The 143,435-nt window shown below is 41.9% G+C and overlaps 7 protein-coding genes, 4 long non-coding RNA genes and 1 pseudogene across 30 annotated transcripts; 5 read left to right on the forward strand and 7 right to left on the reverse strand.

Moving 5' to 3' along the window:
- Positions 1-8,726: 8,726 nt before the first annotated feature.
- Positions 8,727-15,019, reverse strand: LOC111249661 (uncharacterized). Of its 3 annotated transcripts, XR_002673027.2 has the most exons (7): positions 14,789-15,018; positions 14,291-14,464; positions 13,882-14,063; positions 13,128-13,306; positions 12,729-12,839; positions 10,698-12,190; positions 8,727-10,489 (listed from the first exon to the last, which is right to left on the reverse strand). XR_002673027.2 is itself a non-coding variant. In XM_022803819.2 (6 exons), exons 2-6 carry the CDS (start codon positions 14,437-14,439, stop codon positions 10,760-10,762), a joined length of 2,052 nt encoding a protein of 683 aa, XP_022659554.1. In that variant the 5' UTR covers positions 14,440-14,493; positions 14,789-15,019; the 3' UTR covers positions 8,727-10,759. The 3 variants fall into 3 exon arrangements, 2 of the variants coding, with proteins under 2 accessions (XP_022659554.1, XP_022659553.1); XM_022803819.2 differs by having other exon boundaries at positions 8,727-12,190; positions 14,291-14,493; positions 14,789-15,019; XM_022803818.2 differs by having other exon boundaries at positions 8,727-12,190.
- Positions 15,020-15,172: 153 nt separating this feature from the next.
- LOC111249662 (uncharacterized) lies at positions 15,173-18,931 on the forward strand. Of its 8 annotated transcripts, none has more exons than XM_086986174.1 (5): positions 15,173-15,394; positions 16,908-17,052; positions 17,542-17,687; positions 17,974-18,142; positions 18,384-18,931. In XM_086986174.1, the coding sequence occupies exons 2-5, from the start codon at positions 16,909-16,911 to the stop codon at positions 18,672-18,674; spliced, it is 750 nt and encodes a 249-aa protein (XP_086842300.1). In that variant the 5' UTR covers positions 15,173-15,394; position 16,908; the 3' UTR covers positions 18,675-18,931. The 8 variants fall into 8 exon arrangements, with proteins under 8 accessions (XP_086842300.1, XP_022659558.1, XP_086842304.1 ...); XM_022803823.2 differs by having other exon boundaries at positions 16,926-17,052; XM_086986178.1 differs by lacking the exon at positions 15,173-15,394 and adding an exon at positions 15,613-15,792 and having other exon boundaries at positions 16,926-17,052.
- A 1,140-nt stretch (positions 18,932-20,071) lies between these two features.
- Positions 20,072-24,869, reverse strand: LOC147756262 (uncharacterized). The gene is made up of 4 exons (XM_086986830.1): positions 23,475-24,869; positions 21,098-22,864; positions 20,580-20,610; positions 20,072-20,388 (listed from the first exon to the last, which is right to left on the reverse strand). Exons 2-4 carry the CDS (start codon positions 21,328-21,330, stop codon positions 20,155-20,157), a joined length of 498 nt encoding a protein of 165 aa, XP_086842956.1. The 5' UTR covers positions 21,331-22,864; positions 23,475-24,869; the 3' UTR covers positions 20,072-20,154.
- Positions 24,870-25,020: 151 nt separating this feature from the next.
- Positions 25,021-36,836, reverse strand: LOC111249871 (uncharacterized). 6 transcript variants are annotated; one of them, XM_022804311.2, is made up of 9 exons: positions 36,302-36,836; positions 33,445-33,640; positions 32,722-32,800; positions 31,840-32,042; positions 30,879-31,137; positions 26,597-26,915; positions 25,796-25,981; positions 25,649-25,681; positions 25,021-25,328 (listed from the first exon to the last, which is right to left on the reverse strand). In XM_022804311.2, exons 1-9 carry the CDS (start codon positions 36,337-36,339, stop codon positions 25,112-25,114), a joined length of 1,530 nt encoding a protein of 509 aa, XP_022660046.1. In that variant the 5' UTR covers positions 36,340-36,836; the 3' UTR covers positions 25,021-25,111. The 6 variants fall into 6 exon arrangements, with proteins under 6 accessions (XP_022660046.1, XP_086842296.1, XP_022660047.1 ...); XM_086986170.1 differs by lacking the exon at positions 36,302-36,836 and adding an exon at positions 33,751-34,892; XM_022804312.2 differs by lacking the exon at positions 36,302-36,836 and having other exon boundaries at positions 25,021-25,371; positions 33,445-34,980.
- A 3,011-nt stretch (positions 36,837-39,847) lies between these two features.
- LOC111249599 (1-acyl-sn-glycerol-3-phosphate acyltransferase epsilon-like) lies at positions 39,848-52,331 on the reverse strand. Of its 2 annotated transcripts, none has more exons than XM_022803649.2 (7): positions 49,524-52,331; positions 43,071-43,272; positions 42,647-42,725; positions 42,078-42,280; positions 41,576-41,834; positions 41,203-41,326; positions 39,848-40,882 (listed from the first exon to the last, which is right to left on the reverse strand). In XM_022803649.2, exons 1-7 carry the CDS (start codon positions 49,910-49,912, stop codon positions 40,663-40,665), a joined length of 1,476 nt encoding a protein of 491 aa, XP_022659384.1. In that variant the 5' UTR covers positions 49,913-52,331; the 3' UTR covers positions 39,848-40,662. The 2 variants fall into 2 exon arrangements, with proteins under 2 accessions (XP_022659384.1, XP_086842299.1); XM_086986173.1 differs by lacking the exon at positions 49,524-52,331 and adding an exon at positions 45,926-46,171.
- Positions 48,103-121,034, forward strand: LOC147756263 (uncharacterized). The gene is made up of 4 exons (XR_015325804.1): positions 48,103-48,559; positions 72,104-72,463; positions 104,256-104,384; positions 119,293-121,034. It is a non-coding gene; the product is annotated as an uncharacterized LOC147756263 (long non-coding RNA).
- On the reverse strand, positions 97,093-99,371 carry LOC111249268 (uncharacterized). The gene is made up of 2 exons (XM_022802897.2): positions 99,089-99,371; positions 97,093-98,303 (listed from the first exon to the last, which is right to left on the reverse strand). The coding sequence occupies exons 1-2, from the start codon at positions 99,175-99,177 to the stop codon at positions 97,508-97,510; spliced, it is 885 nt and encodes a 294-aa protein (XP_022658632.1). The 5' UTR covers positions 99,178-99,371; the 3' UTR covers positions 97,093-97,507.
- Positions 121,035-123,022: 1,988 nt separating the features above from the next.
- LOC111249100 (actin-related protein 2 pseudogene) lies at positions 123,023-123,418 on the reverse strand (annotated as a pseudogene).
- A 4,293-nt stretch (positions 123,419-127,711) lies between these two features.
- Positions 127,712-130,375, forward strand: LOC147756264 (uncharacterized). The gene is made up of 5 exons (XR_015326415.1): positions 127,712-128,027; positions 128,702-128,856; positions 129,249-129,342; positions 129,604-129,732; positions 130,250-130,375. It is a non-coding gene; the product is annotated as an uncharacterized LOC147756264 (long non-coding RNA).
- Positions 130,376-130,569: 194 nt separating this feature from the next.
- On the forward strand, positions 130,570-132,143 carry LOC147756265 (uncharacterized). Its single transcript, XR_015326416.1, has 3 exons — positions 130,570-130,675; positions 131,758-131,904; positions 132,055-132,143. It is a non-coding gene; the product is annotated as an uncharacterized LOC147756265 (long non-coding RNA).
- A 524-nt stretch (positions 132,144-132,667) lies between these two features.
- Positions 132,668-133,752, reverse strand: LOC147756266 (uncharacterized). Its single transcript, XR_015326413.1, has 2 exons — positions 133,611-133,752; positions 132,668-132,992 (listed from the first exon to the last, which is right to left on the reverse strand). It is a non-coding gene; the product is annotated as an uncharacterized LOC147756266 (long non-coding RNA).
- Positions 133,753-133,793: 41 nt separating this feature from the next.
- On the forward strand, positions 133,794-142,471 carry sgl (UDP-glucose 6-dehydrogenase sgl). Of its 5 annotated transcripts, XM_086987080.1 has the most exons (9): positions 133,794-134,867; positions 136,280-136,498; positions 139,078-139,106; positions 139,372-139,672; positions 139,933-140,083; positions 140,238-140,475; positions 140,700-140,916; positions 141,015-141,276; positions 141,712-142,471. In XM_086987080.1, exons 3-9 carry the CDS (start codon positions 139,081-139,083, stop codon positions 141,966-141,968), a joined length of 1,452 nt encoding a protein of 483 aa, XP_086843206.1. In that variant the 5' UTR covers positions 133,794-134,867; positions 136,280-136,498; positions 139,078-139,080; the 3' UTR covers positions 141,969-142,471. The 5 variants fall into 5 exon arrangements, with proteins under 5 accessions (XP_086843206.1, XP_022659499.1, XP_022659502.1 ...); XM_022803764.2 differs by lacking the exon at positions 136,280-136,498 and having other exon boundaries at positions 133,797-134,867; XM_022803767.2 differs by lacking the exons at positions 133,794-134,867; positions 136,280-136,498 and adding an exon at positions 137,621-137,887.
- Positions 142,472-143,435: the final 964 nt, after the last annotated feature.

Below are 143,435 nucleotides of genomic sequence, written 5' to 3' on the forward strand. Positions count from 1 at the left end.
CTTGAACCAAACAAGCTCCTATATATATATATATATATTTTACTTCACGTTATATAGGAATGGTTCATATATGACAAGTCGCTGATTTATATATGATGCTTATTCACACATATCATGCGGTGATATGGACAACGATAGCAAGAAGTAAGCTTTATAAACGTTAGGTTTACCTCATGCCATAACTAACATGAAACAGACCAGCCGATCAAGTCACAGTTTGGATAGTTATGTGACACGAAGCAGCTTCGTGTCATGCTCTGCAGAAGTAGAACTTCACTTTTTTGCCATTTCGCTGCTAATACGGTCGGTAACTGCGGGACCCTCACTCGCTAAACCTCGTGTGCTTAGGCCTCGCTCAATTCAGTGTAGGATTTCAAATGTGTTCGTTAACTACCACAGCGTAAAAGGCATTAGGTTATCACTTTTTAATGGGGCATCTACAAAAATATTAGCAGCATACATATATTCTAGCGCTCTCCCACCTATTTGCTCCCGGTGCAACCTACTCTAATTGGTAAACGAAAAAAGGCTGCGCCAGCTTTTTCATGATTGACCTAGTGTTCTGAAGTGTTGTGTTAGGGTTTCTTCGGTTCTTCACCATCTGCAACTTACACTTGAAATTATAAGGAAATGATTGTGCCCGTTTAACTACGACTAAATTAAAGTTAAGACTATTAAGAAAAAAAAAAACTGCGATATGAAAATGATCATTTCTTTGTACGCGTATATGACATGATTTTCTCAAAACTTACAATCATATTCTTGGTTTAACGGAGAAAAATGAACTTCTGGTTCCAAGTTGAGTAGCCGAAATTTTTTGATGCAATAGTGCCTGCTACTTGAGATCTCGTGCAGAATCCACCTCTGTATCGCACTTATGCGGCACGCGAATATAAAAGCTAACGTTATCATAGTATTTCCAACACAGGAACCCCATACAGCGTCCAATACCGTGCTCGTTCATGAAGCTACCTGAAATCGAATTAATAAACCCCCAGAACTTCATCAGCTATTTATGGTTAAATGGCCATTGAAGGCTCGTGTTACTCCCCCCTTAGAAACATACTTAATGAACCTTCAGTACAAATCGTTCTTGCGGTTTTATCAATAGAACCCCTATATAACCGTTTAAGCACCCCTCTACGGATATAAGTCTTCCCGAACAAAACGGCCGACAAGCTTGTATTCCCAGGCATCCTTCCTAAGTTGATAATCTCTAATTCACCTCATATAGTATTTTCTAATCTAATACATATCTGGTTAACTTTTTTCCGGAAAGCCTTTTTTAGACTGACTACACAGATAACTTAAATGGGTTCCACTGAGAAGAGGGCTAAGTAAACTGTGCTAGCAACGTGTCATCCATTAGATTCTAGCCTGGTGTTAAGCGAAAAAAACGAAACAAGGTAAATATACGAAAACGTACATAGACTGTGCAGCCAGCGGGAGAAACATCGAGCAAACGATGTTTTCTGACAGCAGATACGCGAACGCCCTAGCCAGCTGGCACGTTAAATATAACGAGCTGGATTTGTGGGGAGCTCATGGAAAAAAAGTGTGGTCTTATATGGTAAGTCAATTGCCACCTAGGTAGTTGTAGCGATCGAAGTAACGATAAACGTATCCAATAACTGTTACTAAGCGCACCCACTGTTAGATCTGGTATGCATTTGACGGGCCGGAGCTAAGCCGTAATTGCAAACGTCTCGCTCAGGTTAGAGTCTAAATTTTGTCCTAGCTAGGTAAATTAAGGTTGTACCAGGCCACAATCAAACTGTCGATGCAATTGAGAAACGCTAATCGAGATTAATTAACAATTAGTAGCGACTGACAGATCTGCTCGACGTCGCACACGTGAACTTTTCGTAGCGAAGGTAACCTAGGGCTCAGCCATCTGTGAGTACTCAAAGCAGGTAACATAGAGAGAAGATCGAACGTGGTTACCATCCGCGGTTGGGTGTTGGCATGAGGATTTTGCGCTACTGGTTTATCTGAATATCAGGTGCTTTTCGATATAAGCTTAATTCATTCCAAATCATAGATACAGCGGACTCTAGCGCGTTACATTATGAGACGCAGGGCTTGCTTGGGTGACCGTTAGATTACTCAAGCAATTTTTCTACTCAATAACATTAGAAATGAAAACAAAACATTAGAAGAAAGGTTGCAAATGACTGTTAGGTAGTCATCTGCGACAGGATAATTATAACCCATGCGATAGGGGTGGTTAACACGTGATGTCTTATTTTCTCTATAAGGGCTGATCTGCATTGGATGCTCACTACAACAATAAAACTGTATGTACATGTTTATATATCAAAAGTCACTGTTCGAAATTCTAGTAACCGTCATTAATCATGACCATTTGAACTCGGTCCGTGAAAAAGCATTAACAACCAACTAATTTGGTCACTGTCTTTTTATTAGGAAGCAGCCAAAAGCTTAGTCTCTACACACCAGGTACCTGGAACATTGAAGAAAACCTTGGATCGTATCCCGAACAGCTCTTAGAGCAATTCAATATTTCCCCGTCTAAATAACAATTCCTCTTGGAGCAGCTGCAATGGACACTATTTCATTTGTCCACTCTCCCGAAGCCGGTGGCCTAGTCATTTAAAGGGCCATCACCTCGGTCATCAACGAAATACAAATTATCAGTCAATACGCCGTCCATTGCTTTCTACGAGGCACTCGATCGAAGCGACCACGCCAGTGCTCCTGAGACCGACGTGGGAGGTCCGCCGGCGCAGAGACGAGCTTTCACTCTAAGTCCGAGTGTGCACTAACTCGATGACTAAGTGACCATTTCAGGGGAGGCGGTGGGGCTACATGTACAGCCACGCACCAACAAATCATGTCGAACAAATCGGGTCTCAAATAGCTGCTAATCGGCGTTTGCGTACCGGCTACAGTCATTTGTGATGATCCGTTGCAAACCTGTATGAAGCGAAACAATTCATTCGCCTCCCTTAAGGCGTTGGCTTTACACGGAAGAGTCAAACTGTAGCTGAACATCTTCAACCAATACTCATGTTAGGAAAACGAGGCCGTATTAAACCTCCTAGGTTCACGGCAGGTTAATCTGCGACGACTACAAAAAAGCAGACAGACGTAGAGTTGACGAGGGTTGAAAAATGAGAAAAAGTAGAAAACAGTTTTACTCGGACCTAAAACAGGTCTAGACTGCTTCGTTTCAAAAACGTCTGTTAATATTTTACTGCATTTTTGATACTGTTTGTTTTTTTCCGTTAGAATAAATCAAATAATTGATTAATAGTTCTTCTAACAGTCTGGAGGACCGGCGTATTAGGCTTACCAGCGTCCCTAAATTCTTTAATCAGTAGGGTCGTTTCGAAGCGTCGAAAAGGCTTTCCGATCAAATCGAAATCGTTTCTTTACGACTTTACGAGAGTACAATGAAAGTAAGATACCCACATGCACATGCACATGCACACACACAAATTAGAAAAGCTATTTTCTCTAAGTGAATCTGATTCATTTGGATTCCTGGCAGCATAAGTGTTCCGGTGTTGTGTGTGCAGACGCAAAACTTCAGCGGAGTCTGCAGACATCAAACAGATGAAAGTCAAGCAGAGTAGAGGCATCTGGTTTTCCCCTGCCATCAACCCCCCAGCGCTGCAAAATAGTAATCCGTAAAGAGGAGCCAATGACGTTTGCAGCTCTGTCGGACCTCAACAGCTTACTAGAAGGATGATCACAGTGAGTGAGCATCACCTGCGTAGCGTCATCATATGATAGAGATGGTTTCATTTCACGTACCCTGTACGTGCAGATCCAACGAGAAACACATTGTGTCAACTACTGCTAACGTGGCGTATCAAATAAAGAACTATTCCTTCAAAGCATCCTTTCTACCCAAAAAATATAAGCCATTTCAATAACAACGAAGGCGCCCTGCAACACATGTTATCATATTTATCAATCGAATTGGTAAAGTAAGCAATGGCCAATGGTAGTGAGCAACTGACTATGGTAGGACCACTTTTGAATTTCGGCGATGTTTCGCTAGAGTCCTTTCGAAAATGCGATACTTATTATTTCATTCACAACTAGAATGAAGGCATTGCCTTCTAAACATGCTAGGTGCATGTCTCAAAGACACAAAGCTCAGAATGTAGAGTAATTAATACCTGGGAGCCATCATTCCCTGCACAGGTCGACCAGAATCTCTAGTCAAGACCCTCTCGCTCTTATTCAAAGATAGGCAATGCACTGTGCAACATTGTGCACGTATCTCTATTTCAATAGGCGTGCCCTGGCCGAATAGAGCCAAAAACGTTTCGTTTTTCCTCTGGTTCGTCGCATCCTCTTTTCCAGCTATTAACTAACTCTACGACGGCTTTGGAGCTGATTTAGATCACCCCTCTCTCGTTGCTTTCCTTCCTATAGGTAGTTTGTCTTTTCTCATCTACTCTCACCAGCGTCCACTCAGTAGAAATATACTACGAAACTTTTCAGAGCTTTTTCGTTGAGAAACGCGAGTGATCATCGCCATACAGAAAGCAGCTACCTTTATTTGGACTGGTGCGTGTTCCGAGTATCAGATGTATTATCTTGCCTCTTCAAAGTCAGAGATGGAGGCTGACACAGTCTGCTCTACTCCTGCGAGACAATACCGCTACACATACTGCAGCGAGAAAACCAGCGGTGCGGGACGAATAGCTGGCTTGGCAGGGGAGTAAAACAAGTGAGGAGGTGGTCGGCAATAATGGGGATAGGGTAGAAAACCGCCAAAACGGGCGTGATAATTTTATTAGTCGACCACGATGGCACCACTTTCGGCTTTCGTTCTCTGTCTGTATCGAGCCCTTGAGAGGGGCTCGCACACCCCCGAGTGGGGGGATCGAAAGATTGAGTCAGTCGCTTGGTCGCATCAGAGAATGTAAGAAAGTTAGCGATAGCCAGATATGGGGAGCAGCAAGAAAAGAGATAACAGGTGACGTTTAATGAAGACGTTTATTAAATTTTCGATCGATTAAAGGGGCGCTGGGGGGAAGCAAAATGCACAATGGAGGGAAACGAATGAGTGTGGTCATAGCTTGACTGTGTCTCGTCCAGATAGAGGAGGTCGAGACGAGAGACGACGAATAACGAAGAGAGCAGATAAGAAAATGAGGGAGCTAAATTCATTGAGAATTGGGAAGATGAGACGACATTTGATATTATAAACATACATAATAAATTCTATTCACTTCTATAGAAAGCTCAGGCTGAATTTGTTCCCTCTTTGTTTTTCCGTATGGACGGCGCATATGCTGGAATAACACAAAATTCTGAGAAGATACGCGGGCGTGGCTAGACTCATCGCCCGCACGTTCAATGCTTTCGAATGAAACAGCTTTTATACTGTATGTAAGCAAAAGGCCAGATCACCCAGTTTGAATACATTTGTGTAACATTTTTCAGGAGAACTAAGGACGCAGTTAAAACTGTTTGTTTTGGAGGAGGGTCAGTTGGAGCTTTAGGCCGAAATGCCGGATGCTGGTAACCTCTACAAATTAGACCTTGCACAGTAATATGTCCTTTTGGTCTCAACGTAGAAGCGACGGTGTCTCAACTTAATGACATTTGCAATCTCCCACAAATCAATTTCTTGGCTGTTCGCTCCCTTTTCCTGACCCACAGCTGATAACGAAATATCGACATAATGATTCACCCAAGCATTCGGCATCCAGAGAAAATCGTTTGCAACTTAGACGGCAATACCCCAGTCGGGTGCCGACACCTAGGCGCGCGACCCCATTGGCCAAGGTGTGTGACGTAGGTCGGTACCTTAACTTTGTTACGGTATTTCGACATGAGTTGTAACAAAGTAACTTCGTACAGAATTATAAATTTCTACGCATTTCATACTACGAGTAGGTTTTACGCACTTGAGTTCGTGCTGAAATAGCACAACAGAACGTTACACGCCATCTCAGCCATTTGACTCGATTAGCTCTTCAATATGTTTGTAGACACAACAGTAAAGCATAATGCTCATGGTAGACAATTTGAGCTACGGTCCTTTATATTTGCTTATTTTTCAACGCGTCTTCGTTATAGCGCAGTGGTATTTACCTACTGAACATATGGAACACGTGGTAGACGCATACTTATGCTGGGGCCACCCATTCGAAGCAATGCTTAACAGCTCTGCTGGATGTGAATTTTTCTTCCGATTTTTTAGCCTTATATTCGGCTAAACTTTACGGATCAAAAGTGCTTGACTTTCACAAGATAACACGTTCGGATTGTTCAAACTAACTGTGGCTATGTCACTGCATAAAGTACAAGCTGAATTACAACAAAAGCGTTTACAACACTCTTTTATACGTTTTGTTGGCTGCAAATCATGATTAGTTCCACAGACCCATAGGCATTTTCAAATAATAAATAGTAGGACTTGGCAAACCACAGCCTATACCATATCTTTATTGATTCGTGAAGCGAGTTGATTTAAAGGTGTAGAAGTAACATGGTGACGCGCAAACGTCAGCTCCGATCCTAAACGCAGGTGCCTTGGCTCTTATCTCATCATAATGTGAGGTAGAGAGACCTGAAGTGTGGGAAGTGACAGCTAACTCGACTTCAAGGGAGCTCGTGCGGGTGCTTCGACGGCTCTTACGGATGACTCGTGCTGGGTCTGATTTTCAACATAATCTCTACTGGATCGGTGGAAGAGGTTTAGTTGTATGTAAACGCCTAACTGTAATTCCTGCCGGGGTATCGTATGGCGAGCTGTGCATACAAATGCCTTTCACACCAGCTGAGGAAAAGCCTTATTTGATACAACCTTATGTTTCGCTTACCTAAAGAGTACTTGTCCGCAGGATTTTTATGCGACGTTGAACAGTGTCCACTACGAGGCTTGATGAAATTTGTGTAGGAAAAGTGGCCTGCACCAGTTTACTTGGTTGACTCCCAAATAGTTTTGAAATAGTCCTACATTGGCAAAATGTTCTTCAGGTTTCTATGCCCAAGCTGTTAACAAACTAATTGACTAGGTAGAAATGCAATGTGCTACAGCCCGACCAGCCCTTGAGCCGATGTACGGTACACTTTTTTGAGAATGGATCATTGATACGCCAATCGTAGGGGAGGCAAGCTAAATGTGAAAATGGTTGAAGATCATAATTAGATTTATTTAATAGGACAGAGAGCAGCCGATTCGATTAACGAAGGACAGGTGTTTCATATCTTTCAGCCGATCAGCTCCATCAAAACTTTTCTATAAGAAACAGACGTATAGCAGCGCTCGATTCCGCCGCTCGATTATATAAAAGGTATCGGATTCCAGAAAATTTACTCTCTAAATATAGCTAGAGGAACTAAAGGTGAGTTCAGGTTCGAAAAAAGCACTAAAAAAAATACAGACTTTTGGAAAAGAAAATCGAATAACACCGAGATGCTTATAACAAATACATTTTTTCTCAAAATCAACATTTAGTATTCAGAGATACTTTCTCTAAAACGCGTAACTTGTCTCGTCTCTAGCATAATATTTGCTCCGATCGTTCCTCAGCTAGCAGAGCAGCCCAGAAAAACACTGCCGGGTGCTGAATATCAGCCAATAGACAACAATTGTATACACCTTTACTGCACATCTTCCAATAACATTGACATTAGTGTATGATAAAGAAAAAAAATAACAACCGCTAATATCTGTGTGGTTTAATCCGAGTTGTTCCCACGACCTTCCCTAACTTTTTTGTATCTATATCTTACTGATTTCTCTAAGCTAAACTCTATTCTTGCAATGTTTTTCTGCATATCTCCTCTGAAAGATTCACCTTGCACAAATCGGCTATCGGAGATCGACTTTGGCTCGATCTAGCTAGCTAGACGTGATATAGATATTATGCACTCCCTTTTAAACAATGTTCTGCTGTCATGATTTCCTTATCAGCTTTGTGCGGAGATAAGATCACACCAACATCCGCCAGTTTGGATAAAGCTGTTGTTATCGAACTCCGTGGGAACGAAATTCACCCATAATTTCTGCTGGTGCGAGCATAACTATTGTGAGCTATTCATCGTCCTCAGCGTACCTTCAATCAGGTGGGTACGCGCAGTGGCAGCTTGAACGCTATAGAAAATTCGCGCTGGCTTGTTTCATTGGTCATCGTCGTAACTGCGGCACCCTAGGCCGGGAGACTAGATAAACGACTAGTACAATTAAGCCTATTCTTCATATGATGATTTCCGTCTTCTTCGTATTCTTCATACGATGAAACGAAATAGTTACACTATTTATAAAAGTGACTTAAAAATTCTAATAAGTTCACAAATTTGTCCTACAAAAGCGAAATATCAGATAATCGACCTCGACTTACTACGTTATTCGCTGTTGTTGACACCCGAAATACTCTAGCGTCAGCTTGTTTTATAGCGCAAGTTTTGTTCTCGCAAACTGTTTACTACATGAACTCATATCGCCTGGTGCTTCAAATATGTATACACTCGAATATAGCGGTATCTGTTGCGCTTGTTATTTACCGCCTCTTTGCTAGTACTGGAAATTGTGGCCAGTTAGGCTAGAGAAGGAATAACTGGGCCAATATGGCGTGAATTGGAAAAGAACAGGAGACATTTGAAATTATTTGGAAGCGTTTTTTTTATTTACTTTTTTATTTTAGGCGGCCATAAGCAACTACCCGTCAAGCTCTATTGTAGGTTTTCCCTATCAGTTCATGGGAATGAAGGTCAAGGAAAACATTGTCAACCCAATTTTTAACTCGACACTTCTTTTTATTCCTATCACTTTTAACGCGTATGTACAGAGTTACACAGGGTACATTTTTTCTTTTAAAAAAAACTATGAACGCAACTAGACAATAGCCGTGATTCACAACAAAACGCGTCGCAGCGCCCGTAACCTCATCAGTATTCGTTGGATTATTATCCCAACTTACGTTATCAGACAATAAGAATCATACAATTTTAACTTCATCAGCAGTGAGTCAGTTATGGAAAAATTTAAACTTAATAAATAGCATATCTTATTGCCAAGAAGCTTTCATGTTCACTGATGCGGGTATGAAGTCTGCGACTTGACGTTGCTGTGACATCCTGTAGCGATAGAAATTCGCCCCCCACTGAAACACATATGTAACCTGTCGTTTTTTAGAAATTATCCGTATTATCTGCCAGTAGTCTATTTCACATGAAGATGCGGTTACATTTTGCGTACTCATTTACTCACTAGGTCATTCCTCGTCTGCGTATATAAACAATATTTTCAAGTGATTTTATACGTACATAGATCGTAATTAGATTACTAGTTTAATGGAAACTTCTAGCATATGTCTCATTAATAACCTTTCGTATCGTAGAAACAGAGCGTCCAAATGGTTATGCAATCGACGTGAAGGCCCCATGATTATGCATCCTTAACCTCTTAGATATTCTTTGTTCGTTAGCAAAATGTTGTTAAATATTCGGCTACATTTAATAGATAAACTACTGTTGAGCATTTTACACTATTGATTGCTTAACATTTTAAACGCCCGCGCATTAAATACATTCACAGAGCTTCATAACATTATGGCACTCCGGCGTTGTTTATAGGCTGAAGACCCCACACAATGCGTTAAAAAAAAGGGGGAGCTATATCGGCGAGTTATGAACCAATCAACTGTAAAGAATAAACGTTTAAAGCTAAGCACACCTTTTTGACATCGAGCACCGAACAATTGGTATTGGCTTTGATGGCCGCTTGTCAGCTATCAAACTAGTGTTCGGCACATACAAACAACGTATGCCGTTCATTTCTTCGAGTGCAGTTATGAAACACTAATGGAAACCTAGCTTAAATCGTCGAGTCGCTATACCTCTCGAGTTTTCTGGTTCAACGTAACGTTACTTTTTCTGCTACGCAAAATGACAACTCGAACACAAGCTTAAGAAGTCACTAGGTGCATTGCTCGAGCGTAAAAAGCTTCCTTCTACAACTGGGACTTGGCTGACTTTAGTTAAAGCAACAAGTTCTTCCATGCCAAACAGTTAAAACTAATCCGCTGTGCAATTCAAACGATTCCTATCAATTGATTAGAAAAAAAACATACTATAGAATAATCACAAACAAGATTAGATAACACAAGCACATTTCACGAAACAATGTAAAGTTTTGGAATAGCGAGACCAGACGAAAACGGCCAAATAATATCTCTCAAAAACAGGTCCAGTTATCCAACGGGTTCAAATCTAAACGCCTAGAAAAAATCGAATTTATTCATCTCTTCTTGAGTTGATAGTCACCATTTCGCACACGATGCGTTTAGCAGCGCCAATGCGCTAACATGCTCATGTGCTTCACTGCTTAATCTGTTTTTTCGTTGACTAGTAGGGCAGTCTTGTTACATTCACAACTATCGGCGAGCAAGTCTTTTTTTGTTTCGTATTCAGGACTGACACAGGTCAACATCAATTTGATCGAACAGTAACAGACGGCACCATATCGACATTAACAAGCTCATACCCTTTTAGCCTGAAACAGAAATTTAACCAGTGGTATTAACAGTCAGTAAAAGATGCCTGTGATAGGGTGGCTGTGGTGGCGACGGAAAAACGGCCTGCGTTAAATAGGCTTCTTCTCTTTCTATTTAAAATATTTTCAAGTAATGTTAACACGTACGTCTGACTTATACTTCTCTAGAGTAGAAAACAGTAACAGTGAACTGGAGAAATCACTTTACCCATTTTAAAATAGGGCGAGAATTACTATAGGGCACTGCCAGAATCATTTCATGCGACTAAGCTAATCGTCATCACGTTTATCCCTAGCGAAATCGCGTCTGACACGTTTCTCTTCGGGCTCATTCGATGCATCTTCGACAGCTTCTCCAAGGCACGGGGTCTTTAAGGACTCCGGCCGTATGATCCTGGTTATTGCGTGGCTTTGCCCCATCTTGAGATCGCTGGATGTAGATGTCGTCTTTGGGTGCTCTATGGCATACGTTAACGTGGCAATCTTGCATGAAGCCTCACCGGAGTATTGGCTGGTAGTTCGTCTGCTTATAGGGACCCGGTTTTCTTCGTCGCTAAAGATGCTTTCAACGCCTTCGTAAGTAGGCGTACTTGAGCGCGTATTTTTGCCTATATCGATGCCATCGATTCCGATTTCAGTGGTCGAAGTGACCGTGGGTGATTTTGACTCGTTCAAAGGTTCCGTTACGTTTCCGTTATTTGATTTTTCGTCAGAGATAAAACTGCTGCTATTACTTGTGCTGCTACTCGAGGATAAACTATTATCGCTCTCTATGTCACTAATATGTTGTACAACATCATCCTTTTTCGTTGTGAAGACATTCTTCAACAAATCGTAGCCCAGAATTGCCTTTGCGGAGTTTCCGTCCAAAGTCAGTGCGTCTTGCTTACCGTCGAACTGCTCCTCAGCCAACATAACCCGCCAGATCCGATGTTCAGCAGAAGTAGATTTTGAAGGCATATTCAGCCTGCGCCTCAGTCGCTCCTGGTGCTCAAGGAACCGCCGCACCGATTTACGATATCTCCACTGTTCAAGTTCTGGCCACGTCTTCAGTTCCGTTTGGTCAATGGGTCTTGGAATAATTTCTTGTCTCGGGCATTCGTCAATCATATAAAACACACCTGCTCCTTGAAAGTTCTTGGAAGCAACTTTTATAGCCTCGAGGATGTTAATGTCAGGATAGTGAATAAGATGATCTGAGCTAGCAGTTAGCTCGATGGCGCCCCGGATGCGACTGTCAAATAGAGCAAGTACGGCATGTTTTGCTACAACTAACGCCATTTTAGCGGAGAGGAAAAAGTTTGTTATAGCATTCTGAACTTCTGTCTCAGTAAGGTTATAACTGTGTCGCATTTTCAAGCCTCTCCAGTAGTTCGTCTTTCTGGTCGAGCTAATTGCGCGACAATTGAACGGCGTCAGTTCTAGTTTTTCGCCAAGTTCTTTTAACATGTTCTCTAACTGCATTTCAGTTAAAGATCCCCGACCTGCATCCTGAATGTAAAGCTGCCGTAGCAGAAGCACGGTGTCGCTAAAGAAATACTTTCCGCTTTCAATGATTTCGTTAAGGTCTTCAGATTTGAGGTAGTGCGACTCTTCGCTAGTCGAAGAAGAGTAGGCGCTTCTTGCGAGCGCAGCCAGCCCGATTGACATGGCTTGTAAAGTCTCATGGCTCCTGAATTTGAGGGTCGCGCTGCTAAGCACCTGCAGTTTAGTTCAATATATCGACAAAAGCAAATGGAAAGCCATTGAAAAATATCGTCTCTAAGTTTGGTAGATAACATTGTTTTAAGAGAGCAGTGCCGCATGACAATAAAATTATCAAAATCAAATTAACAAGAGTCAAATAGTATTAAGTAACTAATTTTTAAAATTGTCTAGATTACAATACGTGTTATATGTATCGGGATACGAGCTTGATTTTCGAAATACAAATAGTTGAAGCTGACTTACCTTTTTTATTTTGGTTAAATTGCACATATTGTTTTGATGAAGGTGTGTATGCGATCTAGACGAATTGCCTATATACTCTACAGAACGATTGAATGAACCAATGACATGTACGTTTTTTCTTTTAATAAAAACATTACCACATTTGATATGTTGAGAACCTATAATGCGTGTGTTTACGAATAGCGTTAAAGCTCAAAGTCTTAATTTACTTAATTTGCTCTAGTAGTAGTCCCAAACTACCTCCAAGAACGTCGAGCCGGTATGTAAGCTAATGCAAAATTTCTCTTACCGGGTTGTATTTCCGCCTCGACACTGGCATCACGTGAGGGTGATATTGGGCCTGCACACCATTGTGTTCGGCGTACGCTTCGGTGTCCCTGCACGCGTTGCTCGCCAAAAACTTGCAAAAAAAATAGTTCGGGATTTTTAAACTTAATCTTAGGGAACTTATTTGAGAATTAAAAATTTTGAAAAATGTATTCCACAAATTTCTCGAATTTCCTTTTGGTAATTTTAGGAATTAAGTCCTTTCATTACTATCCGTATTTATTCGGATTAACAGGTACCCCGTTCACTTACGACCTTTCATGAAGCTACTTAGTAGATTATTGCTTGAGGTGCCCATTTAACAACCCTGTGGCGTTTAGAGATTAAATATAAAAATAAATATCAACGGTAATATATATACCTCTTTAGGAAAATGTTCTTCAAATACAGTTCGTATCCTTTGTATACTCTTTGTTTTTGCCACAGTTAAGGATACTTCCAATCCAGAAGATCGGCGCAAAAAACGTTCGAAACATCCTAGGCTCCGGAGCGTGTGCGATATATCTTCTACCCGAATTGGAATCCTAAATGATCCCCGATCTAAAATCAATATAAATACACGAAAAGAGATTGTTTCTTTAGGCTATAAAATACACTGTTTGAATGCGTAAACTTGTAAAGAAAGGCTGTCCCTCCCAAATACTTTTCAAGAAACAGGTACACAATGCGAAAGAAAAGCAACGGTTAAAAAGCGATTAAAACTCTCCGAATCGACCTGTACTATAAAATACAGCAAATTATAACAGAACAAAGATGAGAAGGTGTAGCAGTTGTCTCAAGGGAACGAATTTGATGAGATTTAGAGACGCTTGGTCCTGAGGGCTTGCAGTTCAAGGACAAATAATTCTTAGCGCTTATACTTCCATAATGATCTTGTAATCCCACAATGCAATCTACGTTTAATCGTAATGTCCCTTAATTATCTTATTTTGATCGTATTTGTCTTTGCATATTTTTTAGGAAATATTATGGTAATTGAATGCAGCTTGATGCATATCCTTACTCAACTCGAATGATGGCATCTATTATCCATTATTGTCAAATATATTCATTATATTACGATGTTATTATATTTAAATGTAATCAAGTTAATCAAATATTCTGTAACACCTTACCTTCACTGTAAATTGTTATGAGCTGTGCGATATCCGGTTGCTTTTTAAGATAGGATATGAACATTTTTCGCACTATTTTAGCCTCATCCTCCAATTTCCATTGTCTCTCAGCATCTAGAATGCTGTCGCAAATGTATCGCTCGAAGAAGAACTGCTCATAGCGAATTAGGTTGGAATATAGGCTGAAATTAATTTTAAAAATATCAAAATTTTAGCATGAAATTTCTTTGTATTTGTTTTTCCTATGCTATATTACTCTTCTTTACTAAACGTTTTTAAAGTATGCTCGGATGACTAAGAACTATATAAGCGCATTGTCATATCCTTATTAATACTGCGAGCAAGAATCTTTTATGCTCTCTCATTTGGTTATTTTGCTAATTGTTGATGTTAATCTGCAATTGCTCACCGAAAGCGCTGTGAAGGTGACCAACTGTCCCACCGAGAATGGCTAGAGTCTCCGTTTGATTCGCTCTCGTTTAGGCTGGGTTTTTCGACGAGTGCCACAGAAGCAAGTGCCAAAAACACTTCAGCTTCATAAAGCACCTTCTGTGCCATTGGTGAGTAGCTAGGCGGCACAGATCTATGAGACACAAAAGAAACGGGTCACAACTACTCTAAATTACAGATTTGATATCCTTATAATAACCTACGCTTATGACATTTTCAAGGAGTTGCGTCTATAGAAATACATAAAAATTGGCATAACAAGAATATTGTACTGTTGATACGCATATACGAGCTCGCTTACTGACAGCTACAGTCACCGAGAGCATAGTGGTTAACACTGGGATGTACCCGGTATATTAAAAAAAAACGGCTGAACGGCAAGCTGGAGTCTTTCAAAGAATACGTTCCACCGATACTCTTTTGTAATAGTTTTTTTACTGCTTGGTGTATTTGTTACCCTAGAGAGTATTATCACAGCGTCCCTGCCGATGTCCACCCGGCTCCAACATTATTGAAAAGCTGCACTAGTCGGCTTCCTGCAAGGACACAATGCACGCGCAGTCGAAACCGATCACAGTCACCATTCCGTGGGTTGGAAAACGTTAACTTGGGTGGAACATTTTCTCACTGCAATTTTCGCAATCCGCTCCGAGAGACTTAGGGAGAGCTCCTCCGGCCCTGGCAAGAGTCGCTACTGCTGCTGCTGCTGTTGATCTTAGCGCTTTTGGGCAGACGACCACGGAGTATTTGTAAATAGATTCAAACGGTCACCCGCCAAAATATCGTCTTAGGCCATTCGGTAGCGCCCAGAAGGAGAGTCAAGGCGTCTGCTAGTAGTCACCGTTCGTAGCATCGGTGCGTTCGAGGTTCGGTGATGAGGGTGAGATCTGAGAACGAAAACGCTGACAGTATGCCAAAAGCGTCGAAAGGACACATGCGAAGATTGCGTGGCTATGGGGCTAGGCGCTCGAACCTCACAGCTTCCGTTGTTATGAAGTCCAGAAAAAGATCGAAGCTGAATTTCATTGACTGAAGGTTATTCGTGATGATTTTATGAAAACACGTACGTTTATCTAGGTGACATAGCAAAATAACATTTCGTATTTTCGCCGATCGTATTCTATCGGCGTGCTTGGATATATGTGCAGCTACTGCTTCTTCTCTATATTGTTTTACAGAGTAGGAAGTACAGCTGACTTGAATTATATAGTTACTGTCATCGACAACCTGACTTGGGGTGTGTCTAAGAAAACCAGATGAGCGAATCTGTTTGCTAATACATCTTTAAGCAAGTTGTTCATAGACGCTTTTATGCTATAACAGGATTTATTTTGAATGATTACTCCATCAAAACGATAATCGATTAGGTTTCGATTCATCGTCGCGATAAAACGTTACTTGAAATAAGTGATAGCAATCATTCCATGTCAAATACGATCCAAGTCAACCTAGCAACAAGAGGTTGAGTATACAAACCCAGTCCTGTTAAATCTTTTAAATTAACAAACTCTTCTGACGGTTTCCTCGAAATCGATTGTGTCATATGTAGCTGCTCTCAATGGTACCACTTCCCGCGACTCGTGAAAGTCGACGAAGTGCGCGTGCTGGCTGGTTGGCTGGCTGGCTGTCTGCGCAGGGTGAGAGAAGCGGTGATCCCCAGCAGACTGAGCTTCGAGATAGAAAACGAACTTTACTTAGTGACCATTGAATAAACGGACGAATCCGCTTGTAAAACCTGCATCAGTATCTGTGGCGTTTGCTGTGCAAGCAAGGTGTTTTGCCTAAAGCAAGTTCATAATGTGGGATTATATGGGCCGCCACCTTGAGTGGAATCTTCAGCCTATCCTGCAGCGGCAACGCTCTATTGCCCAGCATCGGGGTCTGAAGGATTTTGAAAGCCTATTGATCAAAAGGGTGTCCTCCAAGCAAACCGTCTCATTTCATTCGCTATACTGGTTGAACAAATTGTGCCAACAGTTCTATATATAGAGTTAGCAGTAGTTTTACCTGCGATCATTTTCGCTTAACGCTTTCATCTTTTGCTCCGTTAATACTTAGTGCTTACCCGTACGGATATACAACTAACACCTCAAAACTTTCGACTTTGGTTTTATACAGGAACTTCCAACCTATTAGCTGTTACCCAGATGCTCTCAAATAATACCTTCTATGCAGTTTCAGTTCACTACAGGGGGTCAAGTACAAACAGAAAATCACATTGCAAAAGCTAAACACAATTATTAGATCCACGAAACGTTGTGCATCGTTTCCGGCATAGAAATTTAAGTTTTTTTTTCTGGATTTTATTACTCAATGAGATGATTAACTTTATCATATTTATGAGCAGCTTTGTCAGGCTAATGTGAGATGATTAATATTGAAATGTAATGGGCGATCGACGAGCCCTGAGAGCGCAGCTAAAGTATCGACGAGGCAGACCACACCGACTGTGCCAAGCAACGGCATTGTTCTTTTTCATCCAATTAAAACCAGAAGGAGTATTAGGCTTGGTCAATGTCGGTGTTCGGTATGACAGGATGTTAATGTATAAGACTATGATGTTTAACAGTACGTAGGATGATTTTCTGTACCAGGGCTCTGATGGAATCACTTGAGCGCCCAGCCTCCTCTCACATGGTTGACGACTGCGAGCATTTTACGGAGTACCACAAAATACATCGACCGTGGGCGAAATTTAAAGCAGCTGCTCTTGCCATGAAGGTGAAAGGAAACTCACAGAATTAATGCCGAATCTTTGCAACTTGAAAGTATGTTATAACATACTTAGTTAGCCTAGGAAAGGACGTGTACGTCTCTAAAAATTTGCATGTTGTAATGAGAAATTGCCTGTTGGCGTTGCGTTGCTTCCTAGTGAAGATCGTACTTGGCATGTACTCGAATTTTGAGTAGAAACTTAAGCCAAATTTTAGGAATCAATAAGTGCATATAGACGTTATTAACAACTTCCTATTAGACTAGATAGGAAGTTATTAATATCAAGCAGGGCAAGCCTTCTTAAGCGAGAAAAATGCTTATAATCCCATTGTGGAGGTTTGTACGAAAGTCTGTTTTCGGTGTTTTATCGGTTTTGTCCAAAAAGACCTGGAACTAAGATTCTAGCTTTTTTTTTTTTACAGCTTTTTCACTAAAATTCACAAAAAAACCCAGACCAGATTAGGAAATTCAACAAGTACGAATGTTGCTTTGCAGGTTGTCAAGGACTTACAAGCTGAAAATGCTGGCATGGAAAAGCTTCCAGCAGAGGTTGCTGTTCGGCTACCGCAGTTGCAAGTACTCGTGGACCGCTGTAGTCTTCGATCGACAAAATGCTCTTTACGTCGATTCCAGCTCGAGCGGTAGGCGAATCCGCATTGAATGTTCGCTTACAAATAGGTTTTGTTCTGATTATTTTAGCAGACGACATACAGCCTTGACAAAGACTCTCATGTGAGGTAGGAACCGAGGGAAGTAGAACATCGCCTGTAAGGTAATCTTAGATGAAGCTCCTATCATGTATATTGAAAATTCGTAAGACAACCCCCTTTTCCATTAAACAGGACTTGTATGTTGATATAGTTACAAACGTAAGCTAAAAAAGTATGTTTAGGTAACTTGCTTTGTATTCATTTCTGCCGTTTATAGATACCGAATGCTGACTAAATCCTATTTCAAGAAATTAACTGATTCGAAAAATAAGGAGGCGGGATATGAAAGGCGAATCGAAGAACTTAAAATAGAGGCCGAATTTTTAGGACACGAGGAAAGCGATCTGCTTAAAGATATTGCTCGCATTGAGGAGGAGCGCAAAGAAGTACGCGATTACCACTAATGTTTTGTATTGAAATTTTGCGCGGATGGGTTCAATATAACCCCACATTCAATGCGTTAGACATGGTTAATAATGACTAGACTATAAGCTACTATATTACATTTGAAAGTGTTGTTGTTCAATTAGGTGGAAGTTAATTTCAATACATACTGCTACCACAGTTAACCAGTTATTCGTCGATTTTCTAGAACCACTTCTTCTCAAAAAATCAATATCATTTCAGGAGGAGGCCACTGAAAATCGAAATTCGATCGTGATTACGGCTTTACCAGGCACCGCTCTTGAATGGTCTGCCTCGCTTGACGTGTTCCCCCCACGGAATTACTCCTCGATACGACCATGTACGATCCGCTCTTCAGCACGTTTCACACCACGGAACCGGACACGCTTCATTTTTATGACAATGTGGGTAGGGTTGTACTGGTTACTCTGTGAATTTACTTGCTCCGAATATGCAAGTTTACAATTTGGTCTGCTCGCTGTATTCACCTACATGGCGTACAACGAGATGTAGAATGAAGCTGGATCGTAATCGATGATGTGCAGGCAACCGGGGGTAGTCAAAAAAAAAATCGGGTACTTGCGTACGCGTGACAACTTGAAGCGTAACAGGAATTGACTAATTTCGAAAAGGGTGTCCACTGCTTTAGTTCGACCTATTATTGGGTTATCTCTTTTTTTTTTTATTAAATGATTGTTCCCGTTATACTACGTGCATTTGACAGAATGGACGAAAATAAAATGTCCGTCATTAGTTAGATGGCATTGGTACAGCAAGCGTCATTTGTTATGTGAATATAGAATAGACTTTTTGTGATCGCTTTTTGTTCGTGTTTCTTGGCACTTACGTAAAGCTGACACGAGACAAGCGGTCAATTTCTTACGGCATACTCATAAAGTAGACATAGCTCACTAAATGTAGGGAACTAACCATTTGTATAATTATAACGTCATGGCCTTCTGACTACTCCCGTAATTTGATTCGTCATGATTTTCGAACAAATAAACAACAAAAAAAATAGATTACTTGTACGAACAAATAGGCTGCCATGGTAGAAATTAGCTTTAGCCGAAAAATTCGAATACTGAGATTTTTCAAAGGACTCCTGCAGACGATATCGTCTATTAAAGGAGCCATCGTCTATACAGTTGCGCAGTGTCTATCAAGGTCTTGTAAGGTAGGCCAATACACCTTAAAGAGATCGTATCAATCTACGGAAATCAAATTGAAAAATTTTTGTTGCCAAAGGACTTGCTTAACGCTGGCGTTTTTCAAGCCCAAACGATATTGTGTACAGTTTAATCGGAAAGATAATGAAAAGACCCTTATTGAACTCACAATACTAACAAATAATAATAATAAAATAACTCATGATACCCCAACATTAGCAGAGTCGTTGTTAAGTTCTTGAGAAAATTTTGTAATCTTAACTTCCAATGTGATGTATAAGTCATTCATTAAGTAAAACAGGTAATAACGATCCGATGTTTCGAGTGATATGCTTCATATATCGATACGCTAGTCTTAAGGGTCTGTGTCTGACAAAGCGTCAAGAACACCGCGACATGCGTGAAGTATAGAACGGCAAAGCTGCGTGTCGCACTGTGATTTTTTCTTTACGTGTCATATAACATATAATACATTGGGATAAAGAACAACCTAGTAAAGTCATGATGAATTAATGCCTTACTTAACCCTAGATTCTTAATGACCACCATGTGAGATAGTTGGGTTCAAAGCCAAGTGCAATCGTCAGCTGTGCTGGACGTAAATTTTTATTATCGAACAAAACGTTATCGCCAATTTTATGATGACAAACAGATCTTTAAAAGCATTATCGAAAATAAAATATTCCACTTAAAAGGCTAAATAAAGGATGACAAACGAAGATTTTTAAAACGAGTCTCAAACGTTTATTTATGCCATGTCGGCATGCACTTTCAGTTGTTCCAGCAGTGTTATGTCTTAATCAGCCATAGAACCGATTGCGAAGTCATAGCCGAAACCAGGAGTACTCACCTTCAAACGGCGTTTCGGTAATGCCAGCGCTTCCATTGAACGGAATTAGGACTATTTCGAAATTTGGTGCGAACTGACGCTCAAAGGCGCTTTCAATTTTTTCTCTAAATTGTTTTGTCATACGATTTGCTACAATTTTCAATAACCAGTTAAAGGCTTGTGACATTCCTGTGATCCTTGTGATCTCTAATCCTTCCATATTCGATATCTAAAATGCGAACGAAACACGGAAGTCTTTGTAATGTTTTATTATATTTATTCTTCTCAAAACTGTATTCTACGGAAAGAAAAAACTGTTTTGTATCGTTCGCCAAAATCAAATTCCTCTGTTTGTGAGCAAGCAGAGGTTCTTCTTAGGGTTGATAGATTCATACAAACATTTTTCATGTTATTACACACCTTAAGACTTTCAAGTTTTGGGCTTGCGTTCCTAGCACAGGGCATTCGCACAGCAGAATTGGCATAAATCGATCTCTGCCTCAATATCGCCCCGTATTATGATAGAAGCATTACCGTAAGTGTGTCGTCCGCAGAGAAATACTTGACTAACAACGATCGGCGTCAAAACGAGCCTTTTGAACATTAGATAAATTGTGACGTTTTAAAATTTCTATCCGAAAAATATCTGTTGATATGGTCTTGCGGGTAATTATAGGTGCGAAGGCACCCTCAATTGATTTTAGAGACTTAGACAACAGTATAATTTCAACAAGCATCGATGATACTCGGGTTTATCAACAGTTGATTTGTTTCATGTGAAGGGATAAATTATCGTGGTCACGTGTATCTAAATCCAACCAGATCTATTGGATTAGATAGTATAGTTCTCAATATAGTATCAATATATTGATCACTGAGCGTACATGTTACTTGCACGATGTGTGGCTCAAATTATTTTTAAAGGCGAGTCAACCTACGTAGCATCTGACGAGTAGAAAAGACTGGAGTTACCGTTACGAGTGAAGCTTAGTAGTCCAAACACTCTTCCGTTGGTCACCTCATAATTGCCTTCTCCGAATTTCGGCACTTTAAGTGGATCCAGTTCCTCCTTCAGTTGGAGGTCATATCGCATCCACATTAGGACACTGTCGGTGAATGAATCTGCCATATTAAGGTCCGCGTAAACTAAAAATAGAATATCAGTGCCCATTTATAAGCTGACAATATCAATGAAGTCCACATTTACGTATCGAAACTCCACCAACGGCAACTGATTCGAATTATGGTAAGGAATTGTCTGCTTTCTAGAAGTGGAGATGTCACTAGGAACACTTTCTCTCCAACAGAATCGCATGAATACTACGGAATAAAAGCTAACGTGTAGCGGTATCTCCAGCGGTGATATTTACAATAGGCATAAAAAGCGCCGGATGGTCGAAAGTTTTGTTGTATAAACTAACGACATATTTACGCGCCCACACAAGATATCAGCAACACTCATTATATCCAGTGGGCAGTAGATCTTCTTCGTTTGTTCCTTTTGCATGCGGGGTTCGATTCGAATAGCACCGACCTTTAAAACCTATTTCCTTAGAAACCCGGTGTTTTTATATCTTGATACAGCATGAGCTAAAGCTGTTTCAGCTAGTTGCAGCATGCCAAAACAACCACAGATCGCTTTGCGTAATCAAAAGAGAGGGTTCGTAACGAATTTAAATCTGGACGACTCATACAGTGGCTGATACATGGCAGATCATTATTATCAAGTAATTTGCGAAAAGAGATAAACAATTTTAACTTATTTAGCCCTAACAGCATTTTTGAATTGATAGAGGATTACGATGAAACCGGTCGGATTATTTTTTTATTGATGGGCTAACAGTCTCCAATTTATTTCTACTAGAAATATGAATGGAAAGTTTGTTTAATATTATTGCCAAAATACATAATTTTTAGTTGCAAAAATACACATACAGAGAGGTAAATTAATAGTTATCTGTCGTTATAAATGACGACTAAAAAGTCGTTGTTTATTTGGAAACATGACATGTATGTAGCTATACGATACCTGTGACTAGCTTGCTATACGAGTTTCTTGCAATAATTTTCTTATGAGTGTTTTCCGATAAAAGATATTGAAAGTGTGTCTCTTTATGGGATGCATCGCTACCATCCTGCTGTGCATGCCTCAGTTGTACGTGTTTTTTACGTTATTCTTATACCGTTGTTTTATTCCGTTATCCGTCCGAATCGCTAGTTGCATTGAGTATTCTACCTTAATGTCTCCGTTTTGTCGATTAAAATTAGCTGTATTATCTATAGCTAGTAGATAGTTGGCACCTGAATCAGCCATAGGGTAAAATTCACATTATGGAACACTCAACAACGATTACTCGTCGTACAAAGCGGCGTGTGTGGAGAGGATCCGTTGGTTACAGTCAAGTCCCGTAACGATACAATTCCATTATACTTCACAAATATGTTTCATTAAGTTGTTGGCACCATCGATCTCGTTTTCATAGACCTTCCGTATCATATTATATGATGAAAAGTTTGGGAAATTCTTCATCATCTAGCTGCTTTGTGTGGACCTGTACCTATTGTGTAGATATCTAGAAATCTAAAACCTATAATTTCTTCCTGATAAATTGCCGCTTTCGTGTCCCTAACACATGGTAGGGAAGCGTCCAGTAATAGATCTGCAAATGTAGTCCGGTTGCTCAGGATCCAGATTTCGTCAGCACCTGACCGATGGAAAAACCGTTGAATTCAACGTTTTGTAATCTCAGATTTACATAATGCTAATTTTAACTTTTATGTTGCATTGCCGGTTTTACAAATTGAACGTAGAAGTATCTATTCGGGTTCAAAAAATTAATATCTGTACATAATCCTGAAGTCATGCCATCAAGTGACGTTCTGTGAATTGTTAGCTTGCAAAATAACTGGACAGAGTAACTGAGGAATGTCTCCATGAACTCATCAACCGTACCCGGACCTATTAATCTATTTTTTTTTTGTCTTTTTAATATTTATAGAAAAAATATTATAATTTTTTCAAAATCGCGTATTTCGAGGGCAAGTCCAAATATTCAAATGTTTACAGGTTTGATTGATTGAATTACTCGAGAGAAAATCTAGTTTATCTATTCGTTTTTTTTGTTGTGTTGTTCAATTAGGTCGTTTTGAATTGGTTGCACGATAATTATAGCAATTGTTATTTCTTAGACGCGTATGGGATGTGAACTACTTCAGCTTTTTGCCTTGTATACAAACACAACCGTACACACTAAGGTATAGCATTATAAACATAAGTAAACCTTTAGCAACAAAGCAGCCATAAGCTTCACTTACGTTATCTTATTTGCACAGAGCGGGTACACCAGCACAAGTCTACTGAATAGACCATAATCGTAGTTATGCACACCGATGAATAGACATGAACTAAAAAACTGCCAAGGGAAAATTTTCGCTCTGTGCATTTATGCGCCTCCGAGATTCTTTCTTTGTGTTTCTTCAAAAGCCGAGATGAGAGCCTATGCGATCGCTCGAGACCTTCGTAATAGTTAGTGTCCTTCGGAAACAAACAGTATAATAGACAAAATTCGTTGCCAAATCTCGGATAAAACTTATCGACCATAAATCATTAGATAAATGCTTTTTCGCCGTTATGTGTTTACCTTATTCAGCTTCGACCATGTATGTAAACAGCAAACAATGCTTAGTTCCGTGTACTTCGAAGTTCATGGTTTTCGATTGGCGCTGCCGGCGGAGCGCTAGAATGCGCCTCTACTATTGACTGACGCTACTCTGCTGCGGTTAATCACCGAAGCTCATCCGGCGAGCGAATGTTCCCTCGAAAAGCAGTGTATTTAAGATGATCTTCATAATATCCACCCATTAAAGCTGAATAAACAATGCAGCAAACTTCTAATAATTACGTCAATCCAATGGGTGCGTTTCCACTGAATAACTACAGTCATTGCTACACTATTATGAATCCGAACCTTAAACGGTACCATCTGCCGTGGCTTAGGACAAAATTAGTCCCGGATCCCTAGCCGATTTGCAATGAGCATCTTGAGCCAGAGTTCAAATAACGCTGTGTTCCTGCAAAGGCCTGACCCGTGGTTATCTGTAATACAGGAAAGCAAAAGCGATACCAAGGAGCCCTATGGCGACTGCGACCTCAAAGACAAGCTATTGTTTCAAAAGCTCTATTACGTAGCGTGTCACATTCTGCAGCGCCCCAAACTTCGTAAACTCTATTTCGAAAGGAATAGAACTCACGACTCGGGCGACTGGTTTGTCCTACTATTTACCATTAAGAGAATTCTTTAGTCAAGTATTGTTTAGATAGAACTTCTTGATACGTAATAAAGCTAAACCTAGTAGACTAGAATCATTAATCAGTACGTTTTTATGTTATCTCATAATCGCTTCTCCGAAAATAAATTTGTACTGTAAAATATTACAACATATATAAAGTAATATATCTGTATATATATACAGGAGTTCAGCAACAAAATGCTACATAAATACAATTGCCTCGCAGGTCCCAGGTAGGTAACCCAGTAATATAAGCTTAAGGTTTCGTTTCATATTAAGGATCTGTTGGCTCCAATCTGTGTATGCAGTCATTGAAGTACTCCTTAAGCTTACGAACTGAATTATGCTGTGGCAAAACTGTTTTTAAAAATTCACGAAGGTCTTCCGACAACTACTTATCTATGATAACGTGCTTCAACAGATGGGGAAGACGGAGCATTTAATCACACGTCTGTTGTACGTTACCGTTCTTGGAAGCACCACTAGCCACTCCGTAGCAAGTGCAATGCATCACAAAATGTGTTTTAATTCACTGGCAAATATACATTGGAAACGAAGAGCCCACCAGCAATTGATTTACATGTGTGACGACAATAGTATCCTATATTTATTCCATTGAACATTGAATGGTCAGCTGCATCAATTGAACCGCAGTTTAGCATCTAATGACGTTGTTCCGGGAGGTGCGGTTCGTAGTACGGGACATCATTTAACATTCCTTCAACGTCATAGTACTCTACGTCAGTTCTTGACAACAGGTTGTTTGGTTCAACGCCATGATGTAATGAAGGGGGGTTCGGACTCGGGGTTCTGGATTTGTAACGGTGGTCGCCCTGAACTTCCCGATGCATCGGGGGAGTTGTCCAGCTGGCCTGGCGCCTGAAGACATCGACAAATGCTGGTCAGACCCTTGGCTGCTGAGCTATTAAGATTTCAAAACTTCGTTACTTCATTTCGCGCAAATGGTTAAGGTGAATTGCGAGTAAGAATTAAGCATCGAGGAAAACGGATTTTTTCATTTTCTTTTTCTGGTACGTTACTTCTTGTATATCCATTAAATGTATTCGCTAATAAGAACTTGACGGTGGATTCTAGGTCAGCCTAATGAATGTGCATAGACGTACTGATGCGGCTCAAACACGCTGGAATATCCAACGTTGAATGATACAAAAATGCCTTAGTGGCCTTAGCGTACTTACGATTCGGTGGCGTCATCGACTTCAACATCCGTCCTGCAACAGTATTTCGATTAAAATAAGTAACGTTGTTTGAACTGGTAGGTAAAGACTGACTGTTTTTTAGTCAGCAAGTACGCACTCGTTCGTATGACAATAAATTTAACTCACAATACTGCTCCGTAGACTCCGCCACCGGAAAGAGTTTCTCCTTTCAATCTGACACCACCCCCGCGCGTAGATTTTTGCTTTGCAAATATTAAAGAGCCAATCGCGAAAACCCAGGGAGCAGCCGAGAGCAAAACCGATGTTGTCAAAAAGCATGACCACTTAGAGAACTTCTTGGCCTTGATTTGGCTGAAAGAAATCATTTGCTACTTTAGTCAGTCGACTAATCGTTATTGACTAGATATCGTATCGGCTATGCAATACATATAGACATGAAATAACGTACGATACGTCATTACAGACGAGACCGCAGTTTGTGCGGAAACCGGAGAGGGAGCGAAAAAAGCTCTAACCTAGTAGCATGTGCTGCCTGGGTGATCACAGCGACATTGTCATGGACATAATCCTGTTTTACAATTTGATTTAATGGCTAAGTACGAAGATCAGGTTCGAAATGCGTATAGTACATTGTTCTCTGACTATCCTTTATGGCTTCGTCTCAATTATCACTTGGCTCAAAGATTCGGTGATAAGACCATTCGTTCCATCTAAAATATCACCCTTAACTAAAAGTAGGTGTCAACAACAAATATACGCTACTAATTAAATAAAGTATCTAATTAGAACGTAAAAGAAGTATTCCTCTAATGGCATTCAACAACTTTTACACAGGCGTCAACGTGGATCACCCCCACCGCCACCATCGCCGCCGCCGCCGCAGCCGCCGCCGCCCACAATCCCTTACTAAGCATATTGAAATTCAACGAAAGGGAATCATAACTGCTTTATAAAACAATTGCTTACTCTACGCCTTCTTGGATGTCATCAATCAGTTTTGACCACGCCTGAGCTAAAACGGCATAGGCTCCCGCGTCACTCTGATCGTCTGCTTCATCATTAGCTATTTCGGACATTACCGGTGGGTCATCGTTCAAAACCAAAGGTGCGCCAACGCCTTCCTGGCCAAGGGACGACATAAATTCGCTCGTTTTACTAGGCTCCGCAATTTTCACCTCCCACCAGCATAATTGGTCCTCGCCGCAATCGGAATCCTCACCCGCGTACTCGGTTTTGAAGGACGCGACCTGTGGCGATTTTTTTAAGACGGTCAGAAGCGTCGCAGCTGGAAATTCCAAGTAAAGAACAACGAATTTCACGTACTGCCAGTAGTAGATAAAGCTATGGTACCTTGAAGACCAAAAATAGAACTACCTCGCTACAGATTCAACTGTCAATGATCACTGTGCCAGTAGAATCCGAGTTGCAGTAACAATTGGAAATAGTCCGTACGGCTAAACGATAACACGTAAAACATGGTTATGTCAATTAAGGTCGAAAATCGGCGAGCTCAGAACGGCTTGCTCAACTTGACGATTTCCTAAAATCTATATTTTCTTCTACCGATTCACATATCCTACAGACTCTCCCCTAGGCCAAACACGTCTCCCTTAGTTTCCTACCCGCTGGCTATGTCTTCGAGATGGCCGGTTTATTACTCCTTTTGACAAAATAAACGAAAAATAAGCAAACACGCACCGTGACAGAAAAGTTATTACAATATAGTTTCATCTAGAATGACTTATTTATATTTGAAGTTCTCAGTAGTAAAACTAAACAAGTAGTAAAACAGTTGTGGAGGCAATACAAGTACATCGCATTTTTCACTTGTTATTTTCGCGCGTCATATCTAAACACGATGGCGCGTCCGTATCTCTTGAGACGCAAGGCGACTGCAACATTCAGATTTACTTACATGTCTGCTTGTCAGCGGATAGTCTGAAGATGCCGCTACGGCTGTCCTCGTGGACAATGGCCGAAACACACAGAAGATTTTTGGGAATCAATAAATAAAAAACGAAAATCAGCCGGAGCTGTATCGGCTGAAAGCGCGGACGCACCCAGTTCGTCATCCTAATAATAATATCGTCGTTTCGAGTCAATTAATACTGATGAAAGAATAGCCTGAAAGATCAGTAGCTCCGCAATGAAATCTCTATTTTTTTTTTTGCTTTTTTGTCTCGACGGCGGACTTGCTACTAGGGCGCGATTATTTGAAAAGCGGACTGAACAAGTAATTGGTGCGCAATTGTATAGCCATGTACATTTGTATAATGTAATTGCTAGAATGGCAAGGACGTATTGCATTTGTCGGGATTTAATTTTCCTTAAGCGGCTTAAGTTTACATCTAGCGTTCAGGTGAGAAATATAATATATCGGGATAGAAAAACTTGCATCCTTACTTATAGGCAACCAAACAAGATTTTTGATGCAACATATATCCGCACAGCATGTCTGGGAAGGAATGTCAACCGCATAAAATGTCGAGCTTTTTGGTAGATATTGCAAGCATGCAGAACCTGTATAGCGTCTAGAGCACACTGGAGTAATAATTTATTTCAAATCTGCTTTGTTTCAAATTCTCGAATGAGTTCCTTTCTGTCGTCGGCCCGAAAAACTATAGCCTCAAGATGCCTATTATTTTATGCAGCCTGACCAAATACAAATGCTGTGATTTGTATGAACAGGGATTGATGACTACCTAGTTACCCCATTAAGGCAATGAATAAACTGGATAATAATGATGAAATTTGTTGTGTTGCAAGGCGCGTACACAGGGACCGCAAACTGACACTGGAAATAGTTGTTGGGCAACCGTTTTGTTGAATCGGGCAGCGCACGTCACTGGCGTGCCCCCCGTAAGATTGAAACGCAAGTCCCTTTCTATGTCTCACTTGTGTGAAGCCTTCTAATCGAACGTGCTCCCGAAATGCTTTAAAAAGTTTTTTATTAAGGGTCTATTTAGTAAGTTCACTGCGAATTATTACCTGATCCTTGATTAATTACATTGTTGTGTATACTAGGTGTATGATCAGCCGTAGACATTTCCTTACAACCTGCACAGCAGACGATATTGTCAGTTTCCGAGTGAAACCCACCACATCTGCTTATCGATCTCGGCGTCTGTTTCAGTAGTAGTTTTTGCATAGGAGTTGATTTATGCAACGGTTTTGGGATGACACCCGTCGCATCGTCGTGCGAATTTGTATAAGACACGCTCGAGAGCGGGAAACAATTCACTACACTAACGCACTATAAAGCAAAAGATTTTACAAGTCCGAGTATTTTTTTTTAGCACGCTAGTGCTAGCGTTTTAGTTAGGTTGGAGATGGTCCGTCGTCTCCAGCACAAAGCGAGGTACGTTTGAAGCCTAGACTAGCACATGTCCCTAAACACGCTGCCACTACAAGAAAATTTGAACTTCTATTCCTTGCTTTGAAAATTCAAACTTCGAATACCTAGTTCACAGGCAAGCAGTGAAGTAATTTCTTGTCATTTGTCTCTGCTATTGCTTATTATTCCGATTGTCGGTGAACCTGGACCAGCTTTGACTAAGGCCCTCGCGATTTTCTCGAAAATCATTCGCTAGCAGATCCAGACGACCAACCGCTAAATTGCCTAACGGCTAGAATGATAATACACAAACGAATACAATGTTGTCCTTTATTTGAGTTCGGTCGAATCGGACCGAGTGGTGTCTAATAGAACACCTGTTATGTACTTTAGGTACACACGTCATACGGTACGCGGTTGTTCTGAATAAAGAAATACTTTGCCGTACAGAAACGCAGCAGGTCCTACGACAAGGAACGGCATAATAACGATTCCGAACCTTGAAAAGCCGAGATACGCTCCAAGCAAAAAGATCACCAAGCTTCGTAGATTATACCACATACTTTGCGACGGCAGTGTTTCACCCTTTTCCGGCAGGTAGCCAGTCCTGTAGAAGTTGTCGAGAAACCTAAATGCGACAGATATAACGTGAATCGCGCATAGGAAGTATCGTAAACTTTAAAATGACTATTGATTTGTTAGTGGCTTGTTCTGACAGTTGAGTTGACGATAGATGTTCGATCATAATTTGTAAATCGGTCAGCCAGACACCGAGAAAAAAACTAATTCAAATAGGCACCCCTTCTTGCGAAAGTTAGGTGTAATATATGAAAAATATATGTGTTATTATCTAACGAGATAGATTGAATATTAGTAGTGATCTGACAGAAATCCAACTCGCGGACGGTACTCTTCCCGCCGAAGGATAGATAGCACAAGATGAACAGTCGCACGTGCCCGAAGATCTACTATGGATACTATAAATATTAGAACGATTTCACTTCTGTATATCGATGCGCTTTGGCGGACGAGCGCCCAAGGCGACGCGTCAAACTAGCGTTGCAATTCTTATCAATGTTAGGTATAGCTTAGGCCGTCGAAATATAAAACATGGATTAATCAATCTAGTTTAGTTTCACAGGCTATTCCAATACATAATACGGCAATTAAATGCATTGAATTAGAGAGGTAGATTACGGCCTTACGGCACATACCTAGTCAGGCCCCGTTCGAAATTTGTAATATACCTGTCCTTCATGGCTAGTCGATTAATTAGAAATTGCTTTACGGCTTCTTCGTCTTGGGGAACATCTGTGATGTCGATTCGACTTAATTGAATATGAATAGTGGAACAAGCAGCTCTGAGGATATCTGTCGTAATGAAACACATACCCCGAAAATTAGTCTTCTTTTTTTTTGCGTTTTACGAACGCCAGCTTAGTTAAATGTTATTTCAGTTGTCCAATACGTAAACCAACGTCCGTGAGGATATTTAGTAACGGTGCCTTACCTAGTAAACCAGTTACCATGTGCTATCATTTAATCATATTGTGTTAAGGTGAGTCTTATTATTTTAATATAGAGTTTCTGATTTTATATATATATATATATATAATATAATATATATATACAAATATATATATATATACATATATTTCATCTGTTTCATTTAAAATAATTAGAGATGTCGTTAGAAAAATTTCGTGGCATGTAATTCATTTGGAATACCAAGCTTCATCGTTCACGCAGACTTCCTTCGCCCAAGGCATCAGTCTTTGCTAATTATATAACAATAGGGGCATAATCACTGGACGATGTTGGCTGGTCCATACAAATCCACTACATAAATGACGTAAAATTCGAAACTTTGTCATTTTTACTAGATCAATATGCCTAGTTACGGCAGGAACTCACCGAATAGGCCTGGTGCGGGCTTCCTGTGGCCATCTGGACCCCGTGTCGAGGCGTGAATAAAGGTAAAGTCGTATACTGCATCGAGCCGATCCCTAAATAAACTCAGCAGTCGAAAGAACCCACGATATTTGGGAAAGAGGACGTGTTGAAATGGCTCACGGCCGTGATCCCGGGCCATTTGGCGGGATTTCTCCCGAATTTCGCGATTTTCCAAAGCCCAGTTCATGATTGTGTCTTCTGGATAGATTGTTATGCATACCTGTCCATCGGTACAAGCGCAGCGATTAAATCAGGAGAGCGGATCTATTAAAGCTCAGCTATATAGAAAGGACTGAGTTAGGGCAACAGAAATATTTCAGTGGAAATAGGAAACATAACGTCTCGATTTTGTATCAAACAATGTTTAACGTAGTAAGACTCGGAACATTTCTTCAGTATTGCGACTGTCATTACGTAAACAATGTTATTTTCCTTTAATGGATTTTTAAACCGTGGGTGAAATAACACTAGTTGAGATCTACTCTTCTTCTCTTAACCTTGTTTAAGGAATAAAGCCGCAAACTTGATCGGTAAAAAGGTATATATAAAGAAGTGTAGAAAGGCATTTACGCAAATTTAAATATATAAATTAAAAGCTGCCACTGCTTATATAGTCCACACAAAAGAAACAATATAAATGTAGATCTAGATTTCTTTGGGCATTTAGGACAATACTATGCCGCTATCTGTGATATTCGTAGGTGGAATTGTCGCTCATCTGAGAATCTATACTTGCCTAGCACCACCAGACTGTCGAAGAGATCCTTAGAAATAGAATCACAGGGATTTCCTTCTAGAGACACCGATTATAACTACTCAGTTTTTTTTAAGCTCTGGGTAGGTGAACGCTTGACGATATCAAACCGAACCACTGCGTATGAAAATGCCGCAGGAGTTTTCATAGCAACTATAGATTACGTACCGGTACGTTGTTCCGTCGAAGTCGCCTGCATACAGTGTCAAAGGCGTCCCAGTCGACTCTTGTCCGATCGACAAAAATTGAGCCCCGATCTAGCAAAAAATAGCCAATGAACGGTAGCCATTTAACGGAGTTCTTTAGTACATGGCGTTGTTCGGCGAGATTGCCAGTCTTCTCTAGAGCAGCTGCCATAATATAGGCGTCAACTGTTGAAATGCAAACACCAAAAGCTCTTAATATTGGCGCTAGAAGGTGCACTCGTATGAGTTTGGCGTTACGCGCGTCCGGTAACATGTGAAGTCTGAACGAAGCGTTTTTAACAAAACGATGCTCTGGCTCGAAATTTCACTTCGATATGGAAGAACAAACTAGGTCTTACGGAGTGTTTGTTGAAGCTCTGTTAAGTAGTTCGCGATCGCGATAAGATTGAAATGTCGAACCTTAGTTACTGTTTGCTCTCTAGGACTGCCGTATCAATGTGCGTATTCAATAACGACGAGAACTAACTCACTGCGCAATCGCTTGGTTAGATCAGAGGCCATTGGAGTATTCATTCTGGGGACAGCGTGACGTATGATGACAAAAATGAAAATTTACATCGGGTCCAGCTTTAGAAACTTGAAGTCGATCTCTCAACGTGAGAATAGGCCGCTTAATCTGAGTCATGTGACTCGTTCGCACTATAGAAGACGTTACGGAAAAGACCGATGTGCCTCTCTCTCTCTCTCTCTCTCTCTCTCTCTCTCTCTCTCTCAAAAATACGTTTAGGTGTAAAATTCGAAGATTCGTATTGGCTAATTACTATGTTTGAGGGCCTATTCGTAGTGATGCTCACCCAAACTCTATGGCCTACGTCATATTTAATAACCCATTTAGACGACTTACATTCAGACTGATGATTGCATATTATAAGACAATTCTCCCTCCTTCCACGAACATAAGGAAAATCGCCGTGAAAGGTGAGCTGGAAAAATAACAAAATTGACATTCATATGGAGAATTTCCGTCATATTCTCGAATCGTTGGGTCATGAATGGGTTTTTTTTTTAATGTTTCCCATTGGCTAATTTCTATGTCGTTTTAGGCTGAAGTCTCAGAAGCTGGAAAATTACGCTGTTCACGAAGCTGCACAGCAGTAGCATCACTGAACAATATCCAATGTCTACTTATTTTAGTAGTTCAACTCGTTGGATTTTTATGGCAAATATTGAACCGTGTTACATTTCCAGGACATGAAATATTTCGTCCTGCTCGCCGGATCATTACCTTTGATCGTATTTGAATTGGAAAACCCTCTAGCAATAGAGTTATAGAAGAGAAAGTGCTACTTCTTCGAGACGATAGCAACTGACGTCAAAACGACAAAGAACCAGTATTGGAGAGGTAGTGTACGCCTTTTGAATCATTCTATTTTTTTTTTTTTACGTACGTGTTTTTTTTCTAAATAACAATTTATTTAGCTCAAAGTATAATCACAACACAGTAATAGCGCTTTATTTAAAATGAACTGCACGAAATACGGTACAGTTAGCCTAGACTGGACGAAAGATACATAACAGTATGATCAAAAATACAATGGAGTAATTCATTTGTATGCTATATGCATACCTTGATTCGCAATAACTCTATACCCTGTAGTATCATGATCCGTTCGTAGAGTTCGTAGTAGTAGTCCATGAAGGTCCACCATGATATGCCAAACATTTTGAGGAACGGGCCCTTTATACAATAAAACCAAGCCATCGTCGCGTGAATGTACAGCCCCACGTAGTACTGGGTTAACAGCCATATCGTAGATAGTACTCTAGAACGATGTTTGTCCACATGTGGAGCTGATATTAGTATCATTTAGTGGAATAATATGGGTAGGAGAACACCTACGGCTAGCCATAGAGAATGCATACTTTGACTTACGTAGTTTAGTAGCAGTTTCAAACGACATCTAGCACATAGTAAAATGTGTGAATGAATAGCGTTTATTAACACTGGACACTACTGGATACTTATGTGTTAAGAAGTATCCGACTTCCGGCTAAAACATCTCTTCCGCCTCAGCTGTAACAGGGCAGCTCCATTGTTCTGTTGCGGTACGGCTCTGCAACTGTCGCACGGTCAGCCCCTGTCTTTAGCAAAACGTATTGATGCTTTCAGAGAGTTATGCCTGGGGTCCAAAATAGTCACCAATATATGCACCTGACCTCGTCTATTATCAACCATTTTATGAGTGTCCTTTATAGTCCTTTTGAATAGGCGTTTGCCTTTTGTCTCTGTCCTCCTTCTAATGCTGATTTCCTGTTCCATTTCGTAGCCGCGTCGACCTCGGCACTTTTTTTTTGACGTACGCCTTATTTCGACGTCCGCGTCACTACTGAGCCGTAAGTGCCACTTGCTTCACAACTGTCTGTAGAATGTCGTTTCCACTTCTTGTCAGATTTAACCTCAATTTTATGCTCGCAATACCATTGAATTATGGGCAGTGGTTGTAGTAAATTAAAGAATAAATAGCCATCACCTATGCGCCACTTGATGTATGTCCATGTTACTTGTTCACTTCTGGCCTTTCTGTGCCCTGACGGTTTTCCCTCTCTTTCGTTTCTACCAGTCTTCCCTACGGTTTCGCATTCGCTACAAATGGCCAAATGTCTGCTTGAAACGGTTCTTCAGCGTTTAGTTCGAGCTGGGCTGAGGCCCATAAGAATTATTATTCGTCATCTTCTGAAGAAATATCGACGGACCGTGAATTTATTTACACAGAATAAGAGTCGTTTTGGATATGTTCTACTTCATGGCTGGCTCTGGTGGCCCTCATGATGCGTGCCGTCTAAATTCACTGAGCTAATGTAGCAATAGCGGTGTTACTGAAGGAAACCCACTTCAGCGGACGCTGGACAGGGCTACTAATACATGCTGATGGAAGTTTCGCCTGTTACTTGCCAAATTCAGCACTTGTTTATCGACGTCTGCTGCGCGAATATGTTACACGACAGGTGCGGCACTACCGAGCCGATAATTCTGATTTTTCTACCGCCTTTCCCCTCAGCTACAATTCCGTACTAATTATATGAGACCTACCTAAAATCAACGTTAAACCATCTATAGGCTAGATTTTCTTATTCCTGCCGACGACTATTTTGGCCTCAGACCCAAGATCACCTTTTAACTAATCTCCGACATGTGAGGCGCATATAAATACATTATTTGTTACATTCTCATTATTACAAAACATAGTTTTACTAACTTTGCTGGTTACATAGAATTGTAAATTTGATACCAGACTCAATAACTATAAAACATATCAAAAAAAAACAAGCAAGTAACTTGCAAAAATCCACGCTGAGTAATAGTAATAACAGTGGAAGATAGGATTTTTTTTGATCTTAAATAGCAGTGATTCATCACGCCGTTGACGTTTGTCCTAGTAACACAAAAATTTGATGCTGTTGGTAGTCTTCCTTTGGTAAAAGTAGCGGAGATTTTACACGTTTAAACTTCGGGATACGCTGTGGCCTAGGTCCAAATCCGGGCACTTTCCGTTCCAGGCTGGAAGGGGTAAGCCGTCCGAAGCAATGCCTAGCGCCATAAATGCTATACGTAAAACTTGAAATACTTAATCTAACAATCGATTCAACAAATAATTGGTTAATGGTTGCAGTGTTGATTTGTATGTATCCCCGACGGACGTATGTCGCGGTGTGACAAAAATTTGGTAGTAGGCTTTGTACTGAGTGAAAGCAGGGTCCTCCCTTCTAACAGCGTACAGCTTTTTGCATAACGGAACCTGCTAATATTGACTTAAATTTCATTCAGTCATATTGAAACTCGACCGAACAATAAACAACGTTATTAATTTCTTTCAAAAAATTGAGCAGTGTAAAATAGTTCTGAAGGTTACCTTGCGTACGATAGTTTTTCTTCTCTCTTGTTTACAAATGCATATTTTGATAATGTCTAGTCCTCTTGAACGAAAAGAGAAGGTATAATATCGATCAAAATTCGATTTTTTACGATGTGTATGAGTAAGATCTCGAAGGCCAATGAACCTGTCACAGTTTGACGTTTGCAATAAGGATCCTACGCTGTATTTGTTTCCTGTTTTAATATTTTTCGGCATACACTACTAATCAAAAACCAACGTTCGCTAGAAAAAAAAATGTAAAATGCGCAGGAAGTGCCGTTTCTACGATTAAATCTCAGTTTTGGAGACCCGACTCCTTAGCTGACGCAGTCCGGCACGTTGCGGCATTAGGTCAAGTGCTACAGTGGAAACGTTTTCGGAGGCTACAGTGACAAATCGGAAAGGCCCGGTGTCCATAAGAGACATTTACGCATTGTCTATTAGCAAGAAAGGCAAAAATCACACGATGCTTTTTGTTTGTGTTATACAGTTAACAAATTAGTTAATTAACAAAGTAAGCACTGAATAGAAACTGGGCTGAATAGCTTCACGGCCCAACAGCCTACTCACCTTATAGATATCTTCTTGATTCTGTAGCGTAGGTCCATGTCATCGATCACCAGCTAATAGTTCACATAAAAGTTGGCTTGCCTGGTAACTGAAATTCGTTATGAAAGGTGTGTTGTTCTACTTACGTCCCTGCTCATGGCAAGTGTTCAAATAGAGTTAGTTGTTGATGATGGCCATTCATTGTCAAAGGCTCGTGTTGTCAACGCATCTGCCAATGCTTCTATCACTGATAAAACTTGCCCGACGTGTAATCAGGAAGAGGGCGGCAATGGCTGAACTAACTCCAGCAGATTTTTCAGGTGTTCTCGATTTTTGGGGGCAAACTTACTATGTGTGACCTTTGCGTCTCGATATACTTCCGCTAGCTGCGAGCCGCTGGGTTCGTCGCTACTGATGCAAAATCAGACACGTTGAAATATTGTAGGAAATATACTTTTTGCTGAAAGGCACAGCTCGACCATGGTATAAATTGTAGTCGTCAGCGGCTGGGATACTATCAATAGTTATTCTTCGTTGCGTGTAGATACGAGATACGATTCGAATGGTTTCGAAGTAACGAAAAACTCTTCGTGTTATAGTACGAATGTTTAGTGTGGTTTGACGTAGGCGCACGCCATCATCGATCGGGGGGTCATCCAGGCCGCAATCCATCGTTAAAATCCAGTGTAAAATTTTTCATTGATTAAACTTGCGATTTACGACGCCAATCTGGTTGTACTTCAGCGCAACGAGAAAATGAAGCTCGCTAGGGATACCTAGGGTTCGTAACGTTTCGTGTGTCTGGTTAGCATTAAGGTAGGGTGAACCGAAATGTTTTGGTCCGCGTCGACCTGGATTTAGCTGGAATTCATTGAATGGTGAGGCTTGTTAGCTCTACGAAAGCTCTACTACGACACATAAACAGACGTAGAATTGTATGGAGCAATGTGATAATATAACGACGTATGACTCCGTTTTTCAACCGGTACGGTAAAAGCTGATGTGGGTGTATCGTAGCTGTTGGAGTAAGCTTAGTAGGGTAAGTTGTCAGTGAGTCCGGGCTTGGGGTTCATGACTGTAAAAAAATAGCCCTAGATTATAAATTCATATTGACACAAGAAACGTAGTCCATGGTATTTGCAAAGTTTATGCCATTACTTTCACAAGAGAGAGAAACAATTCGCTAGCGGTTACTTTCAATATAGTCTGATATAAAGTTGAGTGGACACATCATCGCTGCGTTATCTCAGAGAATAGCTATATAGGAAGCCGACACTTAGACTGTCCTAGAGATAATCGAACAAATATGGGGGACGGTAAAACGAGTCTGAGGAAAAAACGTTTCAAACCGGACGCTCTCTTAGCTTCTGATGGCAGGAGGATTAGTTATGTAGATCTGACTTTCGAAAATGTCTCACAATGGAGAATCCAGGCCAGTTAAGATACATAATTGAGCAATGGTACAGGTGTCTTATGGAAATTTACATGCGCAGTGGCAGGTGACATCATTGCCTCGTTTTGACGTCATTTTTTCTATTAGGGACCACCAACAGGTGACGGCCCGGTGACGTCTTCTACTCAACGTGCACAGATCACGCGCCTACTTCGGTCCCATGAAGTGGTCGATAATGGCCCACAGTTGAATTACTTGTTTAATTAAGTTTAAACGCAAATCGATTTCAATATAAAATTAGGATCTCTGACTTATACCCACACGGCATATTGTATGGCCTATATGGCTTGGCTTTGTTGAACCGAAGTCCTTCTGCAGCACACCACCAATAAGACAGACTCAACTGATGCAGGCTAACGTGTTCTGAACTACTAGTTTAAGGTGGTGAAGAAATATGCCACACGCCAACCGTAAAAAAAATCGTCATACACATAAACAACAAATGTTCTTATGAAAAAGATTAATCCACTTAATTTAGCATGTCGCATTTTCTGCCGGCCTAATTCTGGTGCAAAAGCTTGGGTCAAGTCCATACATCGGATACCTCTACATATAGATGGATTATTGAATACAGGTAGCTTTTAAATTCAGGTTGCCTTTTGTGTATAACAACCTAGATATAAAAATTTCGATGTAATTTTATTTGACCATATAGCTCTATATGCGTCAGTAAAAGCATATAAAAACTATATGGTTGGATTTAAGATTCTATCATGAACTGAATTTATCATCAAGTTACATATTTCTGTTAATTAATGTAATTAAAAAAATGTAATAGCATTAACATTCAACATCTTGCTTCGTAACAGTCTTTGTATAGAGTCAACCAGATCTCCTATTGCGGTTGTTTTTAATAGATAAAAATTAGCGTGAAGTCAGGTACAAGGTTTTCATTTCATTGTGTAGAAGGATGGAGAAAGGCGAAACAGTCATGTTGCAAGTGCTGGACCCGCTATTTCCAATTGGCTACGCAAAGCAGCTTTGACTAGAGTAAATGAAGTTTTGCTAACTAATCATTCGCAAACCAAAGCCTGTCGCTCTGGTTCTTTCGGATTTTTTTTTTTTTCGGATATACATTAAGAACGGCGGCTAACATGATCTACCTTTTTTTTGTCGTATCAGATCTTTATTAACAAATTAACTACTTACCTTACCAGCTTTATATTGTTGCGCGATTACGATCGTTACGATGCCTGTTAGTTTGGATAAAAAAAAAAACACACATGTTTTTTCCTCGATGTGTTTCGGGTTAATTAGGACCAATTTGGCAAAGTGTCTGTCCTAAGAGGCATGCGTTTCAGGACATGTTAGGTGGTAGGGTCGGAGACGTGGAACCTCCAGCCCTAATCTGGTTGGATACATGCAATCTGATGCGGCCCTGACTTGAACATTTCTTAACAGAGTAAATTATTAATTTTCTAAATTTCTAGCACAAACCATTTAACGTTTCATCAACTAGAAAATCTTGTCCATTAACGGGCCAACTCTGTCGGACGAAGGAGAAACATTTCTCCAAAGATATTTTACACTAGCTTGAACTGTATTTCTTACGCCTGGTCAGAAATATAAAATATGTGAAGGCAAATTACGGCTTCTTGTGTGGTTGCCATATTGAAGTAACTCCAGATTGAAGTTCAACAAGTGCCAGTCCAGTCGTGGACCTAAAAAGTACTTATGTTAAAAATATCAAGTACTCATTCATGTAAAAATTACTAAAAAAAAACACATGTTCTCGACCATGCAATGGTTTGGACCACGAACCTCGGGTTGAAAGGAAAAAAAGTCTCATAATTTGGCCTCAGAGTTAAAAAAAAAGCCTCAAAACGTAAACAGTAACAGTGATTTTGCAAAAAATAAATCAGTAACGTGATATTGAATATATGACTAATATAGATGATCAAATGTGTTTAAGCGAGAGCAAAAGTCGATGGGAAAACGCCTATGAAATCCAAAACTGACTTCCTGGCCATTAAGACCTTTACTGAATAGGAGAGCTTTTAGCAGTCTAGAGTGAAATTACTTGTATGTGCCGTGTTTGAACAACGGATTTGGACGTAGCCATATGGCGTTATTGACAGGTGCTGTTAACGAGCTAATCACGAGTTCCGAGAAAATTCAGAAAACGAAAGCTTGGCTCAATTTTATTGAGACTAAAATTTACATGATAAAAAAAGGTATCTGCTGGTTGAAGTAGTAGTGCCTTGCGGCGGTAGCGGACGTACAAATCATTAACAATATCTATTCAAACAAAATGTCGTCATCGAGCGGCGTCACATTGATACATTATTCTATAGGTCTACTTCTTGCAAATAGGTGATTCGGGTATGTTGCATACGTACACGTACGCTTTATACACACCGATAATAGAAAGTGCTTAACAAAGTTGTATATATTGCCAAACAAGAACATGCTTGCCCAGCGAAGGGCAGAACACCCCTAACATTCGAGCGATTCCACAAATATCGTGCTATTGCCCCGCTCGACTTTAGCATTTAAAGACGAGCTAAGCAGTACGTGCAACAATTTCATTATAACGTCGAACTACTTAAAGCTATAGATCGTAAGTACAATGCAATCAAGATACTGTCGAAACACACTTCCGTTCGAACCCAATAGCAGTTAGTAACCATAAGTAACCTAAATATTGTGTGTCTCGCGACCACTACGACTGCAACAATAACCCACTGTAGCTGATTTAGCCCTATCGAAGCATAGGTTTCCTACTTGGATAACTCCTTTTTTACGCCAAATACCCGCGACTATACGGGGCTGCACTCATTAGTTGTTTCTTGGCGGTTGTTCGCAACGCGAACGCGTCCACAAGCTCAGAAACCACTAAAATACAGAAGAGCGCAATTCTCCCTTACGACCAATTAGTCCTAATATCGCGGACTATTCTACGTGCGTGCACGAGCCTACGACGCTTTGCTCAACGTGCAAAGTAGACATGATAAGCCACGTGGAGAAATCCGATGGTTCCTGGCACAAGTAGATGATACGGTAGCAGAGCGAGACCGGTCGACGTGAAACCAAGCCAAATTCCGATAAGAACAACAAGGGACGTTTGTATTAGGTGTCGTTGACTCTGGGACGGCAGCTGGACGCCTTTTTTCGGAAGCGAACCAGTCGAGTAAAACGTTTTCAGAAGCCTGTAAGGTAAGAACGAAGCCTCTATTGGACATATAGATTTATCAGATAATAGAGAAAAATCAACGATTAGTCACAGCACTTACGAGAGTTATTTTGGCCTTTTCTTTTTGACACCCTGATGTTCTGCAGCATGCGCTTTGGCTTAGCGAAGGACGCCTCGCCAGGCAGATCTCCTTTGTCAAAATCATAAAAGCAATACTAGAGGTGTTTGGAAGAATACGGAATAATATCAGGGGAGATTTCGCAGGAGTGGTAAGAATTGTGCACATATTTATTGGGAAATTGTACGGGTTTTGCTGGTAGGAATCACGATACCAACCTGTCTTTGACAACAAACTGGTTGAAAAGAAACTGTTTTACATCCTCCTCATTTTCAGGAACGTCCTTGATATCGATCCGATGTAGATTAATGTGTATTTCAGGGCAGTATCCATTTGCCAACTCTACGATCGTAACAAAGGACATATTAGATAGGAAATTTAGGTGACGCCGCTACCTTGATTGAGACCTCAGGAAAGCACTATTAAGCATGCGAAATTCAAGTACTGCTGCTTAAGCCGCGTCAAATTATTCGTCCTTAACTCTGATATAGGCAGCTACGGCTTCTGTTTCTGTGTTTCCTGTTCTATACATGGGACGCAGTATAATTCGAGAGCGATTACGAACGTTTTGATAGACGGGTCTACACTAACCGGTAACGCATGGAGCAGGTCGTCGATGGCCATTTCTGTCACGAGTTGATGAGTAAATTAGTGTTAGATCATAGATCGCATCTATTTGACCTCGAAACTTATCGAGTAAACGATGAAATCCACGTGATCTCGGAAAAAGAACGTATTCAAATGGCTTCTGTTTGTTTTCAATAGCTACCTGGCGAGATTTCTCAATAATGTTCGGTGTCTCTATGGCGTTATTCATGGTCGTACCTTCTGGGTAAATAAGAATACAGGTCTGAAAAGAGAGTAGGTGAAGTTGCACACATCAAGTCCAACTGAACAGCGCGCAAATTAGCAAATCTATATTTGCATCTTCACATATATTCGATTAGGAAATAAGTTATCATCGGTAACAGCAAGAAGAAGTTATGGCTTGCTTAAGATGAAACAATTTCTTCCTGAACCATTGCATAAACTAGGACAAAGCTAATAACATAAAGACCAACAGGACCATTCATTGGCTGCCTATAATACTTACCGGTACTTTGTCTTCGCGAAGACGGCGACAATTTTCATCGAAACTCGACCAGTCGAGGTTATTACGATTGATAAAAAACGAACCTCTCCTAATCAAAAAGCTTCCTACATATGGGATCCAAATGAGGGAATCCTTCATGACGTGCCGTAACCGGGCCAGTTTGCCTGTTTTTTCCATCGCGGCAGCCATCACGAAGTAGTCACCTGCCGGATGCGCGCAGTTCAATACGCTCATCGGTTACCCCATGAAATATTGTGATGCAAATTTATCTGAGTAAGAGTGGGTTAGTCTTTGCTTTTGACCTGAGTGCGCCGGGTAAGGTCGAACATAGCTTCTAAATTGGTGGTCTTATTTTTTGTGAACTGTTAACGTACGTTTTTAGCTGTTGCGTAACGCTGAGTTGTCTTTTAGCACACTTTAATTGATTTCAGTAAGGTACAAAATATTATGCTATGTAGCTACACTGACAATCCATGGCTCTAACAGTTTATTGCAACCTTAGCTTTTAATAAACTGTTCCAAATGAAGTTAGTTGGTTTACTATTTTTTCAATTATTGCTGGCATTCACCTTCGACCTGGTGATTGCATATGACAATGCAACTTTCTTGCTTCGCTTGCACTTCATTGAAGTCACCATAGAAGTAAAGCTGAAAAGCAATTCAACATAGGCATATGTAATTCTATAATCTATGAAATTGCGTCTGCTCTCTTATCGTAAACGGGACAGATAGCCGAAATCCTGATACTATCCTCGCTATTTGACAAAGCACTCTGCTCAATATGTTCCTAATGATACGTACATTTCTATGGACGCAGATAGCTTGAGGAAAAGATTAATATTTGACCGGTCATTAAGGCATGACGTGATACGTACATTGAAAAAGCGGCCTTCTCTAGAAGCGTATCGATTGCGCCTCGAATCCCGAAACTGCATTGAACGTCCAATCATTTTATTATTCAGGAAAAATTTTTAAAAGCCTACTTTTACATACCTTAGTTCCTTTTAAGGCGATACCCAGTAAGATAATGACACGTTCGTGTAAATCATAGAGAGTATCAACGAAGTCCCACCAGGATTTGCTGCCTCCTTGAAGGTAAGCCAAGGGTGCAACTAGGAACGATATCGTGGTAAACCCCGCTTGGAGTATAAGTTGTACGTAGACAAAAAATGCAACGTAAGTTACCGAAAGCGCCCTGGAAGTGCATAATACAAAGATTTTTTTATTTAAAGCGCACTCTGTAGCACGGCTATATATGTGATAGGCAGTAGAGGAGTTAATTAAAAGTGTGGTTCGATATCTTTATAATATAAATTTACATAAACTTGACAGCAGTTTTTATGCAGGTTAACTTACAGTGATAGTGGCCTCGTTAAAATGTTCGGAGGCATTTAGCAACAAGAATTCGAAATAGGCTCGCTTTTCTCTAAGTTATTCTACCAAGTTCCGTGTAACAGTTAGCAGTCACTTGGGTGTATTTCCAATAATTGCTTACTTACGTGGGTAGTCATGTCAAAAAGTAAGGCTTCTGCTAATTTGTTGAACAGGTTTTCGTGTTCGTCCTTAATGCTAGTTAGAGAATAGATGCTGAAACGGCTATCCAGACGTCATTTTTTTGGAAATGACATAAAAACAAGTTTCAATTTTTTCTAATGCAATTTCATTTTCATTGTCGAAGGTACTGGCGACATCTAGATTTTCTACCTAGGCTTACTAAGGTAGCGCAGGTGATTCATATAGATACTTTGTATCGCCATATTATATCCACTTGAGATTTAATCGTTTTCGTTCAGAATAGATAGCTCAACTGCTGCAGGCGTTTACGTACGGCCGCTGATTTTTTTGCCTCGTGTATGTAACCTTTCCGTTGTGCCGCTATCTAAAAATCTTGCTTAAGGCAAAAGTGACGATACGTAGTAGATATTTATATCGGTTAACGAGCTCGTTGTAGGCGCACTCAAAGGAAATGGATTGTTCTAAATCAGTACCGTTGGGTTCGTTGATCATCAATACAATTTCATGTATTACAGTTATTTAGTTACTCCTGGCTATGACCACGATTTCTGTTCGTACGGGTGTCCTTGTTTGATATCTTATTACATAACAACAATAAAGTTAGGTCAACACTTTTTGCGGACGTAAATAAAGCCTAATTTCTTGGTTACTATGTGCCAACCGAAGCAAACGTACGCCAATCGAAAACGTCTGCGCCGAGACACATTTCAGCCCATCTAGAAAGCGTAACAACAATTTCTGGTGCTACGTTACAGATGAACTTTGCTTGTAATAGTTTTAACGCGTTCAGGTAAAAGTAAACGTTCGTCCCTTCGGGCGATGGTCTAGCCTCATTTGGTAAACCCCTGCCATATGGCCATGCCGCCGTAACAAACAGACGGATGCAATATATATATGTATGGGATTCACATGATGGCCGCTGACCGGACGCGTGCGTAATGGATGCTGCAGATACGTCACTTGACGTTCGTCGCACTGAATCGTAACTTTCCGTTAGCGTTCAAAATTTCGTCGTGGCAAAAGCAGCCTTTGTTAGGTCGCCGCAAAACCGCTTTGGCCTGTCATACATTTGTCTGTGCTAACCATATTGCGTTCATCATTACTAATCAGTGAAGCTAAACGATCAATCAAGCCGTTATGATAACGGCCCCTCGGGCGCTGACGTTCTGTTTACGACGAAGGGAAAAACATAACGATAGTATCAGTGTATCATTAATTATAGTTAACATTATTGCAATATAATATAGCTAATTTAGATATCGTTCCATATTTGTTCAGCGTTCAATGATCACATACAAACTACAGCCGCGGGCACTCGACAACTGCATTCCCAGCTTAAAATCTTCATATTATCTAACTATTATTCAAGCCATTATAAGGAATCAATTACGCTACACGTACTATCTACCGCAACAGCTGTGAGCGCCAAAGAATTCAGGTGTTTCACTTGATCATGTAGTAATAACAAAAGCACAAATTACGCTCGCTTTGCTGATGCTGTTCTGAACGATTACAAGACAAGCAGCATCTCCATAGACACTGCAGCGTCAACGTCGCCAGGACCCGTCAGCAAGATCGCGGTCCTTTAATTCAACGACGAAAGCCTTAGTAGTCCCTTAGGCCGCAAATCGGTTTCCACTTGTCATGATAATTCGTTGTCTGAACTGATCAGCTTTGTGCGCACACAATGTGACAAGGCTTCTTTTTTTCGCTGGAGGTTCGAGCGTTCATTTGTATGAATGTCATGCTATGACGATAACAGCTTTAAAAGCGATAGAAATTAAATTTTCGCCGGTGCCACGCGAGTATACAATTGCTAGGTCATTGTCACCGGTAACTGCTACTTGCCCTAGCAGGATTTACCTGGTAAAACATCAAGGCGTTACCGCTCAGCTGATTGGTGTAGATAAGGCGCGACCGCATTCAATTTTCGAAGTTTTGGCTTTGAGACGAAGTGTGCTAAGCAAAATACGTTTCGAGCCGGGGCATTTTGGCAGTTCGCTGACCGACACACATATCGGCTAAAAACGCTGTCGCTAAAGCTGTGGGGCTAAATGGGTGGCATTGCGGGTAAAATGCTGGTGGCATCAACAACGCCAACTCGTTCGCGAATGGTTTCATCAAGGTTAGTATAGCAGAGCATGGCGCTTTTTCGTGGAGTCACGTCGGCTGAATAGAGAGGGCTAGTAATCACGACTTCTGAATACAACAAAGATTATAGGAAATAATCTATAGTCTAGATAAACCAAGCCATGCAATGCTTTTCAGGCTAATGTCATACAGGTTGCAATAAAAAAAAAACACAACAAAAAACCGACCAAATGGACCTTTACCAGCACGGAGCTAGTTGCTTTTCATTAAGCAACGGAAAAGTTGCGGTAAGTTCGACGTAATTTTCATTGCGAGTCAAGTCGATAGAACACTCAATGAGCATTGACCTAGTTGACCAAGTTTTTTTGTAGGACGTGCTAGGCTAACTATACCGATTTCAACACAGTCAATGCCCATAGCAAGACAGACGCGTCCATAAAGATGCTATCGAAACGGCTTATCTAGCTGGACTTTGTGACATGCAATATCTGTAATAGTACTGCTTACTGACTGACCATATATATATATATAGCTAGCAGATTTTGGCAAGGCTTCTTCGAATCATACTTTATAAATAAATCCGTCACTCAAGTTAGAAGAACACTGGACTGATGGTAAATATTTGTCTACGCATCAAATTGTTCTCCGATTATCATAATATTAATGTGTTTTCGTTATTATTCTTGCTCGGAGGGATTCTGTAACGATAGGTGTTTCTGCTGAGTTTACGTGTGCTTTCTAACAAACCTTTGGCAAAATGATCTTATAAAGTCATTTTGTAAAAATGTTTTTTTTTTTTTTTATAAAGTGCTTGGCTTTATGACGTCATTGCTTTCATTGCCAAAAGGAAATTCGTATGACGGTCATACCAGGTTCGACAAGAATATCGGACGGTCAATGTATAGAGTTGATGAACGACTGTCGTGATCACTGCTATATGAAACAATTAAAATTCTCTGTCTGTTTCTGTAGTAGACGTATTTAAGCCAATCTAGCTTTTAATATGTGCTCCATTCACAGATAGCTCTAATAACAAATCGAACAAACATCTCTCTAGACGATGCGTATATCGATATGGCCATTTTGCTTTGTCGTTGAACGCTGCAAATCAATCTAAGATAAAAAGTACTATTCTTGGATCCTTTCGAGAATATTAAGCATTGCATCGGCTGATCAATCACTAAATGCATTCAAGTTTGGCTATGATGCATTTACACCAGTATATATATATATATATATATAAAACCCTTGCAATCACATCTTCTATGTATAGTATGAAGGACTCGCCCTCTTATAGTGTAACCGGGGTGAATTTTTCTGGGTTTATCTGGGATCTCCCCAATAGTTTTACGAAACGGCACAGAAAGCAGCTATTAACCTTCCTAAATTGCTACTTTCCTTATTTTTTTTTTATTTGTTCGGTTTTTATATTTGTTTTTTGGTAATCTGTCTTGCGGCAAATTCTAATAAGTCGGGTATCGCTATATCTAAATAGAAACAAGTATTTCGATGACATTTTTTACATGGCCACGCCAGAACATCAATATGTTCAGTGTAACTGCCATTCGGATGGATTGCGAGTCTAAAACCGCTCCGGGCCGTTTACAGACTTACTGAGGTCTTGTCCAGGTCCGCTATATGGGAGACCATCGAGAGGACGTACGTTTTGGCCATATTGGGCCAAAAGTCCTAACAATCGAAGAGAAATAAAGTTGAAAAGATACAAAAGAACTCTGATATACACTCGGGTAGTTGCAAGAGGGAGGATAAGATCCCGCACGGTACTCTCTATAGAGAATAGCGCAAGGTACAACAAGAAAATGAGCCAGACGCGACTTATGAATTTATTAGTCTGTTAGCCGCCTGTGCAAGTCTTGGTTGGAAACAATATTAGAATCAATTTTAAATCAAGGTTTAATGGAGAAGCGCCCTAGAGTAATGGACAATTACTATGACAATAGTTTGGCCTGCATAAAGCCAGGCCTTAACATCTTTCGGAAAGAAAGCCTCCACATCTGGCCCTCAGCTCTGGCCAACATGTAGAACTGTGTGTACGAAATTTAAAAAGAGAGAAATTTGCAAATATACATATATACTGTCCAGCTTTAGCAGAAGTGTAGATTTAAGAGAGAGCGTGAGTTCCCTATACCAAAGATCTATATAGATTTTGGGAACAGCGGTACGCTTTTGTATGATTTAATAAAAATAGTTTAATATGATTCAAAGTCTAAGTTAAAGCAAAGCAGTAGTAATGAACTTATTTTTAGCTCTGCTAGGACTAGATGTTTCGTATTAAGAATCCGTCACATTCGTTTGTTGGGATTATCGAAGTTTCCTATTTCAATTCTAATTACCCTTATTTAAAAACTATCTATTTTATATAATACATATATAAGTATTATTTCTCTGTCAGAATTTTTACTCTTCAGATTTCCTTGTTACTAGCAGAAAAGCTACACGAAGGAAGTCTCACAGAATTATTGCCCTCGAGCGTCGCTGTCCGGGTTCCCAGACATCCCGCTATCTTACCATGATGATGCATGTAAATGATTGATGTGAGGGACTGTTAACATTCTCATAACGTACACGTCTCAGATGTAAAGGACCAGTCTTTGTTTGTTTGTCTAAAATGCGACATAATCCGATACGACAAAACGATAAAGTTTTATGCTCTATTGGCATTATAAAAATTATAATCGCAGAATATTTGTTTTCTAGTTAAGAAAGAACTGTTAGGATTGCCAACAACAAAAAAACGTGCCTTCGATCCGCACTACGAGTAAACGATCATACCGCGCAACCCAGTGTTACATGATGAGTTAGTGAATAAGTTGAATCCTCGAAAGCTTTCATTGACAACAATACAACCCATATCGGTGAGTTACCCTAGTAAAAAAAAAAAAAAAAAACGTATACTTAAAAAAAAAAGCGGAAATCGGTACGGCTTTATTTGTGCTGGCTCTCTAAAGTTCTTTTATCGAATCAGGATACTACCGATGTTATCAGCTTGGAACGGTTTAGAAATTACCAATCGAACCCGTTCGATAACATGTCGAATTGAATGTGGACTTCTTAGACACTTACTATATGCAATATTCTATATATATAAACCCTAGGTTTAGGTCATCAGTTGAGCTTAACCGTAGGCTAGATAACCCGATGTTGAACTGGTAGGACGAGGCTGGCGTGAAACACTTTTCAGCATGTATTATTTTAACGCTTGGTGCGACTCTATCCCTTTTGAACTTGATTCCATTTCTGTTTTGTACATAGAGGCCTATTTTTGTCAAAGCATACACGAATATCATCTTTAATCAATCCTAAATCTAAACGGAAACCAGTAATGGTCGGACATCGGCCACGGGAGATCAGCTAAAATGTCACTACACGAGGTTAGCTTATCCGCAAATGCAACCGGATATTGGAATTCCTTTTGTCGGCAAAAACGCGTCATAAACGTGGGTTCTTTGAAAATCCCTACTCAGATATGTCTGTTCTATTCTCTGATACAGTCGTGTGACCCGATGTGGTCGCCAATTGGGTTCCTCTTTATTGTTAAGCAAAACCGCAGATCCTCCACTTTGGACAGCAAACGCGAATCCTCAAATCGCACAGAAAGAACCAAGCATAGGGAAAACAACAGGCTACATGTTACAATGCGCGATATTCGCATTGTGTACATCCGCTCGTTTGAACACCACATATCATAATGAACAAGGATGGGTTTACTCGACCAGATTAGTTTGATTTTTCACTGCTTTTTTTTTTACAGTATTGTTCGAGTTGCGTTATTTCCTATCTACAGTCAATTCTTACGGGCCTCTGAGCCGTGTCACTTACCAGCTAATCGTTTTTGCTGTACCGTTTTGACCTGCTGGATCCGCCATCGGAGTTATTTCTTGTTCCCGTATCCCATGAAGACCTCCCTGGGCAGTTACCGTTATTTGAGGCTCGCTCTTCTCAAACTGTTCCCACTCGTCAGAAACTATTTCCGGATTAGAATCCGATACTTCCGAAGAATCCTCCGATTCAGACTCTTCGGAAGTTGTGTCGTGTGCTTGCGTTACCACTGAATCCGGAGTGCGCTGCCTATTTAATGGCGTGCGCCGATGATACGATTCGCTAACTACCGCGTTGTCATCGGGCCCTGCCTCGAGGTGCAAAGAATTAACGGCGAGCGAAGCCGTTGCCGCCGGCGCGGATGATTCAGATTCGGTCTCGGCGGTCATCACTCACGACGGTCGCGCCGCCGTTTCTTTTTTTCGTTTCTGTTGTTATCATCAGTAGTCGGCGTCCTCGGGATCGTCGAAACACACACAGATTGGCTAATGACACTCACCTTGTCGTGCCGTACAGGTTATGAATGTAGCGAGTGCAGACAGGTTAATCAGGAGGTGCAGACATGTAGAAAACTGAACGCCATGTACACCGCAGGCCACTTACTGAACACGCGGATAAATATGTCAAGTACACGCTGATGTTTAGCTAGGCTTTGTGACACAACCAGCCGGACAACTAGACAAAGTAAGTTACAACTAATATACCAACGACACCCTTACAGACCCAGATTGTATGTGCGTATGCCTCAAACAAGCACAACAGCACGCACAATCGTCGACCGATGTGATGCAATAAGAATGCGTAAGCGTCGTCAACGCCGTCGGCGTCACCCGTAACGGCCGCATTCGCGTTAGAGAGAGGATTCAGCGCACAAGAGTAGCGCGACGCGCCACAGCTTTACTATACCGCCGACGTTAGTCGTTGGTTTACGTTGCAATGCTGCTACTGTAAAATGTTAACATCAGCCGGGTGGATTGGGCTCACCAAGCGAGCCACAAATCGCGAGGGAAATAGAGCTATTTTTAAGAGCCCAGCTGCTCAGTAGTTCTTTGGTGGCCCTGGCCAGCTCTTTGATTCCGATTGGAGGCTCGACACAGCATTCACTCCTGGGCGATCACTGACTGCTGCTGTGTCAGAAGTTGGTTTCTGGTCGACCAAGTATTAGCTAGCGAGATGCCGGGACACGCCACTAGATGGCTCCACCTACACGATTAGAACTAGCACAACAATAACAATCATTCAATGGGCGGCGTCTGTTACTGTTGCTGAAACTGGTGCTTTTGTCGTGGCCGACGTTGCTTTGTTTTGGCGAAGACGCGATCAACAAACCGCTGTTGTCAGTGCGTACGTTGCTCGAACAGGAGTAAGACAAATACGTACGGTTTTAACACGCTCTAAAATCTAACGTTTCTAGGCGTAGCAAGATGGAGGCGATCCGGTGGATCATCCTCGTTTCACTTTTGTCGCAACAGAACAAGCTTGCTACTGTTGCCGAGCTGGTAGGGCGGTATCAGAAAAGACGATTGAGACAAAGCTGCGTTAGAAGCTATCTTCGCCAAGTTTCGAGGCCACAGACAAACAACGAACAGCTGGTCGAAAGCGAGCGGCAGATGCTGATTGCTGCCATAAACCTAGACTGAGGCAACGCCGGTTCTTCAGGTATTGGCAGGCGACAGAAACGCTGATAAAAATGACAGCTAGTTAGGTAAAAATGAGACCTTTCTACATGAAGGGACTGCACAAGTGCTGATGGTCTTCTGCACTTTCTTACTAGAGAGAACGACAGTAAGTGTGGGGGCGGGAAAACATGTTTTGATACAATGGAACTAGATCCTCGCAGACCAGTAATTTGTTCGAGTTTTACGTCCAGTACGGCTCATGTCAAGCAATCATCTAAACAGTCGATGGCCTCTCCAGCAACGAGGACGTGAAGCATATTTACGCGATATCCTCATGCCTACAGCACTACAAGCGGCATCAAATGTTCGAAAGGCAAACACGTTATCATTGCACCATCACGAAAATGCGCTTTTACGTACACGTTTCGCAGAGCAAATCAGAGCATTACTTGTAGATGCTGGTAGTACACAAATGACAGTAACGAAACGCACGCCGACAGCTTGGGCAGCTAGCCAAAGGGCAAAGCAAGCGAACTTCGTACGTCGCCTCACCATGTTTTGCGCTGTCGCATTTCAATGATGCGACAATAGTTGATCAATAAAACATAAGCAACGATAACAAGTCAAAGGCCTATAACAAATAGAGAAGTGGACGATAGACGAAAAGGCTAATCAGAAAAGGGAACAATAAAAAAGAAAATAACTGTCTCATCTCTAATCAGACAAAGACGCTCCTTATACGGCGGCATTCGAAGACCTCTAAGAAGAAGGTGCATTCAAGTGACTTCAGCGAAGATGAAATGGCGGGTTTTGACTGAACTCAATTGTTGTTGGTTGTGTTGATCACTTCAGAAGCGTAAAGGCCATATTGAAGAGAGCAAGCACCTGCTATATTTTCGACATGTATAATATCAGTTGAGGAATTAGCTGTTTTGTTTAGTTACCGATAAAAGTTACATTTGTGAATTTGATCGTTTACCTTGACAAAATCATATTGCCGGACTGTTTGCTATTACCAGGCGAAGACGGAACGTTTTTCTACGCTATAGTTACGGCTGTTATGGTTCACTCGAGTTTACGAGAAGTCATACATTTTAGCCAAATATTACGTCGCAAAATATTAGCTCAAAGATCTGACCATTGAATTCCGTTTTGTAATATGATTGGACACTGCCTCGAAGCCTTGCGTGCCTTAAATGTTAGCGTGTCTGTTTACCACCGGCCAATATAATGCCGTATGATCATTGTGTTACTATTGTAGCAGCGTAATTTTTCTGTGGTAGTATCAGAAAATCTCCCGCGACAGCCGTGGACGTTTCGTGTGTAGCAAAAAATAATTTACATACGCATCAGATACGTAGACGGCACATACGTAGTAAACAATTTGCATAAAAATTGAAAAAAAAAATGTCTGTAAATAAATAAGAAAATGTATAAGTAGACACGGCCAGGATCAATGTGCATGTTTTGTTAAAGTTGATTGTTCACGTTGACGATTGTTACTATAGTATCTATATGTGATGGCGTAACGCAAGATGACCCTTTCAAGTGAGAAGTGGGCGAAACATATATATATATATATATATATATATAAAAAATCCTAACGTCTAATCATAATGTACTTTAAATTGGCTCAGATCTTTTCATTAACGGTTTTTTTTTATGCATTACGTGCACTGGATGTAATATTACCTCGGCGTTCCTTCAGCAGTGAGTAGCGTATCAAATTTGCAACACGAAGATCATTATTATTATCAATTGGCCTTCATGAATGGTTTCAACGGGACTTGAACTCCGGACGCTCTGCGTTCTGTGTTTTTTTTTTCGTTTAAACAAGTCTTCTGGTTTTTTTATGTTTACGCGCCGTTGAAACATTCGTGCGGACAGAAATTTCCTTGTTGCAATGTTTATGAAGATGTTTCCGACATGTTCCCATCCACACATAGGGTATAACGTGTGTACAACGCAAAAACCTAAACGTCACGTTATCAAATAATGTCCTTGCTACTGAAAAATAGCCCTTGTCTCAAGTAAGACACCCAGTATCGTGAGTGGCCTAGATAAATCGACGGGACCTATCTAAGGTCGCCTTTGCTCGTAAATTGCAACTATAGGGGTGTGCCGACACATGTCGTGTGCGTTACTCAGGATCTACGGAAATCAGCTGAGCGAACGACGGTTACCGATTGGATGTTCTTTCGTAATGGGAGTAAACGTATGAACACGTTTGCGTATTAATATATAACTACTTTTGCATGTACTTTAACTATGATGGCTTCGCAAATGACTTCTCTGGCATCGGCCTTCATATAATGACGTCTCTGTGTTACCTTTCAACTTTTGTTTATTCCACGTAAATGGCTTATAAGTGGCCAATTTTAGACGTGTTTTACCGCTTGTTACCAATCAAGCAACTATCTTGTATTTGCGCGGTAGAGAGATATACACAGAGTGACACCTTTCGGAAGAGAAAAAATATACCATTGAATAGGCGGCTGGATTCAACTAACATAGCATAAGTGTGCTTCTATGAAACTGTCGCCGTAACTAAAGAGTACTCATTATACAAAGCACAAGATAATCGCTTACTCAAAGAAAAGCCTGCAACAACGATCCTAATTTCAATATGGCTATGTCCTGAAGTTAGTCCCATGCGCTGATTATGCTTTCGATTTAAAGTGAATAGTTTTTGGCCTGTTTGTTGGATCGCATTTTATAAACAGCCTCTTCCAATGATGAAGCCTAACAGTCTTTGCGTAAACATGGTTTTAATTGGGTAATCGGTTCATTGGCCTTTAAACAGATAACTAGCTCTCTAAACAAATAGGACAAATCTCAATCAACGTAATTCTTCACCTTACATACATCGCATAGTTCTCTATTGAACAACTATCAACCTTACTTTGAGTTTATAAATAGGCGTAATCCTATAGGTGAAACAGATGTCTGAAGCAATGCCTGACGATGATACCGGACGTAAAACTTGGAAATCCATTTATTTAGATAGTAAAATAACGAATGATCGAGCCATGGTTGGGTCAGGGTTTACAATTGTAGTAGTGGTATTAGGCGTATCCGATTAGGCTTTTTGTCAAAGGTCAGGAACATTTTTAACATTCGTTTCAGACATTTTATCACTAGCTGCTGCTGCTGGTTCAATTTTGTTACTACCAGCTTCCTTCTCCATATAATGCAAGAAGCTGACGATCTAACAGAGGTAGAAGGAAGCGAAAATGTCCGTCTCAACCCATACGAATTGCGTATTTTTCGTGGGCGTCAATTTTACCAGAGTCGTCCCTTTCAACAAATTGTAGATGTCCACGCAGACAGCATAGCTAAAGTCCCAGCAGTTTTATCTAACTCTCAAATCGCCCTGGCGCGAACAATTTACAGAACGCCTTTTATTGTTATCGTAACAAAGATAAAGACAATACTAAGTGCGCACTCTGTTACACAAAAAAAAAAACAGTATAATCTCAAAATGAAGTTAAGGCGACCCTTCAAGGAAATAGTGTATGGGCAAGCAACTATGATCGCGAGAATTTTCCGTTTCTAGAATGCCTTGTAAAACAGATGCGTACGATTTTTTCTTTAGTTAATCATAGAACCACAACCAGATGCCGCTTCGTCTAGCATAACGAATTTTCCCTGGTGATAAAAAAAGTCATTGGCTTCCAAAGTATTCTAATGCAGCTTATCGCCACACGCGTGATCAGTTGCGATCGGCTATGTGGTAGCAGCTATTGTGCAAATTAGAAAGGAAAAGGTACAATGGGTGAAGCAAACGTCGGCAGCTCCAACATCTCTCAAAGCCGCTTTAAGGAAATTATGGGCTGTTGGGAGTTGGGTATACATACATAGAAGCAAGCACCGTAAAATGAAACATTTGCCAACAAAAAATAACTACCTAGACGTAAATAGGTTGTACTTCTACAATAACAGACACCGGGAAGTACCTTTAGTAGCAAAAAAGCGTAAATATTGCTTTGAGATATAGACATGCATGTATGTGTGTTATAACCGCCAAACACCGTATAGGCGCCAATAATAACGTCGGTTTTTTCTGCGCATGTAGCTAATTAGACACGTCATCCTCTCACAACATCGGACAAAACTCGATGCAATATTTCCTTATTTTTTGCTATATCTAGGCTGCATAAATGTACACGGTGGCGTTTTATTGAGCTAATCATTGGTTTACACAGGTGGAATCCTTCTTGCGTCTCATTCTGTGAGCTGAGCCAGGGTAGATATAGCTAAGTTCTAACTTAGGCATAGACAGACAGACTTTATTCTGCGATGGCTGGGAGCCAGCCGTCTGTCCGATGGAATGACAGCTTAAAGGTAGCGATACCGGACGTAAAACTCTAAATATAGAGATATATTTAAGTAAGTATCCAGGCCAAGCTATATGAGATACCATGTGATGGGTGATGTATTACCAACAAGTTCCTCCAGCGTATTCACAAATTGTATCCGTTGCAAAAATAGTTCGCCGACTGAGAATCATGTGCCTCCCTTAAGGGTCTTAAGGGTCTCCCTTAAGCATTTTCCAAATAAATACGGTCGACAATGTTAACCGTGTCCAACGTTTGCCGACTTTCGCTTAATTTACACACCTGACAACAATGAAATGACCGCAGTCAACTTCATTGATCCTTGTGTATCCGTAAAATAATGATAGAAAATTGCTCACTAGCGTCGCTTTGCCGTTCGATTGAACTAGCGCCATATTGCTACTAGCATTATGCAAGGGCTATGGAGTCATGACTATCTCTTTGCCATTGACCTGCTGAGAATCATACGGAGTTCTGCTGTTACTGTGGGATATAAACTGACAGCTGGTAGAAGATCTCATGCGTAAAATGTAGCATCGATTTGGCAATGGTAACGAAAAGCTGGGTGTCAACTGGTTTTCTAACTGTCAATGGCTGATATGCCGTAATATGAAGAATGACCATCTTGATGTTGAGGTTACGACGTTTTTATGGAATATTATCGCTCGTCGAAAATCTACATTTTAGTGAGATGTCTGTGAGACATTTAGACGTAAGTTTATGGTTATGAGCAGAGCAGGACTCAGATAAACGTCAGTGCAAAAAAAAAAAGTATATGCCAAGTAATACCTTTCGTTTCTAAGAAAAGCGACATCAAAGCTTATCTATTTATATACCTTCGATAGTTCGAATCCCATGTAGTGTTTTTATATGATAAAACTATGAGAGCTCGCTGTTCACAAAGGATTAATGTTACATATATGGACAATTCTGGATATTTTTAGTTTTTAATTATGCTCTTCTTATATAAAGGCGCATATGGACTGTGATATTATGTATGTTTCAATTCACCAACTAAGGAAGATGTTGCGATTCGGACCTCGGTGTTTCGCAAATTTAGAGAAAAGGTCCAATGAGATTTTAGTTTAAGGATGAATAGGTGTCTTTAGAAAAAAAAGCAAGCGCTTTACTGAAATTTGTCACCTTATTAAATTGGTTCGAAGACATTTATTTTGTAAAAAAAAAAATGTTTGTTACCCAGCGATTCGCTGTGAACGGGTGTTCACTACCGATATTTGCAACTCCGTGTTGTCGGCTTGTTAAAATGTTGGCTGCACCGTAAAAGAATTACTAAAAGTATGTGCTTTTCTATGGTTCGCGCCTCAAAACGGTTCTCAGCTAATTCCCCTATGTTTCGAATACCTAGTATCAATTGCGATTACTAGGATCAACGAGAGACGAGCGCAGTCGATTGCGTTTTAGGATTTTTAATAGCACCGTTGGACGCTAAATCTGTCGTTACAATCAGTATTGTTTATAGGGCCTTACAAAGCTGTCCTATTTGTCGCATACCTCACGACTTCTCCGAACCTCTAAGATTTTCGGGTATTTTATGTAATGGTTTGAAGTGTCCAAGTGTAATATGTATATCGAGCTTTATAGCTCGGATGTTATTATTTATGATTATATCACATTGATTTGAATACGGTAATGTATCTTGTGTCGTATTGTATCGTCAAACATGTGAGGGAATATTCAAGAGGCGGGGTTTGCGTGGGGTTGATATCCGATGTGCCTTGATTCATGTGATCTTGACTAGATACCGAAGGAATGTAGTGGTATAGCTACAAAATGAACAGAGTCAAATAAAATGCTGTATTTTGTCTTCAATCTAATTGGATCTGGGTCCAAAGAGGGTTGGTACCAAAACCCATATTACGTACACAGAATCTGCTGAATTTCTATCTACGTGGCATTGCGCGTATCGTAAAAGCACAACTTGGAATAAACTGAATGTATAATGATAATATGCGAATCTATGGCGTGATTCTTGTACTAAAATTTTTAACAAAGCTCACGTTTTATAATATGTCCTTTTGCCTAAGGGGTGTAGTCTCCGATTATCGATACCTCCCTGAAAATTGAATTGCCTGTAACGTCACTCTATAAAACATTTTTTTCGAAGACTGAAGTTTGCTTGCTACAACAGCTTACCATATTTAACACAAAATTTCTGCAAAAACACAGGAACTCCAGTCAACAAGAATTGAAAAAGACGCTGTTGTACAATTTAATAAGAAATCGCTTTGTTTTTGTTGGCTAATGAAGTTTAGTGGTGAACATATACAAGCATACAGGAGCTCTTGTATAAGTGGAGAAGCTGTGTACAAATCGGTATGTTTTATTTACGACTTATATATTAGTTACAATTTAATATTTGCCGTAAAAATTTTCGTCTTTTTTTAATTTTTCTTACAGCGTTTCAAAGCATCAATCTACGCTACGTCCATTAACCCTGGTGGTCGACATAGACAAAGTGTGTCAGAAGCATAATAATTCCAGAGTATTATTAGTCAGATCTATAACATACAGTTGACGCTTTGTTTGTCTCATGATTAGATGTTGCAGTAAATCAGCTCATGCGGGCGACAGCATAAACTTGACAACCAGTGAAAAACAGTTCTACACATTATTAGACAAGCCTGGTGTGAATATAAATAGATAGGGTATCACTATGCACGATGCACGTACAGGGCAATTCTAAGAGAATCTTTTGCTATAAATTACGTCACGTAAACCATTCTGTATTCCTTTCGAATCGTTTCGGTTTTCTTTGCTAGAATGTACAGCCTGCGTATATTTACAGAGCCCAGAAGCTTACCTGTAAAATTGCGTAACTGTCTGAACGCCTTATATGCAAAACATTTCGGCACAAGCGTGACGCGTAACAGAAGCCTGTCTGCAACTAACAGAAAATATACAGATAAATCTGAAAACTATATTTTTAACAAGAATTATGTCATGCATTAATTTTCTGAGTTATAATTTCAGTACATCAAACGCTTCCTTGTTTTTCTCGCTGGTCGTTACCTGGTGCTACTCGTATAACGGAACGGGAGACCGGAAGCTTAATTCATAACGCATATTTGAATCGCAAAAACCTAGAAAACTCGCTATGATAACCTAAATCGAATCGCCATCTAAGAGAAACAAGTCAGAATGTTCTACTGAATGAAGTGAAAATTTTCCGAGACCACAAAGTAAACAGCCACAGTATGCTATTACTAACCCAAAAATTAATCTTCCTCTATTCGTACGAGCAGCCTAGGCTCCAGAAAAACTTGACCTTTTGTTGGTGTATATATGCTGCTTCTCGAGTGAAGTTACAAGAACTTTTTTTGAGGTATCGTTCTCTTTTTTGTCCGCAGCTTCCGGGTGAACATCGCTGATAGAAGTAGATGTTGAAATGTAAGAACACTGAGTCATGGAGGAGGAAGTTGTTTTCTTTTCCGGGAGTCTATCTTTTCTTACAATATATCGGTGAATACAACGAGCATTACATAGGCGTCTAAGTTAGGTCGGCTTCACATGAGAAACTCCGAAAACTGACCAATCTATAGAATCAAACAAATGTCCACAAGTACTAAATGTCTACTGTAGACACTCATACAGAACGTTGAACTATGGCCAATGGAAGTAAAATCCAGCTACTTCTAAAAAGTAACTCTTGCGTGACTGCTGTTAATTAACTACTTTATTATCACGCCAATACCAGGCTACATAATAAGGTTACGCCATTTATTTATTGATTTGAATTCATACGTAGCCGTTTGCGTGGTTGACAGCAGTTTTTTGATGGCACGAATATCATTTGCTCACTTATCAGCATTTACTTTAATATACAGGACCTTTATTCATTAATAAAACATGAGCAACGATAAAAGCAAATGCTGTAAGAGAAGGATAGGCTTTCTTTTTTAGTTGTTACGCTGTGCTACTCTCACTCGGAATAGGATTAAACTTATATGACACCTACGTGATGCGCGACCTGTCTCATCAATTGCCGTACGATTCGATAAAGATGACCATGTTCAATTTTGGATTTAATAATGAATTTCATAAAATAATAGAATGAAAAAAATTGCATTTGCCATTGTTAGCGTTTGTTACAATTAATCTCAGGATGAAAGAAAAGTTAGTCAAATGAAAAAAAAAAAACGAGGAATGCTTTGCGGATATCTGAATTAATTTGATTTGATTTTCTATGATCGCTTTTACGCATGGTATCACTGGACAGGGCGCCGCGTGGCGTTCAAACTGTGCTTAGGGGTTCCGCGATAACGGATGCAAGCTCCAGCTTAGCTTAATCGGACCTCTAGTTATGAAAACCAGCTAAGCCAGAGATCTCATTAAGCCAAGCTAGAGCTGCTTTTGTTAATACTAGTTTGTCTTTCCTATTCGACCGTGCACCTAACAACATTGTATCGGTACTTGTTGCTGTCGATATTTACGTGTTTTCGACCAAATGTGTCTTTTGTCCTTCTAAGTCCTTTCCATGCTGTGCTATCATCTTATACTTTGCCAATCACCATAAATATTTAACCCAATACCCCGACATTTATACCTATATGTTATTAATGTGGCACTCCCTCCCAATATCGAAAGATCTTAGAAATAGCTCGTAAGCTTGGCTGGAACGCTTTGTTAGAGGTCCCTTTATATACTGCATATTTTAAATTATATTACCCTTTTTATGAAAACCATTTTTAGCATTAGAAAATTAGCTAACCGCGCTAGTAATTTAGAAACGACAAAAGAAAGCAGATTACCAAAGCATTACTGGGTAAATTCGTATAAGTATTAACAGTAAAAGTACAACTCTATGATCCAAAGTGGAATTTACAAACGTCTTTCATAGACTATAGTACATTCATTCTAATCGTAGATATTCGACTAAGCCACGCTGACTGAAGAGTCTGCCTGCGGAGGGGATTTGACAGAGGTTCCCACGAAGATTACAAGATAGTAAGGAGGATTCTCCAGCCGAAAACGATTGCGTCTTCAAGGAGTGCTATCAACGCTACTTCTATTAGGCCACACGATCATTCGTCAATATGTCTACGTAGCATTTGGTCCATATGAGCAAGAAGTTAATATCCGTAGTATCTATGACTGTTCGAACGCATTTGTTTCTTCGATTGCTCCTTTCATAGTCGCGTACTTCATATCATTCCATTTCGACACTGTGAACTGTCAAGCGGGCTCGTTCCCAGCTGTTCTGTGTTGCGTCTTGCACTTGACTAGGAATTCCTTACGCTGCGTCCAATACGCTGCGGTCGGTCGGGCAGTAACTTCAAGCGTCAACAGTTTTCCTACCCTTTTACCTCAGTCTTTGCTGGCTTCAACTCGTCCGTCATCAGTAACATTATGCAGACAGGAACAGTGCTTACATCCACTTTGTTGACTGCAGTACGAGCTAGACAACCAACGCAAGTAAACGAATCGTGGCTCCTATTCGAGAATCCCTCTAAGCCAGATCTGGGGATACGAGAAGCAGCAAAACTAAATGCGCAAAAAAAACTAGCCCAACCAGCTAGAACCCAGGAATAAGCTGGTGAAAACATCGGGTACGGTGTCTCCTCGTCAATCGATGCGAAAGATAGATTTCCATATCTGAATGAAGGATCCCAACTTGCGTTCCTACGACGAAGACAGAAACAATTTGCTCTTCTTAATGATGAACGAATTCGCGTGTGAATTTCCTTGGACTTCCAGCGGTTTTCACCACTGAGGCCTATTATTTCTTGCATTGTATCGAGTATAAGGCGTAAGTTGGTAAGACGGTGACGTGTTATCGATTTGACTGCAACCTACCAGGCCACAGAAGGACGGCCGGCGGTGAATAGCTTCGGGGAACACGGTACCACCGCTGTTTTATTTGTGTGCTATTGGCGCAAATAAAAGGCAAGTAGCAGGCCAGTCAATGAATACATGCGGTATTATGAATATTATATACAGTCCAATACACGACAGATAACTGTAAGAACGTGACCAAAAACTTATTAAGTAGTAGGCGAGTACAAAAAGTTCGAGAAGATGGTTCTTATTCGAAACACATGGGGTTTAGGATTCATTTGCATGCCTTACAAACATATATCTGTGCAAAAAGGGCACAATAATAAATGCTCGTTTAAATTACTGTCTGGCTTGCAATGTTTGCGGCTGTCCAGAAAAGAAAAGTAATTAGTATCCATGAAGAACATGGAGTTTGCTTTTTTTGCTGCTTTTTATCTTATGTATGTACGTACCATGAGCAAACTTCAAATGAAGTTCGTTCGAATTATCAATTTAATGTCGAATACGGCATTGAGGAAATACTCATCTGAAATCAGCTCGCTACGGGCTGTACTTCGCTTTATCGTACTCTTATTAGTGACCGTGTGTCTTTCTTAAACAAGCCTTTAAGATGAAAACATAGACTCGTTTGGCGTCCGAGCATTTGTTAGGGCTACCTGACTTAGCTACTCCTCTACCAAACTCTGACGGAAAGTGTTTCTATAACGATCGGTTGCCGCTTTCCGCGCACCGCTGCTGAACCTTAGATTCTCCAGCAGTTTCTACCCGGAAGCGTGCTAATCGAAAGCCTCTGTAGGAGTCCACCATCACTGCAGATCTTCGCCTGTGTTAACACTATCACAACGCTCTCCTCGTCCACTACCACTGCCACCTCCTTCCCATCGTTTTGCTCAGATTTGTTCGTACTTCATCGTTCATTTTAAAGAGACTATTTCGACGCCCGGAGAGTTCGGCTTTCGAGTCGAGCTGACTGGGTCCCCAATAGCCTACCGTAGTTCACTGCTGTGACGCCGCGGCTATCTGCGACCCTTCAAGTCTATTCTTCTATTCAGCTTCATTCCTCGACCTTGTCTACGCCCGGACTGATGGTAGACTTCATCGAAGTTGGGACTCACTGAACGACAGCTAACATGAATACAGCTATTCACATGGGTACTTCATAGGATTGCGCACACACGCCACATGACTTCGTCGATTGCCTGTCAAAATCATTTTTCATGCTCATCTCGGTTGCCGCCACTGAGCGTTTGGGAGTATTCGACGACCGCCGCGATGGCTAGGATCATTGAAACAGTAGCTGGTAAACTCCAGTAACGTCTGAGTAAATTTGCTTAACTAGCCAAATAACCGGCTTGGTGGGTAAGGCTTACGTCTTCCTACCGGTCCTACGCTAGGTTAGGACCACCCTGGCTGTCAGCCAAGCAGGTTTCGGCCATCGAGTCCTAAACGTCGGGGGTGCCCCGCCCCAACGCGTCACAAGTATCGCTATCATGACAACGGAGGCTACCGTTTGTCGAATCATGGTTTACTGTCTCAGCGTGATTATGACCTCTCTCTCTCTCTCTCTCTCTCTCTCCCGTTTTTGTGCGGAGTTATCCTTCTCCTTCCTGTTCAGACCGACAAACGGACATGAATAGAGTAAGATGACATATCACAGGACAAGACTCCTAATGTGCTAACGCCGCGCGTCCCCGAGTACGTTGATCTGTAATCTTTATTTCGCAGCGCAAACGAAACTTTGGAACCGGTTGATATTATAAGCGCTTAAATTCCGGACAGCAGAACACTGAGCAGTAGGCACATCGGGCGCACGGGTTTCGGTCAATAATAATAACTAGTTGTGTTGACACGGTCCGACGCCGGCTGCTTGGTTTGTTTAAAGGTAGGACCAGTTATTAGGTTAGGAACAATCAGCACATGGCTGGGCTTTCTCGTCTGTAGAGTTTGCTCTGCTGTGGGCTAAAATCACCGATCGGCATTCAAAGCGTAAATAGCTAGTTGACCATTATGCCACTACGGGGTTCGCCTAATGGCGTTGGTGACGATGGCAGTTTGGTAACAGCAAACGACGAACAAATCCGTTCTTCTGACTCTGAGGCCAGAGTCGCCATTCGGTGATAAGTGGCTGATGTTACGAACAGTCGTTTGCTTGGATAGTATCGTTCCATTGTGCCTCTCTTGTGATTATCATGATGTCTTTGTCACTAGGTATTTGGCGCGACCCAGTTGTGTAGGATCTCTTCGCCGCTGGTGAAGACGCCCATGGGAGAACAATGTTGGATTAGACGTAAGGGGTTTAAGTCGTTGAGGCTTCGACCACAGCGAACTACTTCTGCTGTGAGGTCCTTTCGCTCTCGAAGTTCAGTGACGGAACTCCGGTCCGCGTAGGAAAAGTAAGAAAATTCAGAGCCTATAACGACGTTGTCAGTGGGAGCGAAAACAGGAGTAGACTGTCAGGCAGGCCAGCTGCGGCGAGCGTAGTATCGTAAACCCACAGATTGGTAGGTACTGTAGCAGCAGCGTCTTGGCCAGATAACCAGCTTTACTAGCATATGAGCGAACTGACCAAGTGGACCAATGCTGGAGTGGTTCAGAAACTGTAGTCCTGATGCGCAGATATTGAGGTAAAAATGCGACCTAAATAGGCCCAGAATGCTATCCGCTGTGTACAGTTTGGATGACCTTGATGATCATCTGTCCAGTATCTACGAAACTATTCGCGAAAGACAAAAAGTAGCTTAAACAATAGCTCAATGAGAGTAAGATGCTCGCCTCTACAATCACTGCATTAGAAAAATCTTAATTGCAGAATAAATTTCTATTTTAGCATGACATTTACCCTATGGCTAAGCCGTAGAGATGCGTCGCTGTCCAGTGAACGGATTCTATTATGAGCTAAACATCGCGTACATTGTTCTTTGTTGCTATTTTTACGGTTGAGCGTGTTGAGCAACTCGGCAAGGAACGGATTCGTTGCCACTGGACGGGAAAAAAGACGGATACTTGAAGTGAATTCTCTATTGCGCTATCCTTTCCATTGGGTTAATAATTCATATTACTGCAGAAGTTATCATTACGTATCGATGTATGCAGAATAAGTGGGCAAAGGACCACCAGCTTTAACAGACCATTTCTCTAGTTCATATATACCTTAAATGTGTGCAGTAACAGTCACACCTTCCATTTATTAAACTAAATTCAGTGTGTGACTCTAGTGAAAAATCACATGCCAATTTTATCCATAGTAGAACGGTCTGTTGGTCGACAATTGACGCGACCAGGTGCGACGCCGTAAAATTACGCTGACTCGTTTCAGCCGGTGGCCATTGGGCGACGACGCACTGGGCTGGGCTGGGCTCTTTTAGTAAACAACAACAACAACAACAACAGCAACAACAAACAGCCTACGGTACAGATGTATGATGCCAGTTAACTGGAACAATTCGATCGATTTTTCATTTTCCTTTATTATTTTATCTATTCATAGACGACGTTAGTTCGTAACCATCCGTTATCGATAAGGGAGAAATGTTTCAGACAAAAATACCTATTTGAAGTCGAACCAGATAAGTGTGCAGGGCTGATCTATATTGTATTATATACCTGAATGGGTTATGTACGAATGACTCAGTCTTCAGCCTTAAATCCATTACTATAGCACTATGGGCAATTTGCCTGCAACCGCTATTTAATGGTAATGACAACATGATGGCGTCGGTTGGTTGGCTACTTTGGCGCAAATATATCACTTTACCTACGAGTAACTGGCTTTTTAGGCACGCCGTCCATTTAGATTATGCAGTGAGTGACTTTGAGAGAGAGAGAAAGAAGGTGTAATAATTTCAAATAATTAAGAAGGAAACATGTAAATCAACAGTCGATATATTGATATAATATACGCAGTACTGCAATAGGAGAACGACAGTGAAGAAAGCAGCATGTCGAGAAATGTAGATGGATCGCACGGGTGACCTCCTGTCTGCTAAAAACAATAAATGGGAGTGTTTGTCTCGAGAAACGTCCAGTCCCATTGAAGGCCAGCTTTTTTTGGCTGACGTTACTCTCATAAAGCTTCACACGTATCTAGCCACGGTTGGTCGTCGCCGGAATTTACTTATGGGGTTCAAAGATTTTGCAAATAAGCGGGCTTTAATGCCTACCGCATCCAGCAGCTACCTTACTGAGCGTAGTCGTTTCGATGTGATGAACCAAAGCTCAACCTTGAATCACCTTAAACGGACTCTCAGTCCGTCGTCGAATGATAAAGACATTATTTTGTCTAATCGTTAGGCGCATTAGTTCTCAACTAGAAGTTCGAACCGGATGATGTTAATGCAAATTTGAGACAACACCATCGAAAGATGGCCTGTCGAAAATGAGTGAAATCTTCATCAAACGATGGATCGTCCCCAGCTAGAGATAGGGACTTCTTTATAGGATCCAGGGATCTTTATACGGGCGCTTGAAATCACTAGAGAATATTTCGAGATTCATCAGCTACTGAAGATCCGATAGCTGTCGAACACAACAGACCACATAGCCCATAAACGGTTGTAGCTTTTTGTAGCACTGACGGAGGTTCACGGAAACGCTTGGGGTGGTCTCGTGGACGCTAGCCACTTGTTCGGACCTTTCATACAAACCGAATCGAATTCTTTACCGACCAACTTCAACCCGTCCTCTATAGAGCTGAAACGGGCTCAGGCCGTAAAAATTGTCTCCTGAATATGTATGATTTGACATGCTAAGTCAGGTTATTGGCACTATCAACCAATTTCACACTCGGCTGCTCACTGACGGCCTCTGCCTAAGATATGCTCGTTTTCGATTCAAACCCAAGCATCTGTTAGATGAACGTTTTTCCCCAATACGAATTTCTAAGGTCGTAACGACATGTTCAGGGTTGCCGTCACGATGTTTCATTATCATCGAAGCCATCACTTGCCAATTTCTATTGTCTTCACGTTTTTCGAAGTACTCGAACACGTTACGTTCAAGCTACGAAGTCTCATAAGCTTGTTTCAGCATTTACCACTTCAGTTGTCAATGAAACAACTAAGTAATCCTGTACGTTGAAGAATTGTCCTTCTGCTCATATGTTTTTGCCATTAGACGCTGTCATCGCGATCGCACAGCATCGTATGGGCTATAGACTCATTCATAAAATCTATCAAAAACTAAGCTGGACGTACCGCGTCGCCAAAAAAAAACAACCTGAGCTGGCTTTGCGCATTGTCAAGGGCGCAAATACGCGCAGTTGTTCCTCGTTCGCGGTCTATAGCTATACGCTACAAGTTTGCCATACCCCATATAAAATTATGTAGTTTACCCACACGTTACGATGATCATGATGTAATATTTTTGTCATCATTTGCAAAAGTGCAGTCAAATTGCACGAATCCATGATTATCGGTGTAAGATGTGGTCTGATTTTGAACTAATCGGTTGAAATTGCTTGAAGAACCTTCTGTATTCTTCGGATGTCGAGTTAAGCAGTACCCACCAGCAAAACAGAGCGGTATATAGAGCTAGTAAATAAGAATCTACAAAAGACAGACGTCGACGGCGTACGGTCTATTTTGTAAGATCTTTCTCGACTTAGGCCGTACTGTAGACCGTATTTACTCCTCACTGGTGTATTTCTTCCCTATTGGTTCTATTGTGCCATTTAATCCTCTATCTATCAATGGAAAATACGTTGCCAGCTTGGTTTTTACTCTCCGCTCGCTTGCCTATTTCACCCCTATATCTAATGTGTGCTGTCTGCTAATGCGGCAGCCCCATTGCTAATGTGTCTTCGTATTCGACTAGCCGTAAATAGGCCAACCAGCAGCTTTTTGTCATTTGTTTTGAATCTTCGATTGTGTGAGTCCTCTATTTTTAATAGATATATCTAACATTTAACTTTGTTATGATGCTATTCTGTCTCGTCATTAATGGGCACTGTAACCCAGGTCGGATAAACAGGCACTCACCATTTGTGTACTGCGTCAGATTTAGGTCTGTACCAGTCACTAATCTGTTGTAAGCCATTTGCCCCGCTGCTTCGCCTGTTTTGGTCTGCATTTCGAAGCAGCTATGCAGTCAGCGCTAAACATGCCGTACGCTTCAATCCGGCTTGCCAGGCCGCTCGCCCAGTGTTCGATCGACGCTTGATGCTCTGGGTGGTGATGGCGCTATTCGTGCTGACCTGACTGGCGCGCGAGTTTTCTACTATCGAAAAGGCGGCTACATTTGACAGTAGTCCATGCCATCCAGATACTGATTCAACGACCCAAGCAAGGCGCGCTGCCTTCAGCCAACAACGACAGCAGCAGCGGTAACACAGTCGAATGTCGACGCTCAACTGCGGGTGATAGGTGACGTCGACGGTGGTGCAGCCGGCGCAGATGTTCGCGCCACGCGCCACGAACGCGCCGCTACGAAACGAAGCAGCCAGCGATTGAGAACCCGAACGTACGGGAGCAGACAGCCGCATCGATAGACGTAGCCTGTTCCGTCCAGCACGGCTGGCCCAATCGGCGACTATCGACAACAACAGCGGCATCAGCAGTTAGCCGATGGCGACATCAGGGCCGAAGTACTCCCAGTGACTCTTCATCTATACTGAACGAGCTGTGGCGAGCTATGAAGAAGCTGAGCAAATGAGTTCGATAGGGACAAACCGAGGGATCTGCGGCTGTTTGCCGACCAAACGGTGAAGATCTGCCTAGCTAGAGGTCGCAGTGATGATAACTATTACTATAACAACATCCACTCCACGGCGAGTACGACTACTTCATCGCAGGTAACGAAAACGACCGAAATCGGCAGCCAATACAGAAGAAGGTCTCGTGGCGAAACGAGAAGAAGTTTCATAGACAACTGGACGAACAAAAAATCGGACGAACTAAGGATCCGAGATTGAGTCAACGCTAGGGTAGAAACTTCTGCTAGGAACGGGAAATGAGTACCGTACATAGCGTAACTACTAACAACGGCTTAGGCTATAGCTGGTTTAATGTGGGGTGGCGACCCGCTGCTTCGACATCGGCGAAGTCCATAGTGTCGAGATAGGCATGTTGCTCATAATAATGACAGGCATGTAGTCGTGGCTGGCTGCGCGCGCTAACACTGTTGCCCTTCTTATAGGAGTATCTTCTAAATACTAATGTAGAGTATGTCAACGACATGGCACGATAGAAAGACTCAGCTACCTCTGGTAGCAACAAGGTTGACTCTGCCAGCCAACGAATGTTGCCAAATGTAGGGTACTCATTGATATCATCCACAAGGGGGACGACAAACTGTACAATCGATAACGACACTTCAGTTACTAATTGTAGACGAGACTTCCAAGTGTGGCTATATACATAAACGATGAAGAGTTGGGCGGTATTCTATTCAGTATCGACGTCCATGGCGGTTAGGTATCTGTGTTTGAGGTAGCAGAGTAAAAAATCAATGGCCACGATCCCGGCAACAACAACAACAACAAAAGCAATAGCTACGGAGGCAGATACGGAAATCGTACTCAGCATCAATACAGAAATGCCCAGCGGGGCCGGATTTTTGGTCACACTGTGAAAATACTTTCGTGGTAAGATGTTCATCGTTGCTACACGGTGGGATACTTTTTTCATGCAAATGCCATATAGTTGCCATATGTTTGGCGTTGGGCGAAGGCAGGTTCGAATTTATATAAAAGAAGATAGCTAAAATAGAACTCGAAGTTTTGGTACCTTAGCTTAGTTATGGTATGTTAGCTGAGATATGACAGTATAACTGAAGGCGTCCCATATTGAAAAGCAATTCATAGCGTTTCTTCATAGCAGTATCTCAATGGCACTGTTATTGCACGCTTAGCAGTAACCATTTAGGTTGTTGTTAGGTGCAATTGGTTGATTCTAATTTAGTAAATGATATCCTTAAACGACGATGTAACCATTGTTCTAAGTTGCCATTAAGTACTTGAGGCCTCGTCCGTCTGTTTATTGCCTGCCAGAGTCGCCTGAATTGCAATTGAAGGTCAAGTTATGTTTATACACTCCAGAGTAATCGTTAGCTTATCAGCCGATCATGAATATTATGTTTGAAAAAAATGTCTTGCTTTTTTTCCTTGATCATATTTTAGTGCGAGGTCTATTGTATGGCTTGCAACCTCTCCCTTTTTTTCTTATCCGATTTGGATTCAACTAGTTTTCACGAAGTACTCAGTTACTCGTCGTCTACAGAGCTCCGATGTCTTCTTGGAGCCATAACCATTCAAGACTTCTATGTCTCAACGCCATTCCCGTAGAAAAAATAAACGGATACAGAATTCGCTGTATCCTTTTCGCCTATATCCTATATAGTCTGCCCCAAGAAACGATTTGATACGGTAATAAATTAATAAAGGGCCCCTTGAGATGCGACCTTAAGCAGATCGCCAACAACAGGAACGACAGATCAAGACAATCTGACGCTGGACTATCGAAATACACAGGTAACAAGATACGTAATCAGAACAGGTCTCAAGCTATTGGCTCGGCCGTTCAGATACCAATCACTGCAGTCAGTAGATCGAAAACTGTCGATAATCACCCCAATGGTGACGATTTGATCATACGTCAGGGTGAACGGCGCCGTTCGACGTCGACATCGCGGGGTCCGTTGCTGTAATGAGTGAAAGCAGCTGAACGGGTGAAGTTGCCAGACGTGGCAATTTCGTTGACAGAGCCTCCCGTAGCTAACTAAATATGTAGACAAATTTCTCGTGATAATTTTTGAACGGGTTGTTATACAGGGTACCATTATTTTTCGAGTGTTGGCGGCGTATTAAATGAAGATGCAGATGCGCAAGAGGAATATACACAAATAAAAACATCGCAACGTATATACCCTCATATGAAATGTACATCTTGCTTCGAAGCTCTCGGCGTCGCTACCACCACGTCGTGCATAGTAAGGATTAATTTCGAAAACAGTATAATGAAAAGATAAAATCGCCTAAACAATTAATTAAATTAGTTAGAATTGGTTAGACCTAACAATCAGGGACTCGGATCAATAGTCCGATGCAGCCCGCTAAGAAGCCAAAATACTCTGTTCAAAGTAAAATATAGACGCAGCAGAAAGTGAGTTTTATTTGATACAAATCTATAAAACGACTATTTTATACATTGTATATCCTATACAGAATTCGTCTCTCGCCATGCCTTCTGACGAGGTAAAATGTATAGGTCTAGGCTATTAGATTAAGTTACGCTAGATAGGCTTAGGAAATCGCCTGATCAAAAGTTTTGCTCCGAGGCCCACTTCAATAGGTGAAGGCACTCGTTTTTGGGATCAATTAGATCGCGTACTTCGCTTCTTCCGAGCGTAATTTATACTATTACCCTGTTTTTTTTTTTTTTTTTTTTAGTTAAGATCGTCTTCAGTTTTAGACTCTTCCCACACATTCTCCATCCGCTGTTCAGACCAAACTGCCATAATCCTCAGATAGACTCTCGACGTTCCCAGCGGCTACCAACTGGAGGTCCACTATAGCTTCGACGTCCACAGACCGATCGCGTATATGCTTACAAAGGTGAAGATTCCAAGCTTAGCGTCCCAAGTGTCCGCTTTAAAAACAAGATCCAACAGCAAACTCGTTTATCTACGATAGTCCATCTTAACCACGGTGAGCCTACAGAACGTTCGCTGGTGTCCCGCTCTGTCTATACCTCTACGTCTGTTTTGTGCGCAACTATGTCATCGCCGATGTCCTTTCTACCGCCTCCGCAGAAATGCATTTGACTTAAGTGACCCGGCATGTTGGGACCTTCTATAGTCTTCAAACTAATCCATTGCCGCCATTCTTACGCTAGTATAATGCGTGCATATCATGGTTGGCCTAAGCTACCGCTGAAATTCAGCCTAGTTTGGGTCCGGGCAAGATTCCCCCCATGCACCTGTTCGTTAGCGCGCCAACGACGAGTACCGTCTCCTTACAGAGCCTGGGCGATACGCTACACAGAGGCCATCCGAAGGTGTTGTCGACTTTTTTCAGGTTGGTCTGGGGTTCTGAGTGGCCGATGTCAAATTTAGCTTTTCGAAACCGAAATCGCTGCTGCAACAGTTCTGCCTCCACTGAGATTGCCGCCTCCGCAACACAGAGGGGCCAGCCTGGTTTTGGATCAACATCAGTAGTTAAGACAAGAACAACAACATTACGGTACGATGGGTTGTATCAGACAACTAATACACACAAACAGAATCACATGGAAGTGGAGCATAGCAGGGTCCTGGCGCCCAGTTGTTCTTAGATATCCTAGTAAGGAGATACAGCTATTGTATCAGGACCTTGTATTGAATATATACTATGCAAAATTAGCACGGTGAAATCTTGTGAAGTTTTTGTCGCATTGTCATTCTAAAGATCGATAATGTTTCAAACCATTACGAGGAATATGTAACATTATAACTGCAACACGGTTTCCGTGAACATTTGTCAAACAAAGCAGTGGTGCTTTTTGTGTCGAACGCAATGTGGAATCATTCAGATTAACTACATAGATAATAATTGTTGTTTATTAGATGTGTCATTACGCGTTCAAGATATATAGATGTATAGATAAGAGTTTGTTGTCGTTAAACCATAAACAACAATCAAAAAACAGGGCTAAAGCGACGTGGACCTCTACCTACGTTGTTTGCCTCTACAAACTAAATTAATAGTGACTGCTGTAACTAGTCTATATTGTAATATCTACTATTGTTATTGTTGCTTTTGGCACTTCGGCCTGCTTTGCTAGCCCTAATAAGCGAAGATGCTCTCTCTCTCTCTCTCTCTCTCTCTCTCTCTCTCTCTCGCTCTCTCTGTCTGCAGAAAGCTCCACGTACAAGTTCTGCTTGTTGTGTCCTACAACAACGATAACGAAAAGATTGCCCTCAGATCCCTGTCGCTTCTTCGTATCCGCCGACGCTACTTCGAGCAAAACGATCGGTGTGGCGCTAATTCTCCGTTCTCAATCCACAAGCAACACTCAACACTGCCACTAGCACTACGTTAAGGAAATAGCGTTTCCGCCCTGTGCCGTCGACTCGGGCGCTGAACGGACGATCCAATGAGGGATCATTGGACTACTTGAAATCTACGGTGCGAGGTGAGGTGAAGGACTACGTTCTAGCTTCAAGAAGTTAGCTCAGAATCGGTAGGCCAGATACGCCGCCGTACCGTCATCAACAGGTAGGAGATTGCGGCGAACAATGTTAAGGGTAGGTGAACATACGAGGCTGTGTCATCGACGCAGGGCCCATTTGCGAGCCTAGGTACCGTGCCTATGTATCTATATACCGCTCTACTTGTTGATTCGGATGCATAGTGGGTCTGTCGACGTTCATACGGCATGGTACGACTAACCCGCCATCGGCTGGCCACGACTGTCTCCGGACGTGCGTCCAGCTGCCCCTAATTGGAAGACCGTTGGTTTTTTCGTTTATACGAGACGTATGCAACATCCTTTCGGCTCGCGAAGAGCTGCTGCGTTCTATAACACGTAACACCGCTGTTTTAGCGACATAACTGAAGTCGGGTGTTGGTACCTACCGAACTTCGGGGATCTTGGCTACACTGATTTTTGTAAGCTAGCACAGTGGAATCTGGATTTGCTAGAAAATTCAGGTATTCTATTATTCTGCAGTCCTGTATAATTTTATGTTGCCCGGACAATTGGCGTAGTTACGAATAATTTAATTTCTCAGCGGGTACATGCTATTTTATTTTACATAATTTACACGCGTTAGCTTCTGTACTGTGTTGATCGTCTAAACGCAGTGATGGTCCTATTAGAGTCGATTATTTAAACTGAATTACAGCAACTCAGTTCGCCCAAAATCGCCTTTGTGGGTTTGTCACGGCGATACATTTACCATTGCGGTAAATTACAACCCTAGCAAATAGCGTTTCCAGATTCAAACTCTACGGAATTAGACCTAGACTCGGATCAACATTTTCAGAGTGCCACTTCGCAGGCACAGTCCAGGCCAGAAAAACGTACAAGTGAGTTGAAAAGACTACAGCTAAACAACGTTCGTGTGCATGTGTAACGATTTTTTCGTGCCTTAACCGATATTGCCCCGAGAGGGTAGGTGTAGGATGCTGCATCTTAACCTTAAGCTATATCCGTCTTGTCGGCGGATAATAAATAAGCCCTATAAGCTTGTTATATTATTCATAAATAATACCTCGTACTCAGCTAGGTGTGCAAACTTTATGGAATTGCTTAGAGGAATGTCTATAGTAAACTCGTAGATATTGCTTTCGCAATGATCGGAACGAAAGGTACGTGCGTGTCAATAGAACAAGCGAAAGAGGGCCAGTGTGCTACAGTCAGCGTATGCAATGACCTTTGATGAAGCATTTACTGCTGCATCAGAATCTCTCTAGTATCTAGCAGTGCACACAAATCTATCTTATCTATATAAATGTAATTACTAGCTAAGGCGCTACTTCAAATTGAAAGATACTTCAGTGTGATATATGCGCGAGCCGATACTGGGCGAGAAAAACATCCCTACTTCGGTTTACTATCAATTTTTTGTCCTATAAATGGAAATTTCTGAAGGTTGGGTATATGTCGAAAAATTATACTCCTGCCGACTTTTGTCGTTCATCGCAAGATAGTAGAATCTATATTTACCGACTGTCTGGTAAACCTCTAATCGAGCCACACGCTGCAAAGCAATTAATGTTGCCTTTGTTTGTTTGTAACTCTATATGCCTCAGGATTTGATATAAATACGAAGCGCTTGTCAGTGGGAAACGGGGTGATATTCTGCTTAGGAACGCATCATCGTGCAGAGTCTGAGTAATCTCGTACTTCTTTCCCAGACGGACAAACAGGCTCACTCAGTCCTATATCAGATACGTTCATCTGAAAGACGGTTCCATTGATAACGACTGAAGCTACAGAGGTTAACGGAGCTCACTGCTGCCAACGTACCCCGATGTGCGTGTGAAGGAGTTGGCAGGGCCGCCGATACTACCTTTACTCGACGCACAGCTTTGGCTTGCTGCTGTTTCGTACTGGCGTCGCCAGCCAGGCTACCAACAGCAGATTCCCTCGCGTGACCTCGTTCTACGTGCCTAAAAGAGAGAAGGAATGAAGTCATTTTTCGTGAGTTTTCCTGGAGAGACGGGGGCGGTTTACTACTGGACTCTGACACTACCTTACTGAAGCGATGGGACCCATATTTTCACTCTTCGTAGTGGTAGTTGACTTACCAAGTCGTTTCAGGGTTCAGCCCATGTCCGCTGTTGGTGGCGATGACGATGTTGGTCGGATAGGCACTAGGGAAGTTGTTTCTGTCAACTTGTACCTCTTGGGTTTAGTTGGCTACCTCCACTAAGCGGCGGCGGCGGCGGCGGCGGCGGCGGCGGCGGCGGCGGCAGCAGCAGCAGAGGTTCACAGCTCGTGAGTGCTCTCTCATACTCCGGGTCGCCAGTGCGAGAGCTGTCTGGGTTGAAGACCGACCACCGGCCGCTGATTTTGCCGCTGTAGTGGGATCATCAAGTTGATCCTTTCGGGGCGGAGTCTCGAGCATCGACCTGCGCGGAAGGTTCAGGCGGAGGAGGTGACAACGGGGACAGCATCGACAACAGCTATCTCATGAAACAAAGCTACGCTCGAACCTGTACCGGATGTTCAGAAAGTAACCCGCGCAGTGGCAAATCAAACGACAAATCGTATCACTATAAAGCTTTTTTCTCTACAGAGTTTCAACAGACACTTATTTATTTATTTATTTGTAAGGAAAATCATAGTCAATGTAGTTAGCGTATTTAGGTTGTGTGATCCGTGTGCGACTTTGTCGAATATTCGGTATAGATGTATGTGTACAAAGCTGCAGAAAGCAATGCATAAGATAACGGCTCACTGGCCTGACACATGGAGTTCCGTAAGTAATTTTGGATGGCAATACTAAAGCTGTGAAGTGGTAGACGCTTCTCAGAGGTGGGGCAGGCATGTTTTCAAGTAGACTGAAATAAAATACTAGATAAAAAAAACATCTATGTGATGTACACTGAATAGGAAATGTTACACACAACTAAAAACGATAGGATTGAGGTAGTTTATGGGACTGGGGAAAAATCAAAACCGTAGTTGGCCTTGGCGACAATCGAAGTTCGCGAAGTCGATTGATAGAAAAAATGGCAGAACGATGTAGCAGATTTTTGTGGATACGGGACATCGGGCCAAACAATTTAGAAATAAAATGTGTGCCGTAAAAGTGTCTATGATATTTAACAGGTAGAAGAGGATGATTACCGAACGCTGCTAGATAATATCAAATTTAATTGTGGTTCTGCACAATTTTTATCGAACAACCAAATTACTGATCAATAAAATTCAAAATAAATGTGCAGTATTTATTGCCTGAAATTATGATCATATTAAAAAAAAAAGCTTCGCAATTAAGTAAAATGTAACTGCACACCGTTTTCTCCTTTTTTTATTTTATAATATGCACTCTATCAAGACATTCTCCAAGCCTCTAGTATACAGTTGATTTTTCCATATTATTAGCCCAACTTCAGCCAATAACATCTGCCTCACAACAAAGAGACAATGTACGACATCCTCATCTTTGTGACCTTCCCAGTAGATACCTCCCAGTAAATCTTCCATAGAAGTGTGGCATGCGCGAAACATTGCTATGAATCGATCCGCACATGTTTTAGCATCTTCAAATATTAGGACAGTGAATTTAAATTCTGATGGGAAGGATGTGGGAAGTGGGGAAAACCGGGCCTGGCCCACATTGGCCTTGGCATCGCAACAGGCTAGCGGCGCCAGCGACTCATACCTCGCAGCAAATCAATCGCAGATTGACTGAGATGTAGATCATCGCTGAACATTGCCCAGAAGAAACAGCGCGTTCCCCTTTTGGAGTCCTATCACAAAAATAACACCAGACTACGGCGACCTACTTTAGTGTATTGACGACGGCGGAACACTACGTAGTATTAAAGATACCAGTATATCAACGGTCCTTTATTGCCTACATTGGTTAGGATAGTAAACCAGCATGTGCACAAAGAGCTTTGTGCTGCAGCTTCGCACAGAGCGGATCTGTGGGGCGGCTTCAATCGAAAATGGAAGGATCGTAGTTGAGGCCTACGACGAATAATCGGGGCCTGGCTAATAATTCTGTTCGTGATTGCCGTCACGAATGTCGACATTCAAAAGGGTAAACGCTGCATTCAGCTTCGAATGGTGACCTTCGTTTGCGTCAGGTAGTTTAACAATGATTTATCCTCGGCGTCCAAAGGACGGAATCAATTTTATATCATAGACTAAGACAAATCGAACTGATTTTTCCATAGGTGAACTGTTGAGGTGGCTAGAACGAATTGTCCGTTACGTCGCTGTCGTTACGGGAAACGTATTCTTAGGGGGCGAGAGGCTAGGCAAAATATCTTTATCACGTCATGCTAAGCATATACTGACTGAGCAAATGCGTTATTAGCTAATACCTTCTATTACAGGGCATCGGCTAATCCTTAACGATGCGTGTCTGAAGTAACACCAACTCCGGATGGAACGAACCTCGTTTAACTTTGAGACACGCACGTTGTTTTTAGGTTAATATTCATAGTTAGTGAAAATCGGGACTCTAATGCAATACCCTGACAAAATTGTTTTCTCATTTATTTTCGGGGTTCTATCAATTAGAATTATTAGATGTATCATATATAGAAACGAATGGTTCTAAGATACACGAAAACGCATTATTCGAAAAAAACGTGGATCGATTTCGTTAACAGAAATCACCAAAGAACGAAGGTTGCCAAAAGTGTGGTTACCATACCAGGGTAGAATAGGTCGAACTAAGGCCCCGCTATTGTCTTGGACAGAACTTATTCGTGAGTTACTATTTCTTGGCGGTCCGGTTCGCCTTTTTGCACCGTCGTTTTGAGAGCGGTACGAACAGTCGTAGAACATTGTCTATATATATATATAGTACGAGCGTATTCTACCTACTTGATCCTGCTAGCAAGGTGGCATGTAATGCGCCAGACGTCTGTGAAAGCGGTCAGGAACAGTCGCAGGGATTTCTTACCATATACGTATAAGCAACGACAGCGTTTATTGGTGAGGTTGACATCATTTCGTTGACTGTACCTTGATGGATGCTATAGGCAATGGAATCATGTCAGTTATCTCGTTCTCCGCTAAGAAGGTGTCTGGGGGCATTGTCATGCAACGGCAACTTTATCTTATGCTAACGTATGAATGCACCCCGGAGCTCGGGTCAGCCAATCTGGGTTAGCTGCCGTAAGCTAGGAATCTATTCGTATGTATAGATATAGTTACGCATCGTCCGTATCGGGTTGTCTTTCTGAGCCCTGTCACTCAGCAACGTCTATGTACGAACATTACAACTGAGGATTCCATTATCATTCTGCTAAGCGTTTTGAAAGGCTCCAGAACGTGACGGTTACGACGACTGCTGCTTGAGTACCCGTGCAAATCACTTTGTGTCTAGGTGGAACATTTATAGCGTAGCTTTGGGAATGCCAGTGACGACTTGATGGACGAAAATAAAGCATAAGAAAGAGAAAATTCAGGCTTTTCCTACATTCGGTCGTATTCACCGCTATAATGGTTGACACCGGCAACAGAACAGGTCATAAACTGGAAAAAGTAGGTTAGCCAGAAGGTCCCAGCATCAAATGTTTCGCACAGACTGTCACTGTAAGAAAGCCAATAATAAAACATGTATATAGCGTCTGATTGTCTCTAATAAAAAAAGAGCTCTCGTGATCAGACTATCAATAACAATCGAGCATTCTATGAAGTATTTTGTTTAGCATAGTTGGTAGAATCGCTGGTTTATTATTATTATTATTAGTATATAATTTTAACAACACTCGATTAGAGTGATCAATACAACGAAGCGATGCTTTTCTAACCTCACAAGCCTGGGTTACAAGCAGCAATAGGCGTTCATTCATTAACAAACGATACTGGGTTTATTGAGTAAGCTTATGTGTACAGCATAAATTGAAGAGCTATCCTACGCTGGTACCTATATACAGAACTGGTTTCACTGCGTCAAACCTCGCAGATACGCTCCATTTATTTTTGTAAAGCATATTCCTGAATTGTTGCCGTTTCGTTCGACGTGCTCATTCAATGGCGGGGGCGTCCACCATTCTCGTGTGGTGACATCCGCATTGGCAGCGCTCGAACCATGGCTGTTTTACAACTAAGTTACGGCTTTTATAGGTTACGTATAACAGCAACGTGTCCATGAACCACAGTCTTCGTTCATTTTACTAAGTCGAACATACATCTCTGCCTGTCTGGCAGGCATTCGCCGTGCACGTAGAACATCTTACATCCCACCTGTCTTCGCGTACGAAGAGAAGCGAGCTCGTGTAGTAAAACACATACGCTCAAGCGCCTACGTAGAAAAAAGTTTTGGCTAGTTTTTCTTCAAGCAACAATTTTGATTTATGTTATCGCTACGCTTTTCCTCTTATACGGTCACGTATCGTGCCCCACGGGGGAGGTGTAGACTCGTTGAAGAGTGTTTTACAGTACGATTGTTGCTTATTTAATCGAGTACTAGCAAAAGGTTCGCGCCAACTCTACCATCGGCGGCCCTCATCAGTAGCGTCGGCTGGCGTGCATTCATGCTAGTTTCGTTCGCCTAACATAACGTAACCTGTCGGCTTTGGCTAAAGGCCTGTGCGGCTCCGGGTAACAAGCTTGTTCGTTGTCGGGTTACTGTGGGGTCGTCATCGTTCTTCTGCACTGGCAGTGCTGCCACTGATAGAAGTCAAGCCAAATCTAGCTTGGTAGAAGGTGAGGAGGTTTGTACTTACGAACTTCGTGAGGTCCTAACCTCACGCGACATGCAACACGCCCCCTTCAGATGTACCACTATGGCACCACGTAGAAAAGAAGAAAAAATCTCACAAGTTCAAGTTGTTCGCGCATTACATATGTGTTTATATATAGATGAACGATTCAGACGCCCGCCCGTCACGGCTCGGCTACGGTTTTCTACAAGATTTGGCCGTCAACTGGATGAAGTCTAGCTTGCTGTCGTTATCGTTGCCGTCGTCGGCAAATCCAGGTGAGACTTTCGCCGACCCTTATCGCTTCTGGGCAGAGCCAGGCGTTTTTTCAGTGTGACATCGCAACCCCTCGTGACACGCGGACGGGGGTCTGATCGAGGAGACGATCTCCACATGGACGGCAGCACAGCGACGTACAAACCAGTCGGGATGTGATGATGAGCTTAAATATCATGATCTGTATCGCAACCAGTTGTATGGAACGACGATTTGATGATTCTCGGTGGCGAAGAGCAAACATATATATACAATAACTATGTACTAGTACCATAGTTGTTATAGCAAAAATGGGTGCGCGCGCTAACCATTAGGCCAATACAGGCTCTGGACTACGAAATCGGTCCCGATCCATGAGTGGTTGTAAAATAGCAATGACCAACTTTTTGTAGACTCAGTTTAAGTCCAGTGTTCATTATGTACAATTAATTTGAAACTAAAACAATTCCAGTTCTTGGTTAGAGGGTCTTTCGCTTAAGTTACATCCTAGCTTTACTAACTTCTGAAATTGACACATGGCACCGTTTAATAGATAATGTGTGAAACTACCTTATTACTTAAGGGTGGCATTATATTGCTGTCATGTTGATGCGATCAGAGCGGATGCGAGACGGGCAATGATCTTGCTTGGTCCATCTCGGGAATAGGTTTAGGCTCGATTTCTGCTTCATCAAGTAACTCATTATTGAAATGGTTGTCTAGTACTCTCCATCAGGAGGTACCATTACCTATTTCTATTCACGGATAAAATTTAACCCCATGGATTTTTTAAATAATTCTTGTATCTTTAACCACAAATGTTGATGCAATAAACACTGGCCTTGCGTCAACCGAACCTTTACTACCTACATAGGCTTTGTTAGAGCATCGTATCTGGAACCTCCCAAATAGCTCAGTCGACTCCTTCATTCAGCAGCTGGTATGGGCCAAAATGTACTTTGTCCTTGTCGTCCCGTCGTTGGAAATGGCAACAAATACTACGAGATTACTTTTAACCACCCACTTGACGTTAAGCTCGCTGTACCTGTGTGTCTGTGTGTTTGTGCGTGAATATATGTAAAGTCAACCGTGATGATCAGTTCTATTAGCGAGGGCCGTTGTGGCTTTTGAGCAGGCGGGGATCTGTTTATCATCCAACGTTACGACTTAACGCTACCGCACATCTTCTGTAGCGTAGATACAGAATGAAAAATTTGGTGTCGCGCTAAGGCGAAGGCGGACCGCCAAGACCGGCCCTGCGGGTCCTCGTAGTCGCTTCTCCTGTAGACGACATGGAGACATCAATGACCATCGGTCGTTGGATACGCATGGGACACGTTATTTCTTACGAGTTCCGCGGTCCACACGAGTCAACTGATTGTGTGTGCACTGAAGGCTGCTGCTACCGTCTTGAGCAGGTGTCCCGAAGTATCTGGTGCTAAAGTATTGCCCGAATTACAAAGATACATCAGTATTTTAGCCGTAATTCAAGGCCTAGCTGTTACGTATTATAGGAAGGCGGAGGCGAATCAAGAGACGAGGAAAAAAAGGCCAGTGTCTAAATATAACCTAAACAGCCGGACGACCAATGCCCGTGGTATGGTTTACGTTCATTCACAGCCGTGACTTCGTTGATGGTGACGCTGGTTGGCGGAGGCAACGGTGACGAAGCTGATAACATCGTGGGCCAAATTTTAAATTGCGCATTTTGATCCCTAAAATATTATACTTCGAATAAAGGCCTTACATTTTGTATTAGCAATACAAGAATATTATAGTGACGGTGTTGACGAGGCAAGATGTTGATTTGGGCTTCAAGGATAGGTAACACCCTTATCCTTCTAGAAATAACCTGAAAGGTTAGCCGATATTCAGTGACGATTCGTTTGGCAACTGCAACTACGCGCAAACAGACTTCTCATTTGCTAATGGCCGTAAACGGCATCAACTTCTACGATAAAGCGAACACGATTAAGGAAGAAACACAGGGTTTTTTTTTACAGGGTAACGACACATTTTGATTGATTCTTAATGACGAAACAAAAACAAATCGACGGGAATAGGTGTATGGATTCCGTATTCTACATTTACCTGTTATGAAGTTAAACACATTTTACTTTACGGTTTTGTTAATCAACTTCGCATCAGTTGTGGGATAGATCTGTTTTGTACCCGGCAAAGAAGATTCATTTTAATGCTCACACAGCCTCATCCGATGCACTCCTAGCTGATGCACCCGGGGCTGGCATCTGGGGTTAAAGTAAAAAAAATGACAGCGCCGGTGCACCGCCATCTAACGGCTTCGGTAGTAGAAGTTAAGGACCTGGAGTATCAACGGGTGATGTAGTACAACATAGTCCATTCATGAGGTACCCGCTTCATATACAAGTAGGAAGTTGTCCCCTGGGGGCTCTTTGGCCCACTTAGGTCTCGTTTGATCTGCCTGCGATTGCGGCCCTCTTTGTAGTTGGACATGACGACGACGACTCCATAGAAAGGCGGCATCCGGACTATGGTTAACGGCAATGTTCTTTTGTTAGGTCGGTAGCATCTTCAACTTCACGTTTGCTGGCCACAGATTCCTGCCGTATTTTCGTATAGTTCGTCTTCCTGTAATTAGATGCTGTTGTTGGGGCGGTGATAGCCAAAACGGTAGATAGACTATACCCGCCAAACTGGACCGTTGGGGCGGGGGAGATACAACACTAAAGATCCCTGTAAAACAGAGCCCAATGGGCATTTGCAGAGCAACACAAGAGCCTCGAGAAGCGTGTTATTATATTTAACTGGCGTCTCTGACCGCACCTGACCCGCTAAGAAATCACAGCAGTTTTTCGCAGTGAACTCGTCCGCTGTTCTTCACACCCGCATACAACAACGTATCCTACGCATTGATCACATTAGACTTGGAGGCGAACGACGATGATGAAGATCTGTAACGTCTTCGAAGCTTGGAAAGGAATGATCGTCTATGAAGACCATTCTAATAATATAACGTTTGTAGGATTTGGACAAGGTAGTAACGAAAGCTAACCTTAACCTATTTTCGTATTCGCCTGTATAGCTTTGGTAATTTCTAATGACATGATTGTTGGCCTTTAGCGCAAGCGGGCTATTTGGCTATTTAGACAACTCTAAATGCTACGAAGACACAATGTTTGTCGCTGGGTCATTTTCCATGGTGTAATCCTGTAAACTTTGTTAGCGGGAGAACACTTCGTGGGAGATTTGATTTGCATCGGGTCGCCCACCGTACGAAGAAGGTAAGTTTGGCATGAAATGCTCTTCGAAGCAGGTAAAATACCCAATTCCACTTCCGTTGATGTACTTATTACGTACTTAATTGTAGCTTTCGAGCAGGATTAACTATATCTATGTAGCGTAATTATAGTGTAGTTAACTTGAACTAGCGCTGAAATATTACATTATATTTAAAGGGAAATTTAGTCGTAAAATATCTTACCTGAAAGGACGGCAGGAAAGTGCTACCTTGAAGCTGGTCGTATGGTAAACATTCATCGATATAGCACATACACTGGGCAATCACATGATAAGAAGTATAGAGCTAACAATTAAAAGGAAGCCCTACAATGCGTATTTTAACTCCGTTACAATTTGTGCTATATATATATATATATATATATGTATATGGTATGCGTTCTTCAACTGCGTACAATATGTATAATACTATTTGTAGAATGCTGCCGGAAGTTTATAATTTCTGAAGAGCATCCGGCCAGCTGTAAATCTGCCCCGTAGTGTTCAAGCGGTTGTAACGAATTGAAGACGATGAGCTCGCGACTTCTACTCGCGTCCAGCTGTAATCAGCTTTGAAACGGTGTCCAAACCGTCAACCAAATTATGACTCAGGCTATCGCCCCCCCTAAGACGACCCTTCCGAGAAGTATCTAGTGTCGCATCTTTGCGCACACCTGATGAGGCTCAAGCTCGCACAATAAAAATCTACCACCCGCCAGCCTGGAATACTTTTTTCAACGAAGCCGTAACTGTAATACGCAACACAGCGGACGTCTTACGCTCAGTCGACCCAGCCCGTTCAGCTCGAGGATGACGCTCGTCGTATTTAAGCCTGGTGTAGTCAGCCACTGGAACGACCGACTTCCGTCGCGGGTCCTAACCGCGACTGGGGCATCGTGCCGTGAAGTCGATCACACGAATCTCTATTACTACTACTGCTGCTATCTTCAACGTGAATAGCAGCAACAATAGCGGCAAGCCCGGCTTACAGCACATAAGTTCACTAGGCTACAGCGTCACCGTTTGCTCATATCAAGCGCGAAGGTGTCCTCGAACGTTGCGACACCGACTTTTCATATTGTGCGTAAAGGAAACCTCCTTAAAACAGCCTAAAAATAGATAGTATGAACGGAGCGTATCATGAATGGTCGTACAATGACAGAAAGAGGCTTGCTGAAGTTCACCGGTGAGTACGACTTCAATGGACTGGGAAACGCTGTGTGTCCGATGGCGGTGACAGCAAATTCGGCGTCAGCGGCGGCGTCTAGCATCACCTCAGGTGGCACTCAGACATCGTCTTGGTGCTTTGTGTTCATCTTGTACTGTTGTCAGAGTAAAACTGTACTAGAACGATAACTGTGAAGTAGGCGAAGCGGCTCGCGGGAGACGGTCTAGGACCAGCTGCCTCTTGAACCTCGTCACCGTATCTTCTAGCGGTTATGACCGAACGGACGACGCTGCTAGTCGGCTTGCGGAGGCTGATATTTATTATAGAGACTAAGCGTTAGTACTTTGGACAATTGTGGGTTAGGAGTCAGGAGTGAATAAGGAGCAGCAGAACGCCACTAATAAATACATACACATCGATCTCTATAATTCCTAATAATACCGAAGACACAATGTTCATATTCATCATATTTTATTAAACCGTATGTCAAACAGCTCCGGTAAGGATTTACGTCGAGGTGCTACGTCACTATTACATACATACTATTAGTATCATCATAGGACTGAGTTGTCTGAGCGTAAAGCAAGCAAGTCTTGCACACGTTGAAAGGCCATTACCTTGTGAGTCAACGAGGGTTGATACTTTTTCTATAAACAATATACCTTATTATCGAAGAAATGGATTTCGGTTATGGATTTGTAATTACTTCATATGACATTCAGTGAGAAGAATCAACTGCCTTTTATTGGAGTTGACCCAGCAAAAGTGGAAGTAGGCACGTTTCTTGGCTGATAGAAAAGAACCCTTGTTGGCAGAAGCAAAAGCCAAAACATTTCTTCTTGCTGTGGTTTTCTTAGTTCCTCCGATTCGTCTCTGCTATCGTAGTTATTAGCGTTGATATACATACATATCTTCGTATACGGTCGAAAACTCCGTTACGGGTCGTCAAAAGTACGTTAAACGCCATACGCTATTTGTGAGAATCATTGTACGTTATTAAATCTGGCGCAAAGATTTTGTTTTTTTTCTCGCATATTCCGTAAATGGTTTATGTATCGAAATAACAGGACGCTGTGCGTCATAATTACGCAAAGCGAACTTCCAATTTTAACGCTTGGATTCAGGCCATTTTTCTGTAACTGTATTTTGTGTTTTAACCGTCTCCACTTTAGAAAGCTATAGCTTCAAATATTACTTAGCAGTTAACTACAGTAAACAAAAAACATGACGTGTGACTGTTCGAAATGCTACTGTTCTCCGTAGCCAGTCATTTCTGCTTTTCCGGCGCAGCGGGTACAGCTGAGAAGTTTCCTTTTTTCCTGTTAATCAAGCTGGACACCGTCGCTGCGAAGTCGATCACTTCCGATGAGATCGACTCGGCGTTTCACTACGCTGTCGCATGGCCGCTACCTTCGGGGGCAGCTTTAACCTGGCCCGACGTCGATCGCCTCAATCTGTCTTCGACACCTCGACGCTATCTCGCACCCCACTCTAAGCAGAGACGGATCGTGAAGCACTCTCACCCACAAATCGCTCACTCATTCCGGCACGGGCTATCTTCGCTTGTCGACGATCCAGCGACAAACTTGTTACTGACGGACTCTGTATCGCAGATATCCATCGTAGCGCATCTCTTTTAACATTAACTCAACAGCTCGTGACGCACAACCGCAGTCCCGTATTCTTCCATGAACGTCCGTTGAAACAGTAACAGACTATGGGATACCATCTCTATCTAAGGGGTCGTATGGATTGTTACAAATTGTTGAACAAATCGTGGGGATCCTTATCGTCGCCATAGTCACGCTGTGAGTTGCCACGCACTCGATGCCATTTGGTGACGTTCTTTGAAGTCATGACTAGGGCGCGATCCTGGTAGAACTGTCAGTCGCCACCAGATGAGTCGAACAAGAACTACCGCAACAGACCTATACGCGCGAAGATCTGGTCAGTCATGATAATGGAGTTTGCAACCTAAGGTATGGTCCACTCTGGCTGTAAGGACGTACGGAGCAAATGGAGAGAACATTTGTCCTTATATTCGGCTGACAATTCTCTGCATACGCTACGCGTGGAATCTGGCACCTCGTCAATGCTGGAAAAAGGCGATCAGACATTCGTGTGTACCATTCTATGCCTGCTATGCTGTCATAGAGGTTTTAAATGGCACTGTCGGATGGAGTGAGGTTAAATGGACGTCGGATTAAGCGACTCGAATAAAACCGGAGGCAAAACGAATATAAAAATTAACGCAAATAACGAAAACCAAATAGATCTATCGCTGTCGAAAGTAGTAGTAGTACGATGAACCGGTAATCACCTGGTGTGCGTTTTACTTTCAATACATACAGCGCTAGAATAGCAGTTGACGCAATACATAAACACAACACGCGACGACCCGTGCAGACACGTTCAGTTGGTTACGTGCACGTACGTTGATGTACGCTATAGCTGAACGGTTCAGGTACAGGCCGTGTGACGCGTTTCGTCCGTTGAATCGGTGCTCTTTATTTTTTATTAATAAATTCGTTCGTTTATTTACTTGCTATTCAAAGATTACAATTGTGAGGTAGGAACGGTTTGAAATACTTCTCGTTATGGGTAGATCAGCAAGAATTTTATGAGGTGTGCTTATTCCACAGAGGTACGGTGCCCGCCACCGAGGTCGCGTTCGCTCTATTTATATCCAGCAAATATATAACAGTTGTTATGTCATCCGGCCACGAATGGCTTCCTGTAGCCTTTTAGTATGCGTATAATGTCAAGTAAATGTTGAATTTCCGAAGATGGGGATCGGACAGTTTGGGCTATTATTGGGGGCACTTAATCTTCTTGTCATTTATGCATGTAGCTCTTCTGAAAAAATCAAATATCTGAAAATGTGACCTTCAGTCGTTTTTAATTTTTCGTGCCGATAATTAACTCAATTTTTATAATATTTTCCACCAGATTTAATAAAGCCCCTGTGATAGCGCAAGCTTTACTGAAAGCAAGTAAGAAATCATACTCGTATAGAGTTCTTTAGTTCTGTATTCATGTCACTGGCTCAGTTGAACGGAAGAAGCTGTTTGGGCTCTGAAGCTATACTAGCTTCGCAGATACTGGCTGTACGTACCATAATAGACGATTATCATCATCGTCATTAAAATCGTGCATAAATTGACAACACCAATGATGACTGGCAATTTGGTGCTACGCGACCTCCTAAAAGGTTTACGTGCCTTGAATCAGATCGCTGAAAAAGGAGAAAGCTAGGTTTGTGCACGCAGTTCCCGTGAGAATGTATCTTTAAATCTCGGCAGTCTCTACTATTGCATCATTCAGATGTCGTATCGAAACTAGGATGCGGCGTTTTGGGGAAATCGTGACCTCATAACTGCGCGGAGCTCTAGCCTGTAGCCTCTCTACTTCACCTTTTTGACTTTAAGTGCTTCAGAATGAGTAACTAAATCCTTATTAAATGATACGGAGCACTGAAGATAGCCAAGCGATTAGCAACAAACTGTGGTAACTCTTCGTTACTGAATCTCCTTTTGAGAAAATGAGAAATGCTGTTAAATGAACCTAGATGCTGGACCAGTCCTAGATCTCAGATCATCAGCATCTTTCGCAGGACCATTTTTGTGGAGGCTATCACCATCGGAGGTATCAATAAAGAGTCCTGTGAAGACGGACGACTTGTATTCTATTTTGTCCGACGATTAGAGCTTCTGACACTGCCTCAGTATAGAGTTAGCGAACTCCTCTCGTTGAACTACAAACTCAGTAATAAAGCTGAACAGAGTATTTACCTAGTCGAATATGACTATTGTTTATTATGCTAGCCAACAAGGTCATAATCGTACCGAAACAGATCATACAGCCGTGAGTCGGTGCATTTCTCAATATTATTTGTTTTATCAAATTATTTTTAAGGAAAGTTGAAGAGTCGTATGTAATTTGATTGAGCTGTAAAAAGGAGCGGTCGTTTTCTTTTAATTGAATTGATTGTTTTTCACCACTGAGACCATATTAAACATCTCGTTGAAGCAGATTCAATAATCACCGTTAAAAAACCGTTAGATAACAGAATACTACCAGCGTGTTAAGCAAGGTTGCATTTCTATTCGACTACCGTTTTTCGATACGTTAACAATAACACTAACTCGGCATGCTGGCTTTGAAGTTCATCAGGGCGTTCCAAGTTAACGTCCGGTAACTTGTCTGCTACGGCCGCTCTAATAGGTTCCATGTTTGTTTGGCTGAGCCCAATTTTGATCGCAAACAAAACAGTGATAAGACTAGTCGCAATTCAGCCACCTATCACACAAGTGGCATCGTTTGTAATAAATAGTTACGGCCAGCTAGATTTGATTCGGTCCGTCAGTCTGTGTACAGGCCCCCTCGGCTGATACATGCACGCTGATATAGATAGATGCTTGCGATATCATCGATCCAACAGCCTAATACCAGGTCTTTTTGTTGTCCTCTATTGGCCTGTATCACGAACCTGCGCAGTTTCAGAAATAGAGACGATGATGTCACCTCGGAATCCAGCCGTAAACTGACGAACTTGTTCCTAACTAGCGCTTCAAACAGGGACGTCAGAGCTAAAGTTGGCATCACAGTCGAAGTTTGCGATGAAACTACAGTTTCATACCTGAACCACGCAGCTATAGAACGATGATCAAACGGTAGCTAAAGAATGGAACCGGAAGCAGATCGGACATCCTTTTAGTCGGGGGATGGCGCCTCAGTAACATGGTCGCGTATACAACCACTTTCATTTAGTAAAACACCCCAAAGGGGTTCTGAGATTAATCAGCTTCGCTCAATCCTACTCCATTATATGACGTAGACAAGGTCGACAACGTCATCACCGGTCACTACCAACCGCTGTCTTTACTGACCTTTGCTACTCTATGCAACCCTGAGAAATCCCCTAAGTTCGGGACCAATGTCAAACGAATACCTCAACATAGATATGCTCGCTTCTAGGCTCACCTCTATCATGTCTATATTCCCATGCCTTGACGCTATTTCCGAAATTCTATGCTAGCAGCTTTTGACGAAGTCTTCGAACTAACTCTCAATCTTCAATAAAGCTGTTGGGTGCCTACTCAACGTTTTGAACAATAGGTATCAAAACAGAAGAAGATGTTCTGAACTTCGAATCATGACGGCGGCTACGCCACGCATGAATGATGCCGCCACTACTGCTGATGAGGCTCGCCTGTATCTGTCGTTGTTTCTATTCAGGCAGAAGGGCGAGCGCCGAGTGAAAGCCAGCAAAGTGCTTAGCTGGGGTGCTATAAACTGAAGCGTACAACAAATAGCAGAATGAACGGTTGAGCGCGTGGGAGCCGCCAATTGCCCGATCAACGATGACCGACGATACGTAGAGAAATACCGTTGCTATAGCATTACACGGATTCTTTGTTTGCTCTGAGGCCAACTCGATGATTTTTGGCTGTTGCTATAGGAGTAAAATATGGGTAGCAGGTGTAATGGCGACCGATGCGGCACGAAACAGCGTACTCGCCCTCTAATGTGAGGGACACATGAAGTGATCTAAATACGACTAAGTATGAAGCTAGGGTTCGACTCGTGTCGGGAGCCGGAAGGTCTTTGACGTCTGACGTCAGTTTCAGGCGTAAAGCTCACTGACAGAAGCATCTATAAGTGTCAACAAAGCAAATTCATGACATGCGACTTGATCCATCGATGGAACGAAGCGTTGTCGATTATGCCACTCATACATTATCGTCTGCTAACTATAAACCGATGAGTGATACCGATAAAAGCAATTTGCAAACCTGTAATGGGATCAGCAATAAGTAAAAAGCATCGAGGTTAATTACATGTCCAAATTACATTATTATTGTTATTATTCTCTAATGGGACCTCTAATGGGACTCATTCGATGAAACAAAAAGCACATCTAAAATTAACTCACTCCTTGTATTTGCTCCACGGGAGGATCGTTCGATCATTGCCATTGATTTGTCTAATAATCTCAGCTTAGATGGTTTAGGTGCAAGCGTAAGGCTCGACCTCAGCATCGTTGTCCTTAGCAAAAGCAGAGGGCTGGTCCTATAGATGTGGTGTTTTGTGGTGCTCTATTCACGATAGACCTCGGCTTAGCGTAGCGCCAGAATCGTGGATTCAGAGGCCTCCTTTTCGAATACGAGCTCAAACAGGAAGCACTATGGGGAGCGAATTTGTCCTATCGACAAGGCTAAAGCTAGGCACATCAAGTTCAAAAACCACGTATTGCGTTTCAATGCTGCTTTCATAATCAAACCTACGAATAGGCACTATACAGTCTATTTATTGATAACGAATTCTGGGGTAGGCTAGCGCACTAAATAGAATTTCCTGTTTGATAATTTATAAAAACGTATTTATACTTCGCTGGAACAAGTACTGATGCTATTGGCGTGCAGCGTTCTCTGTTCAGATCATTTCTTTTTTTTTCTTTGTTATAGTCATTGCAAGTGATGAGTCCAGCTGTCCTAGCTATTCACAGTTAGGACTAGCAGACCGAATTGTTTTAGCAGTTGTTTAGGACATCATGATCAATATAAGCCGTTTCGTTTAAAAGCGAATCTAAAATTCCTCGACAAGGCAGTTTAGGCCGTTAAGAGATACTCGAACGGTGCCGAACTCCGATCGCGTGCGAAGGGACCCGTCGTATAGAGTAAATTGCCTGCTCTGTGAGCACAAGCGGCCTAGCATAAGCCAGCTCGATTTTCGTGGCTAGAAAACGCTGGCGGCCTATGTAAATAATAAACTAACCACTAAAACAAAGATAAATTATAATCTGAAGTTTCGCCTTAGATGTGTGTGATAGAACAGCGTCAGCATGAGCACAACCCGTCTTAGCTACTGTCGTGCATAATCAAGCCAAAGCTATCCGGCCCTGTTGATGTCAAAGACAGCGTGCTGATGAAGTCGTCCAAACAAGTCGAAGCGTCCTAAGGTCAAAGGTCTCGAACTTAAGATTAAGATGGGCACTGGGTGCCGCCCCCAGCATCGATATACATTCAAGTCTATACTATTACAAAGTATGTACTATGGATCAATTACCTCTGTAGATTTAATCTTGCCCGCCAAGTAATTGGATGTCGCATTTTCACCCATATTCTGTACCTAGCTCTGCTACATATGGTCAAATCAAGCCATGATAGTTCAACTACAAGGATTAGATCGGATATGGGAGAGTCATTTTTTTTTTTGCACCGAATGTTGATCTTTTAAGGTATTTACCCAACGCCCTAACCCCATGCTACATCCTCCCATCTTGACTATGTCAAACTTTGAAAAAAGTACACTTTATCTATTGTGATAACTTCGTAATTCAACTTAAAAACTGGCCATTCCTAACTGAATCACGTTTACTGCATTATGGTATTGGTCGCGAACATAAGAGCTTCTACGCACGAAGCATTACCTTTCCGTCATCTTTTTAACCCGCACGCTTGTCCACATCCGAAATGGTCTTTGTTTTCGATCAATTCCGGGCAGACTCAAAGACCACCGACCTATTCGGTTTGTCTCCACGACGGAGACTAATCAGAAACAGTAGCTGGTAGTTGACAACCGGGTGCCAGCAGTTCGCAACAAAGATCCGTCTACCTAGATTACTACGATGAACTACTTTGGTTCCGTCTCACAATTAGGTTTGTATACACCTAGTTCGTCACCCAACCTGTGACAGAGCTGAATAATAATGTCCGGGATGCAAGAGATGCTGGTCGCGCGGCTTGTACAAGAGACCGTATCATTAGTGGTCTACATTGGTAGCTAAACAAAATGCCTCCATCGTCAAATATGACGCTTTATTCATGAAGAGGAGGTGGGCTAAGTAAGCCAGGGGGCGAACCAGTAAACTCGATCATAGGACTCATCGAACTTGTCGAGATGCGAATAAAGCTGAACCTCCACGCCATTTTCTGTGGGTCGTTTTGTCCGACCGAACGCCGTAGGCACAAAACAGCCAAGTTACTTGTTATGCTGAAAGTATCATCTCCGATATTCAGTAACCGTCACGAGAAAGCCCGGAAGTTTACTGTTTGCGGTAGAAACACTTGGGCAGGTTGTTATTACACGGAAGGAAGCAATAGAACAATTGGGCGCATATAAGCGCGTAGCCACTACATCGATGGCGTCACGAAACTGATGGGTGTTACCTTTCAAGTATATGGGTAAGCAACAGTAGTGTTTCTAACGTATTAAATTGAACTTATTTAAATCTAACTTACTATATGTGGAATTAGCCAGTTTGGTTGCCAAATTTATGCTTACCAGGGATCTGTTTGACAAAAAGTCAATAACTTATAAGGTAACGATTTCAACCAATCGTCGATTGAGCACTATTATCCATTCTGTAAGAATATAATGGTCTTTTAATAATCATTAAATATCTGCTTAGCCATACTGCTTGAAAGAATCGATCGAACCCACTCCATTCCCGCCCCATTTTAAATTTTAACCTAGGCCAAAAAAATCACCTTCCAATCTAATTACAGACAACAACATATGTCAAAATGAAGCAAAAAAGAACTGTTAAAATTAATTTTCACGCACTTCGAAAACACAACCGCACGCTCGAACATCGAAGACGAAATTGGGCAGGACTGCTGGGTTCAAACGGGAGGCCCCAATTAGGTGACACGCTCATTGCCTTTTGCTAAACCTGGCTATGCTGTTGCTATTATGTTTTCTTGCTGTTACCCTTCATATGACTTGGTTTTGTGGAAATGTACTCCCCATCAGATTGAACTGGGTCGGGATGTCGGATCGTGTACGGGGTTCCCTACCACAGTACCGCAGCGACTAAAACTTCTCTGCGATGTGTGGATGATTTAGCTATTATTGGGTGGGAGGATCTTCCTTTTCACTCCGCGCTTCGTTTGTATGAAGCGATCTCTCGATTCGTTGAAGCCTAACGCGTATCGTTATTAATGAAGTCTATCGTGAAGTCACTTTTGACCATGGCACAGAAAGCTACTTGGGTGCTTCATATATAAGGTTATAATGACGTAAAGCAAGCGTCGCAGGATCAGCTAGCCGTTAGCCCAGCATGCGTTAATTCTGTTTATTTGCCCAATTCACTATGTCAATGAAGTTCAAAAGCTCAGCCACCTCGGTCAAGTCATGGTTGCCAGTGCAGGTCTCACATGATTCATTCGTTAGCGATTACTGATGACTTGCCATGAAATTGTTTACAAACGGTTATCTTGCAAAGGGGCAATATAATTCGCAGGACAAAGTGACAGCTCGAAGTGTCATGAATTTGCAAAACATTTATTATCGTACTCGAGTCTTTACGTGGCCGGCCCTAAGGTCTTGTTGAACCTTTTTCTTTTATTTGACAATACTTTTCCTTGGGTCAAATTTACTTTCCTCTTGATTAGCTGCTTCTGCTTTTTCACAGCAAATGAAGATAGGCCGACGCACGTGCACACGTACGTTTTATCAAACATTTGGACAGAAATGTATGTGGATTATATCATTGCCGACCTCTGTCTGAACGGTCTACGCGTGCCTTCAGCTCTTAGGCGATGATGCCTGCTGACTTTTGAAAGATTCTCCGGCGCCATTCCGCGGGAAGGCGTCAGATCAATTTGCCGACATTATTATATTTCGAGTACTGGTGCGGGTATTGAGAACGGCTAAAATTTCAGCCGTCGCCATATGCATAGAGAAGTAGTGAATTTGCGACCGCTATTGGTAGGATTGGAGATTCGGATTGCCGGCAAAAGAAAGAACTTCGAACTTTGTCTATGAACTATTGCCGTATTGGTTACGTTCGGTCTGCGTTACGCCCGCATATTGGAACACTCGACGCGTCTGTCTGCTTGGCCCGTTGGGCCTTAAGACCAGAGTCGCAGTAGCGCTTACTTGTGAGCGTTGTTTCACCGATAATTGTTCCGCACTTTGACGCGACTCGTTCGATGCGTCCGTCGATGATAAAACATGAGCCAGCCGCGTGGTGTCACCAACAACTTAGTGGCCTGGTTTGAGTTATAGACAAATTTTATTATGACATTAAATTATAATTTGATTGGCTCTTATATAGTCTCGAAGGATTAGCAGAAGTAGGATTTTTCCTTGTTCGACTGTGATTATAGCGACGATTCTGAAAGTTGTGGCTAATTTCGAAAATATTCTATATATTATTTTCGAATTTGTCGCCTAAGAGTCTCACCTTCCTTATCTACAACAGTCTCAAACGTACATCTAATCTCTCCAAATCCAATTGAATCTTTTTTAATTCCCTGTTTTTTTTTTTAGGCGGGGGGGACTCTTATTCCTGATACTGTTGTTGACTCTTTTTCTAAATAATGACTCCTAGTGCCTCCGTTCTACACAGCTTCCGCTGGGGCCTGCGGCACAGGTCCGTTGATATCATGGGACTGTCGCCACTAAATCCCCGAGAGACGATTGAACTGACCCGTCGGCGCTGATCGTCTGGAGGCCCTTTCCTGCCACACAGACCTCCTGCGGGGCGAGACTGAAGATCTGTCAATCAATTTTGAAAATTCGATCTGAGTAGCAGGGGGGTTTAGCCGTGTTCCACTACCCCAGCGAGGTGAACTCGCGTGGTCTGCGAATTTAATGTCGGAGACGCTCTGTTCGAATGATTTCACTTTCGACTTTTTCGGGTAGTTGTTGAATTAATGATGCTCGACCAAGTGCTTGCCACGGGTGGATCGCTGCTACGGTGAGCGACGCGCGCGTTGTATAAGCGTGCTAATAAAAAACTGGCAAAACGTTCTTACCAGTTGAAACCTTTTCTACTCGTGCGATAGGACGTCAAGATCAAGTGTCCGTGCTACAGATACACGAAGGATTCAGTCTGGCTACAAAGTAATTAGAGGTAACTTCCTCTTAAGCTTAACGTTGTAATTTCAAAGTTAACGAGTGTTCATAACTTATCAGTTTGTTTGAAGTTTCGCTGTGCGAGGCAAGTATCGAACAGATTTACGTACCTTTTCCGGCGTTTTTATCGAATATTCAGGTTAGCCTACGGCATAATGCCTTTGTGGAGAGCAAAGGCTTGTGAAAGTTCCATAATAATACTACGAGTCCTTCTAATTGATAATGATGTCAAGTTATCAGAAACCTCATCATCCTTTTAGGTCGAATCGTTGTTGTTTTGCGTGCTGGATATATGTGTGTGTATCCGATATTTGAATTTTTCATTAAGTGAAAGTGAAATTGAGTCTATAAAAAAAAAGTGTCTAAATATTCTCAGTTAAATGATTAAAAACTGCGAGAAAATTCATCCATCCATTCATTCGAGTACCGTTATAAATGTTTGTTGTTACACTGTCAATCGAAGCAACAAGGTCAGTGTTCACAAGTTAGCACAGAAAGTGCTACCGATCTTCAACGGTCCACACGAAACCAGCCGGTTTCTTCACCTGCCCGTCACAGCGTGTTCTTTTTCATAAAGGGTATTCGGTTAAACAAGAAATCCCCACAGCTATATTCTAGCTTGCTTCGGTAGACAGAAGCAAATTTTTGCTAGGGATGTTACAACTATTCTACACTATGTAAGACTCTCTAATCGTCCGCATTGAAAAAATGACAAGGCTGAATCGATGATAAAGTAGATTTCTGGATGGCTTTGTCGTCTATAGAATAAAGATTTTTCAATTTTTCCTTATCGGTGGCTGTGTCCGGCGTGAGGGCTTGACACGCGTAGCCTCGATAGTCCTGGAAGAAGAAACACTGTAAAAGCAACTAACAACCGACTTATCATTTAAAGGACAGGGCTATCTAACGACAGGTTTCAGATCGTCACCGATTGCGCGACTGTACAATCAAACGGTCATTCACCACGCCATTCCCCTACAACTATCGCCTCCCTAATAAGAGCTAAGCGACCAAGCCATCCCGTGATCTCTGTAGCGTGACTTGCACGCGCCTCGGATCTGCATCTGCTATTAAAAGCTCTGTTGCAAGTACCTCCATCAGGCAGCTCTTTTCGTTCTTCTGTTAGAATTAGCCAATGGGAGTTATACTGTGATCGCGGCGCAGATCATCAACTCTATCCATGCGACAACCATTCTGACTCTGTGCATGACTTCGAAATACATCGTACGAAATCCATACCTGCGGACAAAGTGCTGGTGGGCCAAGCTCGTAGCCGTTATAAGCTATAATGAACCGCAGTAAAGCCGTCGCCGCCGCCGCCACCTTCAACGGCTTTAAACCTTCTGACTATGTATTTACTTGTGTCTGTAATATATATATACATACATACTTCGGATAACATAGTCCTCTTGTCTGACCGTGCATATCCACCTAGGCCGGTAAATTCACTCTCTTTTTTGTTTTCACCTGCTTTGTGCTACATGGACAGACAGCGACCTTTTTCAGCAAAGATGGCAGCATCCTTTGGAGGTGGAAAAGTTCGTTAGCCACTTCACTCCGAAAGACTTCTGCATCCGAGCTTTCGGGTAGGGATTTTAGCAGTATTCGTTGATGTTCCATAATGGCGAACAGATCCACTCACAGTGACTTTTTTTCTCGTTATCGATGAGGTAGCTATAGGATGCGTTACCACTGCATAACGTGTGTTTCTAATTCTACTACAATAGATACAACTACAACTCTGATATTATTAAACATACCCTCAATAATGTAATATAGACAAACACCGATAGGAACAGGCAGCCAGAGCTTCTCTTTTTCGCCTTATATAGCAGCCTTTTCGGGACATTCATGAAGGTTTGCCTATTCAAAAGAACAAAACCTCACTCGATTTACTTTTTCCAGTACCCCTTAAAAGTAAATCGCCGGAAAAGCAGTAAATAGAGAAGCACCTATCGAACGTGTTCGCACCATCAGCTTTGATTTTTCCATGCTTAGGCTAATTCTAACTATTACTTGGTCGTTTGTTCCTCTGAGAAATCCAGGGTGCGCGCTTGCGCCCAACAACCAACCCTGCACGTTCTTCTTCTAAATTAAGCAGTAAAAAGCAGCCTTCGTCAATGAACATTTATACACACCCCCATATATACGGGTTATGCAAACCCGTTCGTAAGTTATGGTTTCACTATGGATAGAATAGGACCAAAGCTAATTACTGATTCACTATTCACGTATTTTTACCAGTGGTATACCCACGGTGGCTTGACATGAACTGGGGGCAAATAACCCTAATGGGCGGAGTAGTATGTATCATTAATCATGACGCTTCTAAACTTACCCGTTGTCCTTTCTTAGATTGGTTTTAATTGTTACCTAACTAATAGGACTAGTTTTAGTTCAGCTCTGTTATCTAAAAGCTACAACAATGGCGATACACAATAAAGAAATACATCTAACATCACTCAATAATAAATAACAACATGTTTTTATTTCGTTCCTTTTTACACACGAATATATGACTTTTTGCTGCGCTATCTGTGTCAAATGACAACGCTGTTTGGCCTAATTCACACTCTGCTATTTAGTCCACTCTCTAGATTTTTGGTGGGGCTTTTATTCGCTAGGGGCAAATCTTTAATCACAGTTATTTACAAACAGGTATAACCCCTAGTCACCAACGAATGCACTTTGAGGTATTTTTTTTCTTTACAATTACGTTTCCCTGATGGAAATGACACCAACAAAATCGCTATATATAAAGCGATTTTGGTAGAGCAGTATGTACAAATAAAGGGGTGGTAAGGAAGGCACAAAGACGCCAAAAATGTATTATATACTTGTAAGTCGTTATTTACAAAACAGGGAATAATAATTTAACATGAGTGGGGAGACAGTCTTGCCGATGTTGTCGGATAGCTGGCGTACGCACCCAGCGGGCTACACTGATATTGTAGGTCTGATTGAAATGCCCCGGGCATCGACATACTTTGGTACTGGAACTGAACGTAGGGATAATCCTGTTGGCTAACAATACCGGATGTCGGATACTGATCGAGAGCAGTTGGGGTCGGACACCAGGATCCGGGGCCAGAGATCTCTGACGTTGTCAGATTACTAAGAATCATCGACGATGATGATTCCTGTTTAAAGCTTGATAACGTATTTGTCGAACTTACTTCACCAATTTGTTCAAAGCTCGTGTTCGTCGAAGTATTAGCATTCACGTTAGGAGACGCCGAGATACCGTGGCTGTTGTGGATTGTCAGATTGCCCATCTCAATGACGTTGTTGCTCTGACTATGTGTGCCACTATTCCTATTAATGATGTCGTTGTTGTTCATTTTGTCCGTAGACGCGGCATCGTCTTGTTCTAGAAGTCGTTGTAGAGCAGCAATATACTCGATGGCCTTCTGCAGTGTCTTCACTTTGGACAGACGCTTCGAGCGATTCTCGATCGGGACGCATTTGCGCAGCTTGGCGAACTGACCGTTGACGGCCTGCACCCTGCGCCGTTCGCGGGCGTTTCGTCGAGCAACGAGGTGAGGTGGTTTTTCGCGATGAGGTACGTGTTTATACGTCGACGTTTTCTTCTTATCGTTCTTGACGCCCTCGATAGTCTCTAGGAACGATGACTGGGACTCGTCCGATGACGGAGTCGGGCAGAATCGTCTAAGGCAGGTTAATAAGAAGCCGAACGTACATGTAAATTTGGTATGTATGACATATGAAAAACTTCATCAGAACTAACTACATTACGTGATTGGAGTATTGGCGTTTGTTACTGTGAGGGAATCTGAGCTTTAATTGCTATTGACTGTCCTAAAGAAGCAAATAATGAAGTGGGTGTCCAGAAGGAGATCACGGGAGGAACCTACCGTGGGTCAGAACCACGGACCGCATACGCGACCGCGTTAAACAAACACGCATATAAGAAAATTGAAAAAAATCATTGGCGGAAAATCAAATGGTGATAGTACAAATTAGCTCGGCCTCACGACTTTACGGCCTAGTTCGCTAAATATGACGTTGAGCAAATCCTGTTGCTCTGCGTATGTCTTTACCAAATATGATTAAAAGGAAAGTCATATTTGCTGATGGTATTTGCTCGACCAACTCGCGCATGATTCAGACAACAGCTGACAGTTAACTTCTTGAGTAAAAGCCAGCTCACGATTTTGATGACCAAATCGTGCCAGAGTCAGCACGAAATGGTGTACAAGATTTTTTCATGAGTGAGTCCTGCATGGCGATACCCATTGTGCTACGGGAAGCGAGCAATAATCATGAAATGATTAAATTCTCCCAAACTGCTATAATTTGCATTGATCAGCCAGGTGAACACCGCGGGCTTGAACTCGTAGCTACCAGTATTATGATAAAACTTTTCAGACCTCTTCTAGCCTAATTCTTCGCTAGATACGCGCAAACACTCATAAATGAAGGAGCACACTTACCCATGAGCTGCTTGGGAGTCGACGCCTCCCCACGAGAACTCCTGCTCCGAGGTAGGGCTTAGCATTAAGCTCGACTGCAGATCCATCATAACAATCCAACGTCTGTACGTAAGCGTAGAGACTTAACAGTTTTTCCAACTAGACTCTAGGTCTGTGTCTTTCAGCAGTCGATGTTCTTCAGACTCTAGACGATTTGTCTATACTATTAGGTTTTCGCTTCTATGTAGAAATAGCACTTCACTTTGCGACTTAATGTCGTTTTTGATTCTACCGAGTTTCTAGAGCCGCCGATTGCCTTTAAACCGCTGGCGGACAGTGACACCCTCTCCACCAACATCCTAGGGCGGAGCCAATGGGCGGAGCAACTCACGAGGTCTGCACGCGAGCAGTCGTCGCGCACGCGGCCGCTCGTCGAAACAACGGCCGCGCGTGAAAAAGAGAAAAAAAGCGACACAGAAAGGTGCCCTGGCCTATATGGCGATAATAACATGTAGGGGGCTCATATAGGATCATACGAAAGGTCTGGATGCCTTGCAATGTAAAACACCAACAGGATAACCATGATTCAACGGTTACAACGATTTCAGCTGACCAAGGTGTCCCGAAAAATATAACTGCTATGGATCAGTGCTCTCATGCATTACAGTATATACACATTATGTGCAATATTAGAGTAAAGGAAATGTAAAACATCTTTTTAAGATATAGAACCTGCGCAGGTTGCTCCTAACCCTGATTGTCGACGATTAATAAGGTACAATAACGAATTGTTAATAACAAAACACCTAATTATTATACACGATACATCTTATAAAGGCACGATTCGTTTCAGATTGATACGTGGTTTCATAGCGAAGCCTTTCCCTTAATTGACGCTCACGTGCACATTGTCCCTGTTAGGCTGAGCACTGACAAATGGGTCATGAGCGCATTTTCAGACCAACGGCAATCCGGCTGTGTAAACACTCCAGCCCGGATTCTCCTTTCCGTCGTTTGGAAAATGCATATGGCTAAAAACGAAGGCTAATTAATAGTTGGCAATCGAATATTTACTGTAAACCGTTGTTTTTGCTCATTTCGGTGTGATTATTTCATAGAAGCTTTCACTTTTTGCAGAATGTAGCACCGTCGGCTATTAATCGTGGATTACGCAGCCATTAATTAGGGCCATGAATTTCTATAGGTCGAGGCAGAATGGCCTAGGGGGTACATTATATTCTGAGAGGGAAGATACCCCCTAGGCTTCGGAAGTTGATACACTAATACTTTTTTCACATTTTGCAAATGTCCGGTTCGGAGAAAATGAAAAACAGTTGCTTCTCATAGGTTCCCTCAGATCGAGTCCTATTTCCTCAGGAAGATGCATTAAATATGTCACTGAACGCGTCCGCAGGTATCATCATGCCATCACCGGTCTCTATAGCTCCATCACTGACATCACTAACTGATGAATAAATTACATGTTTTTATGTGTGTATCAGGCAAAGCGTTCCTTCAATATGTAACATAAACAAGCTTCTATATTTGGATAGAACTCTTTTGAATAGCGGAATCCGTAAATATTACAATAGATTTCTGTAGTACAATAGTATCTAAATCGATATATGGCTTTATATCATAAGTAAGACCTCAATCCGTCCCCGCCGTTTGTACAACTTTCTAAGTATCATAACTTTGGTAGTTATTAAGTAAACTAGTTTCTGCTTCCTAACTATTGGTGCTGGGGGTTAATGGACACAGCTAGGGCAAATCGAAACGTTCACGCTTCGATGAAATCGAAAAAAAAAAGACACGTTTTTCAAGAACCGAACCACGCTTTTCACTTTGTAACTTATAGGTTTTCAGCTAGATCACAAAAGTTGTGCGCTATCGCCTCGATTGTTACGCGTCTGAAGTTTTTATCGCGTCTATATATTGCCAATATTCCTAGGAATACATATATATAATACTGGTAACATACTCAATAATTTATTAAAAATACACTTCAACGGACTGAAATAGGCATCCAGTCCTATGTCGAAATCACTTTTTCGGCGAGACTCTAAAGATCGATTTAGCTTTCAACACGAGTCTAAACTCGCGAAGTATCGATTTCATGTAAGGTATCCTGCAGGACCACCCTGTTGTGTGGTTCTATTGAACGTCGAAGTGTCCTCTTCAAAAAGTGACGCCCTCTGCCAGCTTCCTTCGAACATTTGAGAAGTTGCGGTTACTGGAGTTCTTTCTACGGCAGCTATATGTTAAGATATAGCTTCTTTGTGGTCAAAGAGGCTCCGCCTGAAATTCGCGCATTCGAGGCGATGGGCTTGATGACAAAGCTAAGGGTTATGGTGACTGTATGTCATCACATTTGAAGTTTCTCAGGACAAATCGTCTGCAAGATCCGATTGGTTTATGGAGCACCGTTGAAGCTTTTGGTATTAGTAGAAAGAACTTCAATAAGTTGAAAGAACCCAATGCAGAACTAACGAATCGTATTTTGAACACATCGTAGAAAGACCATTAATCATCAACGTGCATTAATTCTAGCGGATTGTTATAATTCTAAACCGTGTGTTCCTGTGCATTCTAAACGTACATTGTTGCGCTACCGCTCTAACCATTACGGAGCGCTTGGCTGACATATTCAGTGCGCACGATACTACCTACAGCTACTTTTTCCTTCCATAAGTTCAAAACTTCTGCGTGAACTCGTGCTTGATTATAGACATTACGTACAAGCCATTCATGGTTTTGTTCGATGCCAGCTAGTTACAGTCGACTGCAAAGTGCAGCGATTTCTTTTGTTTATTCTTGAAGATTGTTTCTTTGCGCGTACGCCCGATCGAGCACAATTGGGTCAGGCGAAGATTGAAGAGTCACCCGAACCCAACACAAAGAAATGATTTCGGTTTTCTGACCCATTCGTTGTAATTATTATGTGTGGCGGTGTTCCCTAGGAGGCGACGCTATCGCGGTGGTCCGTAGTCGAATCGGGCAAATGGCATCATTTTTTCACGTACTCGGTCTCCATCTGAAGTAGGCCTGTCTTCACCACACCAACACCCACTTAATTGATTAGTCTAATCATCCAACTAGCGGCACAATATCCACTATCGCGCTGATGTCCTCTATCGTTCAGGGAGCTCTCCGGCATTATCGTCTCTACTTAAAAGCTCAGTTCGAAGTTGGCTCACGTAACTGAACGAAGCAATGGTCAGCGAATGCTTGTCACAATGTGAAATGTACTATATACGTAATATAGATTTTTGCGTACCTTCGTATTATAAGTTATTGTTGTGGATTAAAATTGAAGGATCGTAAAGTTAGGTGTACTCATAGCACAAATGTATTGCTCGGCGTCCTACCCTAAATAAGTGTGTAGAGTCAATCGATAATAGGCAACAAAACGCTTCTATGTAGAAAAACTATAAAAATCAATTTAAAAAAATATTCTAATCTATTCATACACGCAGGGGATACACCAAACTTTTAGTTATCAAGGGTTTGTTTTTGATGAACCTACCAAGCCGCCAAAGTAAAAGCGATCCGCTGAAATATAAAGAAAGCATTGTTTCCGACAGTTCTGCATCTCTGAGCCTATAATAAACTCCCTGTCTACTTGATCTTGCCTTAACTATGTTTTTCATAAATGAATAGAAATCCGTCTCCATAACCCTTCACCGTCTATATTTACTACCTCTGCCCCTCGTCACTACTTCGGTCCCTTTACCCACCCGCATTAGAACTGGATTGTTTCGTTAACGTAATCTAATAGACCCAGCTGCAATCCGGCAGAACCTGAAAGAAGCTTCAAATTGCCGCCCCTCGCGTCAAACGCTCAAGCCACGGATGCCGCTATCTCGCACGTCGGAACCACTATCATTGGGCAAATAAGACGTAAGTGTAGCATCACGACTTTTTTACGGACAGAATTACGTCCAAAGCCGAAATTAGGACGAAAGCACGAAGTCTCCATCATCGGTGTTCCGGTGTAGCCTATGGTTGTCATTGCCCAGTGGCATCGTGAATCGTCACCTCGCGCACCTTTCGCAGTTGCTCTCAAAACCTCCCACGCGCCTCTCTTCCTTTAGGTACCGTGCGAACGAAAATAAAAACGAAGTTTTCAAAGAAGGACAGCAAGTCGATAACCTGCAGCTTCTTTCGCTTCCTTGCTTTTGATTGGAACAGAAGTCGCGCTCACAAGTGACACCTAGCATTTTATGGGGTTCTGTACCAAGTAATTTAGCTAACGCTTACGCTGGGGGCGTTCAAAGCGTACGTTCTTACGTACATGCGACGACAAAAAGTTAGCGTAATTCTTTTACCTTGATTACTTTTTTAAGTTACGTGCAGATACACATATTGAAGTGAGAGAATCGGCTCTCTGCCGATAGGTAACCAATCGACGTATAGTAACTATGAAAGAACTCAACGGCATGGTTTACAGCACCTCTCCTATGCTGCACGTATACTTTAGTTTGAACGTGATAATGTATTATTGTTCCTTGTTTGACCGGATCATTATCCAGAAATCCACTTTAGACAGGATAACATGCTGTTATGTCAGTGTTAATTAGTTAAGTGCCTATTAAGTTGGATACATTAAGTTCGCCAACTTTTAGAGCGTCATACGTTTAGCTGCTGCTTTTCCGCCATATTTGTCAGCCTTTCAATATCTTATTAAAACTAGAGTTGATAGTAGCGACATCAGACGAGTAATCCCGTTGAACTATCCATGTAGTGCGCGTACGACTCACGCTGTGAACGTTCAGCTGTTAGTCTATTATTTTGGAAGCAGATTTACCCACACTTCATTGGCGATATTTCCCACACCTTACTTACCACCGCATAGCTTTCGGTTAACGTAGTGACCGATCGCTGCGAATCGCCCACAACTATATTCATAAATCCCCCCAGGACAGACCGTAATAGGACACGTATACTCGTTAGGTACCATCGTTTTCCCCTTATATTATTACTATTATGATGATTATTATTATTATTACTGAGAATGGAAAGTCAGCGTAAAGGAACGAAAACATTGAAAATAGAAGGATCGTTGTTCTCTGAATATCTACAACTCACCATTTATGTTTAACAGAGGTGACTTGAATTTCGTAATAGAAAATCTGGTTTCATTGTTCAACATGAGTATATCATTCAGATGATTCGGTTTTTTTTACAGGTTCGAGACCGTATTAATTTGCATGTGCTTAACCTGATTACTAGCGAAGATCTTTCGGTTCGAAGTCCCCACGCCACCTCCTACTGCACCTCGCAATGATCTTCGCTGACTGTCAAACTAGTTCGTGCCGTAAGTATCCAATCGAAAAGCTTTCAAGACTAATCACACTGGCTAGACTAATCACATATATACAAATTTATTTATTGTGTTAATATTTAACACTGAAATGTATCGTGTGAAATGTTCTGCGAGAGAAGCTCTGGGTAACCCTGTAACGTTCAACTTAAAATAGACACTCCAAATATACGAATGATATGAGTTGCATACCTTTCTTATTTCTGAGAAAAAAAAATGGTACTTGTTCCATAACCTAAATACAATTTACATGCAAGTGCAGAGGAGTCCTGTTTGACTCAAAAAACGAGGTGGTCTCGGTCCAAAGCATATATTAGGCTACCGGGCCTACTTCCGGAACCTTTGCCTCCAGCGGAAAGTGGCATGTATGTCGATAGCAGAAACTGTGGACATCCTTAGTCTGCGCCTGTATTAACTTCCGCTTTGAAAAGTACCGATGATGGAACAATGCTCACGGGAAGATTTTTTAAAAATTAGTTTTTTTTTATATGTGAATTTAGGCAGAGCACACCGTCAATCGACATTAGAATAGATGATGATTTCATAGTATAGTAACGTAACTATATTTCATGTATGTACATTTACGATCGATGGCATGACATTTGTCGTCAGTGAAGCACGTATGCCACCCGCACTTCTGCATGTCTTCAAGTATTTTTGCCTGAGCGTAATTCAATATCAGACGGCGTTTTTACAAATTATAGGAAAATGTCTGATCGCACCGGTTCGATTATTGACGCACACCAAACGTTTAGCGGATAACCGATCTCATAGTTATTTCTTTTTACTGTTTGTTTGAATGCACCCCTCTATATCGTAGTAGCCGAAAATTAGACCTCCAGCCAAGCGGAGCGTGGCGGGTATACGAAAGCAACGATAAGTATCATATGGATCGTTTCCTCCTAACTGAATTAAATGCCTTCGGGGAACCCGGTCAGTGTATGATCCCTAAATTCCGAGAAGATCCAAGTGCTAACATCTTCATTTCGACTACTGCGTGCAGTCGACGTCTGCAGATCGTTTATGTATATCGATTGCTACGTCGTCTTTTACCACACTTCTATCTACCTATTATTCTAAGCATAATCACATGAGTGTATTTAGCTTCTGCCATCTTTTCTAGATATTCCCGTAACCTTCAAGAGAATAGTTAATTCCAACTGTCACCCGGGCCGAGCGACATGCGACGTTTTTTTTTTCGTTCTGCCTGTTTTGCGGCATTCTTGCATTTGTTCCAGTAACAGCTGAAGTGAAACCGGTAGGATACAAACGCAAACATAGGCAAATTTAAATCTGATAGGTACTTGCAGGCTAGTACGGATCCAAAACGGTAGGCACGAGCATGCGTTCGTCAGAAGCTGTCGTTAACAGTTGCACACGTCGTCTCAGTTCAGTGGAGTGGGGGTCCTGCTACGTGCAGCACTTTTCATTACTGATTAATAGAATGTCTTGCGAAACGTGGCTGTCAGTGTCGCGTCGATTATCGTGCCAAGTCGTCGGTCAACTGTCACAGATCACCGGTGACCCTAAAACCTTTTAGACATCGCTTTGCTATTGACGGTTCGAAGGTTACCCACGACCTACAGTAGTAGCTAACGGATGACTTCAAGGGGACCCCATGTGCACTACATGGGTCACTATGGATCTCAACCGTCAGTACAATCGGAGGTGACCAAGTGAGGATTTATCAGAGAACTTGCGATATATACACGTCTTGTTTGCCTGAATTGATACACTGGCAGCTGTTGCGTCAGTGAGAGTGTGACACTGGTCTGAAGGACTGAGTCCTTTTACAAACTAGGACAGTGCTGTTGAGCAGAACGATTTAGAATAGGTCAGGCAATGCGTTTAATGGCGGCTGACGAAATTATCCAATGAGGATAAATGAATTGTTGTTCCGGTCCTTGGGGAAGACAATGGCACCCAGCAATTCAGCGTTTCTAGCCTGATTTTTTTTACATCTATTCATTTGTGATAGGTGCATAAAAAAACTAAATACGTTTCATGTTCAAAGAGGAATATGAAACGTATTCAGTTCTTTAACTTACTTCGCCTGAGAACTTAGGTACTAGCAACGGGAACTGCTTTGAACCATTCAAGGTCACATTTTATACCGAACGGACTCGTATGAGTGGAAGGCGCTTGCAGCCGCAACGTTTACTTGTGACTACACCAAAACAGTAGACGACCAACAAGCGATCGCCAATTGAAGTCCCTAACTTAAATCCATCCGACTGCCGCTTCCTTGCTCTGCAAAATGATGATTTAGGCGATACTTACCAAAATGTCTTTCATCGGAGTATAGGAATGCTGACGTCATAATGTGCTTCATATAGGATACAGGTGATACTTGACAAAAATAAACGTTTTACGAAAACACAGTAAGAATATTAGTGTATGTACTTCATTTGTTATCTTGCAAAAATTAATCATTCTCTAAGGACGACTGACATTTCGAATCTTATGATTCCACTAGAAAACATCTTGTTCGTGCGGTTACTTTTTTAACCGACAGTCTATGCGGCGACATCGATGATTCCCAACGCAAGGCTTGGTCACGCAAAGAACCCTCAAAAGCACGGGGGAGCGGGGGGAGGGACGCAGGCGTAAAGCGAATCCCCACTGCGTATTCGCATGACGGGAAGAGTTTACGGAACAATGTAACGATCGAAGGAACATTGCCGAACAAGTTTATCTATCTTTCCACCACCTTTAAAAACGAACGTATGATTAACAACTGTCGCGCGCCACTGCCAACACGCGCCGGCTGCACGCGTCACCTGGACGCTTCAGCCGTTTTCCGACCGCTGGCTATCGGATCCTGACGCTTCTTGTCTTGGAAAGGCACTGTGTATGTCTTTGACTGTGGGGACAAAAACGAAACAGAAGTTGACTGCTTGCACGGGCCAATAGGGACGGCGGAAGACGTTCTCTCGCTGTTGCAAATGTGATACCTTCATCTGAAATAGACCAATTTTACTTTTGGCGTACACACTGATACGCGGTTGACGCTTTTAGCTAATGAGTTAGCCAGCCATTGTGTTTTACTGATGCTTCTCTAAGATAATCGAATGCCACAGGTTACAGTTCCAGCAACAATTCACTCCGATTGACTCACGGGATCTGTAGCGGGTCTGTAGAAAGCCATACGTTTCAATGAGTATAGAATGACTTGAATAATAATTCACAGGCGTCTTATCTGAATGCACAGATCACACATAAAATGCTTTAAGTAAAAATAAATGCTCTAGCGAATACGGCGCGCGACATATGTATATGTTAATGGGTAAACATTTTTTCAGTGATAAGCCATAAACCCAGATAGCATCTATACATGAAAACAGATTGCGTGAAGCTGCTGAAACGAGCACAACTATCGAGTTTCGACCTTTATTAGGCAGACGGGTAACTTCTAATTCAGGCGACCGAAAATCAGATCTGAGCATGGACTGGATCGTGTTTGTCGTAGCCACAGGTGCTTCGGAACATTCTGGCCTAGCCACATAAATATGTAAATCAGAAACAATGGCAGCAGGAGGAATATTCCACTAGCGAAGCTTTATTTGCAGCAAACTTGTGTAGCGTCTTCCGAATTGAAGTTAAGTTAATTAATGATTCTATTTAATCGACTTCATCGATGGACATGTTTTTGATTTCACCGTAAATCTTAGAGGCCAGTCCTGACTAATGCAAAAGTATGGGCACAAAGGAGAGCTCCAGTCAGTTCCGAATAAAACTCCTGCCATGTGATCACTCAATTAACCCTTCAACAAATTTGAAAAACTGGACCGTTAAGGTCTCACCGGTAAGGCCAGCTCAATGAAAGGCCACCTCAGAGTCTTCCTGTTGATTGAAGTCGCACTATTCGACTCACGTTACGTGCAAATAGCTAATCACGCTCGTAAAATGCCGAGAAATCAGGGGTCGATTGGAGAATATTTAACCTTTGTAACTCCTTGGTTAACCCGTCGTGTGTTTAACCTGAATCCCTATTGGTCTAATTAGAACAGGCGCTGAAAGAAGATATCTGCTAAGCTATCTATTGAAATGCGATAAAGGCGTATTCAACGAACAGTGACCACGTTTGGAACAGGATACATTATAAGTCAATGGAGCGTTTTCTGTAGAGCCACAATTAGGTAGGCTTATGTCATCAGATCGCGGATCAATAAGCTCTGGATGACATTGTCCAGTTTTAAAGAAGCCAAAAAAGCATGTCTAAACATACGTGGAATTTTTTAGAACGTTGGGGGCTGCGCGGGGGAAAAGACTTTGCTTCGGAGTGCCTAGACTAATTCACTGATTTACTCCCAGTACTGCTATTATTAAATAATATGCATGTAGCAACGAAAAGTGACTTTCGCGGCCTGTCGCATGACCGAGAGATACAATTCCATGACGGTCAGCGAACGGATCGATGCGTGCCGTTGGTTGAACTCCGGTAGCAGACTATTATTTAGAGCAATTAGCAAGAACTTAGCAGAGGATCGGGTCCATTGGTATTCATTCTTTTGCACCGTACCCTAACCTGAGGCTGCCCTCTCTGTGAGCGTATGTGAACATGTGCGTGAGCCGTTCAGTAAGAAGTCGCTTCCGGGCAACATTTTAAACCAGCAGACAGTCTTACCGATGAACTCGGCGATGATCTCCTGAGTGTAGCGTGAACTCCTGTAAGGAACATCAGCCGACAGTACGGTGATCCGGACTGACCTCCACATGCGAACCTTTTAGAAGGTCTTTGGGAGGTCACAACCTGAATATCGGCGATACAGGGCCCCACTGCACAGAAGGGTTAAATGTTCTAGACTCATTGCCCTGTATCGGCGAGAGGTCTTCAGCGAATCACTAATGATTTTTTAATAGCTTCATTTTCAGCTCGACGGCGATGTACGTGGGTTCTACCTCAGTTCAACTGAATAGAATGGGCCAGCCGTGAAATCCCGTAAAAAAATACGCCTAAATCGAGCTACCCAGTGTTGGGCTGTGTACTGAGCGTGTTTCTTTCTCTTTGTTAGGGCACGAGCCGGCACAAAACTACGAGCTGGTTCGAGTTCTCCATCCATTCGAAGACCCTGTACGGACATCATTGGTCCAGCATCTACCGCTCGACGAACAGGACGTCTTGTGTATAGGAGCCGTAAGGAGATCCGCTTATCGTCGCTTTCAGTAGTCGTTAGTAAAACCCCGCAATTTTCCTGAAAGAATTTTCTTTAGTCTGTATTAACTTGTTATAGACGTGTAGCACGGATTTATCATCATTAAACATGTATCGCTTTCTTTTAAGTTTCTAATGCAAATCGACTCGTTCGTTTCCGACAGAAGCAATTATACAAGAACCGATCATTTCCCTGTCGGATTGCAAACTCTAGATACAGCCAAAGGCGAAAACATTTCCCGTATAATCGATACCTGTTACTACTACACCGCGCTACGTTGTCACGTGGTTGCCTTGATTCGAATTTAGCGCGCTTTTCTTTCTGGATTGTTGCGCTTCCTCGAAGTACCACAACAAGGTCCGCCGCAAACCGTTGGGTCGGCCCCGCCTGTAGCCATGAACTCCACGACTTCGCCGATAGGTCGCGCCCAGAGAATGATTTCAGATCGCACTACATCAGAACATCTCGGTCGATCTGCCTGCCCAGTTTTGAGTGTTTGCTTAAATCTTGTAGCACTAACTGATAGCATAAAAGATACTAGCATTGAAGGCCTTGATGACTTCATCAAGGTAAAATAATGAAAGTGCTTTATCCCATCACAGAGTGAGTTTCATTAATCGATCGGAAGCACGCGCCATTAAATAAGGAAGTAGATCCGAAGAGGTTTCTTTCGTTCGAAGACAAGTTGAACTTGCTCTGAATCAGCAGCAACATTGGGTAGACCTGATATACGATATCCCAACGATGTTCTGCAAAATCATGATAGACACTGTGCAACTTTCGGTAACTGGCTTAGTCGTTTCGGCAATAAAACTCCAGTTAGGCAGTCATGCCAACATACAAACACGCAGTCCACAGAAGGGGTTAAAGGTCCCTCGCAAATTAGATCCACAACTCAGAGAACTCTGGTCCCATAGCGAACGGATTGCAAGGGCCGAAAGCGCGGAGAGAGATCGAATAGGGATACGGGTCTCATGTCGAAAAATATGCGCGCATTAGGAGATTAGCGAAACGATGTCTCGAGTTCGCCTTAGAGGGTGAGTCCAGACACCGCGTCTGCGAACGTTGTTCGAAGTTGTAGCATGTTTTACCGGCGCGACCGCTCGATGAATCGTATGTAAACAAAGATGCCATGAGAAGGCCAATTCGGCACAAGGTGCTCGTGTGGACACGTACCCTGTTCGTCACTTGCATGACCTTGAGCAGGCAACTTCGACGCTGTTTGCGCCGCATAAAATCTCACTGACTATACAGACCTCTGTCCAGTAAAGGATGCGCGTTCATTTGGCGTCAACTCCATTCGAACGAACTGTTTACGTTTCGGGCTATAAGAACCTATATATAACGGGCTATATAATTGGGGTGCGTCATACGATAATGCCACTCAAGCTAAATCGTGTATGACGGGATCAGACCAGCTATGCGCAATCTGGTCGGTCTGTCCGATACAATTCGCCTGTCGATCGTTTACAGCTCGAACAATATCTAAATTTGTTCACGACCATAGTAACAATCAATTGACACCTTCTCTACTGCAGGCTATGAAAAGGCGCAAGGGAACATCCGAGGGCAGTATCTCTAGATGCACGCTAAACAAAAGTATGATAGAAAACGAAAAGGATCAAATGAAGGCCTAAGCTAATAAAACTTGGGTGAATTCGCACTTTGTGATAGGCCAAATTTGAAAACAGCTGATATAACTGTGCATACGCTAGAACAGCTTATACATTGTGTGTTGATTACTAGAATAGAGAAGGGTCGTCACGTGCTTGCGGATTTAGCGAAATACAATTTAGTGTTGATAACTAGAAAGATTAAATAAACAACTCGACCAATACAGTGCGTTCGTCTACATTCAATGAATGAAGAATATTTCTTCTTGCAAGTACGACGCTCTTCATAGCAGTGGAGACTATTCAGGCTATGGCCGAGCGAGCATAAGCACCACATCGACTGCGGATCTGTTCGCTTAGAGTAGCGTTTAGGTGCTTAAATAGAAGAATCAAAATGCGAAAGCCACTTTTGGGCTTTGAGACCACCATCAGGGCATTTCTGCTAAAACAATTCGGTTAGTCCGATCGTCGAGGTAGAATGCAACATACCCCCAATGCTATCGAGTGGAAGATCTGGTCATGCTTAGACAGATCGCCGTCAAGAACAATCACAGAGGAAGTGCAAATGTCCGATATAAACTTGAGACACATTTTTGGATTCAGTGGAATATGAAATGTATTTTTAGAAGAGGTTGCCTATCGAGCTACCGTCACTGGGAACTTGGTTCCTAACTAAATCATATCCCCTTAGCTTAAGCCTAATGGTCGATTATGTTGGTTCACATTAAAATCTATCAACGACAAAGTGTATTCCTTTTATTAAACAATAGTCCCAAATCGACTTCAGACGGACTCAAAATCGTTCCTCTCTGCTTTTATCAAGGGACGCGTAACGAATGTTAAGATAACTGTAACAGCTGGTCCAATATCAAAGCTGAAAACATATTTGATGATGTTAAGTGGATAAACTGTCAACAATTGCCCCCCCGTTAATGCGCACAGGTTTCAGCCCACCCTCACAAGGTGAGGACACGATGGGAAAATCTCCTGTCACTTCGAACAAGCGAAAAGGGAATAGGCCACAAGGAACCTTACCTTGTACGACTTACCTACGAGGTACGCTTTTCGATTTCACCATAAAATAAGCCAAACAGTTGACTGAACTGAAATGCTCAAGAAAACACACCACAGTAACGCCAGTATGAGCTCGGCGCTTCAGAATCAAACCAGCAACACAATAGGTTGCGTACGACAAGTACGTGACGAGGTTTACGAAGCCCAAAGAAGGGCAGGTCGAAAAACGTCGACAGACCATGCGGCCTTTCCAACTTCTTGAACGAAAAAGGGGGTTTCTTCGAAGGACAGGAGTCTGTTTTAAAACAAATATCCACTCAGAATCATGGAGAGAGAAAGGTGTCAATGGGGCCGGTAGTTCAGTTAGAAGACACTGGCTAAAGTCGCTAAGGGAGAAAATATGCTGAAGCCAGCACTAGTAAAAAGAATTTATGAATCAACTTATTGGGAAAAAATTCTGTATCTCTCGTGTTTTATGTCTATGACTCAAGCCTTTAGGCAATGCTGTCGACGTCTGCATTCGTACCTGCACCGTTACTTGTTGTTGCGTTTGGCAGGCTACTTACTGCCGTATCGCGGAGACATGATTATTATTAAAAAAGCATCATTAGTATAGACTGAACTTAGATTTAAATAAAAATGACTAGCAGAATAGCTACTTTCACTGAGAAACTTGGGTATATATTGGAAATTGATATGCTTAATTTATATATACTATGTAGCGCAGGATTGTTTTGTTCTCATTGAAGACTCGTGAATCGGGCCAGATTGGCGAGCACATAGACGATAAGGCATTAATAGTTCGTAGAACCAAAACACTGCATGATTTTGGTGGGGTGCTGGGGTAGCTTGTGGTTCCCCAACGGCTGCGTGTCAAATCGTAACAAAATTTCTAGATACGATCTGCATTAATGGATATTCAGTCTAACAATTCGCTAGTTAAGATGATCGCTTGGATTTGTCATTCCATAATGATTCGTCATGTCAAGTCTGGCCACGGCCGCCCATGGCTAAAATTCAAATCAGCCTATTTCAGGGGCATTGTATTTGCTTTGACAACGACGGGCTAGTTGAACAAGGGCAATACATAGCTATTATGTGACAAAATCTTACGTCAGAATTATTATTAATATGATTATCATTCTCGGCTTATAGTGTAAAACGAGATTATATCAGTTTATCCAGTTTAGGTTTTAGGGAACGTTTTTTTTGACAAGAAGATAGTCTGTCCAAGACAAACGATAGCTGGCGTAATGACCCGTTGCCATACAATTGTATCAGTTAATAAGGCAGACTACAAAATAGATGCATCCGGTATCGCACGTTGACGAGCAGCTTTACCATTGCCCTTGCTAATACTGTTTTCGCTGCCATCGGTACCAACGTAAGCAGGAACAAGCCAAAACACAAATAGCCGCATGCCGCATCGTCAAGAAATAGCGTCAACCAAACAAGGCGGGCCGGTAACAGAACGGACACGACAGCCAATCACGCTAGCATAGCCTGCCTGCCTGCCTACCAGGCACCGTGTAGTCTCAATAGTATTACCGTTGTTTTCGTGTCTCTGGGTCTCAATATCGTGGCGATGTTTTTGCGACAAGCGAAGAAGCAGTTCTGCGCAGATGTTCCCGGCAACGAAGGCTGGTGGCCGCAGCAGCTCAAGCAAAGGCAGTAGCACCACTAACGAATGAAGCCAGGCCGGACTAACTGATGCTACCTCCTTTTCTCGCTAACGTCTCCACAAGCGATATTCACCAGTGCCATTGCAGCTGCAACGTCCGCGACCGCTGTAGTGGCTGGGGCTCCTGTACGGCAGTAACTGGCAGCAACGCCGCCGCCGCCGTAGCAGCAGCGGTGATTCGTATGAAGTGTCCGTACGAAGAGCCTATATATGTGACGGTGTATCTTAACAGACATGAGCATAGCGTACAGACCGATCTGTTTGAATGTTCTATATCCGTTGTGCCGTGTACGTAGTCGCTACGATCTATTGCTACGGTACAGGTAAGCGGCGACAAATGGTAACGAAGGATACTATTTGTAGACAACAGAAGTCAGAGCCAGTAGTTCGTCGCGCGTGGCGCCAATTTTAAGGCACACTTCTCACTGGCGCCGATGGGCCACTGATGGCGAATGAGGGCTTTGGCGGCAGCTCTCGCCTGCGATAGGTACGCTAAGTGCGTGCGCAACTGTGTCGGCTCGTATGTGATGTTGGAAAGGCCTAGTAAACAGATCAGTTCATCGGGCTCGTTACGCAGCACTACAAGCCGAAGCAAGATCTACTAGAAGATTGAAGAACGAGTCTAAAATGGCCGAAGACCTTCGAGCGCCGTTTGGGTTTGAGGCGGTTCGTAACATTAACACGAACTGCGTCGAGGCCGGACTGGTAAACGGTGCTATTAGTGAGGAGAAATCCGGATACAACGGTGCACGAATGTCTTGTTTACTCGTAAAAGTAGATTAATAATATCAAATAAATAGTGCCATTTTTTTTACATATCCAATTTAGGCCATACAAAGGAGTGGTCCTGCCGTACTTTTTTAAGTAGTTCGAGGATGTGTGTATGGCTACCAAGCATTTGAAGATCTTCTTCTACTTTTGTTGTCGGAACACGATGTCTGCGATCCGTTTCGCCTGACTAGTAAATTTTTAGAGTACTTCTCTGCAGGCATCCTTTAAAAGGGCGAATTTTGCACAGGAAGTTAATAGAGAAATGTTAGCAACATGATATTCCTATACAAAGTTGTTACCAAAGACGCAAAATCACTAAAAATAATCGAGAAGCCTTTCGGAAGATTAAAATACAGATGACCAAGGTGCGAGTCTTAACTGATGGCTTACCCAACTTTTCAATGCAGTCCCCCCGGGAATAGATAACGGCCCAGCTTTATACGATTAGACCAAACATTACTCTATTCTAATGTTACTTTCTTCATCTAGCATCACATATTCCATCCTTCAGGTAGAAGGATTACGAAAAATACTTCTACCAAACCATATACGTTTTGTCCACTCCAGCCTTTATCAATTGTAGAGTACGCGTAAGCGAGCAAACTCATTCTAGTCGATTTCAAACCCATACGCCAATGAACAGCATGCTGGTAATGCGCTACCTTCAAAGAAATTCCCTCAGCTGTCTCTTTCCCTCTCCCCCTCCCCCTCCTCCCCCGGGGGTAGGTTTCAGTACAAGCAGTAGAAAGGTTATTCTATTTCTCGCCTTTCCCATTGCTATGATTTTTACCGAAAGATCAAAATGTCTGTAGGCTGCACCGCTTCCCTATTTTTGCGGTTAGCAGGCAGACGCACTGTGGTACCTCTTCCATAAATTTGTGCGACGTTTCATTGAAGTACGCTTTACCTTCTGCTTATACTAATATGTGCCAAAATCAAGAAATTATGAGCCGGTGGGTTCATGTAATTTTTAACGAAATTGTCTTTTTGGAGCGTAACAAATACCTGCACGGTCTGTGCTACAAAACTTCTGACTTTAGTGTTTTCTAGGGAATCACTACCAACGGCACTGAATGCACCATGCGGTATTAGGAAAAGCAAGTCGTCAACCACAAAATCTCGGCTATCTCAAAATATATATATATATATATATAGGAGAGTGTGTCTGCGATTTAGACACCATCTTCACAGATGCTTCCCTCGTAAGTCTTTCCTATGCGGACTCCACCCTAAATCTAAATTGTTTCATTTATGCAGCGGAAGAATGGGTTAAGTGCGTGTTTTACTACACCCACATTACATTAGGGATAAGCTCAGACAGCCTGGGTCAGGCTTATCATTAGTGATATGTCCCCTTACCATTTAATAATGATTTCGATAGCTTGTACAGAATTAAAACTCGTCAACGATTTATTTTGACTTGGATGATTTTTTGCTAAAAAGAAGGGATTGGGTGAGAATCTTGGTTCTGGTAACGAACACATTGACAATAAAGTAACGCTCTTTTGCAAGCAAAGCATTTTGGATATACAATAGATTTTTATAATAAGCGTTTGCATCATTATTGAAGGTGTTTGTTGTGTTATTCTGTATGGACGTTACGACGCACTCGTCGCTTTGGGGTCTTTAACATTAGGCGTTCAGGACCAACGTTTAAATGCCTGAGCCTAGGTGAGTTTTGCGGTACATTGATTCCACAGCCTGTTCGTTTTCGACAGCATCCAAAGTTGGAGTGCCCGCCCCTGTTAAAGTTGGGCCGTGTGCTGCTTTGTTTTTTTTTTAGAAATTCCCTTCCAGTCATTTCGAAAAATACACGCGAACAGGAACTACTTGCATACTATGTAGGATATAATCATAGTTCTAGTTGAACTGTATTCGTCGTACACACGACGTTTATTAGAAAAAATAATTCGCATACGGTAGTTACGAAAAATACAAGTGAAAACAGACCTCGCGTTGTGCCGGAACAATTCATTGTATAATCCAGGCTGATAGCGAGTGTAGCCCGTTTGAGCTCAGATGGACGGAAAAGTGTTTTTTTTAGTCTGTTTCATTCATTGACCTAGGTTCGGCCCTGTTCAATAGGTGAGCCGCTAACGGGATATCGATCGAAAAGATCTTTTGCTATCCTCACGCCTACTCCCTACTTTAGCCCCAATCTAGTTTCCTGCATACGCACTCTTTGCCTGTAGGTCAGATCGATCAGCATGTCCGCTCTCACCCCGAACAGACCACGGGCTTTTTGATTTGTATCATCACCTATAGCCCACTCGAATCGGCATTCAAGCCGAACCGTTCACTGTAAACCTTGGCGGCCATAAATTCATCTGTGTGCCTTCGCGATTGTGATAGCAGCATTGACCAACTCGTACATCAACAACAGCTCGTACAAATATTCATTTCGGCTGCCTATTTAGCGCGTAATGCTTGGCACAACTTCACGACATTATAGTCGTTTGTCGTTAACTATATGGCTCTTGTCTAAGAATATTATTCTGTCACCGCTCCGATGGTAAGTTGCCAAAGGGATTATCAACTATATGTCAGACTACTTTGTTGTTACAGATCAATTAGGTAGTCTTCACATGCATCGTGCTCACCTTTGTCGTTATCCCATATAGGTTTTTTTTTCAATAAAATACATTTACGTTCAATGTTTGCTTAGTTGTACAAGCAATCGATCATAAAATGATGGTGTTTTAACACTCCGCCCTGAAGAAAAGCCTGAATTGTACAAGGAGGAGACATAACTTCGTTTAACGAACAGCTGTAGTAATTCCAAGTCGAGAGGCTGAAACAAGAAGTCGAGCTAAAAAGGCAGTTTATTACATTGCTTGCCTATCTTTTAATGCGTTTGCTTTTTATAAATTAATTTATATATATTTTGTTTACCCAAAGGACTAGACGGTGGGATACAAGTTGACAGGATGATAACTGGACGTTGGAAGCGGACTATTCATCGGAGCCCCCTGAGACACTTAAACCGGTTTTTTCGATGATAACGGGCAAAATTGTCATCGGGGTAGTTAGAAAACAAAGCTCGTCGAAAAAAAAATATTGCTTGGGTCACAATATTATATAGGATGATTAACTATAATATTAACTCTCTCTCTCTCTACCGTTCTATTTCGAATTACTAGCGCACAAAAAAAGGCGTTTCTACCGCTTTTTTACGACGCCATCTGATGAAAAATATTAGGCAATTCAGAAGTGTGCCTGCCATACGTAAAAAAATCTAACTTTCTTCTTCTCTTCATTACTACTCTGGTGTTCCAGTGCAAATTCATTCAAATAAGATTTAGTTTTTCAGATCTTTTCAAGTTAGCGGTGCCGCCCCAGTGTCACTTACCCACGAAGCGCGCACGCACAGCTCAATGACCTCGAAGAAAGCAATAATTGCTTTTGGAATATTTTAGAACAATACTTTATCTCACTCGAAAGAAAAAAAAATAACTTATACATCGTCAGGCCGTTATGAATTTTGTACGCTTGATTACGTTAATTCGCATAGAGTCTTCGCACAGTAATTTTGTCCACTCTCTATATTTGCAGATCCTACATTCATTAGAATTTATAGAAAATAAGTTGCAATACATTTATATAGTCCGTCGCCATCTTTACACGCACGTTAAGCTTCAGATCCGAAACGGTTCTTCCCTATTTTATACTGTAGTAGAGTTCCTAAAGAAATATAACTTTTGGCCACAAATTATTTTTGGCTGTTTTTTTGACTGACGAATGAATTCGACAGCGGCCTATAATATTTTTTCATGACTAAGCTAAAAGTATCGAAGAAAATCGATAGCTACTTCGATGGCTAAGACAGTATGTGGCTAATCTAAACGTATTTCGAGACAGCATTGCATAACTGATCTACACTGTGACTATGTCCTCTAGACCTTCTTTTTTTTTGTAAATCTTTTACTATAGGTTGTTTATTGTCGCTTATCATTTTCCGGAAATAAAGTTTTCAGATCGGTATTGTGTAGACTAAGCATTGCTTCAAACGCCTGGCACTTTAGCATCACACAAAGTGTGGGCCGCCTCTCTCGAACGTGGGCCGTTTGTTTTGCCTTTAAGGACACCACTATGACAAGGACATAACATTTACGATCACTTGTTTTTTTCTTGGACGCACCAATTGAGTGTAAAAAGTATAGCTCGAAAATTCAAGCAGCATCTATTGGAATAAAATTTGATGCTGTACCGGGTGTTGTTAAGTCGAAGAATGGATAAAAACTTCCTGGCCGTACCCTGCGTTGAATTGCATAATGCGTCTATCGTCTCTTTTACGTGTCAGAAAAAAACATGCCTAGATGCCAATTTATGTATAGTGCATACATATTTTTTTGATGTGAGTAAATAAATGATGATTTTTACGTATGTGCTGCTCAATTATACACAATATAGAGGAAAGGAATTGATAATAACATCGTATTATATTATTATGTTACACGTTATTATATGACATTGACAATGAGCACTCGATTATTTCAATATAATTAGTACATAAGAAATATACTACTTTCAGATTATTCGATAATGACCGTAGATAGAGCTTTTCATAATGAATCGAAAATTCTCTGTTTTCTTTAATTCGTCCTAAGTGATCCGTCGGTACTCCCAATTCTATTGCTATTCAAAGTTAAAGCTCTATTGATCCACAGGCGCATCGAGAAGCAGAAATAAGCTATGGGCCTCCTACAGTTTCATATGGGTAGGTGGTTCTCATCAACTTCAGCCTTATCCAGCTAACTTCTTTTCAGTATATATAATCAAGCTTTAAATTTATACTGCCGGTAAGAAGCACACCATCGCACCTGTGAACTGACAATAAGAGTCTAATCTCGTCACATTACTTAATGAAATTAATCAAGACACTTCAATGCAAGGTTATATATCTATCTGAGTCAATTTAACATTATCAAAATACTCAAAGCGTTGTACCCGCCCTCCCTTAGTGGGACTTTACCTTTTTTCTACTTTTTTAGAGTACGTCTTGATAAAATCGATGAATAGCGTTCAATGGGAGCCCAAATCTTACTGTTTGGATATTCAGTAGTTGCGCACTAACTTGCATGAGAAAGCATGAGAAATCTGTGTGTTACCTACTAACTGCGATCGTTGGGAATAACCCCTATAAGGCCCAGAAAGTTTAAAATCTAGAGCTGAACAGGGTACTGTCTGCGTCCTTCCTACCCTAGAATCCGCATGGGATCCTTTAACCTGTCGTTGTCTTTCACAATTCAACTCCACTTCTTTTTCGCACGACGACGCCGCCAAAAAAGCTCGAGCTAGGAACCCATAACTTCTCTTATTTTGACCACGCTTTTCATGATTTGCTTGGCCGTTGCGGTGTGGGCCCTGTGATGCGTAAGCCCGTAGTCTTCTCTATGCACGCATAGCCATCTAGGTTTGGCTAGTTTTCATCATATATACCTGAACCTGGCCGTGGTCTATCAGGACTTGGGTTTCGTGATAGTTGATTTGTTTCTTTTGGCCAGTCAGACCATGTGGCGATACTCGGAATTAGGGTGAGTATCGATGTCCCTGGCCAAGCTTAGCATGCATCCTGAACGTATGGTTTTTGCCACTTCTGCAATACAGCATTGTGACAACCTGCTTCTGTTCTACAGGCTATTCTCGTAAATAATGTTCGCTAGCGAGGATAACCTTCTTGCCATTCTGCTCCAGAGCGTGCTCGAAATCTCTTATTTCTCGACTAGTAGAATCTCAATACCATTGACGACGCCTCGTCTGTATTGATCTAAGTAGTCTCAGCGCCATGTGGGCGATGCCATTTGCGTTCAACAGTCGAAGTACTCGGTGACATGTGTGGCTCACTAAGCAGGCAGAGGTGAATATCTAGCGTCCGGACCGCTGGGTTGAGCATGTCGTGCGCCCCTCAATAGCAGCCTAAATTGACCTGTAAGATCTTAAGCATCCAGTTTGCGTGTCCTACCACTCCTCAGCGTGATAAACTTTCGCTCAGCATGAATCGGGACCTTCTCTAGGTTCATCTGTACCTTTTACCATTTCGCCTTTTTTTCGGCTGTTTTGCTTCACACGGCTACATTTTCTGCTGATGTCTCTTGGAGGGAAAGAAAGGCTTGTATCCGACTGTTAAACATTGCCGCCATATGGCCCACAGGGCTTTATCGAAGACAGCTTAGTATCCGACAACAATCATTTCACCTCAGAAGCGCCTGGCTGACTTCGAGGGGGTTGTTTATCTGCCAAGGTGGCCTGCTAGTACTGTCAAGCGGGTTATTTTCGAAATACTGCAAACATATCGTTGTGAAACCGAGCGCACAGTTTGATCCCTGTACTTTTTCTCCTATGTATATATAAAGCCATTAATTAGAATATGTAAATAATGTTGCTGCAAGTGACTGTTATGATTTGCGGTAGCTGTAATTATAATATTTACATTTTACATTATTTACAAATACATTTTACGCGAAATTAATTATTATACATATGTTATTTATTTATTTGCTCCACGGCTAACACTACACCTACTTTTCCATGTGAAAATGCTATGTGTTTTTCATCTGGGTTTTCTAGAACTAAGATCAACAAGCTGGTATCCGTATGTACATTAAAAACGCACTTTAAATACATATAGAGATTATAGTCAGAATGTTTCTTCAGCTAGCAGAAATTGTTATGCTAACACGCTATTTTCTCCCATATTTTAGCGCTACCAGATTCGTACCAGATTTGGTTGAAGCGCATGACCGTCGTTATATCTAGATAATAAAATTCTATAAACAAAAAAAAAAAAACATGTGTGCTTAATATGAGTAATTGTGCACAAGATAAATTTATATACGCTTGACTTGCTTCTACTTAAACGTCGTCCGTTACTGAGCCGTGTGTTGAATCTTGCTTGTTTATCCTTGTAATTTATGTATCCTCGATGCTCCAGGCATTGAGGAGTGCGATGCTTCATTTCGGTCAACCGACGATGCATCAGTGATCCGTGCTACCGATACTTCGTCGATAGTGTTCACGAGCTTCACGAACGCTTATTAATTATGTTGGGCTTTGCTGTAACAAGAAATAGGTCTAAGGGTGTATGTAGATGGAGCTAACACCAGAAAGTTAGGCAACTGATGCATCGAGTTTGAAACCTCAGATTTCAGCACCTGGAGCAGCTGAAGGCAAGTGATAACAACATAGACTTTTTTTTTTTCTAATCTTTATCAATTTAATCTTACGTGTAGCCGCCGGGCACGTATCATTGTTCTAGATTCAGAGTAGAATTTAAGAAAAAAATTAAGAATTAATGGGTAATGGTCTCGGCATGATCAAACCCAACCGTCAGTTATATCATTCAAATGCTCCTGACGTAACAACGTGTGTTATTCTTATAAAGGCAGATCTTGGATATACAGGGAGCCGTTTTTGTCCTTCGGACAAGCCAATTGCATATGTTTGTTTTCAATAAAGCAATAATAGGCTGGCAAACGTTGAACATCTGCGACTAGCAGAGAGGACTCACAATAATATGTACACTATCCACCAGCCTCATAACAGAAGTTTATATTTGGCGCATACATATTATTGCTAAAACATTTCGGCCATATTCCTAAGGTGACCTCCCAAATGTTCGCGATGGGGGCAAACATTCTATCGTCAATGTCCAGCTGATTATCGCACTATTTCAGTTCTTTCTCGGGGTTCGCACGTTCCATTTGTTCTATGCTACGGATGACCTATCCCAAAAAACTTCCGAAATTATCAAGCTTCACCTCGTACGAGGACCTAGGAACCAAAAACAGAAAATGTTCTGTTTTTGGTTCCTAGGGAAACCTATGATATGGGTGGGCCAATGCTTGAAGAAGGGTCCTAGTTTCTATAGAAGCTCGAGCAAACTTAAACATGCTGTTTATTTAACACATTCTATTGAAAATTTAGACGAATTATAAAACCTGTAACTGTCCATGATTAAAGCTATGTTTTTTTGCTTCGAAATAACAAAACAGAATGGATATTTCCATTAACATTGATCATATTTTAGTTGAAGGCATCCTGCGGGCTGACAAAGCTGGGTCAATATTAGCTTTGAACTTGCTTTTCCACCTCCGTTGTGAATTAACGCAACGGAGATCTCCAGATCAAAAGGTTTGCGAGGTAACAGAATTAACAAAAAGCATTGAAGATTTGGGTCATCAGAAGATCACATATCGACGAGTCACATTATAGCTGTATATATTCACAAGTGATCTTTACGCTACAGCAATGATAGCATAGACATTGAAAAAATCGCGTTATTTGGACGTCTAGAAGTCTCTGAAGATGCTCCTATTGGACATATTCGAATTGGCCGAAAAGTCTTGACGTTATGTCAATAGAAATTTCGGCATAATGAACATTTTCATTGGAAGTCGTCTAACCCTTTTCTTCGTAATCATGTCGTAGGATCCAAAACACAGCGCGGTCCTTCGCATCGTAGGCCAACATTGAGCCACCAATGAACGCAGCATGCATCCGACATGGTTGATCTTTAACGTAGATGTTGTTACTGGCTAATCTGTTGGTGTTGCCTTTGAGCACGCGTTTGAGGTAAAGCGCTTTTATTTCTGCTTCGAGACGGGACTGCAGACCAGGAAGCGTTGTGGTCCTACACGATAGCACAATGTTCTTGTACATCTCTGGCCGCATGTACAGGCCCAGCGACTGAATCGTGTGGAGCACAGTCTCAGAGATGCCTGTTTTCTCCATACCGAGCAAACGAAGCTGACATAGAACTTCAGGAGCTTCGTAGCGCTCTGCGTCAAATTTCATCTGCCGGCCATTAGGTGAAGTATAGGTTTCACGGGTGAGCCAACAGTACCCCGTTGTGTTGACACAGCCTCTCCTTTATTAACTGAACGATCTCGAAGTCAGCCGACTCGTTAAACTCATAACCTCTTAACAACAATAGTTTTAAGTATGGGGTGATGTCTCTGCCGGTAACATCAAGTACGTGGCAGTCTACATGCGCCGATTGCAGGACAAACGCTCGTCACACCGTCCCCACAGTCGACCACTATGCCGGTATCCGTATGAAGTACGCGTATGAAGGACGCTTAGAGCAGCAATATGCGTTTAAATTAATCCATACTGTGATTTTAACCATCTATTTTCCAAGGATGCTGATGGGGGCTCTGTCAGGAGAGTTTTGCAATTTTCTGGCTTGATATCCATCCTCTGTGGGCCAAACGTGTAGTCCCAAAGCTTTGTCATATCGTCCCAGTTACACACCGCATCCCTTTCTATTGGGTAGTGCACGTCAGCGTCCAGCGATAGCGTGCCGTCTCGTCTCCAACTGTCACTTTTTGAACTTCTATATAATCAGGTGCCGATGTCGTCGCAGCTTCGACCGAGCCGTCGGGTTAAGGAACCTAAACGCTGGGTCACTCGAATCAGCATATTCACACTTGATAAAGCCTGTTCCGTTAACACAAACGATTACTCTCTGATCTTGTAAATTCGTAACTCGAGAGTCGATTTTTTATGCACTGAGACTAGAAAGCCCCGGTGTTATTGGTAGCAGTTGTTTGTCTAAGCAACTGCTATTCGACCGAATATTAATATATAGATTCCCACTGGCTCGCGACTCAGGCATTTTGATCACTTCCGATCCAATCGCAGCGTACGAAAGAAAACTGTGCATATTGTCATGACAGCTGGAGTTAATCAGCAGAACTTGAACTCAAAGATCAGACGATTCAAGTTTAACATCCCTTAGTCATTGTTGAACACAAAAGGTACAGAAAAAGGTAATACTTAGTTAGGGTAAGCTAGAGAAGAAATTCGCTGTAATGCATCCGCCCATTGCCATGTGATGATGTGGATAGCAGTTGAACGGCTAAAATGCCACCTGTCTCCCTTCACGCTCATAAGGTTTAACAAGAAGTAGCTTTCCTGCCCATAGAAATCTTGGAATCGTCCAATCCATCCCGCCTGTCAAGGTACTCTGTGAGATGTGCGACTGTACCGGGCCTGATAGTAAACCCGTCGTTCTATGCCGACACTTTTGTATTGGAAGTGTTGCTAGCAACGTTTAACAATAGACAGGTGCTGACGTGCGTCACGATGTTCTATTTAGGCACTTGGTGAAACAGCATTATCAAAGTCTACTGAAAACGGTGTCCAGGTCATTGAGCTGCAAACGAAGTTTCACAAAATGGACCTTCATTTATTTCCAGATCTTCATCATATAGTTATGTAGATGGCGTAAAATGAATATTATTCAAACGAAATGCACTCGCGTAGCACAACTTTTATGCAAACAATCGGGCATCAAAGGGATATTGCCTCTGACGCTATTGAAGTATACCTGTACATATAGATATGTATATATATTGTCGGATCAATTTGAATGATGCCTTTCAGCACGTGTTAGAAATGTTCTTCATTACTTTTGAGAAGTTTTCCCACCGCTTTGATGGCTTGTAAAGAGACATACCCTATTCGTTGGCGTCCCCATATGTAATTTCTCTGTTTATGGCTTATGAATCGTGGCATGTACTTGGCCACCAGTTGGCTTTTTAGGACATAAAAACTCCTTAACCACACTGACCTAGAAATGAGCAATGTTAAGTAATCGTTTGTTCAATTCGGGACACAATTGAGGTGTGGTGGTGAGCTCTGGCATTGTCATCAACTACCTGCTTCCGACTGTCGTGCTAACGGTCCATGAATTTCCAAAGGGGTTGATGCAGAAGCTTCTCAGATTGACTACAAGCAGGAAATCTGGTTGGCAGCCGCAAAAAGGTAAGCTAAAATATACCTAGCTCGCGTAGAAAATTTTAATTACTATACGCGGGAAATTGCTTTTGGCATGTTCATGGCTGTTCATTTATATCAAATAAAGAAATGGTCAAAGCGCCTTACGTGGACTCCTGTTAGGTGCTCATATTAAAGAACTGTTTATGGCTGTATATGGCCGTAACACTCAAAATTACATAACTTCTTCCATAAAACGTTCAATAACCCACTTTCAGATATGTTGTCTCGCTTCGTAAGGCGCATCTCTGAACCCACTCTTCCAAGTTATAAGTGTTCGAACAATCGCTAAGCCTGTTATTCAATACACAAACAGGATTCGGTACATACAAGTGGTTTACAAGTCAAGCTGTCGACAAACTCGATCTGAACAAAGTTGTTTTACAAGCGTTATTTTAATAGTTAGGCTTAATTCTTGATTCAAACCCTCTCTCCTTTTTTTTGCTTTGGAACATCACAAAGTTGTTCCTTAATTTAATATATTCTCTTAACTTCTGTTTGCAAACATAGAACCAAACCTATCTGTCTAATCTTAGCTTCACTGTACTACTTTATCAATGACGAAATTATCTTTTTGCTACATATACGGACATGGAAAGTCCTTTTTATAGGGGCGCTGATTTGTCTACGCTGATGTCGAACGGATTGATGCGTAGAAGACGGATTCCTCATTAATGTCTATGCCGAAATCCCAAATCTAAGACCTACAAAAGTGACTCGCTAATAAGATCCTTTAAGGAGAGCTAGTTGTATGTTAGCGTTTTGTTCATGTACAGAAGAAGGATGTTTAGTCCTTCTTCTGTACATGAACAGTGTAGAATGTGTCGTCTTCAGCACTTGAATCGTTGCCGCTGGCAAAAATTACTTCGCCTATTGAATGTGTATGTCTCGAGACGAAGTTAAACGCCGAATGAAGCATTTTGTTCCCGCAAATCCGCACTGGCAGCGCATGAACAGACGCCGCAAGACCCATTACAGATGACGTAGACAAACCTATCGTATTCCTGTATAAGGTCCACGCGTGCAAATCGTGCAGAAAAACTGTACAGGACCGAACTAGGCGGGTTAACGCTAACAGGACGCCAGGCGGCCGGCAGGGGCTAGATTCAAAAAGCCAAGAAAAACTCGTCGACGAGTGCATAGAAATTCCCGAGTAGCAAATGAACAGTATGGGAAAAAGAGGAGAAAAATGCAACAGGATAAGCTAACCCTGTGTTGCATTTCGAGGCAGGCGCGAAACAGTGTGTGTCTCAGACCAGTCTCTTGTACTGCTACACAAGTGGATGCCATCTCTACAAGGATTTGTCGATACTTGATAAGGTGGGCGATTTTAATGAGGTGTCTCCATCCACGCATACGAGTGATGTGGGTTCAAATTGGTCAGTCTTGTCTTTGCTGTTGTTTGTTGACAATCCAACCTGTGGAGGCACGGACAAATGCTACTATACGTTTTTTTCATTCATTGATTGATGATCGACCCTACTATAAAAGAAAAAAAACTTGGATTATTTATTTTTTTTCTCCATTACATGTGCGCTTTATTAAATGTGAATATCTCATTACATACACTTCTTAGTACGGCAAAACATAGAACAACATCGCTCCCGATTCTGGTTTAGCTGATTTTGGGGCAACAGAATACGAAAAGCAAACATCGTCGGCAGATGCCCAGACGCTGATACGAGTGGTTGGACACTGGCAGACACAAAATATGGCTTCAGCAGTCTTCTTCATTGGCCAGCTTCTAAAAAGCCCAGTGTTCAGCTGCAGCTGGATTCAACAAAACCAGCGACAGCCAAAGCTCTCTGTGAATGATTACGAACTCAAGTCTGGCCTGATAAGTCTCGAATGAACGACGAGGAAGCGTTCATGCTAGTTTGTCCTTTAAAACTATCGAGCTAGACCTTATATTCAGTCTTAAAACCTTCCGTCCAAAGTTTGAACAGAACAGATGATCGGGCTTTTATTATCACATGTAGGTCCTGCTGAACGAAAAACTACAAAGTCCTTCGCTATCCAGGGGACCTTTTTCGATTTCACGCAAAAGCTACGTCGTAACAGATCCAGCAATAAGGCACTTGAAATTTTATATATACATCTATGTAAAAGCATGACACGAAACTGGGTTTGAAATGAAAAGGTTCATTGATCCACTTTAAACGCCACGATGCTCCGACATAACACACTTGGGAATTTAAGAACACCTAATCTAGAAACACAGTGTTGTTTTCGAATTAACGCTACAGACGTAAACGACGTGCTATTGATTTACAGAGTACGTCCTCTTTCAGCCAATGAGCTATCAGCGCAACGTACTTCCACGACAACAACATATCACTAACAGCAAGCCTTATCGAACTTCATGGCAATCAAGCGTTCGTAGCGGAACACCGCTGGAAGTACAAGGACTTACTGCAGCTGGTAAGACCCCCTGGGCAAAACGGAGAGTCGCACCCAGTCAGTGAAACTTTCCAAGGATTTCCCAGAAAGTAGCCACAGCGTTAACGGATAGCAGACTTTTCAACTAAATCGTGAAAAGAAAAAGTTAACTTTTAAGCAAGAAATTGGCCGTATCCCTATCGATAGAAGATGGATAACGGGCGTAGAGCCCGTAGTAGTTTGGGTTAGTACGAAATAATACATTTAAACAATGTATATATAGAGCATCCAGTACGTTGTGTAGCCAGCCTGTAATATAAATAGACAAATACGAATATCAGGGACAACGTTATCTGGTTTTTGGGCTATTCAAGACCTGACTTATCATATTTTGTATAGCAACAAGTGAGGTCACTGGTGCTTGCAAATTGATAATAGTGTATCTTGTGTGCGAAATTCGAAGGGCAGAAACACTTCCGTTATTAATGGTCAAGTCCGATGAATTCATTCCTGACAAATGTATAGATACGCAGTCCTGAAAAAATGTATTTACTCCTCTTAGTCCTAAATCTCTAGGACAGGATCAATAGGTATGAAAGATATGTTTTGAAAACCACCAATTAAGCCAAGGCGAACATTAAGGCTTCGGTATTGGTATACCGTAAGGTTAAGCTCAATTTAGAACTACTCGAAGTAACTCCGAAATTTCCTATGGAAAGTAGACTACATACGCTCGTGTTGCCTTTAACTGTGAACCTATTCCGCAAGAAGGGCACGTGAGAAAATCGTTAGTAATCTATGCGTTTTCTAGATACGTCCTGATGCTTCAGAACGCCAAAATAGAACCGTAGCCATCGGTTTCAAATACAAACTGGGTCAGTGTTTATAATATTTTCTTTTATGGTTTCTTTTCCTTAGTTGGTCGACGACTTACTCAGGTCTGATTCAGCGAGTCGATCTGGGTATGGGAATTTCATCAAAGTAGCAGGCATCTCGTCACGACCTCTTGGACTATCGAGGCTTGTTATCACTCCGTTTCATCGACCGGAAGTAACTGCATATCTACATTTAAAGTAATCAATTTGCTATTATACGGAAAAAAAGTATATTTAATACTGAAGCTAACTGAAATTTTTTCTGATTTCGTAAGTTATTATAGTTGGGTACACGAGCCAGATAGCTTTATGTGCAGTCTAATGAAGACGATTGTAAAAACTAAGCAGCTACAATACGTGGATAATTAGTGAAAATACATATTTATAGTTAATTATAGTCATTTAACACTAAGGTCGACTTAAAATTATAACTTGAAAAGTAACCAGAATTATTTTGGTATTAGATGTTAATAATTATGGTTAGGTCTTTTGCCGGACGTGGTTGATCCTTATTTATCTATGTTTATATAGGAGTATTCGGAAACGTAGAGCACAATACAGAGCTTCTTCTAATTACTTATTGATTTTAGGTCGAATATAGAAACGCTGATGCCTGGTCATTCTTTAAGAACAATTCTGGTCTCTCCCGGTAGAAAATCATATGAAGGAGCTGATCACGATACGGTAAGCCCTGCCGATATGAACTTTACTTCTATATAAATAGCACTCATTGATTAATTTTCAAAGCATTACAAATACAAGGTCGTGTGTGAAGGTGAGGTTGTGTGTGAAGAAACTACAGGCATATGGATTGACAGAACGTATCGAAACAAAAAAATTTACATTTATAAAAATACGAAAAATCTACATTTATAAAAAAAAAAATAGTAATGAGTAGTACTGTACAGAGGGCGGCCATGCGAAATAAAATGAAAAGTTTTTCAGGTAAACCTTGTTGCTGATAACGAGCATGTTTCTCAGTCAAGCAACCGTTGTACCGGCCGTCAATTGTTCAGTCGCGCTTTTGAACGACGAGGGGAATAAGTGACCTATTTCACGACACGGGACGATGCTGTAAAAAATAATGAATCTACGCGTTCTAACATTTTTTTGCTAGATTTGATAGAAAAAATCTAAAAATACATATATTAAGGTCAAGGTTTTCATACACTGAGCTAACGTTTATCGTTTATTTAGGCATAAATCAAGTTTAATAACGCCAAATTTTTTCTTGTCAATTTAGACGATGCAGGCTTGACTGTTTCATATCGTAGTCATGGACAACGTGACTAATAATAGAGAAACTGAAATCGGAAATTTCACTGCTACGTCCATATCCAGGCCAAAGATATTTGTATTAGGGTTCCACAAACCTTGGCGATAGGCGATTGAAAATTGAAAATCTACTGCTGGTAATTGAAGATAAAACTGCTATAAAGTATAAATTATTATAACATTTTTATATTCTCCGAACTACTGGAAAATAGGATACTTTCGATGAAACTCTGTATATTCTACCATATTACATACGTGCTAAGGTAAAACGTTTTCTTGGTTTTATTTTTTTTATGTACCCGCTCGACTCGAACAGCTCTTTTGTGGGGATGTAGCAATTGAACCACGTCCGGAAGCAAAGATAGGAACAGGTAGACATCCTAATGGGGGTGAATTAGTCAATATATATACGTGTACTCACGGACACCATGCACGAGGTAACAGCCAAGTTTACAACACGAAAATAAAATTTATATACTAAATATGGCTCATGACCGAATTTAAATGAACGCAAATATAACTTGTCGGAGAAACTAGGGTGTGCGATATATTATTTTTACTATTTCTCAATATGATTTTCTTATTTAGAACATGAACCCTTTTTTGCTCTGCGTCTACCTTTCTGGGGACCTCGGTAGATAAGAAGCCAATCTACATACACAACCTTCCAACCAGGAGGGCGATGACTGGCGGTTTGGTATATAAAGTTGGCAAAAATCGGAGCGATTTCCATTCATATTTGGTGAGTACGTCAGTGTAAGTTGAAAAAAAAGGGTGGGTGCAGCAGGTGAGCGGCCATACGGGACAAGGGCTACCTAAACAAGTCCATTGCTGACAAGCCGAAACGTTACTTATTACATAACCACCTCGAGCGCTGTATATAGGCCGTTACACTTTGAACATGTCGTTGGGGTTACTTTTATCGAACGTAGCCTCATGCTACCAAGCTTAGCTCAATAGCAATGCGTATATGTAGATGTATCAAGTTAAACTAGGATCACGACTACAGATCAGAACTTACTGTAGACAATTATATCCAGAAGCATAGTTAGACGCTTTCAAGTTAGCTTCGAAAAACGCTGCGATTGAATTTTTTTTTCGAATAAAAAGAAACTCATGGAGGTGCCAGTGTAGGAATTAATCAAAACTTAATTTCATACTGCTAGATCATTCAGTGATTTGTCTCACTTGGCAGTAGGAGATCATAAAGTATTGATTTTCATAGCCATCGTTGTAGCATTTTCATGTTAGTTCAGAAGATATCATATTAGTTATGAGTTTTTCGCGCGAAGTCACTAGCGTCCCCCTAATAGCCCCACCTCCGGCCCATATAACGCAAGCTTGTGGGACTATAAGGGTCGACAATAGCAGTGTCTTCAATTAATATTCTCTCGAAAACGAATGAGTTATAGGTGAAACCACAAAATAGAAAAATCTTTGACTGGTAGAAATTTTTTTTCTCGCTCATGGCACCAACGATAGCGTCGAGGAAATTTTGATCCTTACAACCTTGTCCTCCCCTATATATTTTATATATGTGTAAGATGTGTTTGGACAGTTTAAGAGACATTTTAGATCCGGATCATATATGTGCATGCGATGAGTATATATAAGGCCCGATTTTCGAAAGTCAGACTTTAGCTGGCTATTTAAAAATATTCTAAAGATCTTGGAATAAGTGATTATCAGTTTAGCGCAAACGGAGCGGTAGAATCGCCGGTAATATTGACTAGCATAATGTAGAGACCCACTTGAAGTTTTTCGATGAATGTATTAAATACGTTCCACTTCTATATATACACGTACTAAATCGATTTTTTTTAGGAAAATATTTTCGCGCTGTCACAGACCGGTTTAGAACCTGATCCCTGGAAAGCCAAGGAGCTTCCTCTAAGCTGATGTCCAATTGAGGAAAACGGAGGTTCTACCGACCAAATATTTACGTGGTAGCCTTCACAGAAAAGCATCAAGGTTGGTAACCTTCCGATGTGTTTGGTCCTTTTTTGGACGGTGTCGTGGAAGAAGACTACCTTCCTATGACCGCTCTATGATGCCTACTGATACCAAACTGTCTCTTCCGTCTAATTGCGCTACAATTATGTGTGCCTCCTTGTATTCCAGATGAGATCCTTGTGTTAGTGGAAGATAGAGCGGAGCGAGGAAAGACACGTGGAGCGACTTTCAGACTGTCTAGAAGAGCGACTTACGACCAAAGCCCAGTGGGATTTGGGCAGATGTTTGCACCCAGCATTCTCTACTGGGTCATCTTAAAACCCAAATACACGGGACTATGTGATTGGCGGAAACTAATTACCTTCCAAGACTATCATCACGAATACGGCCGCTTACGAATACATGGAACTAAATCAAGTCTTTTACTGCTTATTGATCTTTTGTTATACAACGGGTGCGTTTTTAATTAAACCGGCGAATTCCGAAATAACTACGGCAGCTGTGTTATCCAACTTCAAAATAGCTGTGTCTGTTGTGTTCGAATGCTGTGATAAACATCTTTCGCCCATGCATGAGTGTTTGTTGCATGGAGCGTCACTTCAGAGATTTATTGTTGACGTATTTGCGTTGTCTATATTGAAAACAATAATCTGTGGACAGCTGACACGTACGAATGAGCCAACCAATTTAATTACCGGCAGATAACTTCAATACTTCGATAAAACGCGATTTCAGCACGCGCGTCTGCCAGCGCCTTTTTCTAATATACGATACAATAAACTTAAATACTTCATCAGTTTATTTCGATTTTCCCAAAAAACAAAAGACTATACCAGTCAGGCCTGTCTCCTCCCTTTATTGCCAGGGAACAGGGTTACTGTTTTGGCAGATTACCCTTTCTCGATGAGGCTCTCCTTGAGGTTGTGAAGCCAGCCCAGCCGCGTTCTGCACTCACCCTCATCGAAGTGGCGAGCTGTGATGAGCGATGGTAGGAAGGCGAGAGGGACTTCACACAGCGTCGTAACAGCCGATCGGCAGCGCAGCAGATGACGACGGCTGAGGTAGTCAGCTCGCCTTGATGTTTGGTCCGGGCGCAGGCCCCTCCGCTAGATTAAAACAAAAACTTCCGAGTTATACTGCTGTTTTAGAGGCATCAAATAATGTGCTGTTTGATCATTGTTACTGTTCGATATACGGAACTTGATCTCGTCGCTGCCGGCACGTAAATAGCATAGCGTGAAACGTTACGACATGCCCCACTGAGGTGCAGCACACGCGAAACCACCGGCACGTAGGACCATCACTAGGACCTAGCGCCGCCAATTACGTAGATAGACGGAACCAAGACACGCTTATGGATAGGATAAGAATCTTAAGCAAATGCATTTTAAGTGATCCAACAAACAGAGCCAGCTATAAAAAGGGTAGGACGCCAGTTACGTTGGTGTTTCGAGATTATCATTTATCCACAAGTCGAAGGGCTTTCGGTGGCGCTTCGGGCGAATAATGCGCAGGCTGTCTCACTTCCTCCTCTCCCGCCGTCTTCCCTCTCTCTAACGATCTTTCTCACTCTCTCTGGTCTCGTCAAATCTAGAGAACAGTCAGAATGCTGGCAATATCTACCGTCTTGACTTGATCCTGACTAATGACACCCACTCATCTGTTTACATGCATAGGTGCGCAAGTTAGTAGAAGAAGCATGCTACGCCTGGCAGTTAACGTACCTCAAACAACTTGTGGCTAGCGACGCGTTGTAGTCAGGATGGTTTCCTATGAGCGGCCAGCGCCGCTAGCATTCGGTGAATGTCAGCCGGCGAGTGACGGTCGGATCGACCTATCACGACGGCGGCGGCGGCGGCGGCGGTGACGGCGACGAGGGTCTCACGTCGTAAGCCGTTACGGGGCTGCCTGTTTGTTGCTACGATTGACCGAGTTACTGACATAGTGGAGCGGACGCGTTCTTGTTCTCGAATCGAGTTGCATCTAGCCGTTACTGCTGTGGCGGTTCGGCCGGCGCAAATGCTGCTTTCTACAAGCATCACCAATGGCGGTTGGCGATTAGCGGCTGACATCGTTTGAACAAGAAAGCACGAAAAACAGAAGGATCGAAGGGAGGTCGCAGCCATCGGTTCCTTTGTCACTGCGACTCAACAACGTAAGATGGCGGAAACCAGACACATCGAATCGACTTAGAACATCAAATAGCTATCAGACCGCCAACAGTTCGGAGCAATCGGCTGGATCGGTCAAGCCTGGCGATACGTTGGGTTTTTGCTGGAGCTGATGTCGCACGTTACGGTGTTTGCTCCAGTCGACTACGGGCCATTGGCGCCTCTTCTTAGTTGACGCGTTGATTCGTACCGGCATCGAACGCTTTACACAGAACGAACCAGTGGGAAGAGGGGCAGCAGCAGCAGCAGCAGCAGTAGTCATAGACAATGTGTATCGACCAGTGGCCAAACAAAGCGACAACTTGAGTGGTGGCGGCAACAGTATTTCACTGCGTACCCAGAGTTATTTGGCGATTGTCACACTTGGTTCTTTCGAAGATCTTCTCGTTCGTGCCGACAGTTTCCATGAAACGTCCGCAAACAAGATAAACAGCTGGAATAAATCACTAGTAAATTACTAGAGCTGTAGCTCGGCGCGTCCGCGATTGAATTGTTCGAACCTGTCGTTTAATTGTTGTTATGTCAATGTAAAGCCTTGATGTTATGGTAGAAAAAAGCGTGATTGTTGTAACGGGAAAAACAAGAGAATTAGTGAATGTGCTATAATAATGTGTTCGAGCATAGTCAATTTCGCCTTCAGTAATCAACCCAACGGCGTGTGAGAGCGATTTAGAACGTGGTTGCTGTGGCAAAAAAAGCCCCTTGCTCGTGTACTATCATCGAAAGCTATTGGAAGGATAGAATTGTGCTGAACGGTAGTGATCCATTTCCAGCTGGCGTCAAATCACCTATCGTTGGTCGAAGGCAAAGGTAACTATACGCGAACAGGGAACGGAATTCTGTGTGTGGAACATAAAGTACAGCCATATTGATTACGCTAGTTCACAAATGATCGAACACAAGTCAGTCGAACGTCAACGGCCTAGATGCTCCCTTCACACGGTCCAACATTTCATCTAAGGACTGACTTCTAGTAAAGAGTCACTTGTGAGCCGAAACTGATCTCGCATCTAAACGAGCCCCTTCGGATGTACAAACACAAGTGTTTGCTAGACATCAATAAAGGCTACCAAGCAAGAGAGGCCAGCGACATTTTGGTCAAATTGCAATAGTTTATTACTTCAGATGGATCGAGGAAGCTAGACTAAATAAGGGCGGACGTTAGCGTTTCGTAAAGCAGTAAACTAGTAGCTAGACACTGAGCAGAAATGCTATTTGCGGTTGGCTCCTAATAAGGACCGCTCTAACCTACAACTTCAGGAAACAGCGTTCGGTCAAAATGTTAACATTTCTCCCAACATGAACAGACCAGCGACGATTTGTTTTGTTACCGTTAAAAACTGATTACTATATTATTTACAAATAACATCTGACAATTATGTCTGCTGACAAACACGTTGGCGTATTTGTAAATTTTTTGGCCAGCTTAAGTCAACCGTGGAATTTATTGATAGTGTTTTTTATCGTGATTCTTGTTGTAAGCATTCAAAATAGAAGAAGAGGCCAGTAGAGCAGCTTTTTCAGCGCAGCGAGTAAGAGGTACTGTCAAACAACCGGCCGGGTCAACGTGAGGCACACGAAATGGAGGTCTATCTGCAGGGCATCGTTATTGCGCTGGTAATAGACGTTATGGGGTGTCAACAGAGCCGATCATCATCAAATGAAAATACATGGCCAATACACAGGAGCCCCAGTTCCAAAATCAAGACGAAGAACCCTTTTGACGATACGCTTCACTTAATTGCCGATTGAATGCAGTTTTAAATGACTGTTTCCCTTCGCTCCAACCTTTCACCGGATCCAGCGTTCGATTTTCCAGACACCGCTTAGACCAGACCCCGGTTTGCAATTTTTGCCCCCTAAATAGAAAAGATCACTACGAAGGAAATGATTTTTCAAGGGCAGAGCTGAAAGAAAATCTGTGGGCAATCAACTCAGATACTCATTATTCTATATTGTAGTCTCTCCGTACGAATAACTTGATTGTATTTACAGAGAATTCAAGCTTTACATCATAACATAAAGGGTAAGCTCTATTATTATTACTTGTTGCATAATAGGGCAGCAATTAAGTAGATTATCGCTTCGCTTTAAAAGATGCTATTACTTTCTCATACCGCTTTAAGTCTGCTGTACTTTGGGGGCAAAATGCACAGACCTTTGCGATCCGGGCCTCTGTCTATCGGCTCGAAAAGATGCCCCAAATCATTATGTCGTTCTAGATGGCGCTTCCCTTACCTGTGTGTCACACAGTCATGAGGTTGAACGTTTTCTCAGCGGCGTACCAAAATGGCAAGAGCACGATTATCCGTGATACACGTAGGATAGACAATTGGATGTATCGGACTGACCCGCCTCTAGCAACTCACGATTCGACGGGTTATGGCGCGAACAACGCCGACCGATGATGATGCTGCTGCTGCTGTCTCCCAAGCTATAGGGTACGCTCCGTAGCTTCAGTTCAGAGTTGCCCTTTTCAGGATGGAATTTTCGTACGCTAGCGTACAGATCATGACGACCAGGTCTATGTTCAAAAATTCTTGTCGGCTGTGCACTGGCCAAGCAGGTTTTTAAAGATACCAAGGAAATATCAATGCTGTATTCATCTTTTGTAGGCTTAACTTATTTTGTAGCCAATGTTTAGCAATAGCGTATTTGCTTGCTAAGCGAGACGTCAACAGAGCGGCTCGAAGTATAAAAGCAAACTTTGACAAGCTTCGTTTCGAGTTAAAGGGATTAACATCTGGGGCAGTAAATTATATAAGAAACAAATCACTGGACAATTTTGATATATGTACGTAACGTTAGCGCGAAAAAGAAAAATTCGTATGCGCTTCCTTCAGTTAGACTTTCGGCACCTTAGACCTTGGACTTTATGAAGCATTGCTATTTAACACGCTTCACTTACCGAAGATCCATTCATGTGAAGTTCGGTAAAGCCGCCGTGCTAAATGGCATCTTTATAAAAGGACAAAGCGCAATAGATTTGGGAGACTGTTTCTATCCGCTACATGTACGTGCATAGAAGAGCGTTTTAATTGACATCAGCGGATTGCTTTATTTTTTACTACCAGCGGCGTTGATATACGCTTGTTCATTGAACTAGTTAGGGAAATTGTGAGTAAGAAACAAAGTTTGTTTATATCTATGTAGGGATAATTGAATGAAGAACAAATAACAAGTTTGTGTTTAGATTGTCACGTACGTTAACCCGACAAAAATTCGCTTATGGCTAGTGTAACAATGCAGATAAAACTGCAAAACAAATACTGGCTATGTCGACAATTCGTCAGGGCATCCTACTGCCAAAATTCCAGAACGTTTGTAACAGAGTAACGTAAGGCGCAGATGTTGGCCGTAATGTAATTTCGCGTCAAACGTTCTGCCCACTGCCATAATTCCTGAAACATGCAGAGATAGGCTGTGCCAGATGATATGGTTATCGTCTGTACAGAACTAATGCACACAATTAGCTCCGGTATCTGGGTCACCGCTTTTATGTCGTTGATGCCTTAGTAGGAGATCTGTGGCTGCTTGCAGGCGTCACATATAAGTATGTAACGAATTTCTCCCTAGCTTAAGGGGTTCAGAGCTTTGGCCTGCACGCCTCATTGACAGAAGGTCAGTGTATGTGTATCATATGAGGAGCGGTTCATGTGAAGTGTGCCACGCCTACTTTAACGTAAAGTATGAAAAAAGCGACGAATGCAATGACGATACACCGAATGACACACAATCGGCGACCATCGGATAGAGACGTTCGATAACGCTTATCGCGGTAAAGGGTGCAATGGTATCATGGACGCGCATGGTCTCGGAACGCATCCACGGTAAAGGCAGATATGTTGCGATGTTTTTCTAGATATATTTCTGTTGGAGGAAGCTGTGGTGATACGTTCCCATCACAAATCAGAGCAAAATAGAGCGTGCATATGCTTCTTTCACATTTAAGCCTCACACACCTTACGAGATATAGATGAATAGATAAGACGGTGTTTAAGGTCCCCTTACGTGCATTTCTATTGAGACTCTCTAGAGAATATTTAGCAGCTATTTAAAATGTGGGTTAGAGTAAACGGTACAGGCACGCACTACACGATCGGTAGGAAGCGCAATACAAGCTTTAGAATAGGCTGAAAAACGGTATATTTTACTAGTCTGGGCTAAAGTTCGACGGTGTACTTGAAATGAATTGAAGAGCAGTTAGTAACGACATATTTATTTATTAGTAGAAAAAACAAATCGTTCATTATGGTGTGAATATGCTTAATTACTATATATTTATAGAGTGCCGTAGGGTAAAAAGAAGTGAAGGAATCTTTCGTTCCTGCCGTAACCAATTCGCGAAGAAATGTTCGGTAATAGCGTTCATCAATTTCATTGAACAGCGCGCTTTTACGTAGTCCGCAACGTCTATGGACGTCAATCGTATAGTCTAGATTGTAAATGCTACAAAAGTGCGTCTCATGGTCGTTTCTTCTGGCGGTTACAGCTTTATCGTTTCATAGATGCATCGTAAACACTGATATAATTTCACCGACTCACTCAGTATATCTACCCAAATGATTATATGGATTACATACTATAGGCTCCTCTCTCCTACTAATAGTGTGCTGTAAATAACCTAGATACCGCTAGGTCGATACGTTTTATATAACCGATACAGCCTTACGTTTTAAGCTGCCACCTAAGTTGCACCTCGGTTGATCCTGGAGACTGAGAGGACCATCCAAATTGATCCAAGTAAAAAAATACGCATCCACAAAATGGAGCAACAGCAGATATTTAGCTGGTAGCATTCGAATTCGCTTGGAACCTAGACGTCGGTTTGTGAACTAATCGGACCGTTGCCGCTGTGTCCAGTTATCGTATCGTGGCGCTACAAACATTAGGACAATAAAATTTTGGCCGAGCGTTTATGACCATTACATCTTAACTGAACAAGAAGAAATACATGCAAAACAAAATGTAACAGATCTTTTGTTTTTTTTTCTTCTTCTTCTTCTTCTTTCATTTCCAGAATATGACGGGGAAAACTGAGTCGCCACGGTGAGTCTTTTCTACGTTTCATATTTTCACTGCTAACAAACACGAGATGACAGCAACTATCCCGTATTTTTCTAACAAACATAATATATATACATATACAATAATTAGATAATTACTTGTGAATTAGAACATTTCATTGTACGCTGTCTTTTTACCATGCTTGTCGATGCTATTTGCCCCCTATTAAATCCGCCCACCGCCTTCCTGTAAAGATGCTCACAGTCTCTATTTTATTTTATTTCCTGTACGCCCCGCCAACACACAGACGTATCCAGGTGCGAAATATCTGCTGTTTAGGCGCGGGCTACGTTGGTGGTCCAACCTGTTCCGTTATTGCATTGAAGTGTCCCCACATTCGGGTTACCGTGGCAGATCCCAACGAGGCTCGCATTGCCCAATGGAACTCGGATAAGCTGCCCATCTATGAACCTGACCTCGATACTATCGTGGCGGGATGCCGCGGTCGGAATTTATTTTTCTCGACCGATCTAGCCCGCTGCATCCAAGAGGCTGATCTAATATTTATTTCTGTTAATACCCCAACAAAAACGTACGGATTCGGAAAGGTGAGATGATTTCAATAATAAAATGCCGTGTAAAGAATCGACTACTTGTATGTTTAAAAATTCCCTTTTACTACTACAGAAACTAAAAACTTTTTAGGGTAAAAACCATGTGACAAAATGAAACAGAATGTTTAGGTCAAGCATCGGCGATTTGTTCCTTATGACAACGATATACATTGGTTCTTGTCTGTTGAAATGCTACCATTCCCTGTTGCGCTTGTGCTGTGACCCATTGTTACCAAGTTGTTCATCCATTGCAGGGGAGAGCTGCAGATCTGCGCTTCGTCGAGAGTGCGGCTCGCGCCATAGCAGAGTACGCGAAGTCGTACAAAATTGTCGTAGAAAAGTCCACCGTTCCGGTGACTGCGGCAGAGAGCATTCTGAAGATACTTCGAGCAAATGGAAAAGATGGTATGACCGCTTTGCATGCTATTGTTTCATATTAGAAGTAAGTAGTATTAATTGCCTATCTTGAGTAAAACGTAACTTCAAAGCTGCCGCATTGACCACTGCTCATATCTGAACGCATCACTTATTTATATCTGTCTCTGTATGTTTTATGAAGGAGCCACGTTCCAGGTGTTGTCAAATCCCGAGTTCCTTGCCGAAGGCACTGCCGTTTCGGATTTGTTGAACCCAGATCGAATCCTCATCGGAGGAGAAAAGACCGCTGACGGACTCGCAGCTATCGAAAGCCTTTGCGATGTGTATCGCAATTGGGTAGCCGAAGAGAAGATCATTACTATGAATACTTGGTCTTCTGAGCTATCGAAACTAGCCGCCAATGCGTTACTTGCCCAAAGGTAATAAGTGTTTAAGGCCAATAAGTAAATCAACCAGCTGTTCGCTTAAAGCTGTGCTGCAAGCGAAGTAAAAAAAATATTCAAATTATACACAATTTAGTATTGTGAGAATCTAGGTTGATCTGTACAGTCGATCTCTTCTAATGACTAGTCATTGAACGACAGCCTGTTACCTTGAACAGTTAGCCGAACGTCTAACTTGATCTAAATTCACGTACATATAGAATCAGTTCGATCAATGCCATGAGCGCTATCTGTGAAGAAACCGGAGCCGACGTTCAAGAAGTATCTCATGCAATTGGGGCTGACTCTCGAATCGGCTCGAAATTTCTCCAAGCTTCGGTTGGCTTCGGGGGAAGCTGTTTTCAAAAAGATGTGCTTAACCTCGTATATATCAGCGAATGCCTCCACCTTCAGGAAGTGGCAAACTACTTCTACCAGGTGCGTCCAAATGAAAGCGGAGTAATCTATTTTCTAGCTTATATAGATAACTGAGCATTATGCAGTGAAGTAACGACCGGCCACCTTTATATTCGCAGATAATAGAAATCAATAACTTTCAACGGACCCGATTCGCGCGCCGTATCACGCGCGGAATGTTCGATACCGTGGCTGGCAAACACATCGCTATATTTGGTTTTTCATTTAAGAAAAATACGGCTGACACTCGGGAAAGTGCTGCAATTTATGTCTGTCAGCAACTGATCGAGGAGGGTGCACGGTTACGTATTTTCGATCCGAAGGTCAAGCACCAGCAGGTGATAAGTGATCTTAATGACGCAACTGAAAAAGAAGACACAGGTAACTTTATTGGCGTTCTGTAGATTAAAACAAAAGCGACTTTTATCATTGATCTGAGTCGCTAGCGGCAAACTGCTTCGGCGGAAAGTTAAGTAACGCTCATTTCCTAATTACCGCCAGTTGTCACAGGCCAGCCGCCTGTATGCCTCTCTCATCCTTTGTATGGCTGTAGTCGCTTTCTACAAAGCTCCTCAGCTGTTTCTGTGCAAGTCAGAGGTTGTCAGTGTGTCAGTAGAAATTATTTATAAACGTTAAAGGCATTACCATTTACTATGTTTGTTTAGCGTTCGCTCGTTCTATGAGTAAATTAGAGACTGGCCGCCACATGTGCAACCAAACGTATCTTTGCCTTCGCTCCGCTCTGAAATTGCTTTCAAACATTATTACGTATCGCTATTCGTTTAACTTACTACCTTTGTTTGTTGCTGTTTTCAGTTAGTAAACAGGTTGAAGTAGTTTCGTGTCCTTACGAGGCTGCGCAGGGTGCACACGCCATTGCAGTTTGTACCGAATGGGACATTTTTAAGGATCTCGATTATCAGCGTATATATTCGGAAATGATGAAACCGCCGTTCATCTTCGATGGACGACGTATCTTAGATGATGTCAAGCTGCGTGACATTGGATTTCACGTTGAAGTTATTGGACAGCGTGCTAACAGCAAATGTACCGGGCTGAGTAATGGGCACTAATAAGGTCAAAGTTCAGTAATGTATGGATCCGGTACGTGAAACGATGCTATTACTAAGCAAATATATGAACCTAAGGCAGAATAGTGTATGCGCGTATTTTTACAGTATTATTAAGAAATGTATTCGTCAAACTGAATAAATAACGGTGGACTTTGGATTGTGCAGTATCGAATTGACATGGACTTCGTTCCTTTTGTAATAAATGAAGTCAGAAACACCATAAATATATCAAATTGAACGTTAGTGGTAGAATAAGAGGAAGAATGGTTTATGTGAAGGAGCAAGAGAGGTAAGCTTATGTAGTAGAGGGGCTTTCAAAACGAGAAAAAGAAACTACAGCACGTATATTTCAGCAAAAGGATGCAATATAAACATTCTCATAATACAAGAGAATAAGATCGCACGAAATCTTCAAGGACCAGTCTTATATAAACATATATATTTATTATACCATACCAAGATAAAATGTGAACATGACGCTTAATAAAGACAAACGAAATGTATTGGTTGCACGACTCGGTTTATGGTGGTGGAAAAACATGTATTCTGCATAGGGGACATCGTAGTAAGAACAGTTTATTAAAGGAAGCCCTATGTTGGTTGATTTGATTGGTTGACGTATTTCTCGGCAAAACTTAGGGACACGTGATACGGTGCAAGGCCGAAATCGAGCGGGGACAAACTTTATTTTGCAATAGATACGTCTGAAGTAATGCTGGACGTAAGCAATAGCAGGTGTGAAGCTCAACGCATTTAATCATCTTTGTTTAAAACTGACAGAATATTGATATATACCCCTATAGTAACCTTAGTCATATGGCACGGTCATACGGCCGCCAACGAGCAGCAGATTGCGAACGTCGTATTTTCTCTACTGAAAAAACGTTCCGCCATAATCTCCGCAGCAAGCAGCGGCTAGATAGGGATAAGTTACTGTGACGAGAGTCGTGATATTCACCCTCGTCAAGCGCAAGTGCATTGTAAGTATATCTACCGAAGTCAGGTGGAAATCGAATTGACTCAACTTTGTATGTATCATGATAAAAGACTAATTAAAATTAATTAGGTTTAAGTAGTTTGACGAGGTTTTTCAATTACTGCAATGAGGCTTTCCGCTTCACTCCGAGCCCTTCATCTCCTCGCTGAATCAAATGCAGCATCCGAAATCCTTAGCATAGACGTGAAGCACTGAAAGATGTTCATATCCACGAACCCTGTGCTTTGCTCGTGTTAAGCTTTTACATTAGGTATCAGCTCATAGTAAATCTGGAAGACAACTAATCCTGGACGATGTGCTTTATTTACTGTTCGGTGAGATAACACAATATCATATTATAGATTTGATATTACGTTGAAAGCTGCCACCGCTTCCATTCGTCATAATTCTCAAGGTTTAAGACCTATCAGTAATGAATGAGAAATGCAAAATTTAGCCAATCAATCGTGCCCAAATCCGACCAACTGATG

Source organism: Varroa destructor, unplaced genomic scaffold (assembly GCF_002443255.2).
Source record: "Varroa destructor unplaced genomic scaffold, Vdes_3.0 BEIS01000004.1, whole genome shotgun sequence".
Taxonomy (NCBI): Eukaryota; Metazoa; Arthropoda; class Arachnida; order Mesostigmata; family Varroidae; genus Varroa; species Varroa destructor.

What these genes read in the sequence shown, in the direction of transcription:
- LOC111249661 (XM_022803819.2), bottom strand. Translation starts at nt 14,439, where the DNA reads ATGGCACAGAAGGTGCTTTATGAAGCTGAAGTGTTTTTGGCACTTGCT. An exon ending in TCACCTTCACAGCGCTTTCG is followed by an intron (nt 14,064 to 14,290) that starts GTGAGCAATTGC and finishes AATTAATTTCAG; the next exon opens with CCTATATTCCAACCTAATTC. An exon ending in CGAGGCGGAAATACAACCCG is followed by an intron (nt 12,191 to 12,728) that starts GTAAGAGAAATT and finishes ACTAAACTGCAG; the next exon opens with GTGCTTAGCAGCGCGACCCT.
- LOC111249599 (XM_022803649.2), bottom strand. Translation starts at nt 49,912, where the DNA reads ATGACCGCCGAGACCGAATCTGAATCATCCGCGCCGGCGGCAACGGCT. An exon ending in TCGCCTTAAAAGGAACTAAG is followed by an intron (nt 42,726 to 43,070) that starts GTATGTAAAAGT and finishes ATTGCTTTTCAG; the next exon opens with CTTTACTTCTATGGTGACTT. An exon ending in ATGCAATCACCAGGTCGAAG is followed by an intron (nt 42,281 to 42,646) that starts GTGAATGCCAGC and finishes CGCATCCGGCAG; the next exon opens with GTGACTACTTCGTGATGGCT.
- LOC111249871 (XM_022804310.2), bottom strand. Translation starts at nt 33,684, where the DNA reads ATGATACTAATATCAGCTCCACATGTGGACAAACATCGTTCTAGAGTA. An exon ending in ATGCAATCATCAGTCTGAAT is followed by an intron (nt 32,043 to 32,721) that starts GTAAGTCGTCTA and finishes GCATTTCAACAG; the next exon opens with TTGACGCCTATATTATGGCA. An exon ending in TTCGACGGAACAACGTACCG is followed by an intron (nt 31,138 to 31,839) that starts GTACGTAATCTA and finishes ACCGATGGACAG; the next exon opens with GTATGCATAACAATCTATCC.
- LOC147756262 (XM_086986830.1), bottom strand. Translation starts at nt 21,330, where the DNA reads ATGGGCACTGATATTCTATTTTTAGTTTACGCGGACCTTAATATGGCA. An exon ending in TTCTACTCGTCAGATGCTAC is followed by an intron (nt 20,611 to 21,097) that starts GTAGGTTGACTC and finishes GCCCTGTGCTAG; the next exon opens with GAACGCAAGCCCAAAACTTG. An exon ending in CAAAACTTGAAAGTCTTAAG is followed by an intron (nt 20,389 to 20,579) that starts GTGTGTAATAAC and finishes TTCGCATTTTAG; the next exon opens with ATATCGAATATGGAAGGATT.
- sgl (XM_086987080.1), top strand. Translation starts at nt 139,081, where the DNA reads ATGACGGGGAAAACTGAGTCGCCACG. An exon ending in AATGCGTTACTTGCCCAAAG is followed by an intron (nt 140,476 to 140,699) that starts GTAATAAGTGTT and finishes ACGTACATATAG; the next exon opens with AATCAGTTCGATCAATGCCA. An exon ending in TGGCAAACTACTTCTACCAG is followed by an intron (nt 140,917 to 141,014) that starts GTGCGTCCAAAT and finishes TTATATTCGCAG; the next exon opens with ATAATAGAAATCAATAACTT.
- LOC111249268 (XM_022802897.2), bottom strand. Translation starts at nt 99,177, where the DNA reads ATGATGGATCTGCAGTCGAGCTTAATGCTAAGCCCTACCTCGGAGCAG. An exon ending in GACTCCCAAGCAGCTCATGG is followed by an intron (nt 98,304 to 99,088) that starts GTAAGTGTGCTC and finishes AACCTGCCTTAG; the next exon opens with ACGATTCTGCCCGACTCCGT.
- LOC111249662 (XM_022803821.2), top strand. Translation starts at nt 16,129, where the DNA reads ATGTGGGATTATATGGGCCGCCACCTTGAGTGGAATCTTCAGCCTATC. An exon ending in CGTCGATTCCAGCTCGAGCG is followed by an intron (nt 17,688 to 17,973) that starts GTAGGCGAATCC and finishes TGCCGTTTATAG; the next exon opens with ATACCGAATGCTGACTAAAT. An exon ending in TTGAGGAGGAGCGCAAAGAA is followed by an intron (nt 18,143 to 18,383) that starts GTACGCGATTAC and finishes ATATCATTTCAG; the next exon opens with GAGGAGGCCACTGAAAATCG.